Raw genomic sequence first — 101,539 nt, forward strand, 5'->3', positions numbered from 1 at the left:
GAATGTGAGTGTGTGACAAAGAGAAACAAATATTTGGATGCTGAGTGGCGATGAATAAATACTTGCCCATGTTTATCCCACACCCCAGGGTGGGGCTGGCACTCAGGCTGATCAAGTGAGCCTTTTTTTGTGTTTGTTTTGTCAGTCTCCAGGGTTTTTCCCGTCCTTTCCCAGCCCTCCAGTGGGGTTTGGCTTGGGAGGTAGGTCCTGTTGGACAATGCTACTCCATGCAACAACAAAAGCTGCAGAGGTGGGCAGGGGAGCGGCTGATCAGGGAGGTTTAATGAGCGGTGTGGGGAAAGGAGAAGCATCTCTCTAAAATGCATAATGAGTCAAACTCACCTCTGGGGAAGGGAGAAGAGAACCTGAAGCGGAGAAGAGGCGTTGATGAGGTACCGTATGTGCTCTCAGTCACATCCTCTGCTGTTTACTCAAGCTGGAGGGATGTGCGCAGAAGTAAAACCTGATTTAGGTCACATATGCCTTTCTCTTTGCTCAGTGCAGAAGCCAAAATACCCCTTGGGCAAGAGAAGGAGGAGACAAGGAGCCGGTGCAATGTCTGGGAGATCAGATAGGGCTTGATGCACAGTCCTGGACTAGCAACCATGCCATTTCTCCCAGCTTCAGCGCTCCAAGTAGAGGGCGGGTTTTGCATCTCTCTAAACACTTTTTGGTTTTTTTTGTGGACCTCATGACAGGCTAGTTTGGTTTATCTGAGACTTTATTTTCATAATCACGCACCTTTGCATAACTAACGAACAGCGTTCCCAGCACATTCTACAAAGCAAACACTAGCTGGCAAGGAATTGGCTCGATTTATGCAGCTAAACAACGGGTATCGTTTGGTTCCTCATCTCCTCCCCTCCCACCCACACTGCCTTCCCAGTGCACGGCCTCTGGGCTCTGCATAAAACCTTCTGGATTGTTAATTCAGTATAGCAAGGGTCTACCTACATCTCCACATCCATGCAAGGTCTGGTGCAACATTGGTTGCCTCTTGGTCTGCCTCTAGGCAATGCCCTCATAATTTAATTGGCCTCACCTGTAATTTACTGACTTGAGGACTGGAGTTTCCCAAGGCACCAGTGTCCTTGGAGGTACTAGAGAGGTCAGGATATTTGGCGCCTCTGAAACCCGCTTGCTGAACAAAGACAGAAGGAACTGTGCTGGGAGCCCCCTTGCAGGTAACTCAAAGCACCTGAGACCCATCTCATGCAATTCAGGCTTGGGGCACTGGTAGCTGGGGCTGGACCAAATCCAGGTCCAGCAATGCCTGTCATCAGCCATCCAGGACCAAGACAGCAGTTCTGCCACACCAGCAATTGAAGTGAATTAACTGGAAGAAACCTTCTCACCAGGAGATCACATGTAGAGATGGATCATAAGATCAATGCTGTCGGTTGCCTCTCTTTGGTGAACAGCAGAGAAGAAAAAGGAGACCTCAAGCCCTGTGATCAAGCCGTGGGAGAGCTAGCCAACATCTTCTTGGTGGTAAATTAACCACGAGCTTTGCCAAAGCGTGCTGCTCACACTGATTACTGGAAATGGCTATCAGTGACGCATGGTGACATCCTCCCCCTTGCTTCCCCTCTTCCCCTATACTTACAGCTTCTCATCTCTGAGCCAGCGCCAGGCAGAGATGCAAATCTCAGTCACTTCTTCCACTCACCACATGTGAGAGGACCGCATTTACTGGCGGAAACCCACGGCTTTAAATACCACTGTGCTCAAAGCCTCTGTCTGCCTTCAGAGTCTCCTTCAAGGGAGGAGCCAACCCCACATGTTTTCTACAGGCTTTATTAGAAACGGATGGACAAAATGCACCTGAAGTCAAACAGCCTTATTGCTTAGGCTGGCGGCTGCTAACTTTTTCCAGTTTGGTGGAGAGTTAGGCAATGCAACAATTAAACTCTGGTCACCAGCTCCAAAAGAAGCTGCAAACTTTTGCCAGGCGAGGCACAGGTTGTAAATCAAAGCACTGGCACTAATAAATGCAACGTCAAAAAGCTAAAGACAGGGTAAATATCCAGTTTGGACACCAGTTTCAGGTTCCCCTGTGTTTTGGGACTCCACTGGTCCATCATCTGCCTCGTCAGATGACGTGACTTCTGTTGCAATCCCCCCATCTGGGCAAATCCTAAACTAGAAGGTAGTGACTGGAGTGAGGTGAGAGCACAAGGTCAATGAGCCCCATGGGAACACTGTTTGCTCAGGATTGCTTAATGCCAAGTTTCAGGATTGACAAAAATCCATAACTGGGACCATAGGGGTAGAAGGGGGACCTTGGCTCTGGAAGGCAGGGAGGTTGTGTTTCCACCTTGGCTGTCTTTTGGGAGATGCCCTGGAGATGGACTTCACATCTAAGCCCTGGGTTTTGATGTCTTCCCCATACAGGTTCATCCTTTGCTCAAATTACTGGAGATCCAGACAGGTACATGACTGTTGCTAGAGGCTACAACAGGAATTTATCCCCCCAGGGATCGGAGAACTGTGCCTGGGTATCCCAGAGGATGAGAAAAGAAACAGTTTAACACTTCTTTCCTCGGATCCTTCCTGGACAAAGAAACCAAATAAAGGCTGTGGGCTCCAGCAGAGTTATTCTGAATATCCACTGTGCAGCCTGGCTCCTCCTCTGACCTCCTGGCTCCTGAATTGCTTGGATGACCATATGGCACTTCCAGACATAATAATAGTAGTAATAGTAACAATGACAAGAATAATTATAGTAATAGTAAAAATAATAATAATACAACTTTTCCATGCATCAAGGGACAGACCTGTCTTAGGGTGATTTACACACATACAGGCTCAGAGACCAGCACAACAGGCAACTTTCAGTCAACGACCCCAGCCGTGCCTTTTATCTGGGGGCTGCTGTTCAAGCATGGAGGGGGCCACAGAAGCAAGGACAGCACGGAGGTTTGTCACGTTTGCTCCACAGGGTGATGACCTCCAAAGGAGACGTCCCCCATGGAGATATGCAAAATGCCAGCTGGGGAGCAGCACCGCTCGCCCACCCTCCCAGCTAACCAGAGCTGGTGTGCAGCTGAGGTGAAACCATCCTCTGCCTCTGCCCCAAAACCCTGAGAAACAGGTGGTTTCCCACAGCTCTCCCCTTCCACATGCAAGTGGTGAGGATGCGGCCGTTGAGATGGAGTGTCACTCTGAGCATTGGGACTTTCCCAGGGCTGTGCATGGCCTGGCCATGGTGTGCACCACATTCACGTGGCCCCCTCTTTGTTTCTTACCCAGCTGCTCCCAGTCTTCTCCAGTTCACCCTTAACAGAGGGATGATGGCTTCCTGACAGCAGGCTGCTGCCCTCAGCCGTGTTCACAGACCCCGTAGGTATAATCTGCAAAATCCCATGGTCCATGGACTGCATCTGTAGTCAAGATCTTGCTCAGTGTGCCTCAAATAAGGAGCTAATTAGAGAACTCTGATTTATTTTAGGAGAGTCCCTTTGTACGGGAGAACCGCCCAGCTCGTGCACATACCCAGCCTGGGTGGTGGGTATAGAGTGGCTGCATCAAGGAGCCATTCCTGAGACATGCCATCCCCAGTTCGCCCAGGTCAACACCACACCACAGAACACACCAAAACACCACGGACGGTCACAGCCCTTGTCCTGACCCTGTTGATTTGCCAGTGTAAACATAGCCTGGCATGTTGCTGCAGAAAGCTTCAATTTTTGACAAACCAACATTTTCAGCTTGAAAAAAGCTCACCCAGAAGAATCCTGCCTGACTTTGCCTGCTCTCCCAGCCTTACTTAAACACAGCTGATTTCTCCCAGCAGCCACAGCCCCTGCTATGCTCCCTGCCTGCTCAGATCAACTCCTACAGACAGCGCGGCTATAAATAATCCCAGCCATCATAAGAAACAGCCTCCTCGACAGTTTTATTTTCTGCAGGCATGACCAATCCACAATGACTTAATTTGCTCTTTGTGCATATTTTCTTTGGTCCCTTGATTAATTACTTCAAAGAAGATGCTACTGGATTTCCACCGTGGGATATATCTAGTTTTGCAGTGAATGTTTCAGTGTTGTGCTTTGTCTCATCTGCGGCAAGCAGAGGTGATGATAACCCAGAGCGGCTTGGCTGTAGCTAATGGGATCTATCTAAAACATATCCGGTTCAACAGAGGAGACAAGGCCTGATTCTGCAATAGCTATTAGGCCCATTTCCTTCAGTGGATTTATTCCTAAGCCCTCGCAGCAAATGTTTACTCATCCGGAGATATCTTGACCTCTGGCATTTGTGGACTGAAGCAAGCAATGTGATGGCGAGTGAGTGTGCATCTCCCACACAGCCTGGCTTTGAACACCCTCCTACGAAGCTGGACCCAGACCACTTCCAGCAACAGTTCCCACAGCTGTTTATCTCCAACCACCTCTTCAGAACAATAGAGGGATGTAACAGCTGCTTAATATTTCATCTGGCCTTTGCACAGAGGTAAATGCAGCCCATTTGGAAATAGATGGACAATTTGTTTGTGCTCATGAGCACTTGAAATATCAGCTTCCTGGATGGTATGTATTTATTGGTTATTGCTTGTATTTCTTTTTGCACTCATGATTTAGTTTTAGCTAGTCCTGCGAGGAGCAGGGAGTTGGACTCGATGGTCCTTATGGGTCCCTTCCAACTTGAGATATTCTATGATTCTATAACTCTATGACTTTGATCCGTAACCTGCAAGAGATGCACAGGCATGAGAACCCCTCTAATCCCACAGCCAGTGGATGGGCTGAACATTATGATTGTGTGGGGTCCTGTCTGCCCCAGGCAAACACCAAGCTTTGCAAAAACCCTGTCTGTGCCACCAAAGACAAGCCATGAAGCCCAATCCTGCCTCCCAGAACAGCACAAAACCCCACCAGAGCAACCAGAAAGGGAAATATTGTGCAATGCATTACAGTGCCATTGGGAAATACCAGAGGGCTTCACATTCCCAGGTTACGTGTGTGGAGAAAAAAACAAAACAAAACAAAACAAAAAACATCCCAAAGAAGCTGAAAAACTCACATTGCAGGGTCAGACACACAACAGAGCAATTGCAAGGGCAGCCTGTCAGCCAAGCCCCAGCTGCCCAACACGTGCATGGTCCTACCCCGTGGCAGGCATGCGATTGCTTGGCTTAGCTTAACCCTCACAGCACCGCTGAGTCAGCCTCTCTGCAGGCAAATCAGCTTCACAGCCATGGCAAAAAGCATTCCCAGGCTGGCTGACATCCTTGCAGCCCTTAATCAGCACTGATCCTGGCCTTCCTGGCCTTCAGAACAGCCGTGCAAGTAGACAGACAGCAGCAGCTTTGCTAAGAGCAGCTTCAGGAGGAAGCAGACAGCCGGGGACGTGCTCAGATCAGCTTAGCAGATAGGAAGGGAGTTAATACCTGAGTTAAAACAACCCAGGACACACAGGTGGGCTTTTTGTTTGAGCTTACCTCTCCCAACTTTGCTCCCTTTCCGGAGCATTGCTGGCCATCCCGCTTACATAGCTTCCAAGAGTGTTTCAAGCGATGATAGTGAGATGCCAGAGATATCACACTGAGCCACAACTGCATTCCTGAGCCCGTAGCTCCTCTCTGATGGGTCTCCCAGGAGGTGCCTGGAGGTGACCTGTTGTGTGGCAAGGTGGAAATCCAGCCTCATGTGAGATAAGGGTGATGAAACCCTCATTTCATCTTTCATGAGTGAGGAAGGGACACCCCCCCCATTATCCCATCAGTGGCACTTCTTCCCCTACTGTTACTGCAAGTTAATCGATTGCCACGTTTTCCAAAAAAGGAATGCTTTGTCAAAAAAAGCCAACACTTTGCTTAAAACTTCTTCAGCAAAACAGGGAAAATGATATATTGGTTCATGGGGTTGAAAGGAGCTTTGGAAATTCTGAAAAATACCGGTTTCCATCCCATTTGGACAGGAAGATATTTTTATTTTTATTTACATTTAAAAGAGAAGATCTCTGGTGAACCAAAAGCATTGGGTCTCAGCCAGCTTTAACCATGAGTCTTGCTAAACCCTTTATTACAACTCTTCTGACTTAATTCACTTCCCTCCCGGTCCCATCTCTCTCCAGGGTTTACTGACTCTTTCAAGTGATTTTATGTAACGGATGCAGATGGACTTCTCTCACCTCTGCAACAGACCCAGTCATGGGCAAAAACATGCCAGAAGAAGAGGCTTGAAATTAGTGTCTGTGCAATAGCCATGCTCGGAAATACCCACTATAAGCCTGCACGCTGGCCTAGCAAGTCTGGAAAGGCATCCCAGTCATTATTACATATTAATTATGGTGAATATTAGTGGTTTATTATTTCATTATGCCTTGCTAATACAGCACCTAGTCCCTGCTGGGTAATTTATAGGCAAATAAGAAAATAACTTCCCTGCCCCAAGTAGCTTCTAAACAGTGGGCCCATCCACACCAATGGAGCCTGTAATGGTGCAAATGTGTGGCTGAGAATGTGCCCAAATAGATGATAGCCTCTTAGGAAAAACTTGGAGAAAATACTAAAAAAATAAATCAAAGTGGTGGCTGGAAAGTCATTGGGATTTTGTGACCATGACTCTGACACTGTAGATGGGTACATCTTAGGTAGAAAGGGCAACCTCCTCCTCCAAGAACCTGCTCTGGGGATGACTCCCAGGTCTTTTCTCTCACCTTTCTCCAGCAGGTTAAAGCCACCGGTGCAGACCCAAAAAAACCTGACGTCTAACCCTTCTACTCATACAGCAGAAACTGGGCTTGTGGAGCTGCTGGTGGTGGTTGAACAACTATAGAGCGGGTTAATAAGCAGGATGTCTGTAGTCTCTTAAAGGATAAAAAGTGGCTTTGGGGTACTGCACAAGGAGGACAGGCTTGGGAGATGTCTACACATTGCATAGAAAATACAGAGCAAGAAGCAAACATGGGGCACTGCAAATACCTAGTGAATGCTAAAGGATGGGGCAATTAGAAAGAGTAAGGTGGATGCATGGCAGGAGAGCACGTCTGCCACTTGTCACAGATAAATCAAGGCTGGGCAGAAGGAAAAGTGAGTCAGACTGCCTGGTTGGTAGGGTGGTGTCACCCATCAGAGCAGGTGACATTAATACTGTCTGGAAGGTAAAAGAACAGCCCTGGAAGAGCCAGATTAAGTCACAGTCCTTGCAGCACCACCAGTGGGAGAGCCAGGAAGGAAATCATCCATTAACACTTGTCCCATCACCCTGAAATCTAGGTCTATGGCGTGATTTGCCTGTAAAAACACGTCCGAGGACAGCACGCTTGCAGCACAGAGTGGACGGGGCGAGCAGGTACCTGTATGAGAGCTACAGCTTCCTTCCCCTCCTTTCTTACTGGTGCATCAGTGCCTTGGATTAATGAGCAGATAGAGATGGACCAAGAACCAGAGAAATGCATGGTGACATTTGCTTCTCCATGCTGCCATATGATGGGACTCCTCCTCCCACGGGAGCACATCAGTATTTTTAGGTACCCCCCACCTCCCCTAAACCAACACATCCCCCGCTAGCCAGAAAGCCTTCTCTTCTCTTCATCAGGAAAAAGCAGCTCAGCCCACTGGTTGGCATCCAGCTTTGGCGGAGGCATCCAACGCACGCTAACACAGGCTCTCCAGTCTGGTTTGGATGACATTTATCAAAATGCTGGGTTTTCTTTCTGCTGATGTTGAGTCAGTTGTTTTGGTGGATAAAGGCAGCGAAAGGCAAGACCCAGCTCTGGAAATACCTCCTCATAATGACCAAAATCACAGCTTAATTGTGGGGTTTGAGCTGCAACTAGAAATATCTGGATTTGGGGCTGTGCTCATTCTTGAGCTGCCCTCCACCATACTAATTATTAGTTAGGTCTTAATTACCACTTCTCTTCGTAGCTTGTGCTTTTCGGTCACAATCTCTGCTGCCATCCACTTTTCTAACTTCTGCACCAGGACACCGGTTGGTACAAATTTTTGCCAGCATTGGTTTCAGTACAAAGAGCACTCAGATACCTCTTATAGCAGTAAAGACCAAATAATAGACCAAATAATGTTTGCTGGGTGTCTGATTAGGAGTGAATGCAATACAAGAGTCTGTACATTGTACTAGAGGGAAAAGCAATTCATAAAGCCTAGGTGGTCCTGAAAGTTGTGTCATCACCATCTCTTCAGTTCATGCTAGCTCTGAGTCTCAGATCAGCAAGAAATTATCTTCTCACTTTGACAAAAAGTTGGGTGGACAGACACATCAGTTGGGTTTTGTCTGGCTTATCATGAAGCTCACCAGACTCAGTAACCTTGTCATGGTCTTATCAGGTTGCAAATTAGATTTCCCTTAGTGTCATGGGAGATAACATTCAAGATCTCTCAAGGCATTTAGCCCATCGTCAGTTGGGTTGGAGCTGCTGGGTCCTCAAGGGATAGTGGGAAGAGACAACCAGGAGTTCTGACCTATTTCTCTGTGGAATGTCTTATGTCGACACGTGTTGGATGATACATCAGACCACAAGGAAAGCACAGAGCAAACCTAGCGATGAAGGTTTCCTAGGGCACAGCACCCAGCCTGGCCCCAGCAGCAGCAACGACTGGTTCTTCCCATGGCCTCCCCAGACCAGGCACACGTCCAGGTGGGGACCATGGAGCAGGACAGAGGATCAGCAGGATGCAGCAGGGCACTTTCAGGGGGAACATAAGACATGAAGCCAACTTTGTGGATGTAGGCACTGTACAGTGAATTTTGGAGGTGTATCAACCATTTTGGTATTGACTTACCATTATTCCTCTGTCCACATGATCTAATTTTTTCTAGCATCGCTGACAACTAGATTCAGTTTCAATTCACTTTTTCTAACCAGTTCTTCCCAGCAGCACTCCCAGCAGAAGCCAGGTGACCAAAGCTTTAAGATCTCCCCTGTGTCCTGCCATGACTGCAGAGAACGGCAGCTCTGCAGAGGCCAGATCATCCACAGCGAGCAGGTCATACTCCAAGATGAAGTAGATTAGAAAGGAAAAGCACATGGCTGGGGAAATGACACAACCTGATTTCTCAAGTGACCTGTTGTCTGAAAATAAACCTCTCTGTGTTTATCTGTGTTGTCCAGGAAGTTGCATGGTGCTGTCACAAGGTCTATGTCACTGGCCAGTTATTTCTAAGCAGCAGCTCAAAAGCAGAAGTGTTTTCAGATGACTCTGATGGTCGCTCCTCATTGCCGCACAGGGGAAGCAGGGCTGGAAGGATGTTCTGCAGCAGTCAGGAGGGGAACAGAGGGGCTGCGGATGGAGGTTTCTCTAGGAGGACCAACTCGCAGGGCTTAGGAACACCTGAGCAGGTCCAGCTGCAGGCTGGATGGCAGTTGCTGGTGGCATGGCTACTGTTGTCCCCTGTCTTTCCTTCTCGATGAGTCCTCTTTTACTTGACCTGTTAAGTTCAGAGAGGTTGTCAAAAAATGGTCTGTGTGTTTTTTGGAAAGAGCAGCACTTCAACATGGCAGGTCTTCCCATCCACTGCTAGTGTGACACTGCCTGATGAAAAGCCAAGGCATGCATGGCCAGGGGTGGAAGAGGCTCTCAGTGCCAGGATGGGCAGGTGGGAAGAAGGGGAGCCAGCAGCTAGTGGTGACTCCCTTGAGGGAAGATGAGCTGAAGGATGGGACCAGTGTGGAACCCTGGACTGGGGGACTGGCAGAGGTGTGCAGGGCCAGGGGACCCCTCAGTGGGCAGGGGTGAGGTGGGAGGACAAGGGCTAAGGGTCCACACCTGGGGAAGGGGCAGCACAGGGAGAGAAGCCTGGCACAGCCCCATCGCACCCCTTGGTGTCAGAGGAGAGGACACAGATGCACGCACGAGCAAGGGAAATGCAAGGGTCAAATATTCGCCTCCACGCAGCCTTCCCTTAGCCACGAATGTAACCCAGGATCTGAGCCCACCCTGGGGGTGGGGAAGGGACCCTGACACTTAACAGGGTTTAGGCACAGCGCAGTGAGACTGTGATTTACACGGGTCTGTGTGCGGCCGCAAAATAAATTTTCCATTTTTCAGTAGAAATATATGCCTTCCCAGGACGTGCAGCAAAACTGCACAAATACACTTAGATACCTGGAGGTGCTGCAAATAATTCTCATTAGAGCCACAAGCAGCAAGTTGTTTCACCCTGCAAAGCAACCCCCAAAAATATCAATTTCCTTTTATTTTTTCTTGCAGGTGGGGGAAAAAAAAAAAAAAAAAAAAAGACGAAAATCCCCTCCGATCCCATGACGTGATGGCAGTCACTCCCCAACCGGAGGCAGGTGAGCCGGGTGCCGGCTGTGCTTCATCCAACATGTTGCATTGTAGAGGTTTGCCCGTGGTTTATTTAATCCCTCGCACGTATCAGACACATTCCTGAGCCATCAATCACAGCTGAGTCAGCCAGCGTGACTGGTCTGTCCTTTTTTATTTTTTTTTTTAGCAATCACAAGTTCTCTAGCCATGTTTGCCAGCAGTGAGCCGGGGTTTTATTTATTTATTCATTTTTAAATGAAAATCGGACTTGATTGGGAGCAGGGAAATGTTCCCGCTGTCAAGTATAACCTTTAAAGCCGCCCTGCCTCGAGGAACGTCTCCTCTCTGCCATGCTACAAATTGCATCACATGGAAGAAAAATAAAGGATGCTGCCTGGGATGGCACTAGCCCACGGACGCCCTCCCTTGCACGGCTCTCCTGCATGGACAGCACGACACAAGCCCCATCGCGCACCCTGCACTCAGAAAGAGGAGAAAAAGCTTTTTGGAGGGGATGCTTTCTTGCAGAGCAGCCTTGAAAGCGTTGCCCACAGCCACGCTCTGGGAGGCAAAGCCTTCGCCCTGTGCTCCCCCAGGAAGGACAAGGTTATCACAGCTTCCAAACAGCCCCTGCTCACCGGGGGAAGGCAGGGGAGCAGCACCACTGTTATGGCTACACGTAATCTCAGCCCACCACGGCTGGCGGTGTTATCGAAGCCCCCGCATCCTTGCGGGACACGCTGCAAGGCTATGCTCTCTGCCCTAAAACCAGCCAGGAGCATTTCATCATTTTTGCCCTGTCCCTGGAGGTGTTCAAGGCCAGGTTGGACGGGGCTTTCAGCAGCCTGGTCTAGTGGGAGGTGTCCCTGCCCATGGCAGGGCGGTTGGAACTAGGTGATCTTTAAGGTCCCTTCCAACCCAAACCATTCTATGATTCTGTAATCTCTGCCGGGGCCAAGGAGACAGCCAGGTTTCTGGAGATTTAAAACAATAAAAGTAATAATCTTGTGGTTTCTAGCTTTCCCAGAGACCACGGGTCCTCCCTGACCTCCAGGGTGCTTGGAGGGGTGAGCATCACTCTAGAGCCCCACATGTCTGCATGCACAGGTAGAAGAAATTTATTTCAGATGCCTCAGTCAAGTTTAAAATCACTTCTCCCTGCTGAGGAGTCGTGTTGCACAAAGCAATGAGAAGGCAGATGCCTGCACAGCCCAGCCACATTGCAGCAAGCCCCAGCCCAAAGCAAGGCTCGACCTGCTCTGAAAGCCCAGGGAAGACGAGAGCAAGGGTTGCACGTCAGCTGGCAGTGGCTAACCCCGGAGCTGAGCTCAAATAGGCAGCAGTCTGTACGTTTTTTTCCCCCCGTTCACTCCTAACAGGAGAGAACTGTTCAAGGGGGATGAGCCTACAACCACATGGGGAGCATCCACCCAAGAGGTGCTCTGGAGCATCGCATCTGAATTACACCTTCCCCTACCTCCTCCCACTCTTTTTCTTTAGAGCCAAGGGGAAAAAAAAAAAAAAAGAAGAAAAAAATAAAGAAACAACCAACTTTGCAAGGAAATTTACAACTTTGCTCGCAGGTGGCATCTGCTTTTTTCCTGCCTCCAGGGCAAAGACAGCTGTGATCTCAGAGGACAGCTCTTGCCCAGCCCTTCAGCATCGCTTTAAGCAGGTATTTCGTCTCAACTGCCTAGTCCTGCCTAATTTGCAGTCTAGGTGAAGATCTAGGCAGGACATACACCAGCACATCACCTTTATACTCAACAGGGATGTGGTGGGTAGAGCTTGGGGGGTATTTACTTGCCCTAAGTTGGTGTTAATGCTTGGTTGGAGGAATGACACCCTCAACTGCACTGATGACCTCTTCAAAATTACAGTAACATAGTCAGAAATAAAGGATCACGCCATGGGATCCAACTGGTTTCTCTCAAAGATGATCCTCAGAAAACTCACTGTGGGGTCAGGAGGGATTTATGAGGCACAGGAACATATGCGCGAGGCAGGACTGGATGGCACACAGCATCCCTTGGGGCCACCAAGTCACACGCAAACCAGGCCCGAAAGCGTAAATCTTAACTCAAGAACCAGGTCACATATGTATTTCAACAAGGTATTTTATTGGTCCAGCAACTGCAAAATATACAAATTTCTGAAAGGCATACCCTGTTTTTAAGCTGGCACAGCTTTATATCAGGCAATTATTCCAGACGTACATACAGAACTGTTAACATACCACAAATCAAAAAAAAAAAATCCCATGTAACTACCCTCTCTCCAAGCTTTGCAGTATACATTAAATAAATAAAGAGCGCTTTGCTATAAAAAAAATAAAATAAAAAAATAAATTCAAGTATCACAAAGGAAAACAAAACCAGGAAAGGAAAAAAAAAAAAAAGAAGCAGGGAAAGAAATCATTGGTGTGGTTTGACAAGTCGCTTCTCCCCATCCGCCTTGGCTGCGGCATCGCTGCCCGGTCCTTGGCTCTGTTAACCAAAACCGATGTGCAGTGAGGTTCTGGGCCAGCGTGATGGCACCGGGCTGACACCACCTACCGCCAACGCCCCCAGCAGGAGAGGACCTCGCTGCTGCTCACGGACCGATTTTCCCCTTACTGGAAAAAATGCCAGGTTCAAATTTCAGCATTTTTGTAGACCTACCGAGACTTCTATTATTCCCAAAGGAAGAAAGTTTAGGGTCATAAAGTTTTTTTTGCGGTTTGATTTTGTGTATATATTTTTTTTTATATATATATATGTATTTACACACACACAAATACACGCCAAAACATCTGCAGAATTACATGTGTACAGGATTGATCACGGGGCAGGCAGATGTCATGTTTGCATTTGCCGGCTTATCTTTTCATAGCAGGAGGAGAAAGATAAAACTCCCCAGGAAGGAGACTGAAAAAGACAAGTGACTCGCCTTCCCAAAACATACAGTTTCTTCTCCAAGTCAAAGAAACCGAAAGGGCAGATGTCAGTGGCGCACACAGGGAGAAGGCTGCTTTTAATGCAGCAATTAAAGGAGCAAAAAAAAAAAAAAAAGAGACACAAAAAGGAGGGGGAAGTGTTCTTTGTTTCATCTGTACAGGGATATAATACACATATGCACCTCCTGCCGTCGGTGCTGCCCCGAGCACACGCTTTGGCTGCCCGGGGCTGAAGCGCGAGGCACTGTGGTTCAGCCTTTTCCCAAAGGAAAAACAGACCAACACTCCCCCCCCTACCCCCTCAAAAAAAAAAAAAACCAACCCACACAACTGAAAAAAATAAATCATCATTTCTCCCCAAAGCTCTCTGCTCCCATCTGTAGGGATGTTGTTTCCTACCCAGGGGGTCGGGGAAAGCCATGGGAAGGATGAAGCCAAGGGGTTGCCCATCTCCAATGCCCCAGCCCAGGGGTGCAGGAGGGCTTCGCTGCCTTCGTCTCCTGCCTCAGCCGTGCAACTAAAAAGCATGAGATGGGGATGAAGATGATGCTGGACATAGGAGTGGGGGGAGGAAACAAAAAAAAAAAACAAACAAAAAACAACCAAACCCACAACCTAAAACAAAAAATAAAAATTCAAAATCCACAGAGTTTTTTTTTCCCAAAGCAATAGTGGTTAATTGCCATTTTTAACCGCCGTTTCGCAGCCCGGGGACAGGCTGCCGAGGAGGGATCTCGTTTATCAAACCACTGGGAGTTGGCTGATGGAGTTTAAGTCAGGACCTCACCCCATTTTCCCCACACACACACCTCGAATGCCATAACTATTTTTTTTTTTTTTTGTAGTCCCAGCCTTCCAGCATGCAAAATAAGACTTCTTTTAAAAAAAAAAAAAAAAAGTTGCCTGTATTCAGGCTTACCCTGTTAAGGGGCACGACTTGAAAATAAAAAATAAAATAGTTATGCTCCTGCCACAAATAAAGTGCAAAAACTAAGCAGTTTCTAGGTATACACATATACACACACGCGCGTGTGTGTGCATGTATATATATTAAATAAAATTTTTAAAAATTAAAAAAAAAAGAGAGAACACAGACAAAATTGTCCCTTCTTGTGGCTTTTTGCAGCCACACAGGGACTCCAGCATCCCAGCCAGACATCTGGCCACCTCCATGAGACCTGTGTGTCTGCAAAACGCATCTACGCTCAGCCTGTCCATCTGCGAGGACGCAGGGATTCAAACCTCCCCAAAAAATCTCCACTATCCCCCAAGACAGAGGAAAGGGGAGATAAAGTACCAGCACAGCACCTCAATCAGAGCTCGGTCTCCCCCAAAATTGACACATGCCTGAACTTGGAGCATCCACAGATGCTCCCCGAGATGGAAGCATCACCCGAGCGTGGCTCCTCCTATGTTACAGGCAGCTCATGACCAGTTTTAGAAGCAGATCTAGATCTATATACTCTGCAAAGCCCTTTAAGGTGTATTGATTCAAAAAAAAAAAAAAGCATATGTTTTGGGTTATTTTTTTGGTTAAACCTAGCAGTTCTCGCTGTGAAGGACTTCACACCACTGCCTTCCTGGTGCTCACTGGGCCTGGCTGAGCCGGGCTGTGCGTGGGAGACAGGCCATAGCGTGAGAAAAGGACTGCAGCGCAGCACATTAGAGGCTTTCTTGAAAAGTAATTAATTAATAATAATAATAAAAAAAATGCAAAACCCCTTCTCTCCCTCCCTCCTTCCCCCTATTTCTCTGCTAACCCCGCACCATCCACATATGTACACCCCACCCAGAGACGGATGGGTACCGATCGTCTATACAAAAGGAGATCAAAACCGCTTACAGAGGAAAATTAAACTCCTGTGCGCTAGAAGCACTTTACAGCTTGCTACGATCTAACAGGACGCCAGAGAGGAGAGCAAATGCTGCAGCCTAAAGATCTGGTGGTGGCCCCAGGGGAGCTCGGCTCCTCTCCTCCGCTCTCCTGCGTCTCTCCCCCCTTCAGCAGAGCGGTTTGCAGATGAACGGGCGCGGGTAGAAACAGCCGAGGGTCGACCTCGCCGCAGACGGAGACCGGTTTATAAGCAAGCTTCGGAAATGGCGATGGGATGAGAAGCTGGCGTCGCCGGTGGCGTCGCTGGTGGCCTCGCGACAGCGCCAACGGAGTCACAACGGCTTCTGCGAGTTGTTCATGTTCTGCAACGAGAGGGGAAGGACCAGGGTTGGGGGTGGTGCTGGACCCCGTCCCAGCAGCATCTTCTACGTGCACAAGAAGGGGATGGGAGGAGTAACAGAAAGCCACGGCACGGGTCACTACAAAAGCATCTACCACAGAGGAGAGGACACTGTCCACCCAAGGAGAGAGGCTGGAGGGTGTGGGGGATGTGCTGACTTGCTACCTACACCCCTCCCCTCAAGCATCACCTGGCTTTCACTACAGGGTGGGAATTTGGCAGAGATATCCCTAAAACACAAGCTTTTTAGCAACCCTCCCACCCCACCCGGTCTGCACTTCTGAAGCTGCTCTTTGGTCCATGCAAGGCAAGGTGACCGGGGACCATGTTTTTCATTCCAGAAGGACAATTAAAAATCTCTCTCTTTCTCCCCTTGAGGGTGGGCAATGTCCCCCCCAGCCTGCCAAGGAGGTCACCATTTGTCCATCCTTGGCACTGCCAAGACAACGCAGCTCTCTCCGGCCATGTTGAGAGCCATCATGGAGACCAGCCACTACCAGTGGTACGGCAGGAGCACCTACTCCCCCAATGATGCCCCATGAGGGCCCTAGAGCTGCTTCAGACACAGCCCTAGTGAGGGTGGCAACAACAGGTACCCACCACTGTGTGGCAAGGACCACAAAACCAGAGACAGCCAGCTAAACACAAGCAGGACCAGCCCTGAGGGCAGTGGCTGGAGGACAGCATCCGCTAGAGGAAAAACCCAAGGGGAGATGTTCACAAGGACTTTTCCCAATTCACAAAACAGGGTGGGGGAAAAAAGGAGTAGGAAACAGCCAGGAAGGTTTCTCAACATTTTTTTTTTTCTTTTTTTTTTTTTTTTAATTTTTGCTTTTACTACCTAAACTGCCTCTTACAAGCACCAGGAATCCCGGCCAGGCTATGAGGCAGAGAGGGCTGAGCTGTTCTCTCTGTTATCTAAGGAGACAGGAGGAGGTTAGGAGAAGGCACATGCACCACAGCCATTTACCTTGGAAATATTAGTAAAGAGAAAACTTTGAGAAAGTGACAAACGGGTCTTCTTTAAGCATGAAAAGTGAAGGGGAGAAGAAGGGAGGGGATCAGGTCGTTGTTAAAAAGTGCACTTTGGATCACAAACCAAACAAAAGGAAAAGAAATCATCATGCCAGGTAGTCCCACGACCCCAAACCAGCTTGATCCCACAGCCAGGAGGACTCTGAGGTACACAGCCATATCCCCAGCCTCTCCAGGTGTTCCCTGGTCCTCCTGGATGGGGGTCAAGACCCCAACAGTGAGGGCTGATGCAACAAAACACCCACTGCCAACTGAGTCCCATGGTGCAAATTGAGGAGGAGGAGCCTTCCATTGCCCCTGACCCCACACAGGTTGTGATGGGACATGGTGAGGGACCAGACGCACATGTGTACGAGACAACAGCCTCCCAGAGAAGTAACAGCAGTATGAGTGGCACCAAGCCTTTGGTTTGGGGTGTCTTCATGGCTCCTTCAAAAGTCCCATGCTAGTAGGTGGAGGCAGGCTCCCAGCAGCTGGAGATTGTAAACTTGCTGTTGCCAGCCTACGCCCGGGATGGGTAACCATCGCTGCCTGCTTCAGCAGAGCTCCTAGTCTAGCAAAACCTGATGCAGCCATCTCCCAAACTCAACATCAGAGCATGTTTTCAGTGTCCCAGCCAGCACTGAGGCATGCAGTGCTTTTTATTACAACATGGATGGGTAAAAGGCGGGTGGAGGAATGGACAAAGAAACAAAAATTCTTCCAAAGCAACACAAGAAGACCAAGCACTTCATCAGGGGCTTTTGTGCCCATGAGCAGCAAGGGAAGGAGAAGAGACATGCAGGCCATGCTGAGCAACTCAACCTCTACATTTGCCCAGAAGCATGAGCGGGATGATCTTCCTTAACACATCCACCAGCAAAGCCAAGTGTAACTTTCTTAACTTCCCTTTTCTCAAAAATGTTTAAAAGGGGAAGAAACGTGAGGTTCACCAGCTGTTTGTTACATGCAAGCAGGGCTGAGTTCTGGCCTGGCCACATTATAGCAGAATCCTCCATCTTCAGCCCACAAAACGAACCAGGACAGGGATGTTCACAGACCTATTCAAACCGGCCTACAGAAGGCAAAAATACTCCTGGGCACTACCCCAGCCTCAGCTCAGCCCCCAGGTCTCCCTTGTCTTCGAGAAGACATTTGATCACAGCTCAATGACTGCTGCTCTCAACTCAGTGACGTAGCATGAATTAAGTCCAAAGGCTTTAAGTTTATCTAGAAGCTGTCCTGTCCCTATTACACAAGGATCTAACAGCACTAAGCCAAACCGTCAAAGCCTTGATTATTCATAATTAGTGCATTACATGCCCAAGGCATCCTGTGTGCTTTCATAGACACAACTCAGCCCTCGGGAAAGACAGACCACCTGGATCTATCATCTACAGTACAACAGGCTATCACAAAGGAGAACTCTAGGAAAACCCAATAGCATCTCCCATCCCGTGACTGTCCAAGGAAGAGGCAAGGAATTTAGAAAACACTGGCAGATGGCAAGTGATAATTCACTTCTTTTCCCAATAAAATTGCGATATTTAATCAAGGTAGGATACTTGGGGGTTGGACGAAGCAGCATCCATAGTCTTGTCCTTACGTTCCTAAGACGCATCCAAATCCCACACGCACACACAGAAATATTAACTCCAAGAAGTCCACACCCCAGACAGGTTTCACAGCAACAACAAAACAACCGGTGGGATGGCAAGAGACATGGAAAGAGGGTAGGAGGGGGGAATAAGACGCAAGAAGGTACTTACAGGCATGCCTTCCCTAGTAAAGGCTGCAGAGAGACAGAGAGAATGGAAAGAGGTGTCAGTAACGCCGTGCGAGACCAGGCGGAGGACACCGGACAGCAGCGAGGGGGCACCCAAACAGCAAGAGCTTCTAAATTCAAAGCTGGCAGAAGGCTTGTTGCAAGACTCAACCTGCCCAAGTGGAGTCCCGAAAGCTGAGAGACAGACCGAGTTGCCACGCTTGGTGCTTGCTGGGGTGGGAAGGCTCATGCGAAGCGGCCACCAAGCAGAGCAGTCGGAGGAGCATGGCACCCTTCCTAATCTGCCCAGGATCCGACCAAGGAGAAGCAAGAGGACACCAGACAACACAGACAATGTGAATTGGGGCTGGGCAAGACAGCAAGATCCAACAGGCAGTTGGTGGGAAGAGCAGCATGTCAAAGGGGTTTCTATGCTGCTTCTCCAGTACCACCCTAGCTCCTTAAAAAGCACAGGGAGGGGTGGTTCTGTTCCTGGAGAAGCGTGCAGCAAGGTCTCTCTTTCTACATCCCTTCATGGGTGGGTGAAAGAGGAGAGGACATATGAGCATCACAGCAGCTACCCACAGGGTTTCACCCAGGGCTGCAGAAGGCAACCAGGCTCAACCATGGCTCACCATGCCAAGAGGCTTCTACTCATTTTTGATCATTTTGCCTATTTCTCCAGGAAGGAGGAGACCCCCCCAGTCAACAATGGGTCCTGGCAGCTCCTTCTCAAGGGAAGCACAAGATCATTTGCTTTACTGCAATGTCCAGGTCTGCACTGGAGCCAAGCACATCCAGGGGGAAGGCACGAGCCCTTCGGTCCTGCCCACTCTAAAGATGTGGCTCCCCAAGGGTTTTACACCACGATGCCAGACAGTGAAGGCACTAAATTAATGCAGCTAGAGCTCTGGAGGGTTTATAACACTCTCCAAACCCAAGAGAGGATCAACAGTGACCCTTTGCCGGGTGCTCCTGAAACCAACCCAAGGTAGGGAAGGACAGCAGCCATGGGAGAAAGATGCATCTCAGACAGCAGCACAGGTTGCGACAAGTGCAAGCCGTTCCCCAGCTTCAGGAGCGACAGGAGGACAACAAACAATAAACCAACAAGAATAACAACAGAAAAAAAAAAAAGAAAAAAAAAAGAGAGTTCAACTAACTTGTCCCGGCATCTGCGTGGGCACTTCCTGAGGAACACAGCCTGGCAGGGCGGAAGAAACAGCCACATGCTCCTCAAAGCTGTTGATGCGAGGTTTTTTGGTGGGCTCTGGGCTTGCTAGAGGGGTAACGCTATTACGTCTCATGAGCGGGTTAGGTCCCTTCTTTGCTTCCTAAATTAGAGTGAGACAAAGGAAAAAAAGTAAATAAAAAAATTAAAGTAAAATAAAAATAAAGGGAAGAAGGCGACAGTTATAAAGGAAAAAAAGAAGCAGGTTGTTTTGGGTGTTTTTCTTAAAGCGGCCTCTGCTTTTCCCCACAATCACTGTTGACGTGCAAAGGATAAATTGAAAGGCTCTGAACACCGAAAAAACCCCTAAAGGAAAGCGTTCGAGAACACAGCATGATTTCCCCAAAAAAGGAGGGGGGAAAAAAAAAAACAAACCAAAAAGGCCCTGCACTCAGAAGAGGGACAAGACCTTCTCCTCACCTGAGCCTCTGCTCACAAAAAAAGTAAATACAGATTGCTAAGTAAACGTAGCAGTAATCAAAAGCCATGACTTTGCACAACAGAAAGAGGTGCCCATCAGTCTCCTCCTCGAAGCAGGTCCCTCCGACCCAGGGAGAGGTGTGAAAGCAAGAAGAGGGAAGAAAAGCCAGCCTGGGCTGATCAGGAAGATTTGGGAAGTGGAGGCAGAGCAGCCAGGGAGGGTTGGCACCACGCCAAGCTCCAACTCAAGCGAGGTGGGATGGAGGGGCAGCGCCCGCACAGCCGAGCAGATGGACACAAGCGTTTTGCACGTGTCTTGCTCTATCCTACCTGCAGCCCACAGCTCTCCTGCCATCCCCAGGAAGGGTGGTGGAGGAGAGCATCGATGGCCTCCACAGCAGAGGGAAGAACTGGCTTCCCCCTCTGTGGCTACAGGGAGGGAGAGGCAGCTCAGGTGCTGCCGCCTACTGAGGTCAGGAAGCAAAGAAAGGGGATGGCTTTGACCATCCAACATCCAGACAGGCTCCATCACCACAAAGCGCAAGTTGAGAAGTCCCCAGCAGCTGGGACATGGGCATAGCTATGGGCACCCTTGGGTGGCCACCCCACCCTGACACCAAGCTGGTGTCCCCCTGCTCTGGCCTCAGAGCTCCCAGTGGAGCACAGGGCAGACAGACCTGACCTTACAGGGGTTTCCATCAATGTGAGGGGTCTCCTCCCCACAGCATCCCCAGCCCAGCGCCACCACCTCCCACCCTACAGAACAGCACTCCGGTAGCCACACGGAGCTGTGGGCAGGCCAGGAAAAAAAAAAAAAAAAAAGACAAGGGCAGGAGTTGTTGGGCAAGGCATTGAGCCTGGGGCTCTGCCAGCCAGTTAGGAGACCTGGTAGAAGCCATCTCTTCCATCCATGGCTCTGTTGCCCGCTCAGGTGAGCGGACGACTGCACAGGTGAAAGTTAAGGACCAGGGAAGAGCTAGCTTTCCCTGGCCCAGCTTTAATCTGGGCAAACACAGTGGGAAGCAGGTACATGTAACAGTCCCTTTCCCTTGGAAAACCCTTGACCAGCCACGTCCTTGCAGAGCAAGAACCTATTTGATGCTCCAGTCCTCCAGCAGCACTCTGAGCATCTAGCTAGGCAATCTTCCCATGCCAAACCTGGGCACGTCCTCGCTGCCGGCTGACCATAGGGGAAAGGAGGGGGACACCAAGGGATGGCTCTGAGGAAATGCACCACTCACCTCTGGCCGTTCCCTGTGTGTGTTGACAGCTTCAATGTTCAACGAGATGGACTCCACCCGGCAGCCTGCAGAAGGCAGCACAAGGAGAGAGAGAGGCCATCAGCACACCCAACGGGCACAGGATGCTACAAAGTGCTCCACCCCAAACCTCTGCTCTTCTCCCAGAGGCAGCTTGGATTCGGGAGAAGATACAAGTCGAATCCCTTGGCCTATTTAGTAGAAAGGGCCCACTTACCATAGGCCACCGGGGTCAGCTTCAACACTGTGTGAAGGGGACATTTCAGGTAGGGCATTTCATCTGCAGAAAAAGCAAAGCAGGAGGGTTATCCCATCCCCTCTCCAAAAGCAGGCTTAGACAACTTCACCAGCATCTAAGGCAGGCCATCCCACACCAGAGAGATGCATGCAACAGGCTCTGTATGGACCCAAACACATCTCTCATCTCCTCAGAGCTCCGTCTATCATCTCTTCTCCAGCAAGATTAATCCCCTTTGCGGGGACAGGGAGCTCACCTGCACTCTTGTCCAGAAAGTATGCCAGGAGACAGCGCATGACAGCCTGGTGACAGATCACAAGGACATTCTCTTGTCTCTCCAGCTCCATGATGACTGGCTCTAGGCGCTGCACCAGATCTTGGTAGGACTGAGATGGAACGAGGAAAGGGAGATATGGCATAGAATCAAGAAAATGAGCACCTCAATAGTAACAATGGTCCTTGTCTTGGTCCATCTATCGATTTCATGCCCTTGACTAAACTAAATGAACATAATTACTGCTAAAAACAAGCAAAGTTCAACAAAGCCTCATCTTCAGGCTGCTTTAGAATGCAGCTGCTACTTCTGATTAGATGAGAAAGAAGGCATTCTGCTAGTTTGCTATCAAGTCAGTGGGACTATTATTAAGTGATACGTTCCTTAATGAGATCTTCATGTACCATGATTTCACAAGAGCTCGGTGCAAAAGGTAATGCATTGAGGCCTGACCCATCTTGATTCTAGTTACTTGGAGCACCTGCTGCTCCTCTACTCCAAGAGTAGACAACAGCATGAAGACAAGAAGGCCTCATTTAAAGCAAGAACCACATCTCTGAAGGTCTTCTTGCATACATACCTCCCCAGAAGGGTAGCGGTAGTAATATTTATCCTGATCACGTAAAGCAAATTCCTCTGGATGCTGCTCCCTGATATCTTCATACGTCATTTCTTCACACACACCCTGCCAGAACAAGACATCCATGAGGTTACTGGACACACTCAAGTCAAAAAGCATCAGCACACCCAAGATGCAAAACCTCCTCCAAAGCAATTATCTGTAACCCTCTGAGTGGTCAACTACAGAGCAGTTCCAAGCAAAAGTCATTTTAATCTGCTCATTCAAGCCAACACCTTGAAGCAACAGCATGAGGTAAAGCTAAGATCAGAAGCCAAGTTGTGAGTACTGCAGAAGTACCACCCTTTTCCACAGAAGGAAAATCTCCCCACAAAAGTTGAGATTTAGGCAAAAGTGAAAAGGCCAGCGCTGTCACACTCTCTGCCAAACAGCAACCACCGTGATCCAGCTCTTCCTACGGCAATCAAAGATACTTACAGCATCTATTTCATTGAGTGCCTTCCACTGCTCATAGGGCAATTGGAGAGCTTCTGCTGTTTGGATTGTCCTCTTTAGTTGGCTGGTCCAGACTTTGAGGTCCTTCAGGTTCTGCTCCTCAACAAATTTGTTCAGTGCCACTGCAAACTGTGGGACATAAAAAAAAAAAAAAAAGGTTGATTCCTGATCCACAGCTTCCCAATGGGCCTTATTCCCTTATTCCCTGCTTCCTAGTAAACATTGCCTTCTCCAGGACTTCTTTTGCTGTCCATAGGTAGTTGTATTAGCCTTCTGCTCTGGGGCAAAGAGCAGCCACACAGACATTGATCCCCAAAAGCTATGAGGGGTAGGAGAACAGAGAGAAAGCAGAGGAAAGAGCAGCAACTTAATGTCATCAAGGAACAACATCAGCATGCAAGAAAAGGCACCACAACCCGGGCTCTGCTGTGGAAGATCCCTGGCCACTCTTAACCACAGTTCTTCTTGTTTGTCATAAAGCTAAATTGATGTATCCTGTAGTCTTCGTTAATAGACACACCTCAAATGACTCCATTTGGACTTCAAGATGGTCTGGATAGCCAAAACAGCTATTAACCCTTCCCGAAGCAGTGTGTTTAACCATGTCTTTGAAGAACCAAGTAGTGAGCAATCTGAAAGCACCCTCGGAGTTGGCTATCCCTACCGAAGGGTGGCAGCAGTCCTTCTACATCCTGCCCTGCTTGTGTGAGGTCTGAACCAATTCCTCATACCCATCTCTCCTAGAGATTTCTGCAGCCCAGTCTCTGTTAACCCCTAACTACATGCAACATTGATGGCCAGAAAGTCTTGTTTTGAGGTCGTGCCCAAGCTGAAATTTAACAAGCCCTATAGATGGATCCTCTGAGCGCTCCAGCTGTCATTGAACATATACTTAGCCCAATGTATGGCATCTACTACAGCCAAACCACTCCTAGAAGCCATAGGGGAATATTCATTTCTCCCTACCTTCTTGCCCCTGTTGGAGAGGCCTGAGTCACCTCCAATCTTCCCCTTGAGGTTGAACTCGCTTTCACCATGCCGGCAGAGATAAATAGTGCGGGGCTGGACATGGATGTTCATTAGGTAGTAGACGATCCTGCTCTGGATGTGATCCTGAACCCTGTTGACCAGGAACCTCCGGCCAACGTCGATGACTTTGATGAGAGAAAGTTCCCTAGGGAAAGCACAGCAAGGACTGAGGGGGTTGCCAGTGGGGAAAGCAGAAGAAAATAAACATCGTCCTCAAAAAACAGCCTTGTGAGCTATCTCAGTCAACGTAATCACCCAGTTAAAAGGATTTCCTGCAGGCTATTTTCAACAGGAAGCCAACAGGTAACAGCAATTCATGTAAAGCTAAGTAACACCAGTGTAATCGCTATTCCTCCTTGCAGCAGTAAAGAGGATTAAAAAAGACTAGCAGGGAACATGTTCCTCTCCAGGACAGGGCTCAGCAAGACCAGGATTATCCGCACAGGGCACACGGACATATTTGTGAGCAGTGGAAAGGTTGGGAGGTGCCTGCATGGTCATGCAGGACAGCAAAGGTCTTCCCAGGGCACACAACTAAGTGGAAACCACAGGGCTTGCTCGACCTTGTGGTTTGAGACTGTTCAAGCAGTCCCTTCCTTTAACTGACAAAAGCATCACAGAAACACTCAAACTGAACTGCTCTTTCAAAGCCTTTGGACCTGCAGAACCAGTGTATCTGAGCCTAGAAGAGCCTGGGAAGATTTCAGTGCCTGGCTCCCTGGCACATGGCTGGAGAAAACCAGCATTTTTAAGGAGAAGCCTGAATTCACAGTGAGACTTGGCCATACATTATTCTAGCACAGTCACGTATTTGAGCACAGAGTGAAATACAGCTCCATGCTTCATCCATTACTGCTCTCCTGGGAGAGGAAAGGCATTCAAACCAGTTCAAAAGTCAGCAAAAGTTTCTTACCGGTCATAATCATCAGGGTCGAGCGGCTGGTAGCTGGCTTGGTAACAATTAATCCTCTTCATGAAGTCCTCCATGGCATCAGTCGAATTACAGTCCCGGTAATCAGGGCTGGACAATTTTACTTCCTGCAGCAGGAGAGAAAGCACACCGCAAGGAGAGGTTAGGAAGTTTTCCAAGCCAGACCATGCTAATCTCAAGTTTCAAAGTCCTGCCAAGATCCAGCTATCAGCTGTGCCACTTTATAGTCGTCCCTTATCATAGGACAGAAAAGAAGCAAACGAGACCCAAAGCTAAGAACAATGCGAAGAAGTCTGGTATAAGCCATTGCATGACTGGTATAAATGCATCTCAGTCCACTCCTGTTCTCCCAAGAGTTGGGGTAGCACCTCGCCACCCAACACAGTGGGAAAACTGAGCTTTCTCATGGCTAAAGAAAAGCATCAGTTTTAAATAATTCAAGCTGAGGATGGGAAGGGCATGAGCTTAGGTAAGGTGCTTGCCCTGGACCTTTTAAGTCCATGTCTCCCAGAAGGTAGACATCAACCTGATTGTCCGTCATCTGAAGCACCTGGATAACAACACTGAACCCCTTTCTGTGCGTTATTTGCTACAAGCTAGCGGGATGAAAGATGCTAGAAATGGGCAACGTGAATATCCAGAACACTCATAGACTAAGTTCTGCCTGAACTACCCTAACAGGCTATTTTTCTCAAAGATTTGAGTTTGAGCCGCAGCGTTACACATTAGCAACTTCACAAGCAATCCTGAAGCCAACAGGATAACACAACCGAGCGACACGCACAGCAGCGCTCCAGGCTAGCAGCCTATTTTCAACACTGATCCCAGCACTAAGAGCACCATTCATCTGCAGTGCCCCGTGGAGCAGAAACCTACTCTCAGCTAGTAGTTCATTTTCTACCCCTTCAAGCATTAGTCTCCAAAGAAAGAGATTAAATCCTCCAAAAAAAAAAAATATCCAGTTTCAGGGTGTTGCAAATAAAAAAGAAAGAGGAAAAAAATGGAGCAAACTGAGCATTTTATTAGCATCATGGAAAAGGCTGTGTGCAACCTCCCAAAAAGCTGATCACTGGCCATGGGACACCAGCTCCCAGCAGGAGTAAAAACCATGCTCAAGACCCCAGCACAGCACCCTTTGTGGAGCTCATCCCCGGGGCAGAACAAAGACAGAACAAAACCCAACAAAACCCTTTTCACAGACTTTGGGTATCCTGCGACACGTCCCCACATTCCATAAAACAACTCCAAAGTTCAAATGTACAGCTGGAGATAAGGCTGGAGCAGAGCCCAGTGGAGGAAGTGATACTTTCATTCAAGTTAAGCGTGCCCAGGTAGATCAATTAACACCTACCTGCCCTAGCGAAGCCTAACAGGCAAAGGAGCTCTTCTGATGGTGGGAAATCAAAGATCCAGCAGCTCCCAAAAGAGCTGGGAAGCAATGTTTTACACTGCTGTCCCAGCCAAGACTTCAGCTAGTGTCAAAAAACCTCTTAGCTGAGCTGCTACTATTCTCAAAACAGACCTCCGTAGATTTTGGGAAACTTCATGTGGCTGAAGACACCAAGTCTGACTGCTGTCTAATGGGATTTAAAATCCTAACCGCATCCATCGCTTCCAAAAAGTGGGACTTGGGGGGCACCAAAGCACCCTGAATACATTTCTCTCTTTGATACCAAGTTGTAGGTCAACAGAAATGCAGAGAGTATGGAAGGAAACTGGGGAAAGGCTACAACTTTTATTTTCATTACTTCCAGGTGGCTCTGGGTCCTAGGAGATAACAGCTTTCTGATCCCAGGACAAATACCTCATAAAAAGATAAAAACCTCCTAATCCTCAACCAGCTCTGTCAAGACATTCTGATAAGAAACCAGCTGAGCACAGGTGGAGAACTCTCCTCAAGAGAAAATAAAAGCAAGACATTTCCATGCTTACCATAACATTGGTGGCAACTACTGTGGGATCGTTGCACACGGATTCAATGAAGAACACCTGCGAAGCAAAACAAAGCTCACCTGAAGGGCCAGCAATAGGGTCTGTAGCATTCAACCAGCTCCTTGCTCAACCCAACCTCTTCCTCCCTCCTTAACCAGAGAGCTCTCCCTCTGCCCCGCACTCCCACCCTTTCCTTCACCAGGGCTCGGGGTTGGGAACAAGGAAAGAGTTTCATATTTTTGATCAAATCCAGCAGTGAAATCCTCTTTATGCAGTAGCATCACAAGGACAACATATTAGTGGAAAAACAAAGGCCAACAATACACTGATGTGAACTATGCAACACAGGCAGCAGCCCAGTGGTACCAACCTTGAACCCATTTTCTTTGGCAAAGTTTAGGATCATCCCTCTCCTCTCCCGCGTGGTATTGGTGGCATCAAACACCTTTAAAAGCAAAGGTTCTGATTAGCACCAGGAGTGCCTGGGTCCCCATTGAACCCTTCCTCAGAGAAGGAACTGCAGAGTGAACTGCACAGGGCCACAGCGCCTTCAGGACCAGGACACACACCAAAACCCAGGGAGCACATCTCTGAGCTTACCGCAATCTGGCCAGCCTCCTCCGTCAGGTACAGCTTGACATCCCTCAAGGCAGCTAGGGCACATTGCCTGCAAAAGAGGCAAGAGACACGTGGTCCCGATGTCCTCTGAGATGCTCACAGCAGTCAGTGCACAGATGCCAGCAAAGGAGGGCAGGCTCTGAGGCTCCCCCTCACCACCTCCCCCCTTCTTCCAGGGACATTTAGGAAAAACACCATCAGCCTGCTACAAATACAAGAGCCATGAGTGCTGAGCAGCATATGCTGGTCTTCAACAGCAGAGTCAACAGCAGATGAAGAAGCAAAGGCCAAACCTGTAGACCTCACACCCCACATTGCTGAGCCTGCAGGTGAATTCAGGGTACCACTGATGGAGGTTGTGTTGATGACCTTGAAGATCCTAAGCTGCGACAGCTTCAGTTTTCAGCTCTTGGAGCCCAAGTAAAGCCCTCCTTAGGCAGACAGGAGATCTCAAGCTAGAGGCCAGCTTTTCTGTCCATCACCCCCCACTGCTGCTGCCTGTGGGCTTGGCTTCACCACCTATTTGGGACCTGGGTATTAGCACAGACATGGCAGCCACGCTTACCTCCTGACTTTCATGGCCTCCTCATTGTCGGGACGGAAGAAGTCATAGGAGCTGTAATGCTTCACTGCCTCACGGCGATATTCCCCCACATTGAAAACTGTGTGGGAAAGACAAAGACCATCAAAACCAGGAGCAGGTGTCAGCACAGCTCAACTGCGCTGTGCGGCTCCCGTGGATAACACTTTCTAGCAATGGGCCAAGAAGTGACATCCTTAGAGCAAAAAGCTGAGGGACACCCCTTGGTCTTCAAAGTGAAGGAGAACCTGGGCTGCAGCAGAAGTGATGGGAGAAAACATGGATATTTGGCCCATGGGATCTTGGAAAGGTCCCCCACCACCTTCCAGTCCCCAAGGGACTAAGCTCCTTTAGCATTTCCCAAGGACCCAGACATCGTGCCTTCCCCAGGCAGTCAGTGAAAGCCTCACCTTTCGTTGGGACACCAATCCAGTTGAGGTAGCGAGTCAGCTTCTTGGAGATGTAGGTCTTCCCACGGGCTGGGAGACCAACCATCACTATCACAGTGGGGGAATTGGCAAGCTGCGGCCCGCAGGCTACGAGGAAGAGGAGAAAGCACAACATCAGCAGCCATTAATCATCCAGCTCATCTTGTATCAACCCTAAAAGCCACTTACTCTTGACCCAAACTTTCCCAAGTCCTTCAGCAGCTAGAGGAAACCCAAAGCCTCTGCTCCCTGTGCACCATCACCTCTGCAGTATTGTCTATGCACCCGTCTCATAAGCCTGGACATCCAAAACCTTGAGCAGGTGAATCCACTGACTCATTTTTGCAATGGGATCTGCTGAATGATCAGACATCAGAACAGGGAGCATGGTAGACATCTCTACATCTGCCCACTGGTGAGACACAACTGACCCTGGTGAGCCATGCCGACCCAAATATGTCCTGGTGACACCCAGACCTGGGGGTAGGAGTCACAGCCCGACAGCCATGGCGAGAGGAGAACATCCTAATGGCTGCAAAGCAGGCAAGGAGCGAGCAGCTGCCTCAGGACCTCTGTGCCTCAGTTTCCTCACTTGACAATAAATAAATAAAAACCATTAAGGCAAACACAAGGCCCCATTCCCAGAGTTTGGCCGATTCTGTGACAAGCGAGCGGATGGCCAAGGCCTTTGGTCCAGTCCTCGCAGCAGCGCACTTCAGATATGGCTGCTGTGCTGAAACACCAGGTCTGCACCGAGATCTTCACCCACAGAGAGCACCTTCCAAAAACTTCCGCTAGCTTTTTAACTGACGCACAACGGAAACACAAAAAACTAACTGTTTTTTCTGAAGACAAGCAGGGACTGCAGAACCACCAGCATTTAAAAACAAATATCTGAATGGCTTATCCCATTTTCCTCATAAACCTGTTTTAAGATGAGGGGATTTTTTTTTGGTTGTTGTAAAGAGGGTCCATGTCAAACATCTGGAAATAAATCCAGCGGCATTACTTAGTGATGACTTGGCAAGCGAAAAGAAACTCCTCTCCAATCCACCCAAATGGCCTGGCCAAAATGCAGAGAAATCAGCTGCCGGGCTGCCCAGGTAAATCGCTTCTCTCCCCATAAATCCTCTAGAAAATAAATTCCTGGTTCAGTTTGGAGGAAACTGCTGAGGCTGCAGGACTGGGAATGCTATTTGGGGATTTTCTTTTTTTTTTTTTTTTTTTTTTTTTTTAGTCCTCCACAGCCTGGTCCCAGCACCATGGGATATGTCTGGACTATCAGTACCGCACGCCCCATGGACCACGTAACGTGGCAGCATCCCTCTTCCTTGGCAGCATCCCTGCTCCTCTCCAGGGTTTCCCCTGCAGAACTGCTTCTCGCATGGTGCTGCACACACAAACAAAAGGCCAAGGCACAAAGCCAAGCGTTTTAAATACAGGAAAGGAAGATCTTAACGATACCTACTGGAATTTGGATTAGCCAGCCGCCTGCCTTTCATGCCTCGCCGTGTGACACACCAAGAGCCCTCCCGGCAGAGGCAGAGACCAGCCCCGATAGGCGAGACCCTCCGGGGGATTTCTCACCCACCCTTCAATCCACCCAGCCAGGCCAGAGACCTCACGGGAAAGGAATGCAGGGAGTGAGAGCCTGGTGGCAGAGCCATAAAAACGCAGCTTAATTATGGTCTGGGCGGAGAGCTCTGCCTGCCCATCCCAGCTGCCCACAGGTGGGACCAGCCGACCAGCGATGTGGGGATGTGAGGGGTTCCCCAGGGATGGAGAGAGTGATTTGGGGGTGCGAAGGGCTCCCCGAGGATGGAGAGAGTGATTTGGGGGTGCGAAGGGCTCCCCGAGGATGGAGAGAGTGATTTGGGGGTGCGAAGGGCTCCCCGAGGATGGAGACAGAGGACGTGGAGATGCGAGGGGCTCCCCGAGGATGGAGACAGAACAATGTAGGGATTGAGGGGGCTCCCTGAGCGTGGAGAGAGCAATTTGGTGATGCAAGGGACTCCCTGGAGATGGGGTGGTGGGTTGGGGTAGATTTTCCTCAGTGGAGAACTGGGAAGGGCAAACAAACTGAGAGGTATCCAGAGAGCACACGAAGCACACGGGATTTCCTTCCCATACTAATATGAAAAAAAAAATATTCAACAGCTAAAGAAACCAAATTAAAGCCACAAGAAGGAAGAGTTACAGCAGTGGTGCCCAGAAGGGCAGAGAAGAGACACCCATCATCTCTCTGGCTGTCTCACCAAAGCAGACTCAACAGGTGAGAAAACTATCTAAAAGAGATTTAATTTTACGTTTTTTTTTTAAATATTAAAAAAATAAATAAATATTCCACATTCCTCAGGTTGGAGCTGCCCTCACGCTCGCTCCCTCTGTATGACCTGCATCCCCGGTGCCACATTTCAAAAGCCCAGGCCACCTCCCGTGCAAGCGCTGATTTTGTGGGCTGGGGTACCAAGGCGGCTGTGCAATGTATCCAGAAAAATATTTCCCCCTCCACCCCCAACACGTCTCACATCCTCAACCAACTTATGGGTGCAAATCTTTTTGTGCATAAAAAAAACCAACCACATATTAAACAAAGGGAGGGAGAGCATAAGGGAATAATACCTGAAGAGAGAAACTCCTCCTTTCCCTACCTGCCAGTGGACAAAGGATCTCAAAGAGCGGAGCCAAGAGGATTTGGGGCCATTAAAATAATAGCTCTTCGAGAGGATGGGGACAATGACGGGTACTGTTCATGTCCCTTTGGCTCCAGACAGCTGAGACAGTCCCAGAGCTGGTGCAAACATGCCACCTCCAAAGGGTGCTGCAGGAGTTAAACACCTGTATTTAAGGAATCCTCCCCCCAGTTCCATTTGGTGCCAAAGGAAATATCCAGGTTCCCTTTGGACTGTGAAAGGGACCTGGGAAGAACTTCCCAAAACAATGGGGCACTGAGCATGCAATTTTTTATCAGGAATCTGAGCCAAACCCAGCCAAAAAAATCACAAAAGCCTCCGGGAAACTTTGCATCAGGAACGAAACAAAAACCAGTGTTTTGCTCCCAGTGCTTCACAAAGACCCAATTCATCATTTCTTTTCACCACTGCAGGAAAGCTGTCAGGGATTTCAATGCATATTCATTACTCGTTATCAACACCTATCCAGGTGAGTCAAGGTCAGGGATGACTTTTGAAAGGCTCAATCAGGATATTTAGAAGGCACAAGTGACAAGCTGCTTCTGTCTGCTAGAAAGTCAGCCTCGACACACTCTCATGCTTCACTGGAGTGGGTAGAAGGAAGGAAAAAAAAAAAAAGAAAAAGAAAAAAGGGGGAAGGAAATTTGCTTCTATAAAAGGTTAGATAAAATAGCACCTCCCCACTTCAGCATTTTTACTGTCTCCTCGTAAGACGTGTTCCCACGCAGCTCCTGCTAGCCCACGCCACATGTTCTATGTTAGTCTTCCATTCCCCTTTTCCAGCTTCTTCCCATTGCAGCGCCCTGACACCTTCACGGGTGCGCCAAGAATGGCGTTTCTGCGCTGCACATCACACACACACGTGTGGAACTGACATCCCCCCGCTGACGTGCGAGCTGTGGTTTTGCATGCACGTATTTTCGCATGCCCTCGTCCACTGAGACGGAGCAATGGGAGCGAGAGAGAGAAAGGCAGTGGCAGCCCCTTTTCCTCCTCCAGCATCCCCCTCCCCTCCTCTGCCCAGCCAGCCGCCTGCGACGACCTGACTTTCCCAGCCCCTACGTGAGAGACGTGCAGCTTGACAGCAATTTAATGGATCGCCGTCAAAAGGCCAGCTGAAGGCATTGCTTTGCATCCACCCGAGCCTCCCCTTGACGAGGAAGCGGACAATCGGACTAATTATTTCACAAGCAAAGGGAGGAGCAGCCAGGCGGGAGCTGTGCGAGGATGCTCCCAGGGATGCTCCCACTCCCTCTTCCCCGCCGGGGACTGCGTCGGCCTCTTCTCTCCTTTATACCTCCATTCCCACCCGGCTTTGTGGCTCTGCTCTTTGTTACTGCTGAGGAATTAATAGCACCTCGAGTTTAAAATAGCCATCTTGGGTTTAAAAAAATACACTAAAGAAGCCCAATAACACCCTTGCCATAGAGCGCAGCAAATGGAGCCCAGTGTGGCTTGTTCCCACCCTGAGAGAAAATAATTAGAAGCCACATTACAGTATTAATGAGCCCCTCAGTGCCTTAATATATTAAACTATGTTAGTTTTCTGCTCTGCCAAAGGGGGAATTTTCTCCTCTGAGAAACCAGGTGAATAAAGCGGCAAAAAAACCACAGGGAGGCTCCGCGTACATGAGGGATTTCTTTCAAAGGTGTTTGAGGAAAATCGAATTAAACAGATACATCTGCAAAGCATTAAGCCAGGAGACATTTTACCCTGGTAAAAGCAAAGCCCCGTGGCAACCCAGATGTTCAGCCTGTTGCTGAAAGCCATTTCCTCAGCAGCTCCTGCTGCAGAGCTGCCCTTGCCAAGCACAGGCTGGATGTGCAGACATCTGCTATAGGGCTCAGCCGTCCCTCACTGCATGCCTGACCCATAGCCATGGGGCAACAACATGTGGCAAATTAATAGATTTTTTTTTTTTTAAACCATTATTATTATTATTTCTTTTAAGAGGGGGAACTTTCCAGCCAAGGGAAATCAGTGTCCGAAGCGACTTTACAAACGCCTGCTGAAGAAAAGCATCGGAAAGACTGATTCACCTAACTGCCCAAGCCACTTCCATCCTTTGCCAGGCTGCAAAGTGCCACCTCCTCCTCCGGCCTGGCTCTCCACAGCCCCGGTTCTGCGGATTCCTGCGACGCCTTAATTTAGAGTTACCTGGAGTTGCACAACTGGCAGGTTGTCAGTTTAGCTGTTGGGCGAGTTGAAAGAGCTGCCTCTCGAACTTCAGTATTGTATTATGATTCATGATTTGTTTTATGGTAAGACCAGGATGACCCGAGCTTTTGCTTTCATTTTTATTTTTTTTTTTATGCACAGAGGTTGGTTTTAAACCCTCAAGATGCTTTCTGAGCTTTGAAAAGAAGGGAAAACGCTTCAGAAGTTCCAGCGCTGATTTTCGCCCTCCCCTCCACCTGCCTCCTATCTCACCCCAAGCACAGCAGAGGGTGAACTAGTAAAGTGCAAACAGCTGGTGGTTTGTTCCCGCCCCCCAAATCCATTGCCCTAATCCCGCCTTCCCCCCCCACCTCCCCCCGGGAAAAAAAATAAAATTAATAAGTCTCAGAGCAAGGTGCCACACACCCTGAAAATCCCAGCTGAGCTGGTACCCGGCTGCCGAGGTTAGCAACCTCTCGTCCCTTTTAATCCCAGGGCTGGAGGCGGGGAGGGAGGAGGGGAAGAGTGGAAATTGGGACACGCGTGTCTCCGCATCCCTCCGCTCCATGGGGCCGGGAGCTGCCGTGTGACGGTTACACCTTCCTCCAGCTCCCAGGGCTGGAAATGAGTCACGGGATGGGATGCGGACACCGGAATGATGCTGGAGGTGGAAAGGAGAGGAGGGGGAGGGATGCTGCATGGATATTATGGGAAAGAAGGAGGAGAGGGCGTTGCAAAGAGCCCCCCCGGGGTGCGCAGGAGGAGGAAGGGGGGGGGGGGGCTGCTTCCCACCCCATCCCACCCCACCGGGATGCTGCGGAGCCCGTACTCACAGCGGCGGGGCAGAGCCGGCCGGTTGTCATTGGGAAGCCAAATCTTCTGGATGCGGCTTTGCGTCAGCTCCATGGGCATTTTTAAAACAAAGGTCTTTTTGCGCTCCGCGTCCACCTTGGTGCGTGTGCGGGAGGGGCAGGGAGAAGAAAAAAAGAGGAAGGAGGGGGGAAAAAATATATAACAAAAAAGGTTTGGTATTTTTTGTAGTCGTCGCTTTGGGGGGTGGTTGGAACAAGCGGCTGTGGCGCTTTCGGACGCGTCTCGGAGTCTCGTTAAGGCTTTTACGGCGGAGGAGGGGGAGGAGGAAGAGGAGGGACGGGGCTTCAGGGCACAAAAGCCGGCAAGAACGGCGCAAAAACCGCCGCTGCGTGCTCGGAAGGAGGGAGGGCGAGCCCCGCCGCTAATTTCACTACTAAAAAATAAAAATATTAAAAAAAAATATATATATTAATAAAAAGAGGAGGAAAAAAAATATCAACGCGAAGCAGTCGAGGAAGGGCTGCTGCAGGGAAGCGGGGCTGCTGCTGGGGCGGCTGCTGCTGCTCCTCCTCTCCCTCTCGCTCCGCTCGCAATGAGCCGGCAGCGGCGGCGGACGCCTATTTCTAGCCCGGCAGGCCGGGGGAGGCGGGGGGGCGGCCGCTGCGCCGCCGCGGAGGAGGAGGAGGAGGAGGAGGAGGAGGGAGGGAGGGAGGGAGGAGGAGGAGGGAGGGTGCTCAGCAGGGCTCGCCCCGCTCTGCCGCCTGCCGCCGGCCCCCCGAACTGCAGCGGGGACAAAGGATGCGCCGCTCCGCCCGCCGAGCCTTTGTTCTCCTGCCGGGGTTGGGGACAGGGGAGACAAGGCGGAGAGGGGGGGACACACTTGGCAGGGGGTGTCCGCGGATGTGAGGGGGGTCGGGGGGCGGCGGAGGGCCGGGGTCTGCGCTCCGGCACGTCCCTCACGTCGCACATGGCCCGGGCCCGCACCGCCTCCCCCACCGGGGATGCTCCGGCTGCGGCTCCGCCTCCGCCCGCGGCCGCTCCGCCCTGCTCCGCGAGCGCGCAAAGGGACCGGGAGGGCCTCACACACACACACCCCGCACCCCTCCTCCTCCCTGCACTCCTCCGTCCCTCCCTCCCCGCAAAAAAGCGGCTCCTGTGGGGGTGGGAAGTGGCGGCAGCGCTGGGGATGCTCCCCGGGGAAGATTTGCTTTCAAATGGGCACGATCATATTATTTTGGTTTTATTTCTTTTTTTTATAGATACAAATTTTATTTAATTTATTCATTATTTTAAGATTTTCTATTATTATTCTTATTAATTATTAATAATAATAATCATCATCATCATCATCTGCATCAAAAGTCGCATGGCCAGCAGGTCGAGGGAGGTGATTCTGCCCCTCCACTCCGCTCTGGTGAGACCCCAGCCGGAGTACTGCATCCCGTTCTAGGACCCCCAACATAAGAAGGACATGGACCTGTTGGAACAAGTCCAGAGGAGGCCACGGAGATGCTCCAAGGGCTGGAGCACCTCTGCTGTAAGGACAGGCTGAGAGAGTTAGGGTTGTTCAGCCTGGAGAAGAGAAGGCTCTGGAGAGACCTTAGAGCCCCTTCCAGTACCTAAAGGGGCTACAGGAAAGATGGGGAGGGACTCTTGATCAGGGAGCGTAGAGATAGGATGAGGGGTAACAGTTTTAAACTGAAAAAGGGGAGATTTAGATTAGATATTGGGAAGAAATTGTTTACTGTGAGGGTGGTGAGACACTGGCCCACGTTGCCCAGGGAAGTTGTGGATGCCCCATCCCTGGAGGTGTTCAAGGCCAGGCTGGATGGGGCTTTGAGCAGCCTGGTCTAGTGGGAGGTGTCCCTGCCCAGGGCAGGGGGATTGGAACTAGATGATCTTTAAGGTCCCTTCCAACCCAAACCAATCTATGATTCTATTATTGTTATTATTATTATTACTACTCCAACGGCCAGCTTCCTTCACCTTTCCACCTGTGAATGGCAGCCCAGCAATAATAAAAACCCGAAGAAATCCATGTTCGCATCACAAGAGGGATTGGGGACATCCAGGGGCCACCCAGAAAAAACGCTTCGGAGACAGCGAAGCCCTAAGGGTGCAGATGCTCACACACACACACACCCTGCAGCCCCAGCGATGGTGGGGGATCCCCCTTGGCACTGGGAAGGTCCTTTTGGCAGGATGCTGGGCAGCAAATATGCCACAGTGGTGAAATATGGAAATATATTACAGCTGGGAAGGGCTGTAGAGGTGGGAGCATCTGCTTTGATGGGGTTTAATAAAGCAAATTTTGCTTGAAAATTTAAAGCCCGATAAATAGCATCTCAGATACTTAAAGTGTTCAACAGGCTTTTTTTATTATATAGGGCAATTTCCTCCTCTAGAGGTAAAGGCTTAAATTTTTATAGCAGATCTGGAAAGAACATATTTTTGGCTATCTCCTTACATGGAGCCAAGATGGATGGAGTGAAAAATGCACAATCCTACCCTCTCCTACGCAGGAAAAAAATATTCACAGGCAAAAAAGAAAAAAAAAATAGCTACTATGAGTGAGCTGGAAAAGATCCAGAGATTTGGGGTGCGGGAAGGAAGGTGGGGGGGAGCAGCAAGCGCTCCAGCTGGCAAAGGTAGGGATGAGAGTCAGACACAACAGTGCTCCCTGGACCACTGTGCCCAAAATCCATCCACGGGAAAGGGCAGGAGGTTGGTTTTTTTTTTTCCAAAATCACAGACCTTTTCCCATGGAGGGCAACGAAAATTTGGTTCCCGGCTGAAATGCGAGTCATAAAAAGGAAGAAAATTCACATGATGTTACAGGATGAGGAGTCTGGGCATCCCCCTTCCTCCAGCAGCTCAGCTCTCTGCGGCTCTTCTCTTCAAAAATCACCACCCCCACAATATCGAAAGGAGCCCGAAAGCGAAACCCTGCCTGAATTAAAATCACAGTCACTTCAAATTAGATCCACCTAGTAATTCTTGGCTTAAAAACTCCTAAATAACTGGAGCGGAAAGCTTCAACTCCTAAATAAATGGCCTGGATTTCAAAGGCTGGAGCACCCAGCTGCTCCAAGCGAGGTCAGCTGGAAGAAGCATCATTACTATTTATAAGGCACTTTCACTGCGGGGAGAGGGTGGCAGGCAGGATGGCACTAGGTGCACCGAGAGGGTTTATTTTCCCCTCTTGAGTCGTGCTGTGTGAAAGCACAGCTCCCTATAAATAGAGCCTGGACGGGTAAATAAGCTGTTGCTCACAGCTGCTGTGAAGGGAGCCTGGGGGGTGCTTAGCTCAGCAGTTTTTCACGAAATCAAGTCACCGCCGAGGACAAATGCCGTCAGTAAGAGGTGCGTCGCCTTGCTGAGAGCCGCCGTGGGCACGGCGTGCCACAGGACGGGCAGCGATGCCATCCTGCATCCTCTGCTTCGCTGGGTGACAAAAAGTGCAGAGGGAGGAATAAATCACCCAGCGTTCGCCGCAGGTGCTGCCTTACCTACCCCACCGCAGGAACCTGCAGGGATTTAATAAATACAAGGGGACAGGGGTATAAATGTAATGCCAGGGCTCAAAATCTGGAGGTCCTGGTGGTAGATGGGGAAAAAAATGACCTTGAGCATCCGGGGGATGGAGGTGGCAGAGGGCTGGGAGAGGGGAGGGTAACGCAAAGTGAGCATTGGGACAACAAAAAGAGGGGAGTCTGGCTGAAAAGGGTGAAAAAAAACCATTTCTGTGAGAATGGGACACCCGTCTCTTATGGACTTTACAGGCTGCGAACTTCTCTGAAACACCAAGGCCAAAACCCTGCAATTCCCTCTTTGATTTCTCACTGAACTGACCTAGCAACCTGCCCCGAACAGTGGAATTAGGCTCTGGATACAACCCAAAAGTCACAGTCCTGGACTAAATTCCCCATCCCCTTTGGAAGAACCTACCGGTACCAAGGGACCCCCAGCCAGCCTCCCCTGGCACCCTTCCCCCGGCATCGAAATGCAGACAACGGCAGAGAATGCTCTGGCGAGCCCTAACTCTGACTAAGCCATGATTCATCCATTCATCCTATTTTTTCTTTTTTTTTTTTTTTTTTCTTTTTTTTTTCCCCACTCTAAAGGAAACTTGGAAGGAAAGGACAAGTCACGTTCATGCCTACGTTCGGTGCAACACGACCGTCTCCCGAGGAGGTGGCACGGAGGGGACAGGGTGCGGCGTGCGTGATGCCCGGTGGGATCTGAACCGTACGGTCCAGCCCTGCACCCAGCATCTCTTTACACGGTTAAAATTTGGGGACGGTGGTGGGGAGCTGTGCATCCATCACCATAAAGATGCAGCCATGTGTATGCTCGGTTAACGGCAGGGCAGCTTGACCTACAGCAATTTCCAGCACGGCCTCGGTTTACCAGCCTGGGACATGGGCACAAATAGTTCTCCCTGCCCTGGGAGGGAGGTTGCAAAAGCTGCCCAAATTCTTGTTAGTGCATTAACGGCACCCTCTTGCAACAGAGAAAATTATTCCTCTGGGCTGACCAAGGGGTGTTTATACACTTATTTGGGAAAAAAACCACAAAAACAGAAACAAAACCCCCAACACTAAACTTTGCACTTCTGAAAAAAAGAATCAGTGGGATCCTGGAGAAGAAAAGAAAATCGTCTGCAGTGCTTTAGGGGAATCGAGGGCTTTCAAAAATAACAGGGAGGAATCCAAGCAGTTGCCCCATCCTCTCGCCAGCTGAGCTGGTTTTGTTGCTGATGGCACTTTCTTTGCGGGGGCTTGGAAGTTCACAAAAGCTGCTGAGGGTCAGGGCTGTGGGTGGGGAGGGTTTTGCAAAGGCTGATAAAAAAATGTTTGGGTTTGGAGAGGCAGCTGGAGTTCACGGTCCTTTTGTGTCTGCACATTACAATCTGCACATTACAATCGCCTCCCTCCCCCTGGGCCCTCGCAGGTATTTCAATTACAAGAATAAATAAACGAGGAGCAAAGTGCATGCTGTACCTGTGTTATGGGGATATCGCCGCTCCCTCTTCTCCTCTCACCCTCTCCCTCATGCTGCCCAGGTCCCGCTGCCCCAGGGATCGCGATAAGCTCCCACATCAGCCCCTTTAGCCCATCGGGGCGTTTTTGCCATAGAAAAGAGCTTTTTCTCTCCCCTCCCCTTAATGCGATAGTTTTCGCTTCCTCATTTCTTGCCTTTCACCCCCCCCTCCGTGCCCTCGCAGTCACACGTTGCCTTTCCTCCTCAGCGAGATGAAGTCTGTGGCATCAACCCCGCTGCTGGCCAAAGAGGAAGAGAAATCAGGCAAAATTGCCTCTTCACGACATTATTTCGAGGCAAGGCTTCCTGCAGTGATTACGGGATGCCGCTCGGCACGTGTCTCGCAGTCCCCTGCCCCGAAATCAGAGGAGAGGTTCCGATGGACACCTCTCAGGTCCCCAACTGGGAGGGCTGAACCCTGCCCGGGGTGCGGGATCAGGGCAAGGCAGGGAACATCGCATGCTCGGGGCTGCCCCTCAAGCCATCCCTCAAACGCTGGAAAAACACACCCGTTCCTCTTTCTGGGGACAAGCTGTCCAGGTTCTGCGACTATTGCACACTGTAACTGGACCCGATGTGCTCCCGAAACGGCTCCCTTCCCCGATCGTAAGAAATTCAGCTAGTCGCTGACAACAGCTGAGCACTGAAATACCAGCGGAGCGAGCACTCGGGGCTGCCGCACCCATGCCTTTGGGTGCAGCTTTTCTTAAATATATCTGCAAGCGGAGAAGGGGAAAATTCAATGGGGTTCAGTGTCCGGCGTTGAGAAACAAGTGCTGAGACCGTGAGGGGGAAATCCCTGCCCAGGCACGGGGCATGGCTCAGCCACGCTGTATCAGCCCCAGTCATACTCCGTGCCGGCAGCTGATATTGCCTTTCCTGGCAGCCCAGAGGCAGGAAAAGCCATGAATGAGTTGCAGAAATGCACGGGGATGCTTTTCCCAACACTCAAGTGACAAAAGCCAGCTCTCGTGCACATTATATCAACTCGCGGTAAAAAAAATACTGATAATTTCACTGTCCAGCAGCAAAAAAAGAGGCTCCCTATAGTTTTCTTTAAGTTCTTTCAGCCTTATTCAATCAACCATCCGTGCAGAGAGCTTGGGTTAAAGGTAGATAGGAAAGGAATTTTTGAGTTCAAGATAAATAGGAAAGGAACTTGGAGAGCTGCAAACACATTGCCTGGCCGTGATGAATATGAGGAAGAAGGAAGGATGAGAACCTGGATTTAATCTCGATTCCCCCAGTTAGAAGCAAAATCACGCAAGGATCCCTCCATCATCCCCAGAGAGAGGTGGGTGCCCCCAACTGCGCTCAGGTCTTGGAGGATCCCTGGGAAGACCCAGTAAAGCTCAAGGCCAGAGATGGGGAGGTGTAAGATGGATGTCCGGTAGCGAGGACTGATGACCCCAAAGGAGCCCCCCAGACCAATGTTCTTATTTAAAATCCCAGGAAAGGAGTTTAATCTGTAGTTTTTTTAAGAATTACATTCTGTAATTCTCAAAAAAAAATTTGGAAATAATGTTCTGAACCTACAACATCCATTGGAAGAGGGACGTTTCTCAACGCTGGCAGGTCTGCTCAGAAACAGGTCCAGGAGGATTGAGCAATGTCTTGTAAAAGTTCCTGACCTTACAAGGCTGGTGCAAAACAAAACTCACCCCATAAATGGGCTAAATCCTAAAGATAATTGACTCCACAGGTTGCGGAGACAAATATGGGTTTTTAAAAGTGGTCACAGGGTAATTAGATAGCAAGAGGCTGGGGATATTCCAGTCTCAGGAATATGATACTAGTTCTCCTCAAAACGAAATCTGGCTGCAAAATTTCGGGCTTGGTCCCAACAGAAAGGGTCGAAGGGTATGGATCACTTAGCCAAAACTCAGGTTTTGGCACTGTTAAGTGACTCCGAGAAAGCAATATTCACAGGAGCCTGACATTGGGTTGTGCTTCCTACTCCCAGCTACTTTTAGTTACATCGAAGGAACACCCCCCCGCTTGCTCTGTGTTTTTAGGGTGCGAAAATCCCCACTGAAAGTCTTGGAATTTGATTTTAGGGTATAAATCCACACCTCATCCCTAAACAAGACGCCACAACCACCTGCGACAAGGCACCGATCCAGCATGAAAATCCTGCCAGTTTGAAGGCAAAGTGTGTTTACAGGGTTACTCTGTCCCAGCTGCCAGATCAGATATTACCCATCCTGCTGCTGCCAGCGTAAACCTGGCATATGTTACCATAGTGCCTTCTCCAGATAAATCAGCAGAAACACAGCCATGCGATCACACCTGGTCCAGACCTAATTTGCACTGGAAAGCGATGCAGCGAGTCGGAATCCAGCAGGAAGAAGCTAAAATCCCAGCCCTCCTCTGAGCGCAGATTGTTCTAGGAGTCCTTTCCATGGGGGTGCCCAGCAGTTGAGGTTGGTTGTGTCTATGAGGAGCCAAATTCCCAGTTCTGCATTCCCAGAGTGCTGCATCCCATTGCATTTGGGATGCAGCTCTCCTGCCTACAGGGCCCCCATGATGGATGCCCCCAAAGGATGAGCTTATCCAACCCATTTAAGGGGGAAGATGGTCACCCTCCGGAAATCACAGCCTGTCATTATCTCGTGTACTTTGCTATTGAGCTATTTCCTAATGTCTTATTAACACCCACCTTTCATTAAGGGCCTGGATCGTTATCTCATCATTGCAGGTTATTAAATCAAACAATGGCAAAGGCTGCGGCCTTTAATTCTGAGGCTGACTCACCTTATGATGTAACAAACCCAGGCCAGTGACAACCTCAGCATTGCCATGGTGACCAAGAGGCTTCTAAAGAGGCAATGATGCCAGGAAGCCAAATACCCAGGAGATGCCGGGGAATCTCTTCAAAGTAATGCAAGAAGCTACAACACAAAGCTCTCGGGAAGAAAGCCTGGTGGTTTGTATTCCTGCCGAACAAGGAGGAGGTGCTTGTAGGCAGCAGCTTGTGCCAGATTAATCATAGACTAGGAAAAAGGATAATTTTTTTATCCCTGCTATCAACCCTGCTAACAGCAGTACAGCTCCTGTTGTGACTGCCTCCATCCACAGCAAAGCTGTGGGCAGTATTTGGGAAGAATTTATGTCACTTTGGGTGTCTGCAAGGAACTGGTCACCTTTGACTGCTTCTACCATGGGCAATCTCAGAGCAATTCACTTGCCCTGCTGTGGATATTGATTATAAACCAGGATGAGATATGTTCTGGAGGTATTTGTAGCTTGTGAGCACAGAGGGAAACCTCAGTTCTGTCTATGTCCAAAGACATTCAATGAACATCTCAGTGTGCTCCAGCACAAGGTGACCCAAAACACAGTTCCTTGTTCAATCCAGAGTCCCGTGTAGGGAGGAAGAGTAAAGCTTTGATGAGGAGATGCATTTCGAAATCGCGTACGTGCTGAGGATCTTTCCACCCACACCCTTGTGAGCACATCTGCGTATCGACAACCTGCTCATCTCTGCTTCCTCGCAGGGCTGGGATGCTATGAGCAATGGCAGGTGATGGCTGCCCAACAGTGTCCTGCACACCTCAACTCTGGCCAAGAGGAACCACTTTTGGGACCAACACCACTTCTTGGGTTGAGCTGTTCCCTGGATCAGCCTCCCCAAGGGTCCACCTCCCCATTAAACTGCTGGAAACCGCAAGGCATCAAGAGATGAGGTCTAAGTGTCCCACTTCTCCAGACTCTTGCCATCTGCTTTTAAACCTGAGACATGCAGGGACTGCTTTTAGGAAGTCTGTGAAACACAACTAAGAGGGAAAATGTATGGTCAATTAGTTGAAATTTAGAATAGGAAAGCTCACAACTTCACTGAAAAATGCCCAAGGAACAACAAGCTGAAAAACCATCATGAGATGGCAAAGATTTCTGAATTCTCTGCACCAGGAACAAAAACAATAGAGAGATGAAAGACTGATTGAGGCTCTGCCCTTCACACAGGAGACATCTCAAGGAGATGTCCTCAGGGAAGGTTTTTTTTCAGCTGCAGAACTCAGTCTGAGTCTCCACATCTCTTGCTGGAGCTCTCTACAGCCAAAGCCTCCCCCAGGTAACCTTTCAGATCTCCAATTTTCTAACAACTCTCCTAACCAGTTTCTGGAGCCAAATCACTGGAATCAGATCACACAGATTGCTGGAATGCAGAAGGTAAATAACCAGATTTCCTTATCAGGGTTTTCTTAAGATTTTTCTGCTTATAGGGCAAATATTTCCATTTATTTAATTCCTAGCAGATGTTTTTAATTTGTGCATTTCATTTAATCTTTTCCGTGTCATGGAGACCTGACTGGGAGAAAAAAAGAAAGGCTAAAAATTGTCCAAAAATATCTACAGAATTTGTTTCTTCCTTCCCCAATATTTTCCAATTAGACATGAAAAATATTAAGAGGAAATTTCTCTGGAATTTTGAGACAAGCTGAAACAATATGAGGATCTTGCTGCCAACATATTTTCTCAAACGCATTTACATTTTCCAACCCACAATGACAAGCTGTTAACAGCTCCTTGGAAAAAATAAAAAGAAAATTCAGCTGAATGTTTAGATTTCTGCCCCGAGTTTAACGTATAGTGGCAAACCGTCACTTGGGTGCCTGGCAGTTTGGTAGGGATTACGAGGGAAGATGCTGTGCTTCATAGCACTGGGGAGTGCCCCAGTTTCCTCCCAAAACAACTCCTGATATTTGAGCTGAGGGACAGAGCCATGAGTGGGTGGCACAGGTGGAAGCACACGTTGGCCATTGACCATGGAGTTGTCCCCACCAAATATGATGGAGAAGGGGGAAAACTACTTTTACTGCGTCTGCTTCAGTATTTCTGGCAACACCACTCATCAGGGAATCACAGCACAAACCCCGTGCCCCAAGTAGGGTTTTTCTTCACACTCCTTGAAAACCAAACTAATGACTCCAGGAGATGTGGGCTCAGACTACGTGTTCACCCCACCGTGCCCACGTGCTCCTCTGCACTGTGCCAGTGGGTCCGTGCTTCTCCGCTTCCATCTCCCTGGGCTGACGCCTGTGGTGACGGCGAGGTCAGAGTGAGGGTTTCACATTTCCCAGCCCGGCTGTTTACCCAACACTCAGGCTGAATTAAAACAACTGCTAGAGAGTAGCCTAAGTCAACAAGAGATCTGACGGCCACCCGACTCCCGGGCAGGCTCTCCTGCCAACTTCCCAATAAAGAAAGAGAGCTGGGCTCGGGCTCAAGGCATGACCTTCTTTCACTTCATGTTGTGCATTCATTGCCTGAGGTTGGCATCTCAGTGATGGGCACATCGTTCCCACTGCTGGGTGAAGCTGTTTGTGATGCCTCATGGGTCAGAAGGACATTTGGGTCTCCCAACCTGTGCATTGAGCCAACAGGAGATACAGTCTGCACCCGTGGAGGTTTGCATGGGCCCAGCCCAGAGCACTTCCCAAACCTGCCGGCTACACATAAACATGGTCTTTCTGCAGTTGTGGCTAATGGGGATCCCACGAGCATGGATTTGGGGTGAAGGCAAGGGTGATCAGAGGGTCAGAGTAGCTGCAGTCCCCCATATCTGCAGGACATATCAGGGAGTATAGTGATAGGATGAGGGGTAATGGTTTTAAACTGGAAGAGGAGAGATTTAGATTAGATATTAGGAAGAAATTCTTTACTGTGAGGGTGGTAAGACACTGGCCCAGTTGCCCAGAGAAGCTGTGGCTGCCCCATCCCTGGAGGTGTGCAAGGCCAGGTTAGACGGGGCTTTCAGCAGCCTGGTCTAGTGGGAGGTGTCCCTGCCCATGGCAGGGGGGTTGGAACTAGATGGTCTTTAAAGTCCCTTCCAGCTCTAACCGTTCCATGATTCTATGACATGCTCTGAGCACAGATTCATTGCGCGTCTGCTCCCCGGCCTGCCTTAGACACAGATGCTCATTCCAGAGCTGACCAGCTAAATCGCCTTGAAAACCCATCTCATACTGGGTCCAATCCAGCCCTCCACGCCTGGACAAGCACAGCTCCCTTGGACACGTGCAGGAATGCACGCAACCACCTCGATCCCTGGCAGCCTGCACTGCTGCTGCCTTCGGATGCTACTCAAAAATCTGGTCCTTTTGCATTCAGAGAGAGTCAGTCATCGACGGACTGGGGTGACTAAGGCTCAGCGCTGGCACATGCCAGCCTCATCCCACGTTGCCTTGTCCTGTCTTGTTTCCAGCCGGGCCGTTAGCCGCCAAGGCCACCCACCCCATCGCTGCAAGCATGGCATGGCAGGACAACCACCAACCCGAGCCAGAAAAGGCAACCACAGGTTTTCCAAAATTTGGACTGGTAAAGCCATACCCAAGAAAGACCTCTTCCCGCCCACATGTCTTCCCCTGGGAACTTGCCCGAATTGCTGCCATTGCAACAGCCATAAACCATTTAATGGTTTATTAAATTGCTCTCCTGTTTACAGTGCCAATGTGTTTGTCTTGGGTTAGTTTCTGAGCAGCTCAGCTGCACCCAAAACCTATGAAAAGGAAAAAAGGAGAGGGGAAACACAGCAGCAACCCAAAACAATTTCAAGTTTAAAAGGACCAAAGGCTTTGCTGACTGCATTCCCCCACGTGCATGTTCTTCACAGCTGCTGTGAGGTGGAAATCCATTCCCTGCCTTTGGCAAATCAACCTTGGAGAAACAAATAAACAGAAAAAATCACTGCTGGCAGGTGCCTCTTCTGTCTCAACTCGTCTTGCTCAGGTCGGTTCAACAACACAGAGATTTTGGTGGTGAAGCCACTTCCGAGTCCCTCTTCTCACCCCAAAGCCTTGTCCTCAGTTATGAACAGGATCCAGTGCTCCAGCTGGGAAATGGACCCAGGCTGGACAAAAGAGAAAAACAACCCCTTTTTTTCTTTGATATTTTTTATTTTTTTGCAAAGGGGGAGTTGTTGTGCAAGCGTGAATCCAACCCCGGAGCAGTGGTATTGTCACAAATTGGGGCAGCATCCCACGGTGCTGAGGATGGAGGGGCTTCATTGAGCTGCCCAAGCCCAAATCACAGCCTCAGCCATGTCCTACTGTTCCTGTTAGAAATCCCTTGCTAATTAGGAGGATTTCTAGGAAAATCAGTGAGCGCGAGGAAAAAACAAGTCAAAACGTCAAATTTCTGTCCAGGGCATGCTAGAATCTCCTCTTGGTGTCAAGGTGGGATGTTCACCTGGGTCATATCTAGGACGAAGGGACAAGTTTCCTCCAAATAAATTTATATTGGTGACTAAGGAGAGCTTTATGCGGGGTAACATGGCAGGGCCCGTCTGCGTTTTTAGAGTCAGAATAACTTGGTCTCCCAGGCACAGAAATCAGTGCCGTGGCTCCACTCCAGCCCCTGTCTTCAAGCCCACAAGCAAGACACGCGCAGTGCAACCCCCATCCTCCTGCTTATCTCCCATCACAAGCAGCCGGAGCATCCCGGCTCCGGAGAGACTGAAACTGGGAAGTTATATCCCTCCTTGGGGCTTGTGGCCAGATCTGGGTGTGGGGAGGCAGGACACCCAATTTTTCTCCCAGTACCACTGGGACAAAAACACTTCCCACCCTGGCGTGTTATCCCTCTTCTCCAGGCTCAGCTGTTCTCCAGGTTTCTTGGAAATAGCTGGAAAGCCCGTCATCCCCCCGGCACCGGCAATAGCTGCTCATGCTCCTTTCGCATGTCTCCGGAGGAGGTTGCAGCTGCTGGGAGGGGACGGTGGCAATGCTGGGTGACGGCAAGGTCAGGAAGGCAGAGCTCGGCGGCGTTTTCTCCCTGCGTGCATGTGAACGGGGCATGCACAGCCCATGCGGCTGCCCGGGGCCGGCACGTGCTCCGGGAGCCCTGCGTCCCTGACATCCCTCTCGGGCTCCCGCCGGCGGCCGCATGCCAGCAGCCAAAAAATAATAAACAAATCCGTAAACAAGTTCACCTCCCTGCCCTGCAAAAGGCTCTCCCTGCGTCAGGTTGGACAAACAAACTCCAGAGCTGACTGCCAAGGCGCCAGGGAGGGGAATAAATCAGGTTGTCTGAAAGGTTGCAGCCATTTAACACCAGCCCTGCCGCGTCCCCGCCCAAACGCCGGCTGCCGGGCCCACCAGGAGAGCCCAAAGTGTGGCTGGGGCTGCGCAAGAACATGATAGAACCTCCTTTTCCCAGTGGATTTATCATCACCCCTTCCCAAGCCCCAAAGATGCATCATTTCTCCCCAAGCCATTTCATAGAGAGATAATTTGTCCTTCTCAGCCAGGTGGGGACCCTGTCCTCAAAAAACCTATTCCAGGGCTGAGCAAAGCATTCCCCAATTTGCAGCTCAGGTCCCTCCAGGTGGGGTTTTAACACCCTGCTTCTACCTACATGGGTTGATTTTGAAGCTCCGTGTTACACTGCAGTAAGGTCTGGACCATTGATGCCCACCAAAAGGTACCAACACGGGGGACACACTGCAGGATGCTCCGGCACGGCCGGGTTTGATGCAGAGAGCGCTGGATCTGCAGATAAAAGCAGCTGAAGCCACAATCCCTGCGGCCTCCAGCCTATCGCTGCCCCCTCCCGTGCCTCAGTTTCCCCTGCCTCAAGTGATGAAGCTGTAAATCATCCAACGAGGACTGAAGGACTCAGTGAGGGGGAATAAAAAAATCTCAGCAGCCCACTATGAACAAACAGCATGATGCCCCTGGAGAAAAAATTAATAATAATGAAAAACCAAAAGGAAAGCCCAATTCCAGGGTGTTTTAGAAGGAGGGAGTTACAGAAAATGCAGGAGGTTGGGTTTTCTAGCCCAGATGGTGCTGGTTCCTCATCACCAGGGAAGGGCACGTCTCACTCCAGGCCCTGTGCTTTTGGGAAGAGGTTTAATCTGAGACGGGGTGGGCAACGCCAAGGAGATGTTTCCAGAATGGGATATATGGGAACACAGAAAATGAGAACAATTTTGTGCTCCGGGAAGGAGAAACCTGGGGTGGAAAACATGGGAACAGCTTTCAGTCTGAAGAAAGGATGTTATAAAGAAAATTATAACTGTCCTCAATAGCATGGAAGGTTTAAGGTAGATATAGAAAAAGCTGCCAGGTATTAGGGAAAGCCTGTCTTTGGAGGACAAGGAATCCCCCAGGGGAATGCACAAGGGAAATCTGAGGCTGCTTGTGTAGGTTTGATCTTGACTCCCCACCAGGACCTGTCCCCCATCCCCTCTTTTATTTCAGCCTTAAAATGTGTCTATGCAGGGGAGGAAAAAAGCGGGGTGCCCTGCAGAGACGTGGGTGCCTGCGTGTGCGTGTGTGCACGCACGCACCAGGCAAACAGGGGTCACGCCTCGCTGGCGGCTGGTTTTGAAATCCTCCCACGTTCCTCCATGAAAAACCCGTGGTCATCTGATTTAAAGCCTTTGGAGTCGCTCCGTGCAGAGATGAATTTCTCCATCGTTGAGGGCGTGTTAGGGAAGGGTTCGGCGTGCCAGCCACCCTGTCGGCACGGGCTCCTGATGGCAAGAGGAACATCAGAGGTGGTGGGATGCCAGGTGGAGAAGTGGCCCGGGGAGTCTTGGTGGTGTGATCTGAGCACTGGGGTGAAGCTCAAGCCCATGCTGAGATGTCTACAGAGATGCTGGACCCTTCTTCATGGTCCAAGTCCAGCAAAGCCCAGCCAGATGGACTTTTCCTATGTAACATGGCCACCAAGCATGGTCTTCAGCTGGCAGCATAGATAGAAAGCACCAGGGTCGTGCCAATGCCTGTTCACCATGTAAATACAGCAAAGCAGAGTCCTCCTCCATCCATGCAGGAGGGAGGCAGGACACCAAAAGGAGGGGTTTTGCAGCATCCCAAGTTGCTTGGTGGGTTGCTGGCCCTGGGAAGGCAGGTTACAGGCATGTGTGCCCGCTCCCAGGTTTGGAGATGAGGAGATGCTATCAGCGACTGCATCTTTACGTGGTTTCAATTCACAGACTCAGGAAGTCTGAGAAGCTGTAACAACTCACCTCTTCCCACTGGCTGGTGTCTGTGGAGTGACGGGGTGCAGAGTGGGTCCTCAAAACCACCACTGGAGCTTACACTCCCCCATAGCAGCACGTATCCCTTCACAAGCCTCATACCCCAGCTTCAAGTTGGGTGGTGGTCCCACCTCTGGCTGATGGCAGCGAAGGACATCCCACCTCCCCACCACAGCCTGCTACATCCTTTTCTGTAGCAACACCACGAGACGTGGTGGGCTTTGCTGCTTGGTTGTGCACAACCCCATGAGCACCATCAAGAACAGGATTGTTAGGCACGGCGGCTCCTTAAACCCATTAAAAATTCTGCATGAGTGGTCGTAAACACCGCAGAAAGCATAATGTCAAAGAGGCAGTGGAGAGATCATGTTCACCAAGTACTTTCTTGGAGCTGCAGGGAGCAGGGACGTGCTGGGACGGGTGTGATGAGGGGACAGACACCTGCTCCTTTGGGTCATTTACTCATGTTTCACTCAAGAGGCCGGTAAGAGGAAAGGGAAAGAGATGAAACCAAGAGCCAGAAGGAAACTACCCTGGCAAGAAACACTGGCCAGGGTGCAAAGCAGGACACGAGGGGGGTTTCCAGCCTTCCAGGAAAGGTTTTCATTGAAAACAAGGCGATGGTTTGACTCAGGCACGGGCTGGTGAATCAGAAGAGCTCAGTCCAGCTCTGCTGCGTGTTTCCTCCCTGCCCTTTGAGCAGACGGCTGCGAGCAGACACCCACACTGTCACTGTCACTGGGACAGCCCCCACAGGGCGCTGCAGCAGGCAGGACCCCCCCCCCCCAAGCAGCTCCCGATTCCCTACTTCGCTTCTCTCCATCAGATGCATCCTCATCAGTGCTCATAAATCCTTCCTGGTGCTTTGACGGGAAGCGCTGGAGGAAAGGTTTCCCAAGACTGCCAGGAAAGCACGACATCGAGGAGCGACGGGTGACGTGACCAGCAAGCCCAGCAGCACGTGGATTTTGCAGGGTGTTGCCAGCAAGCCAGAAAGCCGCCCAAAGTGACAAACGTATCCCTTTTAAAAACCAAAAAAGATGCAGAAAGGCAAACCTCCTGTTTTGCTTTAGCTGTAATCACTCTGCAAAAGCGGAGAGTTTCCCATCAGAGGATGTTATAATCCGGCTGTCTGCAGGAGTTGTGATATCGAGGAAGTGCTCGATAGAGAAAGGGACACACAGCAGAAATAGTGACCCCGGGATGTGGCACTGCCCTGCCCTTTCCCTTCATGCTCACGTGCCAAAGGCGCCTCTGCTCCTGCTAACCAGAGCCTGCTTGAGCTCAGCAAGCAGAAATGAGACCAGAAGGTGTCACAACTTCTGCTAACAGAGTGGGAAAAGGCTAAAATAAAGAGCAGTATTGTTAGAGCGGCTGGGCTGTCTACCTGCTCCTCCCACCACACAGCTGGAAATTGCAGTCCTTGGTGACAGAAATCACCTCCGCAACATCATCCCCACCAGGGCATTTCTCCTGCCAAAATAACTCCTGTTACCACTTTCCCCGCTGTGTAATAACTTCTGCCACCTTTGGGTGGGAGCTGCTCGCAGGAGGTTGCTCTGATGGCCACTGGCCTCCAGGGGAGGGTGGACATTAGCAGGACTTTGTGCAGGTCTACCAACCCAGTGTCGTGGGATGCTGCAAATCTCCATGCAGACAAACCCCCCGTGGTGCCTTGGACATGGTGGTTGAGGGACATCCAACACAATGTATCTGCAGTGGGGTCAGTCGATGCGACACACAGCGAGGCCTCTTTGGAGAGCTGCTCTGTGCCTTGCAAGCATTCCGAGGGCTGCATTTGGGGGTTGCTGTTATAGAGTCTCCAAGGTCTCCAAACAACTTGGCTGAATGAGAGTGAACAGAACCTTGGGGAGGTAGTTGTGATGTGGGGAGGAAGGACCCTGGGAAGATCAGGGCAGGTTTTTCAAACCTGCTGCTCCCTGCTGCATGGTGGGTGCCCAGCTCCTCTAGCCCCTTGCTAGCCCTGAGGTCGTATTCATCTCAGCTGTGTGCTGCCAGCTTGGACCCGTGTCTGGCTCTCCTTGGGGTCAATGGCAATGGAGAGGCCACTAGGCCCATCCATTATCAAAGCACCCTCCTCCGGGCCTGCCTCTTTGTTGCCTCCTGGGGGAAGCTGGACATCTGGCTTAAGTTGTACACCTCACTCCAGAGGACTAAGGAAGGTAAGAGCCATCTCACCCCATGTGACACATGCAAGGATGCCCAACCAGATCACTCTCAGCCTGGGAACTGATGTTTAATCCAACTCGAGTGAAGTGACCACAAGGCACCGCTCGCTTTCCTACTGCCAGCCCAGCAGATGAAGGACAGAGCTCAGGTTTTGGCTGCAGACCCCTCGGGAGCTCCCTGACCCCTGTGCTTGTGCTTTTTCTAGCACCCCTCCTTCTTTTCTTGCCTCTGCAATCTGTGTCTGCTCTTCCAGATGCTGCACAGGATCCCAACACTGGTCCACCATACCCATAGCTCTTCTAATCTCCACCTTGCTATGAGTTCTTCTCATTTATCCTGCAAAGACAGTGTGCTCAGTTGTCTGCAGTCATCCAAGTTGTCTCTGCTTGGGATTGCCCTGGTGTTGCACGGCCATGGACAATGTCCATGTCAGCAGAGCCCCTTTGCGGGGACACAGCATCCACCATCACCTCTCCCAACCACAGCCTGTGTCCATTCCAGGCCCACCTCTGCCACCAGCACGATCTTCCTCAGTGGTCCCAGAGAAGACCATCAACAGACAAAATCAACACCAACCACAACAGGATCTGCCCCTTCATCAAGCAGGGTCCTGAGTCCTCTTTCTTTCCTGATTCAAGCCATGCATCACCACTCAGGATCACAGGAGCAGTAACGTCTCCTGATGAACCCAGCAGGTTCCCCCATCCAACAGCTCAAAGCCAGCCTATGCCTTTATATAAATCCATAAATAATATATTCATGGTGACACGTATTTTTTTTTCAGCTGGGTAGCACCTTGCACCGGGGATCTGTCATGCCCTTGCCAACTGTCTGATGGCTGTACCCACACCCTGGGGAACCAGTCGCTCCCAGCATCACGGGTTTGATCTCTGCTCGCTGGCTTTCAGTCTCATCTCCAGCTCCTTCTCAGCCAGCAACACCCCGAGGATTCCACTTGTCCTTTGACAAATGACAAATGTCTTGCTCCCTGCCAATATCCTGGCTGCTTATCACCTGCACGCTCCCAGGCTTCCTCGCGTCAGCCGCAGCAATTAAACCATATTTTTCAGGCGGGGCGAAGGGCATTTTAGGTGAAAGCTCCTGAAAACTTCCTGCCAGCAGAGCTGCAGCCACCGACAGGGCTTTGCCAGGGTGATGGCACCGCTTGGGGATCAGGACTTTCTCCAGCTCTCCCAGCTGATGTGGCGATGCTGTAAGGAATGAATTCCTGCCCTAAGCTCATTCCTTCTGGCTGTCCTTGAGCATCTCTGCTCAAAATACCTTCCTTTAATATCTGAAACTGCCAAATGCCTTGAGGTCGGCTAAATGGCAACTGTCGTACAGACATGAAGTGCAGATCCTGGGGCAACGCCGCTGGCTACAATGCCGGGGAGAAAGGAAACAGAATAGATCCAAGGCAATGAGGATTTAGCACAGACTTGTCAGGGAGACCCAGGAAAGCGATGCCAAACGTACAAGTGGTGAGAAGCTGGCAGAGCTAGGGGGGAATTTGCGTTTTCCTCCCCAGGATACTCCATTTCCACACACAGAGGTGCGCAAAGACAGCTCAGGGCCTCCAAAATGCACATCCCAAAGTCTCGGTGTGCCTCAAGCCACCCGGTATTTGCAGAGCAGCAGCCTTTAGGCAGAGCCTCCTCTTTGCACCCCAGATCCAGGTGGCAGTGAGCAAGCCCTTGGGTGAGTGCTGCTGCCAGAAGGTTCCCAAAGGAAAGGCTCAGCCCCCTTGCTGAGCTGGCTGGAGTCCCGGTTTTCCTCTGGGAGGATGGGCCAGGCATCCTGACTCCAACCAGGCTGAGGCCACCACCTTCAGCAAGTATTTTTAATGCATCAAGTTGAACTACAGGGAAAATACCTTCATGGACGACTCTCCTGCAAGCTAAGGATGTGCATAACTCACTCTGTGCAGCTTTTGAAGGGCAGCCAGAAGACCATGCTCTCTACAACTCTCCTGCCTGGTGGCTTATAGATGTGCCCATGGGAAGCCCAGGCAGCTCAGCTGCAGCCACCAAGCAGTGCTCTAGGCATGGCTGGTGACATGGTGTCCCACCAACCCAATGGAATGCTCTCAGCTGGGGTCACGTCTACACAGACTGCAGCCAGGCCTTACAGAGAACCTCTACAAGCATTGCCATGGCCAAACCCACACCGGCTGTTCTAGTCTAAGCGAGTCTTACAGTCTCCATCTGCAAGAAGGTCCTTGGGGGGGTCTCCAGCACGAATTGGGCAATGTGCACAAGTGATGGACAAAACACATCCACCCTGGCCTCTGTGCCGTGTTGGACCTTCCCAAGGTGGAGCTGCAAGTAGATGCAAGGAGCTGCTGGCAGCTTCTCTGGTATTTCAAGGTTGACCTCTAGAGGAAGTTTGTAGACGAGCTATGGCTGGGAGGGTGACACAACAGTTGCAGAACCAAATTGCCCATAGCAAGGTCCTTAGGACTTGCAGGTTAGCTGTGCCCCAGGTATCTAAGGGTGATGGCAAGCACAGCAGGTGCCCCAACAAATGGGTCCTCCCAGTTCAGGTGTGCTGGGCAGGGCTGCATAGAAATACATCCTCATTACTGGAAATCCACCACATGTCCCCCAGTGCTGGAGACCTGCCCATGGTTTTTGGCATTGGGATCCTGGCGGAGGCTGCAGTTGGGTCACGCGAGCTGCCCTCCAACATGGGAAGCTCCCCCCAGCTCTCTGTGCTCACCCCGACGGGCGCAGCCCCTTTAAAGGCTGACACACTCTGCTTTCCTCCAACCGCCCACCCCCCAGCATCTCTCCTTCTGCTCTAAACGAATCCATTTATCACCTAAAATTAAATCAAGACCTGAAGTCTGCTGCACTGTCAGGATGCGAGGGTGTGAACCACATCACGCTTCATTGAGCCTTAAAAGGCAACATAAATCTCTGCACCTGAGGTCCTCCGGGCTCCATGAACATCTCTGCGGGCAAACTGCCGCACACCCAAAACATCCCCCCATAGCAGGGAGAGGTGAGAAAATCAAATCCAACCCTTTCTCCCAAATTTTCATTCCCTCCCTGTTGCCCTTTCGTGCCATGCCAGCCTCAGTGCGTAACATCTCCGCAGCAGTAACCCTCTGCCCTTGCCCCAGCACCATCACCCCCCGGCACAGCACCGGATGCCCATGGATCCAGAGACATCTATCCGCTCCGGCAAAGCACCTGGATTAGATGCAGAGCAGCGTCTTCTCCCCGTGTCCTTGCACATCCCAACTTAACCCTGTCTCCCCTGGCTTTTGCGACTCCTGGAGAAGACTTTTTCCCTTCTGTTTCTCCTCCTAATAGAGCTGCTAGGACAAGGAGCCACTGTGAGCATCCTGCTTTGTGCCCCACCATGCACGCCCGATGATACTCCACTGGGACATGGATATGAGGAGGTGACATTAAGGGCTTCATAGCGGGCCAGGAAGGATGGAAAACTCATCCATCCACCCATGGGGCAGCACAGGAGCTGTCATCAGGACTTCAGATCTCATAGCTGGCTCCTTCTTGCCCCACGATGCCAAGCCGAGGAATGGCAAGGGAGGCGGGGGGGGGGCGGGATTTTTGCCAGCTGCTGGGATGGAGTTTTTGGGAAAAGAGATGGTTTGGCATGCAGATCAAAGAGCACCACGGCGTGACAGAGGGCTGCCCAGGTGGGGTACCCCTCTCAAAAGCCGTTTACCTCCCCAGTCTCTCCCAAGCTCCTAACGGCACAGCTCCTCCAGCTGAGCATCTCCCAAGGATGGCCCCAAATGCATGCAGGTTGCCAGTTCTCAGCCTCCATCGCCCAAAACAACCCCCAGCAGCACCCACCCCTGCCCGGAAACATCCCACTTCCTTCTCGTCCTCAGCCCTTGCACCACCCAGAGCAGTTTATTCCCCCAGAGCAAGGAGAGAGGAAAAACCCCACCGCCAAGGGAAGGCGGAGGGGAACCGGTTGCCCTTTGCAGGCTGCATTTCTCCCGCCCCCCAACTCCAGCATAGTGGGGTGTCCCCCCATCCTCTCCCGAAACCCAGCGGTGCAGCAAAAGCCCGGCAGAGCGCGGTGCTCCCATCTCCCCTCCCCTGCAAGGAAGCACCGCACGGGGCACGGACCCCAGCCCCAGCACCCCAGGTGTGTGTCCCCCCGCGGCCGGGGGAGCATCCCGGCGTCCTGTCCCCCCCCCTCCCCGTATCCAGCCCCTACCTTTGCGGAACGGCATGAGGCTGAGGCAGGGCTGCGCTTGGATGCCCGAGTTCCGCAGGCGCGGATGTCTTGCTCTTTATAATATATATATATATAAAAAAATATGTTTCTTCCTTGCGTATATTATCTTCCTTCCTCCTCCTCCTTCTTTTAGAAGGAAACGGACATATTTGGGCAAAGCCCGGCAGAAACCAGCGTCATTTGGAGGCAGGCACTGCAGAAAGGAGGAAGTTCTTGCAGTTTCAGAGCTTTTAACCCTTCGCTTCCCGGAGACAGCAGGGCTGCGAGAGCGGTGACAGGGACAGGACAGGGAGCTGATGGCCTTAAAAGAGATTTAAGGCACCGGGAACTGGTTTTTGGTTTGTATTTTTTTGTGTTTTTTTTTTCCTTGTAGGACCAGTACAGAACTAAGCGTAATGGATATGGGCGGAATAATGGGGTTTTGGCCTCCCGCATCACCTCTGCTGATCTTCTGAGCTCAGCAGAGCACCAATCCCATCTTCTGTGTGGTGGCACTGGGCCAAGCTGGGAAAACTCAATCGCTTCGAACACCAGGGAGCCAGAAACTCATCTCCCCACACTTAGCATTTCCTGGCTGTCCTTGCACAGGCTGGATCATCCCAGGCCAAGGCAATTGGAGGTTCTGATCCTGCTGTGCTAACCCCCACGCTGAGGATGTGCAAATCTCCCTCTCCTGGGATCACAGCAGGGACAGCCAGCACAGGGCTGGGATGAGCTGTGAGCTGAGCCCAGCATTTTGAAGGCCCATCAGGTCTGTGTGGCTTCATCTCAACCATTCAACCTGCAGCTCAGGTTGCAGCAGGAGGTGAAGGTGGAGCATTACCACCCGGGAGAGTTGTTTATTTTTACTGTGGTTCCTTTACTGCCCTCCCTGGAGGTAGGAGGCGGCATTGGCTTGGAGCTAGTTCAAGAGAAACTCCTTAAGCTACACAGGACTGGACCCAGTCATTCCACCTTGGTGGTTAACAGCAATACCATGAGCTCTCTACTGTGTCTGTGCTCCCTGCAGAACAACTTGTCCCTCCTGGAGTCACCAAGACCTCCCTCAAACCACCCCTGTGCCGGTGGCCCTGGTGGTTAAAAGCCTCCCTGCCCATCTACTGCAGGTTCCAGCCCCATCCAGCCCACCATGATGGCCTAGATGAGCGGTCTTCATCCTTTCCAGTGCAGAGTCTGCCAGATTTGGCTTAAACCTCCCCTGGAGAAACCTGTTTAAGCCAGTGGGTGAGGAACATTCCAAAAAATGCCCCCTGGACTCCGTTATGAGAGCTGTAACTCCAGTGGGGAAGGCAGGGACATCAAATGCATTGCTGCTTCTGCCCTGCCCTGGGAGGAATGGCTCCTGCACGTCCCTGAGCCTCAGCACCATGTGAGGGACAAAAGCATACAAGATGGCATGAGCTGCTGGGCTTCCTTCCAGCGACTGGAACCCGTTGCAGCAGCTGGGGCTGGGTCTCTGTCCAGGCAAATTGAGCAGACAACCACTTTCTTGGGGAAAAAATAATCCAAAAATGGAATTTCCCAGGACATTTAGCAACCCTAAAGGGCTGCAGGCTGGGAAAATTCAAGGCAGCTGGGCTAGACCTCCACGTGCTGCCACCAGACAGAGCCCAGCAGGTAAAGGAGAGTCCTTCTTCGCTCCACGTGGCCCAACACCCACGTGCAGGAGAACACTCCAGCCATGCCTGAGGCCAGGGCGGCACAAGAGCAACCTGCCTTTCATTGCATTTGCCAGCAGCAGCAGCCAGCGCTTTCTGGAGACAGTTCAAGTCCCAACGCTAATCCACAGCCTGTGAAGCCCCTCTTGCATCCTTCAGGTTCTTGCCACCCCTTGCTAGAAGGTGCTGAGTCCCGCTCCATGCACAGGCTCTTGCAGCGCATGGCCCTGGCTGCTCCTGGCAGCCATCCCAGCAAAGCTCACGGTTGAGAAATGGGGAGCAACTAAAGGGAGAGGGAGGAGAGCTCAGCACTGCCCCAGCTTGCTCGGGGAGCCCAAGCGAGCAGAGCTGCACACAAGTGCCAGCATCTACCCACGATGGTCCCTGGACAGGATCTGGCCCTGGGTGGGCAGGAGCAGGTACAGAGCTGGCACCTCTAAGCATCCTGGATCTCCAGGGCATCATGAAGGAAGCGCTGTCATCTCGCTGATAAAACTTACTTTCTTCCTCCCAGTTGTTGGACTCGTTCCACGTCTACCGCCCAGGAGCTCTGCTGATCCACCCCCGCCAGCAACGGGAGCCCAACTCTAACCCAATCCTGTACTCTGGAAAACAAGTCCTGCTCCTCAAAGTGATGAGCCTCCAAATCTCTATAAAACACAAAAAGAGGTTTTTACAGTTTTATTACCCGGGATAAACGAGGATCAGCAGTTCATCTCTGGAAGAATATTTCCAGCACAGAATTCCAGGTCTTGGCAAAAGAAACATAACGCAATATACTCAGGGTTAGAGCAAAGAATGAACTTGGGTGTCATGTCCATCAAAATCCATGTTTGGATGCTCATGTCCAAATTTGTTGTCTATAACATCCTGCTCAGTGCCTGCATAGCTTGGAAGGTGCCTAACTCTTTGGCTGGTTTTTTTTCTGCAACAGTAATCTTTCCTGGACGCTATCAGTTCAGCTCCGAAAATTTTGTGGTAGGAGCTTCTCAGAGCATCGTAGGTGTGATCGAGTCCTGTATTAGAGGCTGGTGGTTAAGGATCCTGTTAAGGTGCTTCCATCACCTGGTCAGGGAGGCAGAGGGGCTTTGCCACCCCCTTGGCTGAAATGGCACAAAGGTTTAAGTAACCCCTGGGCAAGCGCCCACCCTCAGGGCAGGTGAGTGGGTGAGCAGGTGAGCTGCTCCTGCTGCTCCAGGAGCATTTTGGGATTTAAGAGGTGCCTTCTCAGCAGTGAAGCTCCTGCTTCTGCCCCGCATCCCATGGGCAAAACCAAGGCCAGTCACCTGAGGCCCAGCATCTCTTCAAGGGAAGAGACTTACAAGATACATCCTCCATTGAAACTGGTCCCCAGGAAATCAAAGTGAATAAAGTGTCTGGTTGATAACTGGGATTTGCTCCAGTCACTCTGTGCGTTGGGCTAGAAAGATCTCAGATGGGACCATCCTTGGTCTCCACACATCTGTTCTCTGTTTTACCCATGGGCAATTTCTAGAAAGCAGCTTCCAAGCTCCAGCCAAGGCCATCGTAAGAGTTGGTGCATCTTGATACCTCATTCCCTGTATTAGATATTACTGGTTTTCGCTCACAGAGAGCACGTCGGGCAGCTAAGTGGTGCCAGGCAGTTTAAATAAACAGGTAAGCCTTCAAACATAGTCTGGGGATTTCTGGTGAACCAGGATTCTCACCGCTTACTGTTCAACAATGTAAAAGTAATAACAATAATTAAAAAAAAGAAAAACACTAAGAAGCAAGCTGGTCCCAAAAAGAGGTTTAGATGAAACTGAACCAGTTTCATTTATGAATGCGGTCCAGAACAGTGAAACGAGGAGGGCTGCATGATCAGAGAGGCTGGTGGGTGTCTCAGCATCACTTGGGGTTTTAGGAACAGGTTGGGCAAACAGGCTGGGAACAGTCTTAGCCAGTGCTGATCCTGCCCTAGGGCTGAGGGATGGTCCAGATGACTTCTCAAGATCTTCCCAAGCGCTGCTTTCCATGGGAGAGGCACCGGCAGCAGCGATGTTCATGGGCACCTTTCCCAGCCATGTCCTGTAGGAAGCTGTCTCCAAAAGAAGGAAAAGCATGATTTAATGAGCATTAATATTTTAGTGAGGCTGTTTAGTTAGAAATGATCTCGTGAAGAGTCCTTTTACCTTTCTACCAGGTTTAAAACACATATTTGGTTAAGATGCTGTGACTGCAGCCCTCAGCTTCATCCTTAACCCCAGAAAACCCCTCTTTGTCCAAGACAGAGATTTAACTTGCCTTTCCCATCTTGCACCCAGCCAGGCTTTGTACCAAGGGGCACGGGAGATGGGATGCTCTGCCGGCGCAAGCTGCTCAGTATTTCTAAGGGAAGCAGAGACATCTTTACCTGTACAGGGAGAAATGGATCTTGCGATCAGTGACAGCTCAGCCAGGAAATCACTATTGAACTGACCTCCCTCTTTCCGGTTAGTGGTACAATAAGATAATGGGTGGTAGCAGTCTGTGAGACAAGGATGTCGGTGCTTTTCTTGGGTCGGAGCCACGCAGTCGTTTCAGCCTGAGAAGGGTACAACAAGGGTTGTACTCTACAAGCAAATAATAACGCAAACAGCTCATTTAAAATATTTATAACATTTTGAACAGCTTGCGTGGCACAAACCCAAGAAAGACTAGGGTGCTCGTAAACGCTGGCGCTGGGTACATCGTGGGACGTGCTTACACGATCAATCAGGCTTGCATAATCCTATTTTGTCCTTTTATAAGATGTTTGAGTGCCCAGGCAGCCTCTTAGCCTCTGGCCTCAGCTCCTGGGCTACAGATTGCTTGAAGGTGCTGCTTCCCCAGGCAACATCAGGCCCCTTATCCCACCGCTCTGCTGTTTTCTTGATGAGCTGCTGCTGTTATGCCTAAGCCAACCTCCCAAGGTTGCACCTCAGTGACCAGCCGCTGACCACCACTGAGCTGTTTATAGCCCCGAGGCTTCTGTTTTCAGCCCGCGCCCACGTTTTCAAGGCCTTTTGCTAATCCCTCCACTCCCCAGCAGCCAGACACACCTGGTACCCAGCTCCCTTTCGCACGACAAGCTCTCCCTGCCTGTTGATCCCAAGCCTGGCGCTTCAGCCTGGCAAATTTAGCAGAGGGAAAGTTGCAAAGAGGCTTGTGGGCTTTTGCTAGCAACGTCAATGCCGTTTCTGCTGGGAGAGCAGGCAGGACACACAGGTCATCAGGGCTTAAAATAGAGAAGGGACTGGGAATGATGCGCTTTTGGAAACTCTCCAGCCAAACCCCACGTACACTGCAGCCTGACCTAGACAGATTACTTTTTGCTAACCTCTGGTATTAGAGCTGGCATCTTCATATCACAAAGATTAGGTGCTCTACAAAGGTGTCGAGACAAAATTGGATTAGAGAGATGCAGGTCAAAGACTTAGGACCAGGTGCTCTTTGTCCCTTGTACAGCTCTGGGTCTTGGTGTCCTGTTTTGCACAGGTTTTGGAGTTTGGAGTCCTGGGTTTTGGAGACAAAAGTCCCAGTAAGGAACCAGACAGTAATTACTGCAGCAGCACCACTCGCTGTCAAATGTGTACCGTGGTGGCTTTTCTGCAGTTGCCTGCTCCCGCAGGTGTCTAAATGTGATTTTGCTCTTCCCGTGCAGGAAACTCAGTCTCCCCACTCCATGGATTTCCACGGCTTTAAACTGCTACCACACACCCACCTGAGACTGAAGAGAAAATGTCACATTTGGAGAAACATCTCCATCCTCCTTCTGATGCACCCAGAGCGACGAATAATCACAGAATGGTTCGGGTTGGAAGGGACCTTAAAGATCACCTAGTTCCGCCCCCCTGCCATGGGCAGGGACACCTTCCACCAGCCCAGGTTGCTCAAAGACCCATCCAGCCTGGCCTTGAACACCTCTAGGGATGGGGCAGCCACAACTTCCCTGGGCAACCCATTAATCAATTCTATTTCACACAGTCTGGGCTTGGCGAGGCAAATCCTTGTCATGCAGTTAAATCCTCCCCCTTTATTTTTTTTTAATCATAAAAAAAATATTGATTTTATGATGCCAGCATAATGATTTTTAAATATAAAAACTGATAGTAGACTCAAGCTTCCTGGCTTTTATGTTCCCCAAATGTTGCCTCCAAAAGTGCTGCAGGAAAAACAAAGACCATCAGGCTTTCCCCATGAAGAAAGCAAGCTGCTAGTAATAAAACTAAGCAAAAAACTTTGAAATGATCAGCTAGAAAGCAAAGTGAAGAAAGGCTGGGGGGGAATACACGAATAGCATTGTGATGGCTGGAGATATTTTTAGGACTTACTTGATTTCCTTATTGGGAAATATTCCTAAATTCCTGGCTTCCTCCAAAGAGCTGAGCCCTTCCAGGTGAATGTGGTACTCCTGGGACAGCATCTGTGGAAGCAACTGCATTGTGTTTTATGGGACAATGTGCAGAGCTTTAACCAGTGCAGTACAGGCAGATGGGCTGCACGCTCCTGAGTATTCTTCTGAAATTTGTGCTTGAAGCAAATACCCAGATCCTGGTTTGAAAACACTTCATTGCTATATAATTACTTCCCCAGAAAGGTCTTTAATTTTTGATGGATAAGTACATCACCCTCTCCTACAAAGAGTGAAGAGCCACTGGGAACTGCTCCAGGCCATATTTCCTCTCCCAGTGGCAACTCTGCCATCACTAGAATTGCAGAGTCCCAGCATTTTCCTGAAGTGCCTCAACCAACACAAACCCCACCAATTTTCTCTTCCCATCCTCACAAGAGGAGCGAGTGCTGGAGGAGCTTTGTGTGTTTTGCTAGAGTATCATTTGAGTTTTGGTTCACAGTTGCTATACTAGTTTTACAAGTTCAAAGCAGGGAAGTCCAAAAAAGCTACCCAGCTTTCTGCCCGCGGCAAAAGGTGGAGAAATCTGTGATGAGTTGAAGACCTTTGTCTTGGCAGGACCACACGGATTCCTGAGCTGTTGACTTGCTGCAAGCTCTCAAATGGAGAGTAGAGATCACACCTTAGAGACTGGGAGAGGAAAAACAACTCAAGGGCTATGAAGTGCCAAGATGCTTAAAAACTGCTTTGGAAAAAAAACCAACCCACATTCTTCCTACAGGAGGAATAAGAAGCAGAATAGAAATACAGAATGCGTTAGCCGTCTTCTTGGCCAAAACCTTGTTTTCTATATAGCTGAGGTCGTCTTGGGCTTTATCAGCAAGTAAAGCATGTGCTGCTTAAAGCATCCTTGCAAAGTCTCCAGTGCCTGCTTTAGCCATCCCCAACGTTAGCTGGTTTATCTTGTAAACCAAATGCAGTGCTGGAGAGAGCGTGCTACAACTGCTGGGAGATGGGCAGGCAAGCACCAGCCTTCAGACCTACCAAACTGGGGCAGTGGGATGTCCTGCAGAGGGGACATGTTCCGGCAGGAGCAGAGCCTTTGTCTCCTGTCCCCCGCTACCCACATCTACAGGGCTGAAAGCTTAGGATGTGCTGACACTGTTTGGATATAAGACATAAGGCTGTGCTCTTACATTTCTGTACTAACAAGAACAAAACACAGCACGAATCCCCGTGCTTTGGGATCTCTTTAGTTCCTGATGCTAAAAAGAAAAGGACAAGAAGGAAATACCTTAAAAATGCACTTACACAGACTGCAGTACAGAAATTACATCTTCTCAGCTGAATTCACCTCACAGTCCAAAGTTCAAGACTAAAAGCACTTGCCATTCTCTGCTGTTAAAATAAAGAGCAACTCCACAAAGAATATGGGTTTTGGTTGCATTGTTTCAAGTACAGGGCAATAGGGTGTCATCCCGATTCTCCAACCAACCTTCTGCATGACCTTGCGCAAGACACTTTTCGTACATGTCTCCCTCCCTCTTCACACACATGGCTATTCAGCCAGCAAGGTCGTTGAGGCAACAACTCTCACCTTCCATATAAAATTGGCAAAGCAAGCTTAGATTTCGACAACAGTAACGTTAAAAATGTTCCCTGTGAGCTCCATCTCATCAGATTTCTTCAGTCTGACACCCAGTAGGCAAGTGATAAACTGACAGCTGAAATTCAACACAGGTTAAGCACAGAACAGCACACGCAAGAAAATACAATCATAACCTATGTGCATAACGATGGGCTCTGAAATAGCTGTTACCACTCAGGAATGAAACCTTGGGGTTATAACAACTACGAAAGCATCAAGTCAATATTTCCCTGCTGTTAAAATAGCAGCCAGTGTTAATTAGGAAGAGAACAAGGCAGCAAATGGTTATGCCACTATGCAAATCCTTATTCATAAGACTTCAGGGTTGATAATGCACTAGGGACACCTCGTTCAGCTCCGGGCTGACACGTCCCACACGTCCCTCTCACCTTGCTGTTAGCTTCAGGACGCTGTCAAATCTCTCTTAAGCAGTCATCTAATCTAGATTCTCAGAAGTAATGTGCAGTTCATACTTAGCCTGAGAGGAGATTCAGTTATTCAGCACATTAGAGAATCAGAGTAATTACATGTGTATTTAAAACATGCAATTAAAGCTTAACTTTAGGAAATCAAGTCTGAAAAATACCAAAATGCTTCATCTGAAGGGGTATAACCAATATTGTACTGCCAATAAAGCAAATGTATCTTAACAGCCCACCATTCTCTCCATTTGCTGTAAAAGTGTAACGTTTTAAGGCACCACACAAGAAGAGAAACAAAAATATCATTGCTTCAGACCACAGTTAAAAGTGTGTACTTACAGAAAAAGGTGGGGGCACAAAAGTATGCAAACCCAAACAAACAAGTAAAACTTTGTAGCTGCAATGAAGAACTCCAAAGTTCTGCTGAGCCTTTTGAGAGGGCACTGATGAATCACGGAAGGAAAAAAAAAAACCTGGATGTGTAAGCAGGAAGAGCTGGAGGTGTTAAATAAAAAGTAATTTGAGAAACCACTAGAAATAGAAAAAGGTCAGTAACAAGTTTCCAGAGGAGGCAGGAAGTAGAGAAGTAAATTCAGAACTAAATTTTTAAAGACATGCAAAGTACAGTCATACCTGAGAAAGCCTGAGCCAACACATCAACACAGGCTAAGTGGAAGAACGTGCATTTGCAAAAAAAATACTTGCTACCGATTACATGATGTGATAAGTAAGGTCTGTCTAAGGACCTCCGTCAGTACGTCCGACCCTTTTCAGGTTTCCGCACCTCTGTAGGTGTTTGCATTTACTGTGGCAACACCTAGAGGACAACTGCTCACAAATCAGGCTCCGGTGGCACGCATTTGTACAGCGCCCACCAAAGCGAGTACCCACAAAGAGATGAAACTAAGGCAACGTAGGTCTGCTAACGCTTTAGAAGGAGGTATGCTTACGCTGTCTTAGTGACTCCACAGTACAGAAAAATACTTTATTTATAGCATGAATCTCCTACACAAAGCACTAAATGAACAAGCCATCTCCCCTGCGCAAACTTCACCCATAAGTCTTCAACAATAAGGATTTTTAGAACTAAATGGTTCAAAACTTGCCAGTAAAACAATTCTCAGCAAACGGAAGACCTTCAAATCATCAAGCTGGAAGCTCAGAAGCCGGTATTACAGAGAAAACAGCAGAACAGCTGGTCAGCAGACACAGAAAACAGTCTGTATAGCTTAAGAAATGCTTACAGCTAGTCACTCGGAACAGCAGTATTTGATGAAATAAGTCATGAATAAATCATGTTGCTTAAAGCCAAGTCGTATTTCCAGCTAAGTTCAGGTAATACTAAATGAGTTATCAGCGCTTAACTTTCTACAGCATGCTGCTCAAATTATTTGACTCTCATAAGCAAATCCATGCTAATTCATATTACACTAATTTCTTTGTTTTACTACATGGTAGCAAAGCCCTTACAGTGTTGCTCAAGGTCAAACAGAAAACTAACAGCAGAGCCAATAACAGAAGTTGGATTATGTTATTGCCCCAAGTCCTGTGGTTTTAGTATTAGTCAGGCCAGTTCTTCACCTCTGCTGCAGGGAGGTTTTCTAACAGTGGATCCAGCTATTGCCAACAGCAGCACACGTGCTGTAGAAGGGACTGACTCCATGGGACGACCTTGTGCAACAGAAGAGGATAGTAAGGAAGCCAACACACAGTAGGTAAAATACAAGTGTTTTTTTTTTAAAAATTGTTTTTCTGTTTTACAAGCAAATGTTTGTACAGAGGTTGGTGGAACACAAGCAGACAAAAACACAAGACCAAGGGTTTGTCATATAGATCTGCAGCCAAAACTTAATAGAGGGGCAATAACTGGAGATATTCACAGCGTTGATCAACTACAGGTCTATACCCCCTCCCCCAATACACGTGTAACAGAAAAAAGACATCCAGCATCAGCTTTTAAACAGCTAAAATGCCCCCAGAGCTCACTTCCATTTTAAAATCTGTACAATTCTAGGTGCAATGGAGCACAGAGACAACTGCCATCATTGCATTGCCACCTCTTGCCAACGCTTTGTCACATACTGTTCCCAAACAAAAAGCAAATATAAAAACAGGAGCAGAGTGCTATGTATTATTTTACAGCAGATTTAAAAAAAAAAAAAAACAAACAAAAAAAAAACAAGCCAAAAAGAGTTGTAAGTTGTAGTGTTTAGTAGTTCAGATTTTCATACGAGAATTTTCTTCCATGGCCTCCTACTTTGAAAACTTCCACTGGCACTCCTTCTCAAAAAAAAAAAAAAATCTAACCTTGATGTTATTTGACCTCAAATACAGAAATACATAGAGAGCAAACAAATGCCAGATTTGAATCAATTAAACAAAAAGTTAGTTACTTATGTGTGACGTTAGAGGAAGTGAGAATCTGATAGCTGGCCAGATACAAGAATGAGTTTCCCTCAGTTCTACCTATAGCATTTCAATAACGACCTGTAATTAGTTAACCCTGAATATTTCTAGCAAAGACTGCCTGACAGCACAGAGCTCCTGCTAACAGTCCACTCATTCCAATTCAAATGGCTAAGCATTTCAAATTCCTTCCTCCTTCCATTTCCCTGGGTTAAACGCGTATTTTCTTTGGATTTGGGAAGAAAGACAGACTCATTCCTTGTTACTTTAGTCTCCATTCTGGCATAGAAAGTATTGTCCTGGAGTCAGGAGAGAACAAACTAGCTGCCAACTGTCCAATGACCCCAAATCACTCTGGCGCACAGACAGGACTTACGAGAGCAAGGCTGTAACTCTGAGAGATACCACCAGGGAAGAGAAGCATGACAGCACACAGTCCTTTTCCAAAGCTTCCCACTTATTGTGGATGCAGCACAGGGACTCCATGATGAAGCACCAGAACAAGGAAAGCAGGAATACAGAGAAAGCATCTCCTCAGCAGTGGGTTTTCAATAGAACGAAGTCATCTGAAAGCTCAAAAAAACAGGATCCCCAGAGCAATAAGCAGAATTGTGCAATTCAAAAACACACAGACGTGAATCTTACTTTCAAAGGGCTTTATATTACAAAAAACATAAGTCACAACGAATGCGAAAAATCCATTCAATGAGGCTTGTTTCCAGTTTGCTAGGAAAGCTACTTTTCTCTTCTTTATTCCCAGCCTACCACTGAAAACATGATTGCCAAAACAGTGACACCTCGAGCTAGATTTTTAAAATCAAACTTGCTCTGCCAGATCCAGTACTCTGAACTTGTCCAGGTTGTAGAAACAAGCCTTCACAACTCGGCCTCCAAAGTATCTTCCGTTTAGATCCACTACAGCTGGAATGGAAACAAAGAACAGGTCAGCAAGCAGCAATTAAACAAACAAACAAACATTTCTTTAGCTAAACACTCTAATTGGTGAATCTTTTTTTTTAATCTACAGATTTTGTTTAATCTACAGAAGTTAACTCTGAGGTTCACAGGACACAATTTAGTATCCTACCTTTGATGGCAGATTCAACCCGTTCAAACTCTAAAAATATTCTTACAGCTTCATCATCAGGGGCACCAGGAATCTGAAACAAAACCAAAAAAACACCCCCAAACCAGAAGTAATTAGAATCGTAGCAAAAATACTGTTTTAAATTGCTGTTCTTCACAAAAGTAGTGAACGAGTACACAATAAAAACGTTCCAAAAGCACGATACCCAGAGATTTTTGCCCAGTTTCTGACATTGTAAGTTTGTATCTTACAGATATAGAAAATCCAGAAAATGCAGAATCACAACACAGCAAAGGACCCTGTGAGATCTTCTAATCTATGCCCCTTCTCTTAGGCAGTAACAAGCCAGTTGTGAGGGAAAAGTGCCCAGTCTGCTTTCGGAGCAGCCAAAAAGAGAGACAGACTATCTCTTACCTCAAAGATGACACATTTCCCAACCTTGCCGTATTTCTCGCATTCCTCCTTAGTTTCAACTTCTAGATCTTCGTCCACCTCCCCAGCACCTACCATGTTCTGAAAGTTAAAAGAAAAAACCTAACTTACTGGATGTAGTCTGTACAGACGATTATGTAGGCAAATCACAGATGCCTACATGACCACAAACATTTTAAGCTTCTGCTTAACAGTCCAGAGCCACAGGAGGAGACAGTTCCCTACTACTAAGACAAGGTAACTGTATAATCTACAGCAGTGGTGATTTACAGTCACAATTTGTATCTCAGGAAGATGCATATTTTCTCCACAACACAAAGCACCATGTAGGTGCAGGCCAGAACCGTTCAAATTGTACAGACTCATTGTAACAGGAACACAGTTCTAAACATTTCAACCAGTCACATACGCTGCAAATACCAAAACATGTTCCTTTACTCTCAACTTACCCTTAGTAAGACCACTTTAGTTGGGCATTTCAGTATCTCGGTCAGTGGGTTAGAATCTGCTTTCTTGCCTGTTTCTGCAAGGAAAACAGAACAGTGAATCATGGAATATTTTAAGATTAAAGCTAATTAAACCTTATATGGGGGCTTTTATCAGAATCTTGACGATTCAGATTATCCATTACGATTCTGTTATCAAACAATGGAATAAAAGCCACAAGATGTAGTTTCATATCGGTGAGGAACAGTCGTTCAGAACTCGTAGCTACTTGGAAAGACAATAAGCAGAAAAATCACTTCTACAGAATGTGAATTAAGCTAGAACACTGACAACGTACTATTTCTTTGAGGGAAATAATTCTTGAATTCAGAATTCTGTCAGATCCCCTAAGAACTAAAAATCAGATCTCCTGACTTCCAACACTTACACTTAAGCAGAGGTGCAGTTCTAGTAACCCTAGATGTTGTCTCTAGATTGGACAACAGCAGGGAAATCAGGGCAACATCTAAAGCATGTGACAGGGACAAAGTGATCAGGAGCAGAGCAGGATCACCCCCCGAAGAGGCTTCCAAATGCTGAAGGACAACTGATGGAGGGAGGGGAGTATGAGCTAAAAAAATTAATAGAGAACCACTTTAAAAAAAAGATTAAAAAGATAAATTTCCACAAGAAGGACTATGAGTCATTCTTCCAACTCTAACTACTATGTTCTGCAAGGACAGACAGTAAAGAAAAAATCCAGGAGCTTCCACTGAACCCAACTATTTTTTTTTCCCTGACCATTTTTCACAAACTTAATTGGTGTAGGACAAAATTACCTTTCTCTGTAGAATCGCCAACAATGATCTTGCCACCTCTCTTGCTTGTTTTCTCTACTGACAGTGCTGTGCTCAGCCCCTGTTCATGCTTTCCCAGCCCCTGGCCCTCTCTGAAACCATACTTCTGCATGATTTTATGAGCTACTGTCCCGCTGCAAAGAGAAAAAGCATCAGTTAGTAAAGGTTTCTTACACAATACATTAACATTGCATTTCTCCTGAGTGCTCAAATACCTCTTAAAACCTTATTACACAGAAACTGAAAACATAAGAGCTTCTACACAACTTTACAACCTAGCAATTTCACAGCACGCCATGAAAATGAAAAGTGCTACCCATGAATTACAGACGGAAAAAGCTGTCAGAGAAGTTGACTAAATAAAATTGTTCGTACTTTTCCAAATACAACCCAACTTCCATTAGCAGTGCAAGTCAGCATCATACGCTCTATAGAATGGTTTGGGTTGGAAAGGATATTTAAAGATCATCTAGTCCAACCCCTCTGCCATGGGCGGGGACATCTTTCACTACATTGGGCTGCTAATAGTAAATCACAAATCAGATTAGATGAAGGTCTACTTAGTCCAAATTCTTATCTTTCTCAGTGGCTGGTATCAAAAGCTTGACAGAAGAGGCAGATATAGAACCATCTGAGCCGAGGCCAACTGTATGAGATTCAACAAGGCCAAGTGCGGGGTCCTGCACTTGGGTCACAACCACCCCCTGCAGCGCTATAGGCTTGGGCAAGAGTGGCTGGAAAGCTGCCTGGTGGAAAAGGACCTGGGGGGTGCTGATTGACACTCGGCTGAATATGAGCCAGCAGTGTGCCCAGGTGGCCAAGGAGGCCAACATTATCTTGGCCTGTATCAGCAATAGTGTGGCCAGCAGGACTGGGGCAGTGCTCATCCCCCCCGTACTCGGCACTGGTGAGGTTGCACTTCGAATAGTGTGTTCGGTTTTGGGCCCCTCACTACAAGAAAGACACTGAGGTGCTGGAGCAAGTCCAGAGAAGCTGGTGAGGGGTCTGGAGCACGAGGCTTATGAGGAGCAGCTGAGGGAACCGGGGTGGTTCAGCCTGGAGAAAAGGAGGCCGAGGGGAGACCTTCTCGCTCTCTGCAACTACCTGAAAGGAGGGTGTAGCGAGGTCAGTTTCTTCTCCCAAGTAACAAGTGATAGGACAAGAGGAAATGGCCTCAAGTTGCCCCAGGGGAGGTTTTAGATTGGATATTAGGAAAAATTTCTTCACCAAAAGTGTCATCAAACATTGGAACAGGCTTCCCAGGAAGTGGTGGAATCACCACCTCTAGAGGTATTTAAAAGACGGGTAGACAGGGTGCTCAAGGTTTAGCGGTGGTTTTGTTAGTGTTATGTTAACAGTTGGACTCAATGATCTGAAACGTCCCTTCCAAACGAGATGATTCTATGATCTACTTCCCACATTAGATCATATTCCACTATCTATTAATTCCAAGTTGGCATAAGCTCCAGAGTACATGGCTCTGCTAGTCCTTCCTATAACAAATCTGGATATCCTCAGTATTAATTTAAACATGTGTCACTGAATTTTTGAGAATGTATTGAGGCAATAAAGTCCCCAACCTATTCAAAGGTACTTTTTTTTTTTTTTTTTAATAAGTAACTTAGAAAAAGCACCTCTACTGACAGGTTTGGAAATTCCCACTGAATGAATATTTAGAATCAAAATATACCTACGTGTCTTGACATTCTTTTGGAGACCATAACTAGATAGGTCAAGACAAAAAACATGCCATGGTACACTAGTTTAAACCACAGTAAATATTCTACGTTCAGTCACCCCCATTTTATCATAGGCACATAGGCACATAAGATTACACAGAAAAAGCAGGATCAGTGACACGACTATTTTCTAAGCATAGTATATGAAACATACAAAGACACATTAAAAAAGGCCAAAAAGTCTGGCTATGAAATACTGAAAGGTTAAAACACTAAGTCACAGAATAAACAGTAGCCGATTGCATGGTCAAAGTAAGGCAGGTTAGGTCTTATTTTTAGCACTTCCTTCAATGAAGTGAAGGCCCCAGGGTATTGCTAACCAGAGGTGGTAACAATGCATAAACTGGTCCAACAGTACTGAGTTTGGTTATCCTTTTTCTGGACAATGTTAAAAAAAAAAAACGAAAAAGAAAAGCATTTCTATCAAAAAAAAAGCATCAAAAATTGTACCCAAAATGGAAATGCAGTGTAATAATGTAATAAACTACACTTTTATGTCTGTGTTCGTCCTGGGTAGAGTTTCGACTACACCGAGGCTGCATTTCTGCAACACCTGATGCGACTTATAAGAGGACCATAGCTAACCACTACACCTTTCAAATTAGGTCTCTAAGCTGTTTTTTAACTACAAATTCAACTTCACTTTGTTGCCACAGTAGTAAGACAAGTATCACGCACAATGCTAATCCAAGGCAGAAAAGTAAATGGGCATATTTGCATCCACAGCTGCTACATTCATTCAAACATGCTTTGAATTTTTGAACAAACAAAGCAGAGACGAAATGATTTGCCCACTGGTACGTAGCAAATTTAAGACAAAGCTGGAAAAGAAACCTAGAGGAACTAACACACCATCTGTGTTTTCCTGTATACTGCATTAGCTTGGCTTGTACAAGACATAAACGCTTTATACTGGAATGCGGCTTCAGAATTTGCTTAAAAGCAGTGCCTTGAATGCAACCACCTCAAATACATTTCTCTCAACTGAGTAAATCCACTGCTTTTTCTGTATCCTGCCAGTTAGGACCATACGGACTCAGACTAACCACATACATGCAATGGGTTGTGCTCTTCTCTACTGACAAACTATTTTAACTTTTGGGTTCCACCACCTTCTAATGCCTTTTTCCACAAAATGCACATAAGTCACTCATTTACCCCATGTTGGCAAGGAAAGAGTTGCTAGGTCCCGTGGGGGAACGAGGTCTTTCTGGCTCATCATACACTGGAGGAGGAATAGCTGCTTTGGAAGATGGTGCCCGAGGTCTCGACTCCTCTTCAAATGGAAATGATGCTACAGCTGAAGAAAAAGGAGACATTTGCTTTTTCAATAAAATACTTTGCATGAACTACCTACTTTTAATGAACACTATAGAGTATTATGCCTTCAATGTAACTCATTTACTGACAGCTCTTCATCTGCAAGTTGTACTTTTTTCTGCTTTAATGCTAACAAACTATGAAAAAAAAGTTTTCCACATAAATCCAAAAGAGAAGAATGTTTCCTCTGCACATGCTGCTTTAACATCCCCTCATCTCTCTCTCTCTCTCAGAAACAAGATTCGAGCTGAGTTACTCTGGATTTTCCTCACAGGTTATACAATGAGTCTATATATAATACGTATATAATACGTCTATAACGTATTTATTAACCTCTTACCAAATATAGAAAAGAAACATTTAGAGGCCACCCGCACAACAATCAGTTTATCCAGACAGAACAAGCAAACTTAAAAGCCCCATTCATCAGGAACAGAATTATGACAAAAATGGATCAATGCACACAGCTTGGGGCCTGAACGCTGTGAAGTACACTGTATGTTTACACAAAAGAGAAACCAGTCTAATAAAAAGAATTAATGTAACCCGAAGCAAAGTATTTACACAATCTTAAGAGATCTCACTGACAATTTCCAAACCACAACTTTTCCTGGGGGGTGGAGATATATTTTTCTCTATATCTGTATATAGATGTCTCTATCATACTGATTAAACTACCTTCCACTGAAAAGTCAAATGGCAAAATGCAAAAAAAAGCCTACAGAACACTAAAGGAAATACGCAGAACACACTTTTGAATGCACTTACGGACTTTTATACTGACTTTAGATTATTTTCTTGTGAACTTGTATTTGTATCTTACCAAATAAAACACCAGACACGAAGTTTGGGGATGTCGTATGAGGGAAAAAAAAAATAATCCCCATTTAAGCAGCAGATGGAGCGGACTATGGGACTTCTGCTACAGCAGTTTTTTCTCTGCTTTTTCCAACCTAGCTTTGAGCATCAAGTAACAAGCCGTACAAAGGTTTCCTTGTGAGATCATGTCACATTTTGAAAGCTCTCCCCTTCAGGATATTTCTACCATTTCCAGCCTGTATTTACTTTTCCTTGACACCACTCAATTGCTCTTAATTATTTACTCCAAACAATCTCTTTCTGTTTTTAATGTTTACACACTTCAAATGCTTTCACTATTATATCATTCACTTACTTTGCCAAGCTTCATCTTTTTTTAACTTGAATCTTCTCATAAATAAAATCAGGACTCCCAAAGGAAAGTTTGTATGCATAAGATTCTGTTTTCTGATTATTTTTTAACGACATACAAAACATACTGTTCATTATTTTAATTTTAAAGTGTGATACAATTAGAGATGCAAAAAAGTTCAACATTTTGTTCTTACAGCAAGATTATGCCATCTAGCGGTCAATTGCAATCCTCAAGCTGTCTTCACTGGGGGAAACCCTAGCGCACGCACATCTCTCTAGTAGATACTGTATCCCTCAAAAATTTAGAAAATTTTGTCTGTAGTACATAAGCCCTTCAAAAAAGACATCCATAAATTACCTCCTAAAGCAAAGGGTAATGGAAAAACTCCCTCTCCATGCTGTGGAGGTTTCTAGTCTATGCAGAGAAACCCGTCTGCAACATTTCTCCTTTCACATCATAAATGAGTAATTGAACATGGTTATAACAGACCAGCTTGCCAAACCACTTCTCTAGCAATACAGAAAGGATCCTTTAGAACCGAGTTGTGAAGCACGGTAGTATCGCAGGTTTCCCCCACCAACGAAGAACTAGTACAAGTTCTTCTGCCATGAAGAGTCATATGGGAAGAACGGCAGGACAATTTAACTGAACGGAAAGTTGAGCGAGAAAAACAACACTGCTAGGTTTTAGGGAATTGGCTTTTGGTGTACTTACGTTCTTTGTCCTTCTCAACAAGAGAAGTGGGTGGTGCAATGGCAGCTCCTCCCATACCTATGAGCAAAATGGAAAACAACACGTTTGTATGATTAGATTCTACTGATCGGAATAGCTTCACTGAATCTAATACAGCTGCTGGCTCCTTACCAGCCAATTCTTAACATACGTCTCTATCAACAGAAAAGTAGCAAGAGAGCAGTCTGAGAAGTTTCAACAGGGGTGAACTAGAAATGAATGAAAAGCACACCAGGGTAGACAACATAGAACAGCGATGATGTATTACATATTGTGTCTATCAAACATATTTCCTAGGATTTAAAAATTAAAGACTATGGTGAAACAAACCTTCAGTTCTAAAACTGCTCAACCAAACCAAATGAAAAAGACACTTTGCTCAAGATTAACTACACTTTCAAAACAGTAAAGTACAAAGCCCCTTCCGTACTTTAATGGGCAATATTCTAATGCAGTCCCAAACTTCCATGGCAGAGCAAATATTTTAAATGTTTCCTGTCAGAAATTTTCTTTTTTAAAATAACAGACCTGAATTATTTACTGTAACTTTGTTGCTGAAAGAGAATAAAGTTTAATTTTGTTTATGCAAAGACATATCTCATCACCCGGATCCACATCTTCTAACTAAGGGCATTCAAATAACAAATGCAGGAATGGTAAAAGCCTTAATAATGAAAATTCAACAGTGATTTTCACAGTCTGATTTTATCTCATGTCTTACCCCTTCCCTGGAATCTACACCACGCAGAAACTTAAAATGGGTATCTACAAACTAATGTAAAAAGAGGTTTTTCCACATATAATTTAGCTGCCATCTGCCTCCACAGAAAGAAAAGTTTTCTGCATTACAACAGTTATGGTGTAATAAAATGCCAGGTTTGTTCTAAAGGCTCATAAATGACAGTATACTTTTCAGCTGAGAACAGAGAAACACAGAATCCATGAAACAGGAACAGGATTGTGAATTGCCCCCCCACCCCCCATCTTTTTCTTCTCTTTCCCCATGAAAACCAAAACCAGCTCCCTTACTTCTTTTTCGTCTCTCCCTTTCATAATCTTCATCTTCATCAGAATCTGGATCTGGTCGTCTTGAAAACCCACTGGCTTCATGTCTGTCTTTACGTCTTCTGGGAGACACAGTAAGTTAGGATAAGAAACCATCAAAGTTAACTCTTTGTTTTAATTTGTGGTACCACCTTTGTAGTGTGAATTACACTGCTGCACTCTTAGAAAACATTACTTTTTGTTTCTTTGCTTTTATCTTCATGGAGTATATTTTATAAAATGTAAGATGATCCAAAGCAAGATCATTGTTCACTTGCAAGTACACAATGTATGGAAATGAGGAAGCATCTGAATAAATCTAGTCCAAACTGACTTGTGACTGAATGACTAAAATGGAAGAGGTGTTGGATGGAATCGATAGGAAGGTAACAGAGACATTAATCAATCACCCTGCTTTGAACAGAATCCTTTTTAAATTCCCCGTCACAGGCTACACAGAGTCGTATCATTTGCTCAGCCAATAAAAAAAAAAATAAAAAAATCACCATGCTTAAATAATCCGATTATTGAGAAGCTAGCTTGTCAACTAAAATAAGATTCAGGCAAGTCTATTAAAACTTTGAACATTTAGCTGAGAAATGCTTCAAGAATTGAATTGCCTTTCAACTGTTATTTATTGTGATCACAAAAATACTCAATTTTAATACTTTGCAAAAGGAAAAGTGTTCTTCCAAAAAAGTTAAGAGCACATCTTGAGGCATAAATCAGATCTCACTCGCAGCACAGCCATCAAAACTGTGCTACAAGATGTTAAAGACAGGACCACTAGGGAATCAGACAAAATTTCTGAATGTCGACACTGTGAATTTAAAACAAACTTACACTCCGCTCAAACACCCGGGTTATCACAAAGCATACATCTGATGCAGATTTGGCTGGCACTGTTTCTCCAATTTTTAAATCAGAACATACTATGTATTTTTTAATTCCTCTAATTGTATGTATAAAGACTACACCTTGGCCCACATACAAGCTACAAGCACAACTAAATAGCAATCAACGCTGAACCCGTGGAAATGACAGCTCAGATTTCTGAGATCTTACATGCTAGTTAAAGTATGACAGAGCCTCAGGCATTCCTCCTGCACCACAACAATGAAGACAACAGAGAAGACAGAGAGTCCAGATGACTAGAAATATTAATTAAGTACCACAACTTAAACAGCAACAGAATCTCTCTCTTGTAATTCCACAGACTTTAGATGAATCACACCATGATGAATCTGGTTTATTAATTTCACTTAAAATAAGCAAATATAATCTTACTGACTAGCTGGCAGATGTTTTACCATCTATTTCAGTAGGACACACAATCTGCATTCAACTTCTTTAATATGATTAGAGAGATTTCCTATTCCAGGGAAAGCACATTAAGGTAATTAAAAATAAGTAGTATTTTCTTTTGTCCAGAGACAAAGGAGTAATAAATACACAATTAACTTACTTAACCTGAATGCATAATGTTAAAAAAGAAAATGCAACTATGCCTCTCAAAGGCCGTGCTAGCTACCTCTTTAAAACTGAACGCATTTGTGTATCAGTTTATAGTATTTAAAAGGAGAAAGGATGGTTTATCATTGAGTACTGAAAGGTACTTCTGTAGTCACATTATACTGACAACAAATGCTCTAAAATACCTGCAAGGTCAAAGTCTGATAATGATGCATGAAATCCCCAAATACTGCTGCTGCTATTGAAATAAAGTAAATGTAGAAAAACTTAACAAACATCTTTCAGCTTGTCCATTACAAGCCAAAGAGGCTGTAAACATGATAAATCTTGTAATTTTTGCGCTGTTAGGTGATTTTAGCAAGAACATTAAAACGTATTAATTAAAACACTGCACTTGTTTCTACTAGCATACAGTAGTCTTTGCAAAACCTTTGAGAGTTTCCCTGAAAACTGTTTAGAAGGATAAAACTAAAGAAACTGATATTTCTATTCTTTATCTAATTGTCAATATGTCATGAGTTTAAACAAAAAGCTTACTTTTCTCTTTCTTCAATCTCCTTTTGCCTCTCCAGCTCACGCTGCCTCTGTCGTTCCTCTCTTTGACGTTTCACCACTTTTTCGTAGTCGTTTGGGAACATAGGATCATACTCATCTGCCAAAGGAATCAACACATCTCCTGCAGAAAAACCACTAGGTACAGGATCCTTAAAAAAGAAAAAGGATTTTTTTTTTTCAGCTGAGATCTGCAAACAACATCCAGTCAGAAACCAAGAATTTAACACTTCCTACAACACAAAACTCAATTCTTGACTCCTATAACGGCAGGTAATATCCTAATCCCACCAGTATTAAAAGAAATCTTTGCTTTGCTTACAAACTAACATTTCACTCAGTCTCTCACTATCTCAAATTTTTCCATGAAGAAAGAATCACCCCCACCCACTCTCCCTGGCAAATACAAAGCAGCAGCAAATCAGCGTGGACAAGAATTTTTCAAAACCCATTAATTCATTATTAGAACTATTATGGTATCTTGCTGGTGCAACCATCTGCAAGGGGTCCTCCCACACAATCTCATCAGCCTTTTTCATCATCTGCTATTAATATAATACCGACAGAGGTGCTCATACTGTTCTTCTCTCATCTGAAAGAACTATTTCAGCACCATCACCTTTAGAAAACTTTCAAGGAAAAAGTTTCTTTTGATTCCTTACCACAAAAAACTCCATTCTAAAAGCTTAGGTGGCTTTTCTTTTATTTTTAAGTTAATTGTTATACAGGTCCAGTTCCAACACTGATGCAATTACAATTATGTTCATTATTTACTTGACCAAATTGCCACCTTGCAAAATACTTGAAGGTTTCCAGGACAAATATGCTAGGAACATTGTTCTATTTTAAATTCACATTAAACTGGGTAATTCAATGTTGTACAACATGGAAGCCTGTATAAAGTTAAAATGTTAATTAATTAAAGAAGTTTCAGAAAACGATCACTTCTTTGACCACTAGGAAGGAAGATGAAAAAATAAAAATACAGACTGGAGTCAAAGGATTCCAATTCAAAAACATCAGTTAACAGCTGGACTTTTTAGCTGTCTTGATCTTACCTTTAACCCAGCTGCTACATGAGGAGGTGTGTCCACAATCTGTCTCTCATCAGAAGAGCTACCTCGTTTCAGGTCAATCACTGGAGCAAGGACTGTTGTTTGTTTTGTTCTTTGACTCTGAAAAATCACCAAAACAAAATGTCTAACAAAATAGTTTTCTAAAAAGCAGCTTTCTTTACATACTTGCAGCTCGTATCTTCAATTTTTTTAAAAAAAAAACAACGAAAACCACCATCTCAAATTCTTCACTGTGCAAAGCTCAATACATCACTTCAGTCTATTAACATACAGTGATACTCAACACTTTTAATGAACCTTGATGTGGAAAACTTAGTTTATGTCATATTTTAGTGGTGGCAAAGGCTGCACAGTTCTGAGAAAGATGCTTGCCAACTATGGTTAAAGAGCTGCTACACAAATACAGATCTGATGTGACATTTCAAAGAACACGTTAAGTGAAACCAGTGCATACCCTCCTCTTTTTTTAATAGAGTGAGATCAGACTTTGTGTGTGTGCACTGGAACATACAGTGGTAGGTGAATGGTCCTAGGTTTGGACTAGGACGAGAAACACACATTAAAAATTCAGACGATCTCTTCAGATGAGTTTGAACCATGGGGGTTTTTTTAAGGGGCTCAGACTTCTTCCAAAGACGTACTGTTCTTCATATTTTATCATCTGATAACACATATTAAACTATTCTGAAATCTGAATTTTCTAATCCTATTCTATTCTTCTATTAGTCTATGCATACACTGCATATCACTTACATAGACAAAGAATATATCTAATATAGTAAACATTTAGATTTCATTCATGCAGGTTGTTCCAATTATCAACTAAATCCTATCCTCAATTTTAGCAGCATAAATCAGGATTAATACCAGCTAAAAAATGCTGTGCTTCCTTAAGTATTGGGTATCTATGCTGCTACTACTTTTTTAATTAAGTAATCTCACTCTATAACCTATACACCACAAAGTGTATAGGACTCCAGGTGTCCTGCCTGAATCAAAATATCAACGCTGCTTAAAGAAAAAGGGTGAAATACTGTAGCAATAAAAAGAGTGAATGACTCTGTCAGTTTCAGCTCATGGATTTAGCTTGTGCTCCTTCTCCCCTTCACATACACTGGAAATAGTTTCTGCAAAAATTTCTAATGCACAGTGACTTGCACTTTAGCACCAAAAGCCTTTTAAATAGCAAGCATAAAATGATGCAAACACATAAATAACAACTGATGCAAAATACCAAGAATGACCAACAGCCAGTACTGCCAACTATCAATCACAGTATGGCCCTTACTTTAAAAAAAAAGCTTAATCTCGTATCTTTAAAGTTAGATTTGAAGATCAGCTTTAGACTCTGCTAGTTAAAAGATCTGAGGTTTGCAGCACACACATCAGTTCTTCATTCAATTTTAATTTTGCAACTCCCTCTAACAGACTTCAAGAAACATGCATCTCACTTTTTCCCCCTTTTGCAGTATTCTAAGGTCATAAACTTTCCTCAGTACTCCAAACACAAAAGCAGTTTGAATAATAGAAAGCAAAAATACAAAGGGACTATACCTTTGCTTGTGTGAGAGCTGCTTTCTTCACCTGCAATTGAGACTGTAGTAGTTTGAAATTTTTGGACCAGCCTTCTGTTTTAGAATCGCTGGTCTCAACTCCCAAGTCATCGTAAAGTGACATTTTCTCTTCAATTTAGAACTAAAAGACAAAAGAAAGAATCCAGATGACACAACAAATCTATGTTTAGAGCTTATTTGCTACTAGTTTGCCTATGTTTATACACCATATTTTTATATAACTTTTTATCAAAGCCAGAGAAAATTCAAAGTAATAACATTTTTCTGGCTAGTAGCAGATACAAATGCTACAGTAAGGCTTTGTAAAAGTAACTGAAAGGTAATGAATACTGTTCAAACGTTAACAGGTGTTGCAAACTTCCTAGAATTACAGTTGTAGCATTAGATATCAATCATTTCAGGCTTTGAAGAAGTTACCCTGTAGCCCACCCTGGTATTTTAAGGTTCACAAAGAAACTCAACATTAAGTATCACACAATCAAACACAAAGGAATTATTGTCTCTGCTGACCTTAAAAACTATCCACAAAAACACATTAACATTCCAATCACCTTCTTAAATTTTACTATTTTTTGCATCCCTGTAAAGGAATATCTTTCTTCTACTCAATATACTTGCCAGAGTATTATTAAGTAACTATTTCCACAACATTTAAAGGCCTCTCAAATACATATAACTTATATATGCATACACACACAAAAATATAAATATACACAAAATTAGCTAGGCAATAACAACAACATGACATTAAATGTATCACTTTGTCTGATACTGCATCTGACATGAACGGAAAAAGAGAAAACTGGAATGTAACGAGGCCTTTCACCTGTGGAACAACCTGTAAGCTCATTATTTACTCTTTGATAGGCCTGGATTATACTATCCCCACCCCAAAACTTTAACTTAATTTACTGCAGGATCAAACATGACTGATTAACAGTATGCAGTGAAAGCAGTTATATTGATCAGCAAGATCTTGATCCCACAGATCTGACAGATACTTATATTTAAGGGAACCTGCCTGACTGTTGCTATTCATATAAATTATGTGTTTTTAAGCCTGTGGAAAAAGTCTCAGATGCAGCAGACAGCAACTATATTACAATTCCAAAAGGTGGCAAGCTCAGCAAAAAATTTAGAAAAAACAACAATTTGATCCTGCAGTGGAATATGAACAACCAGGGCTCAGCAGACCAGAGTTCACTGCAAAACAATGGAGGAAGTTGCATTCATTGGAGATTATTACGCATATGAGTATAGGGAATGAAACATATAGGGGTACATTATAAAGCATATGGCAACAGGATGAGAACAAGGCACTACAAGAATTCCCACCTGCCACGGGAGAGCAAAGTTTATGCAACAAGAGTGCAGCTATTCTGGGGCAGATATGATGCACTTGGGGTAAGTTATGCTACACGTGTGGATATAGGGAGGGAGCTGCCATCGCGGGGAAGGCACTTTCTGCCTCAAGGCCTGGCGGGGAGGGGATGCACCACAGCCGGGAGGGCACAAGGGACCAACGCACAAGGGCTGCAACCACGTCAACAGAAAGAGCGGGCTGTTGTTTCCGCCCGCCATGGGGACAGAGGGGGCCGAGGCCTGGGAAGCAGACGGGCCGCGCAGCGGGGGCTGAGGGGCCCTGACCCCCCCCGCCTCCCGCTCTCCACACAGGCCTAGACCCCTCCGAGGGGAGCAGCCGCACGGCCGAAGCCTCTGAGAGGGGACAACCGCGCTCCTCCCGCTCCACCCTGCCTCCCCGCCCTTCCCCCGGAGCCCAGCACGGCCTCCCTGGGCGGGCTCGGCCGGCCGGGGCCCACCGCTCACCCGTCACCGCGCCACCGCCGCCATTAGCCGGCCGCTAAGGCAGCCGGGAAGTCCCGCCCCCCCGCAACGGCTACCGCGCCTGCGCACTGCCGCGCTCCCGCCCCGCTCGGCCAATGGGCGCCGAGGGCGCCGCCGTTGTACCGCCCCCTGGCGGCGGGCGGGGGGCGCAGCACGCCGTCAGCCCCCCCGGCCAGCCCTCCCGCTCCGCCCAGCGCGTACCAGTAAGGTACTGGGGAGGGAGCTCCGCATCTTGCCCCCTCCACCCCCGGGCGCTGCGGGCTGGGGGAAGGTACTCTGATCCCGAAAAGCCCTAATTAAGGTGCCAGAGCCACCGCCGAGCCCCCGTTTACCTGCCTGGTGCAGCGGGGCCGGGCCCTGCCTGCCTGCACTGCAGCCTTCCTCAGGCTTCCTATACCTCGGGTTTCCTACACCTCGCGTTTTATGCACTTTAGACTTCCTACACCTCAGGTTTCATACACCACAGGCTTCCTGCACCTCAGGTTTTATACACCTCTTATTTCATACACCACAGAATTCCTACACTTCAGGTACCTCAGACTTCCTACACCTCAGATTTCATACACCTTGGATTTCATACACCTTGGATTTCATACACCTCGGGCTCCCTACACCTCACACTTCATATACCTTAGACTTCCTACACCTCAGATTTCATACACTTCAGCGTTCCTACACCTCAGAATTCCTGCGCCTCTGATTTCATACACCTCAGATTTCATAGACCTTGGCCTTCCTACACCTCAGAATTCCTACACCTCGGATTTCATCCACCTCAGAATTCCTACACCTCAGACTTCATACACCTCAGATTTCATAGACTCTGGCCTTCCTACACCTTAGAATTCCTACCTCTCAGATTTTATACACCTCAGGCTTCCCATACCTCAAATTTCATATACCTCAGACTTCATAGCACGTTGTTTCGGCAGGCAGGACAGGTCAGGATGCAACCAACTGGGATATGGGGATGAATTCTGCAAGACCAGAAAGACAAGAAGAAGAAATGGCCTGGAGTTGTGCCAGGGGAGGTTTAGGATGGGTGTTAGGAAAAATTTCTTCACCGGAAGGGTTACCAGACATTGGAAGAGGCTGCCCAGGGAAGCAGTGGAGTTGCCATCCCTGAAGGTATTTAAAAGACGGGTAGATGTGGTTCTTAGGGCCATGGTTTAGTGATGGTTTTGGCAGTGTTAGGTTAACAGTTGGAGCTGATGATCTTAAAGGTCCTTTCCAACCCAGACGATTCTATGACAGGTAATTGCACACCCAATTTTTCATCATGGGTGTGAAGTTTATGCTTCTGGCTTCCTCATTCCCAAAGAAACCCAAATTCCTTTTGGTTTTCGCAGCGCGCACCCAGTGTAACCGGCACTCTGAGTTTTGTTTCCCTCCTCACACTGGGAATCCAGTCCCTGATGTGCCTTGGGGGTCCTGTCTTGGGGTGAGACTGTGATGTTGGTGTGGGCTGGGGTCCGCCATGATCGAGATAACCCCAGAATTTTCCATCCTGTGTGGTACCGGTGGATCACAGACCCGCTCTGGAGGAGTTCCCAGTTGAGGTGAATGAGATGTGAGTCAGTCATCTCACCACCTGCGTGTCACGTTCGGCAGGTCTCTGTAGTGATCCCTGACAGAACCCTTTTAAAGAAGGTGCATGAAACTGTGGAAATAGAGGCAAACGACAATAAACACAAAGTAAACTTTATTTTGTCAGGATGGTTTAACGCCAAACAGCAAATATTATCAAATGCTCCATATAGCTCCCATAAAGACAGCCACTTCAAATCTCAGTGCCAACAGCAATACCAAACCCCACGTTTGTTCTGCACTCAGAATTTGAATGATCATTAAGAGCCATCAGGGTTTTCAGGTTTAAGAGCCCGTGTAGCTGCTGAGGAGAGAAGAAATAATCATTATAGCTGAATTGTGAGTTTTTTGGGAAATGGACCTGAGCATAGAGATGTGTCCCTGCAATATGATGAGCTGCCACTGACCCTTATTTAGTTGGAGCTATAGTTGGAGTTTGAAGCAGATTTAGGAATTTGATCAGCAGGGGGCAGGACTGTATTTATGCCCATCACTGTATTTTCTCTGTATGTTATATCACAGTTCTCTATACTGTATTTCTAACTCCTTAAGAAATCTGTGGTAGCTTAATCTGGCAGCTGGTCTCCTTGGGCATTCAGCATTTACAGTTACTTACCTTAATTTTGCGGGAAAAAAATAGAGACAATAATATTTTGAGGCTATTTTGAGTTTGACAACACAGTTGTGAAAAAGTTAGGAAGAAAGAAAACTTACTCTCATTTAAGTGTACTTCAAACATATTCAAGCATGTTTGTTACCATTTCACTGTGCCATCACTCCCACTAACACTTAAGTGACTGGATAATTGTGTTATTGCAAAATATTTGGCTACTAGAAGTATTTCTAGCATAACGTCATTTGGGCCCGCAGTGGGCTGAATCAGTTGATTTCTCTGATTGTCTAGCTGCAGAAATAATTATTGTTTTCCCAAACAATCCCTAAAATTCTGTATCTTCTGAGCCTGCATTTTACGCAACCAAGCCAATTTCCCATCTTTTTCTAGGTAGCTCACCCCAAAGTCTTGCGCTGATTATTTGGAGTCTTCTTTTTGACAGCTGCAAGAATGGATTTTCTTTTTTTTCTTATACTGGGCAGGTGTAGCAGCTCATACCAAGCATGTCAAATTGGATGAGCTGAGATTTCTAAGAATTACGGCCACTCGCACCACTTGATAAAGCGGTGCAAATAAACATGCAGCAGTGTTGGTGAAGCGAAGCTCAGCCTCCAACCCCAAAGCAGATAGCATTGTCACTTCAACCTCAAAATGCTACAAGCACTATCTCTATATTAATCAGAAAGTCCTTACCTCCAGCATTGCTTTCGGCTGTGCTACTATGCAATTTATTTCCCCATGGTTAGCTCTAAAAAATGGTGCTAGTCAGTAAAGCTACTACTTAAAAAAGATCTGGTTTCAGGTTCTGGACTATCATAGACTCTTCCCCTCCTAGTTATGCGGCTTTCTACTAAGGCTATCTTTCTAGGCAGTGCATTTACAGATGGGTCTATTTTCATAATAACAGTGAAAGCTCCTTAGATGTAAGAAGAAATGTTCTTGACTTTATTTATGGAGCATGTCCCAAGTATCTTCCTCTGGTTTCTTGCCCTACCAATGTCTGCATTTTTAAAGGAAGGGATTGATATGATTCACATTTCTGTAACTTTGTGGAAGAAAGAAAATCAGCAGGACACTTAAATACTAATTTTACAGTGACAGAATCGCATTGAGAAAAGAGCTGGTATGCTGTGTTAAAGGAAGTTTAGTTGCAAATAGTTAATTGCATCAAAATGTACTGAGAGAAATCACTGCAGATTGAAATGTCGCAGCACAATATCACAGCGTGACAGTCATTGCGAAAAACTAAAAAAGACAGTAGAGTCTGCAAAGGTAGAAAACACAATATAATGGGAGATTTCAATTCCTTCTAGGAACAAGTCACAACAGGGAGGGCAAAGGCTAAATTATTAGACCCGTAAATAACTACGTATTAAAGCAATGAATCAGATAATTCAAAAAGAGAAGCAGCTCTTGGTTAAGTCTGAAAAGTGCATTAGGCATGGTTCAAAATTAATCCATCACTGTAATAATACCACAATATACTTGTGCACACCCATATAGGAGCAAAGAAGCCAAGAAAATCCATATTATTAAATTCAGAAAGGCTGCAGGCAGGTAGAGAAATCTCACCCATCTGCCAAATCTAGAGGTTCCCAACAGACCGGGAATGGAGGGGGCATTTGTAGGGTCATCCCCAGTGCTACATGTCTTGGAAGTAGGCAATAACTGTGGCTGAAATCTCTTTTTCAGCTGTATCTTCAAAGGTGGGGAAGCATTGGCCAGCTCTGCACCCTCCAACAGACCCTTGCTGATGCTGAAGTCTGATATTCCAACTAGCTTTATTTTTTGCCTTTAGGATTTTAAACATTTCCATGTTGGTGTTTTTCCTCTTGAATCCAACTGTCTCAGCGGTCCTACCTCTGTACCTGCCTTTCTTATCTCATCTGGCTCTGCTCTATACCTTTTCTTGCAGCTCTTTCTCCCAACTTTGCAATTTTCTCAGTAGTTCGAGATGAATTTGATGCAGCTGGGTCTTCTGAATTCCTGGGAGAGGAGAGAAGGGGGATTATGGAGATGGGGTTACAGGCAGGACCAAAAAGCTGTGAACAAACTCCTGATTTTCACACCGTGAGAAGTACTACCAGCCTTGGTTGGGACTCCTCGTTGTACCGACGGGCAGCCTGGAAAAGGTGAACAGCCAAGGTGATAAAATCTGCTGTGGATCTCAGATTATTCAGAGTAATCAGCCAAAAGCTGAAAGCAAAAAGTTACAGAAGGATGGCATAATGCTGGCTGGGTGATGAGATGGCAGATGGGACCCAGTGTTAATGAATGCAAAGCAATGCACGCAAGAGAAAATAGCACTAACAAAACACACACAGCGGCAGGCTCTAAATCAGCTGCTTCCATTAAGGCAAGCGATGCTGCATTCATTGTGGATAATTTTCTAGAAATGCCTACTCAGGGCTGTGAAGGAGGCAAAAAAGCAAACAAGCTGCTAGGAAGCATTAAAAAGGTAAAAAAAAAAAAGCAGAAAATATACTCAGTATAAAGCCAACATTTACATGAACCTTTGAGTGTCCCTCTGCTCTCCTGGGCATCTCATCACCAACAAGAAGCAGCACTGCAAGGCAAAAACTTAAAGAAATCAGAGGTGTTGACTGAAAAGAGGCAGCTGAAGGCGACCTTGAATGCATCTAGCATCCAAAATGTTATAGAAAAGGTAAATAGGGAGTTCTCATTTTTCTCCCTGATGGTGATCTCTAAGAAGGTGTAAAACAAAGCAATGCTGGAGAAAAAAAAAAAGCAGCCTTTAAATGCCTCATTTCATACAATTTCCGTTCAGCTTTGATAGCAGTTTTTGCTAGATTTGGATCATTTGTGCTATGTATTACAGATCTACACTGAAGACAAGGGTTGCTAATATGCCAAAATGGCATTAGAGGGCAGTGCATGGCAACCTAACTGGAGGTCTTTGGGGTGGCAATCGCGGTTGCAGGAAAGTTCCCCCCAAAACCACTGGGGATCAGGAGAGCAGAGCGGTTCTCACCCACACAGGTGGGAAATGGTGGAGATCACAACGTGCCACAAAAGCAAAACAGCAGGGCTGCTCAGAGAAGTGTCGATTGGGTTAAAAAGTGGTTAAATCCCACCAGATGGTGATAGTTTCCAGCCAACGGTGGAGGTCCCATGTGGAGGACCAACCTCAACGCACACCTCTTTTTTGTGGTGGCCCTGGCAGCACCTTCAAACCTTCTCTTCTCTTCTCTTCTCTTCTCTTCTCTTCTCTTCTCTTCTCTTCTCTTCTCTTCTCTTCTCTTCTCTTCTCTTCTCTTCTCTTCTCTTCTCTATTCCCTTCCCTTCCCTTCCCTTCCCTTCCCTTCCCTTCTCTATTCCCTTCCCTTCCCTTCTCTTCTCTATTCCCTTCCCTTCTCTTCCCTTCCCATTTCCCCCCAGAAAATGCCTCCTTGATTATCGCTGCTATCTTCCCCCGACCTTCAGCATTGCCCATGTGGCAAAATGAAATGTGAAGAGGAAAGTGCCAGAATTAAATTTATCCTGGCTTGGGAAGATTGGCTTTGGTTTGCTGGCTTGAAAAAAAAAAACAACTTGAAGGCATAACAACCTGAAAGAATTGAAAATAGTTAGAAAGGCATTTGAAATATTCTTTCTACTGCTAAGGGAACAGCTGAAAATGCCACTATGAAAGCAATGAAGAAAACAGCATATTTTTGCTTTATATAGAATGACCCAAAACCCCAGAAAATTGCGGCTTTTTTTTCACCTAGTTTTTACTTCACATTTTTACCTAGTCTCATATTTTGGCTGAGTTCCATAACAAAAATGAGTAAGAAGTGTCTCAGAAGAGAAGTACTTCATCACAGATGAAGTTTCCAACACACATATTTCGGTATTTTTGATCACAACTAAAGAAAGCTCCGTTGCTATTGCCACTGCACAGTGGAGTGTTTTTGTTTGGCCAACGATGGGGAAAAAATGCAATGAATGAGGAAATGACCATTTTGTCCTACCGTCAGTGTCTCAAGCTTGTTTGAAGAACTGAGAAAACATGTCGAAAATGTAACAGTGAAAATATTACACATGACTAGACTCGGTACAGATGGGATGTCTGCCGTCACTGAGAGGAAAAAAAAATGCTTGTGCTGCTCTGCCGGAGGAAGATTTGGATAGGAAGTTATTCAGGTCCCCCAGTGTTAGCCATAAAGAGGGTCTTTGTGCCAAAAATGCAGGTTTCTTACATGCTTAACATCCCACTGTCTGGGGCATCAATAGAATCCAAGAGATTTCAGGGGTTTTGTGTTTGCTGGGAGTTGGACTCGATGATCCTTATGGGTCCCTTGCAACTTGAGATATTCTATGATTCGGTGATTTTATGAAAATGAAAAGCAGGGGGGAAGAATTAAACGTCCATTGCATTGGTCATCAGCTTTAAAACTAATAGCTTTGAGAAAGATTTTGGAAGACAAGGCAAACAGTGAGGGAGGATTTGGGAGAGAAGGAGAAAATCAGCTTTACAAGCTGGCTTGCCTGCCTTCCCAACCGTTACTGTGCGTGCAAGCAGTGAAAGCTTTCTTTCTAGTGTTACCATCTTTCTTTTAGTTTTCTCTTATATCAGAGCCAAACCTTGGCTGAACCTTTTTTTTTTTTTTCCGAAAATTTCAATAGCTTCCACTCCTTTCTAAAGATCAAGTGATGTTAAGTACTACAGTGGAGATCCGTCGTTATTAGACTTGTCTCCAGGTTTGAAGATTTTTATGCCAGGAAAGGCCATTGGTTAAATTCACTGAACCTTTTACCATGCAAAAGCGCTGATTCCCTTTTAGAATAATCTATACCCTTTGATTTTCCATCCTAAAATATTGCTTCAATCTACTGCAGGTTTAATAGTGACACTAATGCATTTCCCATGGTTTTGAGAGCCCACCTTGAGACCGTTTGAAGGATTCTGGGCATCCGTTCTCTGCAAATGAAAATATCTCAAGTTGAGTACCCAAAACCAAAAGGAGTCTCAGACAGCAATTTTCAACATCAGTTGAAACATCTGAATGAAAGCTCCCTCCAAATTTACAGGTACACTTTTTGAACTGAAATACAATTCTGAATTTGAGATTAAATTCTAAGAACTGTGGATCATTACTGAGCAATATGACATCGCTCTGGAAATGCATCTGTAGTGACGATTTACAGATAGGTAAGGTTACCTTCTGCTTGCTGCAGATTTATATCAATTTCTTGTGAACAACTGTTTTCAGTCCAAAACAGCTGAATCCAAGAATTTAAGGTTCGAAGAGAATACTATGAATTCCTGTAGACGACCATCGCAACACTCTCACCATAACCGGGATTAATTGGTGTTAATAGCACATTGATGGGCCCTAAGACACTCGTGGATAGTAACAGGTCTGTGCAGTCTCCATCCTTGCAGGTTTTCAAGACCAAGCTGAATAAAGCCAGGTGGGATCTTGTCACCAACCTGATGTTAATCAGCAGGTTGGACCAGTCCTTTCCAATTTGAATTATTCTATGAGGCTGTGATTATTTCTGTGTCTTTGTTACTTGCTATAATTCTACAGAGAGGTGAGACAAAGGAAAGGATTTAACATCCAAGCTTCCTCTGGATTACTGACCAAGTGCTCTGATTACTGGGAAGTCGTGCAAAAGGAGTTCTCCTCTTCTGTTAATTGTTTAGCTCAGAAATATCATGAGTAGTATAAAAAGCAAGTGGATAAAGGCACCTGCTGTGTTCCCTGAATCAGCTACCTGTTCACCTCACCCCAGTGAGTTTCCTATTGTCCGATTCCAGGTGACACCCTGTTCTCCGTAGAGGAGTACCATGTCAGATGTCTAGATAAGAGCTGGTTAGGCCAATGGAGAGTTCCCTTGAACTCTCTGAGTCACTGTAGGAGTACTCTGGATTCTTGCTAGTGACCACGTGGAGAGCCTGAATGCTTAAGATGGCTATCCTAAAATATCCTGTCAGATTATTTTACCCAGATACCTAAAAATTGTAGGCCACCTAAATAGTCCCCCCATTTCTGATCCTCAGCCTACATCCCACATAGTAATACTGATCTTACACAATCCAACACCCTAGTGCAAGCCCAACAATTATGATTTCACAGAATCACAGAATGATGGAGGTTGGAAGGCACCTCTGGAGGTCACCTTGTCCAACAAGCTGCTCAAGCAGGGCCACCTAGATCCAGTTTCCCAGGACTGTGTCTAGACAGCTTTTGAATATCTCCAAGGAGGGAGACTCCACAATCCCCTTGGGCAACCTGTGCCAGTGCTCAGTCAGCCTCACTGTAAAAAAGTGTTTCGCAATGTTCAGAGGGAACCTCCTGTGTGTCAGTTTGTGCCCATTGCCTCTTGTCCTGTCACTGGCCACCACTGAACTGAGCCTGGCACCATTATCTTTGCATCCTTCCTTCAGGCATTTATAAATATTGATAACACTTCCCTGAGCCTTGTCTTCTCCAGGCTGAACAGCCCCAGCTCTCTCAGCCATTCTTCATGTGTGAGATGCTCCATTTCCTTCATCATATTCATGGCTCTTTGCTGGACTCATGTCCATGGTCTTTAGATCTCCTTATGGAATTGCTAGTCTCCAGTTATGGTTTGTATTACCCAAATTGGTGATTCCACATAGTTTAAAGGTTACTCATCTGGAAAGTATCAAAAAATGTCACCTAGACTGTACAAGGGATTATAGAATCATAGAATCATAGAATTGCTGAGGTTGGAAGGGACCTTTAAGATCATTGAGTCCAACCTTTAACCTACCCTGACAAAAGCCACTTCTAAACCATGTCCCTAAGTGCCCCATCTACCCTTTTTTTAAACACCTCCAGGGATGGTGAATCCACCACCTCCCTGGGCAGCCTATTCCAATGTTTAATAACCCTTTCAGTGAAAAAATGTTTCCTAATATCCAATCTAAACCTCCCCTGACGTAACTTGAACCCGTTTCCTCTCATCCTATCACTTGTCACCAGGGAGAAGAGGTCAGCCCCCATCTCTCTACAACCTCCTTTCAGGTAGTTGTAGAGGGTGATGGGGTCTCCCCTCAGCCTCCTCTTCTCCAAGCTAAACAACCCCAACTCCCTCAGTCGTTCTTCATAAGGTTTGTCTTCCAGACCCCTCACCAGCTTTGTAGCCCTTCTCTGGACACACTCCAACACCTCAGTGTCCCTCTTGTAGCGAGGGGCCCAAAACTGAACGCAGTACTCGAGGTGGGGCCTCACCAGTGCCGAGTACAGGGGGATGATCACTTCCCTAGTCCGGCTCACCACACTGTTCCTGATACAGGCTAGGATGCTGTTGGCCTTCTTGGCCACCTGGGCACACTGCTGGCTCATATTCAGCCGGCCGTCCACCAACACCCCCAGGTCCTTTTCTGCTGGGCTGCTTTCGAGCCACTCTGCCCCAATCCTGTAGTGCTGCATGGGGTTGTTGTGACCCAAGTGCAGGACCCGGCACTTGGCCTTGTTGAACCTCATACCATTGGCCTCAGCCCATCGGTCCAGCCTGTCCAGATCCCTCTGCAGAGCCAACCTACCCTCAAGCAGATCAACACGCCTGCCCAGCTTAGTGTCATCTGCGAACTTACTGAGGGTGCATTCGATCCCTTCATCCAGATCATTGATAAAGATATTAAAGAGAACCTATTGCGAGCTTTTAAACAGAAATTCAACTTCTTTTCCATGTATACAGCCTTTTGTGCTGGGACAGGTTCTCATCTGTTTTTTCTGTGGCTTTCTTCCTGTGTGGGGAATGTGCAGTATCATTAGTCCTAAAGTGTGTCCAAGTAAATAGCATTGAGGTGAATTTTTGAAGCTAAGATGAAGCTGTGATATTTAGAATCTGTTGAATGAAGGTCTGCTGGTTTGGAGTAGTCCTAGAGGACTTGGAGAGTCCTGGAGGACTTACACGTCACGATGGTCAAGATTGTCTCTGCCACAGAGGTGCTTGATGCAAACAGGGACAGGTATATTGGAACATCCTCATCCTTGACGTAGGGAATGGACCAGTCTGGTCTAAATGGTACTACTTTGCTTTGGGATTCAGACTTTCAGCAAGCCCCAGGCAGCATTTTTCAGCTGTTTAGCAATCACAGTTCCTGCACCAGAGTAGGACTGTGTATATTGGGTATACGGACGTATAAGATCAGGTACAGTGTCTTGTACAATTAAAATATAATTAATCTCATTGAACGTTAGCTATTTAAACTGAGATGCCCAGTAAGTTTTCAAGCACGGGCTATGGCCAGGAGGTGAATCATCTCTAGAAGACAGCCCATGGAACAGCACTTTCTTAATTTACTGGAACAGTTTCCATATTCTACCTTATGTCCCAGGAGTTATTTTTGTTCATAGTTTTCATTTTATCAAAAAATTTGTGTGCCTTGAGGTTTCTGGTAAGTCCAAAATTCATAACATACTGCTATAGTAAGAAACTAAGAGCTGTGTGTTTATTTAGCTATTTATTTTATTTATTATTTATTTTATTTATTTATTATTATTTAGTGTGTATTTATTTAGCTGTGTGTATGCCATCTCATGCAAGAGGGAAAAACTTTTATCTTGTATGTTATAAACCAACCCAATGACTGGAAGTTAAGACAAGATTAAGGACAAGGGCCAAGTATTCTGCATTTGTCCAGGTAGGATTTCTTGCCTCTTCCCTTGGAGGTATCATCCTGATTATTGGAAAAGGGCCTGATACGGAACTACATTGATGGGTAATCTAGCCCAGCCTGTCAACTTCTGTGTTTCTTAAGGAAAAGCACTGTAGCCAGAGATAGAGCACCCTAAAGTCCTTAATGATCTGGTCCCACAGCATCATGAAAGGCAAATGAAGAAAATTCAACAATGAGCGTTTATCTTTTTAAATATGAAAACGTTCACCATGTCTGTTGTTTTTTCTTCTATACTCTTTCCAATTTATGTAAAACCAGGACCTTAACCGTAAGCGAGCAATAGCCAGGTGCGAAAATCATCCATCCTTCTGTTCCTGAAAAACAAGGAAGATATCGTAAAAAAAACCCAAAAACCCGCTTTTCAGGTAGCAGCCTTGTAAACACCATTATCTCTGCCATCAGAGCAGACCACACACACGTAAAAGGATGTGTTATCAAAAATATCTATAATGGTGACCTTAAAAAAGTACAAGAAGTGCTAATGAATTTCTTGTTATTTTAGAAAGGGACTTTCTTCTCCGCTGGTGCGGAGAGCTTCCTGAAGCAAAAACAAATGAAGCTCTTCTTTCTCTCTTTCTTTTTAAATATAAGGTAGAAAACTTTTCGACTAAGTTTCTGCTCGGTTGTTTTCTAGCTATTTAGAATTAGGAGCTGATGTTCTGAATGAAGACTTTTAAAATACCGTCTTTGCTCAAAGACTGCATGGCATTAAGCAGGAGAACAGTTACAATCAAAACTGTTATCAACAATTTATTTTTATCAACAGCTTACAGGTATAGAGCAGGGGGGAAGCAGGGAAGTTACTTCCCCAGGCCACATTTGAAGTTAGTGGAGAGCCAAAATTAGGATGAGGTGCTCTTAGCCGTCTCCTCTGGGCTCATCCTTCTGATGCTCGTTGCCTTCAGTGGCAGGTGCTTCTCATGAAGCTCTCCCTCTCTTAGCTCATCTGGTTTTTCAGTTATGTTTGTTGGTTATGATTTCTTGTTTTCAAACCCTGTGTTGGAGCTGGACATTGCTTGGATAGAGTGTTCCAAGGGCAGAGCCAGGCTGTCCCACCATGGGGAGTTTGTGGCAATGTTCACGGTGATGAGTCAGTACCAGCAGCTCTACTCTGACAATGTCACTTTTCAGGGAGGATGAGAACCTGAGGTTTGGCTGTGCATGGCTGTTTGGGATGCCACAGCAACCAGAGTGCAAACCCAATTGCACTACAACAGGTGCAGTTACCTCCTCCCTCCTGAAACCCAAAGGAGGACTTTTTCTTCTGAGTTTCTCCTGCTAAAAATTGTACCATATGTTAATGCCGACTGGCACCACTGGCCACACCGAGCCATGGCGAGAAGAAGGTGCTGGTTTTGTGCCGAGCTGAAGTAAGCCATATCATTGGTACTTGTCCAGTTTCACCATGTTTTCTTCTCTCACCTCCCTCTACAGTTGATTTAGCAAAGCTCTAGGGCAGTGGCCATTGAAGACACAGCAAAAAGACTCCAAGTCTGGACTTTGTTAAACGACAAAACTCAGTAATGTGAAAAAAGGATCAAGCTATACATAACAATGTCTGGGCCAAGAACTGTGAAAGAAAACATTCATTTTAGTGTCTTTATGCAAATCTTTAATTTCTTAATCTTCTTAATTCCACTTAAGAGAGAAGATACAGATAAAATCATCTTGGTGGACATGTTTTGAAGACTAAACAGTCAAGCAGCTAGATACTATCCTTCTATTATACTTTCTATTTTCATATTATCCTTTGTCTGTCCTTTCTGTAGTATCTGAGGTGCACATATCTGGCATGGCATCTGGAGTACTTTCCTCTTCTAACTTTAAATAGCTGACAAAACAATCCAAATTGAGGAGGCTCAGTGTCTGGCTTTTATTAGTCACATCAAATATTTTGGGTTTTCCACTTGCTCACCATGAAAACAGCTAATGAGATTTTTTTTTTTTTTGAGTGATAACCCTTGGTATCATGCAAGTAATAGATGTAATGAAGATTGTCATGAGGACATGTGAGTGAGGGGCAGTAAGAGCTATACAAGATCCCACATGTTGCTTTTGCATCCCATTTCTTGCTTGTGATAAGTGTTGCCGTACCCTTTTGAAGCACAAGACAGTCCCACCTGTGGTGGGATTCTGCTGGATGAATGTGGTCTACAGCAAAGTTTGCGCATTTCTTGTGCAGTTGGGAAATTCAACCATATTCGAAGCTGGCTGCACTCACTCTCTAACCTTGATGTCTCGGGGTGAGGACCCTTTTTCAGCACTGAATGCTCAGTAGTTAAAATGAGCTTTGTCCTGGCCTTGGGGAGAAAGTTTGAGGTCATTTGCCACACATGAGTGAGTCCTCTGCAACCTCCGAAGTCAACCACTGAGCAGTTGCCTTGGTCAGATGGATGCAGGTGATGGAATAGGGTGTGGCTATAAAGTGTGGATAAAGTTCAATTTATGAGGGTCAGAGGAGAACTTTCTCAGGGTAAGCCGACTTGTGTTGAACAGCCTGATAAATAGCTGCTGTTTTTTTGGAAGAACAGCTCCAGGGCATGAAATATGAACTGCTTTATGGAAATAACTCCTGCACTTCATTAGCATGTTTTACAGTCAGCTTGATCCTGTCTAGGTCACCTTTCTCCTTCCTTCTCCTCCCAAGCACCAGAGAGGCACTGACCATCGGAGGTCCTGAACAGCACAAGTGTCAGGACTGATGTGGATATCTTAGACCTTTCAATATTACAGATTTGCCAGATGCGGTTCATTGCTTTCCCCTTTAATTACAGTCACCTTCAAGAGAGAAGTTACCCAGGTCTCAGCCCCAAAATGCACTGTGCTCCAGTATTTATAACCTGTGCACAACACCACAAGAGTCGGAGAGACGGTGGGGTTGGTGATAAGGTCTGGATCCAGGACTGTTCACAGACATGTTATCTCATCTGAGCGAAGGGGATAAATCTGATGGTAGGGAGGTTGTTTTTTTTGCCAAGGTCTCTAAGCACTGGGAGACAGTTACAGACACCAAGGCAATGCAGGGCAATTTTCTCTGCTGATTACAGGAGATGGACTTTGTTTGCGACAGGTGAAAACCAGATGAGGAGGTTTGGTGGGTATCCTCAAACCAAATGTGAGATCTGCAGCATTTGGGCATTTGGCTTGTTTGTAGCCAGTGTGGAAAAGCAGACACTTCTGCGGTGCAGTTCATCTCACCCAAATGCAGACATCTAAAATGGGTCATCTGAGCTGCACTTACTCCTCTCTGTTGACTGCAACAGCAGACGGATGACTAGCTCAAAAGTCTCCGTCTGCAGCAACATTAAGTGAGAAAAGATGAAATCCACTTTGTTCATCCCAAAGTGTTTTCTTATCCGGCAGTCAAGCTTCCTTCCAGAGATGGAGTACTCTGAAATCCTCAACAGGCCTGTTGGGTTACTCAGAGCTTTGCACTTCAAACGTCCATCATCTCATGATCATTTGCTAATCCCAAGGTCTCCATCCCAACCCCACCTTTCTCCACTGCACAGGTAGTGCTCGGTTCATGAAAACGGTACTAGCATAACAGTAACAAACTGGGTCATGGAAATCTAACCCGATGGAAAGGATACCCACCACTTAGCTATTTATCTAATATTTCATCCATAAATTTCTCTCTTCAGATGTCCGGCTCTGTTGACTAGCATCAGTGCTCTCTTGTTAGCCAGAACGATGCTTAATTGCCTCATTTTAGGTTGCCTTCATCTACAGCCTCTCGAATGTTGGTGTCACTGCAGTATTTAAGAACAGCTGAATGTGCATTAGAAAAACACCCTGCAGAGAATATCCTAGAGCAAGCACGGGAAATTGTGATTTTAAAATTGTGTCCCAAAGCATGAGGACTGACTTTCGTAGCATAAGCTCAGCCTGAGTTACTCTGGCGATAATTTGAAGGATTGCTCTTGATACTGTAAGAAGAGGCTTGGGAACTCATCAAAAAGATATTGTGAAAAAGTCCTGAGCCTCATTAGGAGCTAAAAAGCAAGTCATGAGCCCTTGTTCTGCACTGAATAAAAGGGTCAGCTTTAATAATTTATGCTGAAGGAGGAAAAACGCACATTATTTTCTGTTTCTTTAGGCTGGCTGATGCAAAATGTACCCTGATCTTTCTACATTCAGCTTTTCATTTTCTCACTCTGTACTTCCTTCCTGAGGACCACACCAATTTTCTCACTCATACACTAACATGTCTTGGTTAGTGGTTAGATTTAGAAACCTCCAAGTTACTCTAGCTGAAAAACTTTTCTAAATATTTCCTACTGTTACTATTTGCATTTGGAAGTGCTTCTTTTTGCATTTCTGTAAGGAATCCTCAAAATCTATACAGTTCAGAAGTTTTTTTCTCTCCCAGGGAAAGGGCACTAGATTAAGATCATCTAAGAACCGAAATGCAACCCTTTACATTTATTTCTGTGGCATAGTATTTAGCCCCAGTTCTTGGAACATCTACAACAGCTTCCTATTGCATGGTAAATTCAGAGCTGACTCAACAAAATTCATACAGTTGAAATTAACTATGCCTTCACTGAACTAAAGGGAAGCACTGAACTGTGTCTTCCTAAGCAGAAGCACCTACCCAGCTCATAAAACTAAAGAAGATGTAGAAAGATGCCTTATGATGTGCAGCAAAAAGATTTCTAATGGTGGTCTTCAACCATGGGAAGTCACTTGGTAATATAGGGGCCAAAGGAGGGATGGGAATAGTATAACGTAACAGTCTGTGCTTTAAAACTTGCTAGAGGTCAGGTTCATCTCCTCTGATTTTAGATACCTATAATAAAGGGTATCTATGTGTCAGTTTACCATCTAGATCCTCTTTATTTTCCAGAGGGAAAAACAAATACTTAGAGGCCATGTTCCATCTGACCTATTTAAAACATCTTTTCTAAGGTACAGCGCTGCCCTAGTTGAGTCTACTCTTGCAGACTACATGTCTTCATTGATGGTAAAAGGAGTCCAGACAGCCAGCTCAGGTGTTTGTCTCCCATGTGAGTCTCCAAAGGTGTTATGACTCCCACCTTTGGTGTCTAGTTATCAGATAGGGAAGACAGCTGCTTTCTTGGTTAGAAAAAGTCAGATATTACATATCCAATGTCTGACATTTACGGCAACAATGCCATGGTGTTATGCAAAATGTGAATTTGGTCATTTAGTCTTAGACACCAATAGAGCCACAATCCCCTTTAAAACTGAAGGCCAAGCACTTTCTCTGGGCTAAAGAAGGTATAATTGGTACAAGAATCAGTCAGCCTCTAAGACTGCCCAGAGATGTGAGTTAGATGACAAATAAGAGCTAGTGATAATGCAGAAGGGCTTTCTCTGACTGTAAGTTATAGGTTAGAGCACTGGTTGCAGTTTGCTGGGATGTAGGTCCAGAAAGTGAGGAGGAAGAGCCCAATCCTTACCAGACCCTACACTCTAGTGCTGGAAGAAAACTTGAGGGGTGATCTAGTCCATGCCTAGGCATAATCAGCTCCACCTCTATCACTGATGAAGACTATTATCTTGTCCCCTTCTCCATCATCATTCCTCAGACAGTCTCAAGTTGTTCAGATTTTCCTTTTAGGTCATGTTTTCTAGACCCCCCTTTTTATTCTCATTTCTTTCCTCTGAACTGACTTCTGCTGGTCCATGTTTTTCTTAATGTGTAGTGCCCACAATGGGGCACAGTATCCTATCCATGGCTTTATTTTCACAGCATAAAACAAGGGATTGCTTTGCATGTTTTATACATTTCAGAATTAGATTTAACATTTTTTATGCGTGACATTGCCAACTGGTCTTTTTGCATAGTTTGTTTTTGGAAGAGCAGCTTTTTAATCAGTGATGCCACTGCTCCATTTCACAGGCCGTTTTATTTTGCCCACGTATAATTCTTGCAATTATTCTTTAAATTGCAACTCTTTTTTTTTTTTTTTTTGTCCAGTGTATTGAGGTGACTTTGAAGTCCCTTCCTGCCCTCTAATACATGTGTGGTCTCTCCTGGCTTAGCATCTTCTGCAAATACAGTAAAGGTTGTCTATATTCATCATCCAGATAACTATTGAAAATCCTGAATAGCCTGAGGCCCACATTGTAACCTGGGGACCACCTTTCAATACATCCTTCTCTTCTGGCAGTTAATCGGTGCCACTCAGTATGCTCTTCCATTTGACACAGTTTTGAACCATTTTAAAGATACTTTCTTTTCAGGGATTTTCCAATCAATTTTGTACTCACCTTGTAATTGAACTAGGTTCTATTTCCCTAACTTGACAGATGATGTAAAAATTCTTACCAAAGTCAAGCAAAGAGACAGGGTGCCTTTGGTAAGGAGCTCACTACAGAGGCTGTCTTAAGATGTGTGCACTTTACAGGATTAAGTATAATTGATTAACTATAACTTGATGGTAATAAAAAGGAGAAGGGAAGAAACAAATATGAACATGCTATAATATACTTAATTTATCAGTTTATTTTAAGGTCCTGAAATTTTTCTGCTCGGGCCAGAGGAATGATGATTGCAAATAAGAATATCTATAGAAGAAAGTTATCTGTACTATGCAGCTGTATTTGCGTGGGGAAGTGTTAAGGAACCCAATCTAGGCATTGCTGTGTTAATGAAGTTGTGGCAGTACTCACTACATGGCAACTAAATATATCCAAAGAGTTTTTCATGTAAGTCAGAAGCTCAGCCAGACACATGGTGGGTCTACATACGGAGTAGCTGGTGCCATTGTGGTCTCCGCATCTCCGAAGTATTTAGTGGATTTGGAGAAAGTTCAGAGGAAGACAACTAAAATAATCATGGGGATGGAGCACTTGCCTTACAAGGAGGGACAGAAAAGGTCTAGGACTGTTCAACATGGGAAGGGGAGGATGCGGGAAGGTTAACTGTATCATGGAGGTGAGGGATACGATGAATGCAGGCCATTAGCCACTGAATCCCACAACAACAGAACTAGGAGACATTTAGTAGGAGATCAGTTTAAAGCAGGTAAAGGGATGGATTTGTCCCAACACTTAATAATGGACCCTCGAGGTTCCCTTTCAGTTATGTGGTCCTCACATATTTATCACAGAGCTTGGCATCAGTGAAAAGAAGAGTTAATAAGAGCATAATGAACCAGTGTACAGATACACTGTAAAATCCGCTACTCATATCTCCAGACCAAACGTGTTTGTGCACTAAGGGTTTTAAAAGTACCTGCAGGATTTCAAAAGGCCCTTGTGAAACCTAGACCTAAAGGAGGCCGGAGCTATGTCCATGTTTTACTCCCTGGCAACTCCATTTCTGCATCTTTCTTGGTCTTGTGGCACTGTGTAAAAATAATCTTCATAATCTTGTCTGTGGTGACCTGGGCCATGTGATGGTCTCTTTTCTTCCGGGGTCTCTGCTGAAAGAGAGGACTTCTCTGAGCAGCGAAACTCTGGTGATCGATGGAAGAAAGTTAGCAAGCAACAGAGACACCAAAACTCTGGTGATCAATGGAAGAAAGTTAACAAGCAACAGAGACACCAAAACTCTGGTGATAGATGGAAGGAAGCTGACAAGCAACAGAGATGCCAACACCTTCTTTTCCCTCTATACCTTCCTAGATGCTCAAGATGCTCCTATTTCCCACCATCACTTTCCAGGTTTCCACTGAGTTTTCTCAGTACCTCCCCTCCTTTATTGCCCCACACCTCTATTGCTAACATCTAATGTTAAACATCTAAATCATAATGCTAATTATGTGGGGTTTATTTCTCATAAACCCCTGCTTTTTGTGAACCTAGAAAACTTTCCCCCTTGCTGGGTCCCTCTGTTCTCACCCTCCCCTTCTCTGCTTTGGGTCAGTTGCTTACAGAAGCAGCCCTGTTTTTTCCTGGAATTGTTCAGCAAGCTGACCTATTTCACAAAGCTGACCTAACTGCTCTCACAAGCGGTAACCGTTGTTTTTTTTTTTCTTTTTTTTTTTCCCCCCTGACCTTTAAAAGGTCTAAATGCCAAGTTACGGGTCTTTCTCATGCGAACTGTGCTTGTAGCAATTAGCCACCTGGGGTCACCGTTCCTTCCAGTACAACTGACTGTACACTGCGTGTTCTTGCTAGGACAAAAACTCACCATTTCTAATAAAATCTTAGTGGCTATTATCCACCTACACTGAGATTTTCTGCTTGAAAGCAAATGGCTGCAGGAACGAGGGAGGCCTCTCAGCTCACCTGCCGAAAAAAGACCTTTTTTCAGCAAAAGATAAAATTCAGCTTGTTGAGAATCTGTGTCTGGAGCCCAAATTGCTGCCCTCTGCTCAGAGTTTGTAATCATTAATTGACCAGCATGATTTTGAATAACCGAGAGAGGCAGATTGAGATGAAGGACTACAGAAAAGGTCTCCTATCTCTGCCTCCATCATACAAATAGCTACGAAACTAAATAGTTTGACTGGGCAAGAAATAGAAGGAGATGTTGGGGAGTAAACCCCTGCATCTCCAAAGAACAGAGCGCATGTTGAGTAGGGGGAGGACAAATTGTGATAAACAGTCTGGGATTTCTTGCTGTGCAATGTAACAAATACATCTTACCAGCCCAGATGGTTGCGGTTCTGCATAAGCAGTTGCATATTGCCAGGTACCTTGGAAAAAGGTGAAGAATTGGGGTCTATGATTTTCGGGCAGATGTTTCAAGAGCAAGTCCCTCCAAGTCCTTCAGTGGGCTTTGGCATGAGTGTTTCCTATTATGCTGTTCAATATGGAAGATGATTCAGTAGTAAAGCAAAGGCAGTATTGATCATGGAGCAGCCCCTGGGTGAGCAAAGCATTTTATCCACAACAGTTGCTCGAGAAGTCTTACTTGTTCTCTGTGCCCTGTCATATTTGGGTTTGGGCAGTGATCTCCTGGCCAAAGCCTTCATGCCAACAGACCCTCCAAAACCACCTATATCAGTGAAGCTGCACGAAAGTTTTCATGAAAAGGGCAAAGGGAGATTTATCAGGAGAGAGAGACAGCAGTGGCTGTAGGATCCCTTGTGTCTGCTGTTCTCATGAGCGATGCCTAAAGTCTTGTTTACAGCTCTCCACGTGCTGGGGGAGAAGATGCACATTTGTGCAGCCTCTCATAGATATGGCATCTTCCTTTCCCCTCCAAAAAGATCTCTTTTGGTTCTCAGTCAAAAGAGCTCCCTTGTGTTAGCTGCCTTTCAGAGGACCATCACCCTTACGGGTGTGAGGACAGCAGCATCCTCTGTGTCTGTGGCTATGGCTGGTGGATGCAGCCGTGGCGGCATTTTAAAATGTATCACATCTGGTTTTTAGCATGCCTGTTAGGAAGATTTCATTCATTAAGGATTTATAAAGAAAAAGTAAATGTCCAGCGTGTAGTAAGCATGGTAGAATACCACAGACAGTTTAAATCTGTTTTTCCATAGCCTATCCCATCTAATTCACTAGGTACCAACAGATAAAGATTTCTGTGCAAATGGCTGTAAAAAAGCTACATGAAGTGTGATACTTCCTTGATCATTTCCAGTTTTCCACTGACATTTGGAAGAACAAATTTCACTGAAGCATGGCAAACCCAGACAATTT

The 101,539-nt window shown here is 46.8% G+C and overlaps 2 protein-coding genes across 10 annotated transcripts; both read right to left on the reverse strand.

The window, feature by feature from the left end:
* Positions 1–12,339: 12,339 nt before the first annotated feature.
* On the reverse strand, positions 12,340–55,416 carry PFKFB3 (6-phosphofructo-2-kinase/fructose-2,6-biphosphatase 3). 7 transcript variants are annotated; one of them, XM_054208088.1, is made up of 16 exons: positions 33,481–33,838; positions 28,186–28,311; positions 27,761–27,857; positions 27,178–27,244; positions 26,948–27,022; positions 26,578–26,634; positions 24,628–24,752; positions 23,652–23,859; positions 22,668–22,814; positions 22,191–22,295; positions 21,593–21,722; positions 21,316–21,378; positions 21,081–21,145; positions 19,352–19,522; positions 18,193–18,215; positions 12,340–15,371 (listed from the first exon to the last, which is right to left on the reverse strand). In XM_054208088.1, the coding sequence occupies exons 1-16, from the start codon at positions 33,752–33,754 to the stop codon at positions 15,365–15,367; spliced, it is 1,740 nt and encodes a 579-aa protein (XP_054064063.1). In that variant the 5' UTR covers positions 33,755–33,838; the 3' UTR covers positions 12,340–15,364. The 7 variants fall into 7 exon arrangements, with proteins under 7 accessions (XP_054064063.1, XP_054064083.1, XP_054064091.1 ...); XM_054208125.1 differs by lacking the exons at positions 12,340–15,371; positions 33,481–33,838 and adding exons at positions 16,361–16,430; positions 33,888–34,334; XM_054208108.1 differs by lacking the exons at positions 18,193–18,215; positions 33,481–33,838 and adding an exon at positions 55,292–55,416.
* An 11,004-nt stretch (positions 55,417–66,420) lies between these two features.
* On the reverse strand, positions 66,421–81,163 carry RBM17 (RNA binding motif protein 17). 3 transcript variants are annotated; one of them, XM_054211705.1, is made up of 12 exons: positions 81,093–81,163; positions 79,246–79,386; positions 77,674–77,790; positions 76,601–76,767; positions 74,576–74,673; positions 73,529–73,585; positions 71,479–71,620; positions 68,564–68,715; positions 67,748–67,821; positions 67,281–67,379; positions 66,867–66,939; positions 66,421–66,700 (listed from the first exon to the last, which is right to left on the reverse strand). In XM_054211705.1, exons 2-12 carry the CDS (start codon positions 79,366–79,368, stop codon positions 66,597–66,599), a joined length of 1,206 nt encoding a protein of 401 aa, XP_054067680.1. In that variant the 5' UTR covers positions 79,369–79,386; positions 81,093–81,163; the 3' UTR covers positions 66,421–66,596. The 3 variants fall into 3 exon arrangements, with proteins under 3 accessions (XP_054067680.1, XP_054067690.1, XP_054067700.1); XM_054211715.1 differs by lacking the exon at positions 81,093–81,163 and having other exon boundaries at positions 74,576–74,670; XM_054211725.1 differs by lacking the exons at positions 66,421–66,700; positions 66,867–66,939; positions 67,281–67,379; positions 67,748–67,821; positions 81,093–81,163 and adding an exon at positions 67,853–68,355.
* Between the last annotated feature and the right edge of the window lie 20,376 nt (positions 81,164–101,539).

Source organism: Rissa tridactyla, chromosome 1, assembly GCF_028500815.1.
Source record: "Rissa tridactyla isolate bRisTri1 chromosome 1, bRisTri1.patW.cur.20221130, whole genome shotgun sequence".
Lineage (NCBI taxonomy): Eukaryota > Metazoa > Chordata > Aves > Charadriiformes > Laridae > Rissa > Rissa tridactyla.

Excerpts from the sequence above, each read along its gene's own strand:
- PFKFB3 (XM_054208088.1), bottom strand. The coding sequence starts at position 33,754 with ATGCAGCATCCCTCCCCCTCCTCTCCTTTCCACCTCCAGCATCATTCC. Across the intron at positions 26,635-26,947 it reads CCAAAGAAAATGGGTTCAAG|GTGTTCTTCATTGAATCCGT; the intron begins GTTGGTACCACT and ends TTTGCTTCGCAG. Across the intron at positions 22,296-22,667 it reads CACTCAATGAAATAGATGCT|GGTGTGTGTGAAGAAATGAC; the intron begins GTAAGTATCTTT and ends TTGTTCTGGCAG.
- RBM17 (XM_054211705.1), bottom strand. The coding sequence starts at position 79,368 with ATGTCACTTTACGATGACTTGGGAGTTGAGACCAGCGATTCTAAAACA. Across the intron at positions 68,716-71,478 it reads TCTTTCCTTGCCAACATGGG|CGGGACAGTAGCTCATAAAA; the intron begins GTAAATGAGTGA and ends TTCTCTTTGCAG. Across the intron at positions 67,380-67,747 it reads CTAAAGTGGTCTTACTAAGG|AACATGGTAGGTGCTGGGGA; the intron begins GTAAGTTGAGAG and ends TTTAACTTTCAG.